The 144,179-nt window shown below is 40.5% G+C and overlaps 1 protein-coding gene across 1 annotated transcript; it reads right to left on the reverse strand.

Annotated features, from left to right (window-relative positions):
• Positions 1 to 18,253: 18,253 nt before the first annotated feature.
• On the reverse strand, positions 18,254 to 79,360 carry fut8b (fucosyltransferase 8b (alpha (1,6) fucosyltransferase)). The gene is made up of 9 exons (XM_053613757.1): positions 77,956 to 79,360; positions 65,342 to 65,457; positions 59,636 to 59,798; positions 51,545 to 51,659; positions 44,894 to 45,131; positions 31,783 to 32,029; positions 23,804 to 23,980; positions 23,224 to 23,374; positions 18,254 to 20,516 (listed from the first exon to the last, which is right to left on the reverse strand). The coding sequence occupies exons 1-9, from the start codon at positions 78,165 to 78,167 to the stop codon at positions 20,172 to 20,174; spliced, it is 1,764 nt and encodes a 587-aa protein (XP_053469732.1). The 5' UTR covers positions 78,168 to 79,360; the 3' UTR covers positions 18,254 to 20,171.
• Between the last annotated feature and the right edge of the window lie 64,819 nt (positions 79,361 to 144,179).

Genomic DNA, 144,179 nt, shown 5'->3' on the forward strand with positions numbered 1-144,179 from the left:
AGTCCACCTTAAAAAATATTAAAGATGCCTGCCTTGAAGGATTTGTGAAATGCCAATTTATTGGCTGATGCTGTATTTTCAATATTCTTTTGAGAATATTTTTTGAGTTATATGCCTGCTGTCCTAGGAATAGTGGACACAAGGCAATCCACCAACCTGCATGTTTTTGGGAGGTGGGAGGAAATTGGTAAACCCACTGAAAACTCATGCAGATGCACCAAGAACATGATAAACTTGATGCTGTATTTTTGTTTACCGGTGAAAAATTACTGGCTGTCTGCTACTCTGACTTCACAATGGGATATTACTAGTGCAGTATGCTCTGTATGGAACTGGACTACATGGTACACAGATAGTAGAACCCTGGAATTGATTGTATTACCATGCTTTACTTTAATTGGTAATGGCTGGTGAGTAAGCAAGCCTGTTAAAAATCAATTCAAAGTAATGACTGAGCAAGGTAGGTTTCCAAAAAGCCTCTCCTTGTTTAATTACGAAAGGCTGGTTTTAACTGCAGTTTTGTAATAAAAATGAAACAATTCAAATAAAGGGGGCTGTTACATTTTTCTGAGCATAGATAAATGACTGCTCTGTATCTATAATAGGAGAACCTCTTTGGGTTATAGACATTTAGGGCTGTAAGTGACTGATGTCAGTTGCTTGTGTAAAGAAACAAAAAGACGCTTCATTTCCTCGCTATCTTTTCTGAAAATGTCAGAACTTTTCTATCATTTTTTTTTAAAAAAAAGAGAAGAGGAAGAAAAAAAAGGAATGAGCGAGAGAGAAAAATATGAGTGAGAGAATTCAGGAAGTGTGTTACGGCTTGCTCCCATTTCATCACGGGGAATAGCGCACACTTTCTGGGTGAAGTGTTTAGGAGTGTAGCATGCGATGGCAGCCTCAAGAGGCTGCGCATGGTAATGTCTACATTAAGCAGCTCAGCTCGCGACTCACGCTCTTCTTGGAAGCCGAAGCGAGTTGGGTTTCAGAACCTCGTGGATTTGGGCCGGCCGCTGCCGAGGCAGCTAGCCATCTTACGTTCAGGTGATCTCTTATGGCAGGGGTACCCAAACTTTTCCAGGGCAAGGCCCCCCAAATGTCATTAACATTTGACCGAGGCCTCCCTTTTGCAAGATGTCTTTAAAACACATTAAAAATACAGACTTTTGAATATATCCCCCTTTTTTTTTTATTAATAATTACATCTTACATCTTTACATTACATTACATTAGGAATTGATTGTGTGTGTGTGGTTGTGTGTGTGGTTGTCTGAGAGTGAGAAAGAGAAAACATACTAGTGGGAGGGATGGGCTTGGTGGCTCCGACCAAATTGTTGAGACCCCCCCGGGCGCCCCTGGCGGCCCCCACTTTGAAAACCACTGTCTTATGGATCCGGAAGAGGAGCCGGAGACTAGCGCTGCTCTATCTCTTCCTCTGTCTTCCGGGTTCAGCTCTCCGCGGAATTTTGGAGCTCGCGTCGTGACTCCGCCTTCCGCTATGGAAAGCCAAAATGGAAACACACACACACACACACACACACACACACAGAAATAATAGTAATAATTCCTCTCTGACCCCGATGAGCCAGAAGGATGTGCTAAAAACTGAGAGCAGCATATACAGAGGTGACATATCGACATATGGCGGCATTCAGCCAGTTTCTTCCCTGTTGTCTCGAGTTCACCCGGGCATCCACGAGTGGCGCACGGGCCAGAACAAGTGCGAGGGAGACCCAGAAGGCGAGTATGGCAGCCCGCCAACCCCCGTGGACAGCCAGGGCAACTGGGCGGCCACAGTCGCAGCCTGCTACTAGGCCTGATCTGAGAATGGTCATAAACGCCAAGCAGGCAAAGAACAGTGGTCCTGAGGGGCCGTGGAGGGACGTATCAGAGGACATGAGGTTGTTAGGGCAGGTAGCCCCCAGTGCTACTGTAGGGCCTCCCCTAGCCAAGGTGGTCCCAAGTTTTCAGTGTTCTCTGGTCAGTGAGCTGTCACAGGGCAACAAAAATCTGATGCTTTCCCTCCAATAGAATGTGGAATAGTTAACTACACTAAAAACCATCTGGCAGCGTGGAAACTACTGCTAAATGTGTCTCCATGGGTTCTGTCTAGAAAAGGGTTACCAGGTCCAGTTTATAGCTTGACAAGCCCCCACAGTAGTCAGCACAGACCAGAGCCCGACGTTACCACAGGAAGTAAGATCCCTATTGGACAAAGGGGCCATAGAACATGTACCCCGTTCCCTGAGGGAGGGAGGTTTTTACAGCCGTTATTTCCTGGTCGCAAAAAAATAGGAGTATGCGGCAAATTCAGACATACAGGTTCAAGATGCTGACGCCTAAACTTATCGTTCCACAGATTCAGTTTGAGGACTGGTTTGTGACGATAGATCTAAAAGGTGTATATTTCCACATAGAAATATCGCTAGCTTTATCCCCTCGCACCTTCACAAAGTGCATGGATGTCATTCTGGCTCCATTGTGACTCCAGGGCATCCATGTACTAAACTACCTGGATGACTGGTTAATTCTAGCACGATCCAGGGAACTGGCAGTTCAACATCGAGATGTTGTTCTCACCCACATGAAGAGCTTGGGGCTCAGGTTGAACCTCAGAAAAGTATGCTTTTCCCAGTGCAGTGGATGACTTTTCTAGGGGTTATAAGGATTCTACTACGATGAGGGCGTTTCTATCCCCAACATGCGTAGGGTCAATCCTATCAACACTGAGCAAGATAAAGCTGGATCTTGGGAGACTATTGGCACTTATGGGCCTATTGCACAGGAGACCGTTCAGTGGGGGCTGAGAAGTTGGGGTTTTCGTCCAAGGACGAAAGCTCTGAGAATAATCAGTGTCACACGGCGATGCCTACGTGCTCTGAGAATTTGAGTGTCCCCGGTTTCTAGCCTTGGGTCACACTCTAGGGGTGTCTCCTTAGCGCAAGACGGTAATGACAGACACCTCTCTCACGGGCTGGAGCGTGGTCTTAGACAGTTGTCCAGCTCACAGTCTCTAGTGTGGCCCTCATCTGGAGCGGCATATAAATTGCCTACAAATGTGGGCCATATTTCTAGTACTGAAATTCCTTCTTCCTCAATTGAGAGGTCACCATGTGTTTACAGACAACACACCGGTGGTCTCATATATTGACCATCAGGGAAGATTATGTCTGTGCCCCCTGTTCAGGCAGGAGCAACTAATTCTTCTCTGGGCAGAAGGAAAGTTTGTCAGTGAGTGCAATGTACATTCTGGGAATATGGGGGCAGACATCCTGTTGAGGCAGGGGAATTGGTGGCTCCATCCACAAGTGGTGGAGTCGATATGGCGAGGTTTGGCCAAGCGGGACTGCAGGTGTTCGCCTCCGAGGAGACGACACACGGCCCGCTGTGGTTCACCCTTACTCCTCCCCGCACAATTAGGGCTGAACGCCATGGTGCACATGTGGCCGAGGTCACATCTGTACGCTTTCCTCCCCCATCGCTCTGCTCCCACAAGTTCTAGCCCTGCTAGATGGCACTCCTTGGGAGATTCTCATCCGCAGGGATCCACTGTAGACCCAGTGAACTGCGCAATAGCTACAGTCCTGGAGTTCTTACAAGAACATTTCTCAGCGGGGTGGGCTCCTTCTACAATCAGGGTTTACGTGGCCGCCATTTCGACCAGCCACGCCCCTGTTGATGGAGCCTCTGTGGGGCAACATCCTCTAACTTTGAGGTTTATGCGTGGTGTCAGGTGGCTGAGGCCGATCTGCAGGCAGCGCATACCTTCCTGGGACCTTTCTGTGGTCCTGGAAGGTCTCTCAGGGGCCCCATTTAAGCCCTTTAGAGTCAGCCTCTGAGAAGCTTCTGACTCTGAAGGTAGCTCTTCTGCTGGCCCTGACATCTCTCAAGCGAGTAGGAGATCTACAAGCTCTCTCTGTTGCCCTTCCTGCCTTGACTTTGCCCTGGATTGGCCAAAGGCCTTCCTGTATCCTATGCCGGAATATATTCCTAAAGTGCCTACATCAGTTGCCCACCATGTGGTGGGCCTGGTGCAGGCTGTCTGCCCTCCTCCATTCCCCACACTGCAACAAGATCGAATACACCTGCTGTGTCCAGTAAGGGCTCTCTGTACTTACGTCCCCCGCTCCAGCCAGTGGCGTAAGTTGGAGCAGCTGCTGGTCTGCTTTGGCAGCGACAGTAGAGGTGAGGCTGTGTCAAAGCAACGCATCTCTAATTGGATAGTGGAAGCAATCTCTATTGCTTATGAGGCGCGCGGTCTCGCTACGCCTCTGGGCATAAGGGCTCATTCCATAGGGCGGTCACCTCCGCGAAGGCTTTGTTCAAAGTGGTATCCTTACAGGATGTGTGTGCTTCTGCAGGGTGGTCTAAGCCACACACATTCATTCATTATTACAGCCTGGGTATTCATTCCACCCCATGCTCGAGTGTCTTGCAATGACCCTCGTGCTTGGGTCTTTTTGAACAGGCCATACCCTCAGTATGACGGAGTGGGTATTCTCGTTCCCATAGTATTATGCTAAACGCAATGTCGAAGTTTCCATTGAAAGGGAATGTCTGGGTTACGCATGTAACCCTGTTGCCTGAGAACGGAATGAGACGTTGCGTAGCTTTGTCATACCAGGGCAGGCCTGTGAATTGCATCTTCACTTCAGATAATAATTCAGATAATTTTATAATTGTTATGACAATTTTTTCAATACTTTTAAAATTTTTTCTGAACACTTAACACACCAACACACCTACAGCACACAACTGGCAAAATGGTTAATTTCATGCTCAAAATCACACACTGTAAACTAAACTCCAACACTCAATTTCAAAATACAGTAATACACTAACACAATAAACTATGTCTACCAAATCACTAACACACGTTCTCTTCCAACAGGAGCATGTAGTCAATCATAGCACACTGTCTTCAAAACACTAACATCAGATGGAATTACAGAAACTGCATTATTTTATAAGTGTCAGGTCTGCCCTTATACAATAGACAGTATATTGTATTGATCATAAATTGTGCTTTGCACTGCAGTTTCTTTTGAAGCCTCTCTACATTTTTGTTTTGTTAGGTTTAGTAAACACATGCATTTTGTTTCTTTTGCTGCAGAAATTCAATACAAAAAATGAATGCCCCGTCTCAGAGTAGCTTTATAGAATGTATGGTTTATGGAAAAAAAGAAGACAGAGACAGAATTGCCGCAATAAAGACTCTATATGCAACAGGACATTACTGCAAGATAACAAAAATATGCAATATAGCTACCATTTATTCTGTGAAAATACAAAATATACAAACAGAAAAAGCTACAGAAGAATAAAAAAAGAAATAAGTAATCTTCTAATCTGCCATACAGGCATACGGTCATTGTAGAGTAATACATGATAAAATGACTGTATTTACACTTTGCAGTAGGCGGAGCCCTTATATCCGACCTGTTGGTTTCTTGAAAAATCTGGACAATGGATTCCACTGTGTCCCGGCTGAGATTTGGTTATACTCATTCACCAGCCTCACTGTATGATAGCCTGTGGTTTATGACATGGTCTATGATAGTAGCTCTTATTTCATCAGGTACCCTAGCTCTGGCCCTTCTCTGAGTGCCACCACGCATTCTAACTCCTCTCTCTCTACCTTGTCCTCGTCCAGGCACTCATCACCCTTGTCCCACTCCTCTCCCTTGTCCTGGTACTTGTCTTCCTTTCGCTCATGTAGGCGGTTTTCTAACTTTCTTTTTGTTGCGCTATATTGTTCCTTTTCCACACAAGATCAGCCCAAAGAGGTCGTGTTTTACTCTATACCATATGGTCATACCATTGAAAAAACCTCAACACCTGAGTGTGTTTCCTAGATGGGAATCAGTTGTGATTGATCTATTTGCATGACTTCAATCAGCTGTTTTTCAATAGCAGTGAAATAAAATACAGGGGATATATATGTGAAGAAATGTGTTAATTGTATGGCCTACACAGACGGATATTGTGCTGTCTATGTTAAGAGTTTAGGAAAACTGTTAAAAGTATTGAAAAAATTGTCATAGCAATCGTAAAAAAAAAAAAAAGCGGTTGGGTGCTGAAGACACCAGTTTGTTATGTTTTAACAAGCAGAATTTTCCCCCATTCATCCATTATGCATTTCTTCAGGTGTGCAACTGTACAGGGCCTTCGTTGCCTTATTTTACGCTTCATAATGCGCCACACATTCTCAATCGGAGACAGGTCAGGATTGCAGGCAGGCCATGCTAGCACCCGCACTCTCTGTTTACACAACCATGCACTTGTAATCCGGGCAGAATGTGGTTTGGCGTTGTCCTGCTCTGGATGGCAGCATATGTTTCTCCAAAATGTGTACATATCTTTCTGCATTAATGATGCCCTCACAGATGTGCAAGTTAGCCATGCCATGGGCACTGACACACCCCCATACCATGACAGACACTGGCTTTTGGACCTGACACTGATAAAAGCTTGGATGGTCCTTTTCCTCTTTGGTCCGGAGAACACAATGGCTGTTTTGTCCAAAAACTATTTGAAACGTTGAAATGTATTGGTCCTGAGGTGGTTGTGGAGCTCCGCTGAGCCACAGATTTGTCTCTCAGATTTGTGCCACAAAGCAGACGGCTGGTGCCATCGGCCGTTCTATGGCTGCTTTGGTGAGAGACGCATCTGTGGCTTAATTTGTCAGGAATAAAGACAAAGTGTTTTTATTGAATGCCCCTGTTCTCCTGCTGGCTTGTTCGACGATGCAGTAAATACTGTCATGGACAGGTTTCAGGAAGTGAAGAAACCGTCAGAGGCATTCAATGAATTTCTCCCTCATTGCTTCAAGCTCCCAAGAGCTTTGAGTGGTCCTTAGCCTGGGACTAGCACTGATAGGGTGGAACAGAAAGCTAGTGTGGCTGCCCCCCTTCCCCCCACACAGAGGCAGGGGGTCCGGGGAGCTGCAATCCCAGTTCTCCAGAGGCGTGAGAATGACCATTCTAAGTGCTAGAAGGAGGAAGTAGTCCTAAGGGGCTGATAAAGTAGGATATCGAGGACTTTGAGATTCTGCTTGCCTCCAGGATTTCTGTTTCATCTATTCAATGATCTCCCATGTTTTCATGTTCTTCCTGTTCAGTGAGCTGGGCAGGGAAATTAACATATGATACTTTCACTTTAAAAAAGAAGTCTCTCTCTCCCTTGAGTGTGCAGGGGTTCGGGAATGCATGCATCATGCAGTTTGGGTCTGCGTTACCTGAAACTGTCCTCATTATACATGTAGTTTCAGTGTGTTATACTCAGTTTAGCGTTTGCACATTCAGTTCAACTATTGATTTGTCATGATAAGATCTGAAAAGTGCACATTCTCAAAACTATATTCCTCTCCTTTCAGTTGACTCTATTGGGCTGTTATGAATGCAAAATATTTCTGAGGAAATATTTCTTCTCATATTTAAAAGGGGGTATTTATTATCACAGGGAAGTTGTACACTCTATTACGCGTCTCTTTCACTTTGTGATTCCAATAGCATAGTGAGACTCAGTGACTACCAGGATAGTGCTGTGGATTCTACAAATGCTTCAAATTCACCCATGGAGAAGTGTATTCTCTAAATATGTGTCGCTTCACTTCGTGGTGCAGATAGCGTCAATTAGATCCTGTCACTGAGGTGGGGGGGCTACTAGATGTTTCACTGGTAGACTGGGGGTGTGGCTACTTATTGGCTGACTGTGTAGTTGCTCACATGCTCTTTAAGGGGCAAAACGGCTGAGGGAAGGTAGCTGGCTTAGATTGTGTTATTTAACCGGTGCTCTCTTACGTTTGATTTCTGGATGTTTTATCCCGTTTGGACACTGTTATCTGAAGTCACTTTTCCCACATCGACATTTCTCCCCCCACTCCTCAGTCGAGGCTGTTGGGATGGTTGAGTGATAATATTTCTGAGGGAATATTTTTCTCATATTTAGGGGGAAAGTCCCTACCACAGGAAGCCAAATTTTAGGTAGCCTGAGGGGTCCTAAAAGTAAAAGGCAGGGTTGATCTTGAGGGGTCATCCAGCCCAAGGCTTCTGGGTGGGCCTTTTGGAGTGTAGTTGAGCTTATATTGCGTTATATTGCGTTTCAGTATGTTACACACATTCTATCATATTGTACGTTCAGTACGATTACTGATTTGTCACGATAAGATCTAAATGTTGCACACTCCCACATACACCCCCCCTCCTTTCAGTTGAGTCTGTTAGGGCTGGTATGAAAGCAGGGTATTTCTGAGGAAATATCTCTTCTCATATCTAAAAGGGGAAGACAGACATCTTTCCGAGGTAGGGGCTGAGGCCCGGGGAATAGTGTAGTTGAGGCCACGCCTCTTTCCCAATAGCTCTGCTTTCAGAACAGGGGGTTTGTCAAAACCAGTAAAGTCTTTTGCTGCTAGCTCCGCTTTGACCAAATCCACGTATGGTTTTCAGACATCATAGCCCTATCGAGGCAGTGTAGGATGTAAGTCTGGCCCCTGAGGGGGTACCAACTCCTAGGTTTATTAATGCTGAGGTTCATGGTTTGTTAATTAGTAATGCGGTACATAATGATCTATAAGGAAACAGTCTAAGAGCGTAGTCTATATTTTAATCTATAATGCAGTCTATGTTTTTTTTACATCTTTACTTCATTTAAATCCAATGTACCAAATATTTTGGTGTGTAGTGGCAAAACAAGAAAGAATTCTTGACTTACATGTTTCATTCAACAAGTTAAACTTCTTGTGAGTTTTTATTTACCAAGAATTTACCAACAATTAAATAAAAGTGTCAACAAAAGTGGCTTTCCGTCACTCAACATTTAAGAACACACCAAACAAAAAGAAAGTAGTGAAACAAACAGTTTACCTGGGTTCCATCTTGAAAGTATTTTGCAGGTGGGCAATAGCTGAGCAGGCCCAAGGCTGAACCATACAGCATGTTTGATCTTTGCCTTTCATTTTACAAAGAGCCATAACAGGCCTATTGTCCTACAGGTGGCAGAGGATCCATTAATTTTGACAGTGGCATGGACTCATGATAGTACACACTACAGGAACTCTGGTACAGGACACAAATAATGGGCCTTAGAGTTCTGACAGCTCACAAATGTAGTTCTAAATTTGCCCACATTTCTGCAGTGACAGGTGTTACTTGGATTTGAGGAGTTGTGTCCAGTGAATTATTCGATTCAGTGGAGAGATGGTATTTTCAAAGGCTCATGCCGTGACAAGCATATAAATTGGACTGAGTAACAGAAATGGTCCTGCACGCATCAATAATCTCTTACACCTGCCTGTAATACAAAATGCCCTATGTGCATGCACGCTACTTTTATTATTCTTTGTACATTTTTTGTTTTTGTTTTCTTTTCCATGCACTCAACTTAACTCTATATAAAACCATTTGTATCCGGAGGTATCAAGATCATTTGATCAAATTTAAGACAGCAAATACATAATGTAAATCTCAACAAATTATATGAGTACAATAGAGGTGTAGGATGGACACACAAACTCAGTGTCATGTAATGGAGGTTAGGACAGATGCAAGAGCTTTTATTAAAGAGAGGCAAATCCAAATCATGAGACAATAGCGTGGTCAAAAAACAGTCAATGGGTCAGGCGACTGGCAAACAGGCACAAACTAGGCAAAACAGCCTAGTGCCAAAACAACCATAATGAACTTTCCTTTACTTTCACACTATCCGTTGTTACCCAGATGAGGACGGGTTCCCTTCTGAGTCTGGTTCCTCTCAAGGTTTCTTCCTCATATCACCTTAGGGAGTTTTTCCTCACCACTATCGACACCGGCACGCTCAACTGGGATAAATTCACACATTTAAAAATTTATTCTGTATCCCGTGTTTATATATTTCTGTAAAGTTGCTTTGAGACAATGTCTGTTGTAAAAACCGCTATACAAATAAAATTGAATTGAAAATTGAATTGAAAACAGGAATCGAGAAATGTGGATGAGTATAGAATCAAAACTAGGATCAAAAATAGGACGTAAAACACGATGAGGTGGTATACGTCAAACAACGGCTTGGTATATGGGAAAACACACGTAATACTTCGCCACGTACATAGATACACGAGGGGTTTAAATAACAAACGTAATCAGGGGTGAAACACAAGACAACTGAGAAAAATGATGACACACATACGGGAAACAACCGATGAAAATACAGGGGCAGAGACAGGACAGAAATCACAGATGCACGTGTCAAATGTAAACAAAGTCAAGGTCACTGAAAAGCCAGAAGCGTGCTCTCGCTTTGAGCTCACGCATCGAGCTTGTGCTTCAGGTTTCCGAGCATGCTGAGTGCTACAGCACTTACTGCAAAGGGAAATCGTGACACTCACACACACACACGCATGCACACATGCATGCACACATATACATACACACACACACACACACACACACACACACACACACATACAATACATACAAAAATGTATCTACAAATGTATCTTTATTCAGCCCTTTTCACCTTTCAGATTAAAAAAAAATGGTATCACTGAAAAACACAGAGTTGCTAGTTTAGTGGGTACTGTGAAGTAAATAAAACCACACAACTGGCCAACTTAGTATGTTTTCCATTCTGGAATCCATCTCTGGATATATATATAAATGGACAATTATCAAAATATGACAATACAATTGAAGGTACAGTGAACAGTAGTAATCCAGTATAAACCATACTGTTCACTGTACCTTCAATTGTAATGTCATATTTTGATAATTGTCAATATATGTCATATATATGTGTGTGTGTGTGTGTGTGTGTGTGTGTGTGTGTGTGTGTGTGTGTGTGTGTGATTCAGATTGGGTTTCCTAGGCAGAAAAGACTGCAGTGGATGTTATTTCAGGCTTTGAATGTCGTAGGAAAATGAAGCAGTGCTCATCCATGCGATTGATTGAGAAAAAAGATGGAAAGATGTGTCTCTGGCACATGTGTAGTCACTTCATATGCCATCTCCCTGACTGTTTCCGCTACTCTGACTAGGACAAATTGTGGTTTCTATCTTTGTTAGACAATCTTTGTCAGCACGGAAGGGTTTGAAGGCATTTGTAGAAATATTCTTGAGCAGTCATAAAGGTGTACTTGTTAAACTGCATCCCTAATGGCAGCCTGAGCTTGCACAAAAGACTTTCACAGAAGCACCAAGTCTGTCCTATCCAAGTCTATAGAAGTTCTTCACTAACTAGAAGAAAGTGCCTAAAGTGTCTGATTTACTGAAGAAAACTTATCACACAGTGTTACAGTAACTTCCTCCACTACTGTAGCTGTTGGTGCCTCTAATAGATCTAGAGATCTTGAGTCAGCATCATGGTAACTTGTTAAATAAATACACATAGCTAAAGCTAGAGAATAGAGCTAGATAGAGCTAGCTACAGAAAGTTAGAGGCCCAGCATGTGGCACGTCTACCTTTGTCAAAGCCCCCGGACAGAGACAGATGGCTTAGAACGGTGGGTGAGTGTGTAAAAGTGTTTGTGGGTAGCAGATTACAGCAGCGCAGGGGAACAGAGCTCTAAATCACAGTTTATCTCCCACCGACCACAGACACACACTAATGGTCATCACAGCAGGAGTAGGACTGTACAGGTTTGCGATGGAATGAGACCGAACAACAGGCCAACACACACTTTCGGAGAAGAGATGCTCACAGTGCTACTTCTGAATAAGACGACTGAGCAATGAGGATATGTAAGATGTATGGATTAGAAATAGGTGATTGTACTTATTTTTTTTTTCTTCAAAACTCCATGTTAATGCCATGTTTTGGAATGAGCACATATGGGTCCGATGGTCAGGTGTCCACTTTTGGCCATACAGTATTTTGTACCAATCTATATTAAAGTGAATGAAGGTGAGATACAGATATGATGCTGATACATTCAGTTCAGTCAAATTTTATTTGTATCACTTTTAGCATTAGACATTTAGCATTTATCACAAAGCAACTTTACAGAAATGAGGATGCAAATTTAAATCCCTAATAAGCAAGCCAGAGGCAACAATGTAAAAAACAAAAACAAAATCAAAAAAACAAAAAAAACCTAAGAGAAACCAAATTCCAAAAGGGAACCCATTCATTCCCCTCTGATTGACACAAGCGTACATTCATATAGAGAAAAGGCAAATCACACGAAATGTGCTAAATGTGTTAAAAGGATATGAAATATTTGGTGTGGTCATCTTGGTAATAGAAGTTAGATGACCATAGGATAGTATTTATGACTCTTAAAAAGTGCATGTATGAAGTATCCAGGTGGTATTATTCATTAAAGCAGGCAGGTGAGTCTTAGGCATAAATTGTTTTTGGGAAGTGCAATAGTTTAGGTTATCCTAGTGTCAGTGGGTTAGGTTTTTGGCTAATATGCGGAAGGTCATGAGCTGAATTTCCAGCATTGCCAAGCCACTATTGTCTTTAACCTCAAATGTTCAGTTGTACTCTGGATCCATTTGCTTTTGTTAAAAGCATCAGCCAAATAAATAAAATCCATCCATCCATTTTCCGTGACACTTATCCTACAATGGGTTGCGGGGAGCCTGGAGCCTATCCCAGGGGACTCAGGCACAAGTTGGGGGACACCCGGGATGGGGTGCCAACCCATCGCAGGGCACAATCACACACACCCATTCATACACTACAGACAATTTAGAGATGCCAATCAGCCTACAACGCATGTCTTTGGACTGGGGGAGGAAAATCTGAGTACCCAGTGGAAGCCTGCAAGGCATGTCGAGAACATGCAAACCGAATGCACACAGAGCAGACCAACCCCGGATGTGCTAACTACTAAGCCACTGTGCCCCATCAAATAAATAAAATGTAACAATAAAATGTAAAGTCACAAGTGTACAAAGCTTCAGATGAAGAAGCAAGAAGAGAGATGAAGTTGGGCATCAGGCTCATTCAGGTAGCTATGGTGGGTAAAAGAAGTGAGTCCCAGAAAATAACAGAAAGGCTATTCCATAGCTCAGTGGATTTGCAGGAATAAGCTCTGCCCCCTGCTGTAGTTCACATTATTCTAGGTACTAATAAAGAACCTGCACCATTTTATCAAAGCAGGCATAGCTAATCATAATAGTCCAAATGTTTACTCAGGTACTGTTAGGCGAGACCATAGTGCTTTATTTGTCATCAGTATTTTAGTACTACTTATTATTGGGATTATAGTATTTTATAATGCAAAATTTTACTGGGAACCAATGTAGTGTGATAAAATACTGTAGGTGTTATAAAATAGGTATAATATGGTCCAACCTTCTGGCTGCTGCATTTGGGACTGACAGAAGCATATTCTTGCATGCTGGAGTATCCAATAATATAATCCAATCAGTTAAAGCTGTTACTAAAGTCTGCAGCCAGTTCAACACTCTTTACGGGATTATTAAGAGGCAGACCCTGGTGGTGTCATATCTGAACTTCATGATGTTTACCGATGGGTCCCGATTGTGTGCAGTGATTGGTATAAAGCCTGAAGACAAGGGGCAAAAATAAACAGCTTTAAACAGTTCCTTCCCAGTCCTTCACACCTGCTGTCTTCCTTCTGTCAGGAAATCTGTGATTTGTGATAAATGGAATTTGATACATTCAGGAGACTTGACTTGCAGCAGCTCTTGGTCAGTGGTGTTAAAAGATGAGCAGAAGTCCACTAACAGAATCCTAACATAGGTTCCTGGACTGTAGATGCTGTAGCATGAAATGCAGGCTCAGACTGACTGCTGGCTTTATACACTAGCTGCAGAGGGTCCAGTATGTGGTCAGTTGTATACTTCAGATAAACTAAGACGAGGCATTTGAAGACTTTCATGACTACAGAGGTCAGTGTAATTAACCTGAAGTCATTTAGGCTCTTGTTATTTTGGGGACTGGGAGTGCCATTGGTGGATTTGAAGCAGATGAGAACAGAGCAGAGGTCCAAGGACTGAAAATATCTGTAAAGATTGGTGCTACTTGGTCACAGCAGTGCTTTCGGGTGGGTGTTGAGATTAGGTCTGGTCCTTCCTGGAACTTAATAATAATACAGAATTAAGAGTCAGCCTCTACTTGACCACATTCATTGTACCACAAAATATAATTTCTCACCTGGCTTTAAAGGTTATGACACTTCTATAAGTTGAGAACTAAAGCTACTCAGGCAATCCTTATGAAAGTAACTCCACTGATTGTTCCTTTAGGGATACTCGAGTTCCTAATAATACTGAATTAGAGTCAGCTTCCACATGGTCACATGCACCAATGGCTGCCCTTAGTTGAGGTCTAAGATCAGCGCTCATAAGCAAGTAACTGCCTTGACCAAAAGCATCAGCTAAAATCTTACTATCTGCATTTCTGGCTCTGTGCCCTCTCATCAGTATTGCACTTTCTTGCTATTCTGTTCGGTCTATGTAGCCTCTGCAGAAATAAATAAAGGGAGATATAGAGGGCCAAAAGGACAGCTTTAATTCATTATGCTAGCCGCTAGGGATGGAAGGCCAATTAACACAGCAATTAACTAAGCCAACAGTTCTTCTATATGAATGTTATAGGTCATTGTAACAGTGTGAAAACTTGTTTTATTCAGAGTGCCCTCTAGTTATTTAGGGCGTTTATACAAACTGTACTGCACACGTTTGTGGAACTTCAGTTCATTGAACTGCTATGTCAGGGAGTTCGTGCAAGTCAGAACTGACTGAACTGAATGTAAATTGTTGTCAGGGGGGGATATTGTAATAAAAAAACATTTCTCCTAGTGACATCATAGCCTGTGATCCATGTCGAGAAGCAGAGAAAACCTATTTTACTGCCATTATCAGATGAATCATAGAAATGTTTTGTAAAGGGAGAGCATCTTTAAACAGCAGCCAAAGCAATCAATGTGAGGACGCAACAAACACAGCAAATGCCTTACAACCCCTTTAATTGATCTGTGGTGTATCAAACACAATACTGTGGAACATAAAATAGGACAACATCTTCTCCTTTGAAAACATTCTCTGATGGTTCAGAATATTCTTCATTATAAAATAAATACAAATCTCAGATTTAAATACTGAAGAGATACTTCAAGTAGAAAGATAAATGAATAAAAACACATACGTGCTTTCAAAGGGGCACATGGGTACTTTAAGACAAAATCCATATGTTTTTAAACACTAATAAGTTGATTAGTGTGTCAGACGCCTCTTGTTCACTTCCTGTTTCCTACTTACTGGTTTTCATTAATATTTTTGCTCTTTTTTTTTTTGCATCATCATGCTTGTTTTGTTTTGCTATTTGTGCATTACTGTTTTCCAGTAGCAGTTTTCAGATTTCCGATTTCTTGTTTCACAGTTCACCTTGTTTCCCATTTCTAGTTCCCTATTACTATGGTTACCTGTTTTTTCTTCTTCTTTTTTTTTGTTCCTGAGCACTCTCTATCTCCTATTTCTAGTTTACTAGTTCTCCTTGTTTTCCTAGATTCTTAGTTTCCTAATTGTTCCTAGTGCCTAATCCTGGTATATGTAGTCGTATTGGTTTTGCTAATTTGAATTAGTACACATACAAAGTACACATATTTTTCTTTTTTATTCTATCTGCTTGAAAGGTCTCAACCTGTCTGGATAATTTAACAAAAAAAAAAAAAAAAAAAAAAAAAAAAAAAGAGAGAAGGAAACCTACTGAGCAATGTGATAAACAGTGATAAATCTATAAGAAGGTGAGTAGGTATGTTTAAACAATCCTGATTCACCCCATTTGTTCCATTTTGTTTAAGTGGTGTAGTAGACGGAGAGGGATAGTGGAACATAACTCAAGCATGCGTTTGAGAATATTAGTCCACACATAACTGGACAGTTCTCAGTCATTTCTGCTGGTGTTTGAGTAGTTTTATCATATTTCTATCTTGTCTTTTTAATCCACACTTTGATGGCTGTCTAATATAACACATCTACGGTTTTCCCATCATAAACATTTTTAATAGTTCACAGGATTCCAAGGTGGTGAAAAAAATAAAAATGCAAGTGATGAGTGAGGAATAAGTCGCTCTCCCGAGAAAGTGGAGCATGTTAGAAAGCAGAATGAGTGATTAAGTTTCCTTGTTTACCTATTTTTTAGGCCCCCAGTTCTCCTTTTCCCCAGTTCTAGTGCCATGATTATCCTTGTTCCCAGAGTCCCCTTGTTTCCCTAGTTGCTAATTCCTTAGTACTTCTTGTTTAGTTGACTTGTTTCTACTTTGCCTAGCTTTTACTTGTTTTTTAGTCTTTAATTCTCCTTGATTCCTGTTCCTAGGTTGCACATCTCCCTTTTTTTTGCATTTTAAAGTCCCCTACGTTCTCCTCATTCCCCTAGTTTTCTTAGAGTGCTTCCCAATGCATTAATTGACGCCTCATTGCCTTCTCAAACCTAGATTCTTTAGCCTGTGCCCTAAGAACTGGCAACAGATTGAGGTGGTCAGTCCAGACTTCTCAATCCCAAGTCACTGACTACACCTCTTTCTGGGAGCTCCCAAGATTTTCCCAAGCCAACTGAGAAATACAATAACTCCAGTAGGTCCTTGGTTTACCCAGGAGTCTCTGGAGGAAGCTGACCAGGGGACATCCTTGTAAGGTGCAACACCACCACTAATGGCTCCTCTCAATTTGAAGGAGCAGTGGCTCTACTCTGAGGTTTTCCAAGCTTTTCCACCAGTTGTCCTCACATTCCTTTAGCCACTCCCCACAGCTTGTGACCACAGGTGAGAATAGGGACATAGACTGACTCAAACTGAGCTACTGTTTCTTCACCACAAACTATTACAATAACTGTAACATTGATGGCTCTTATCTGAGCCATCTCATGTGCTCTATTATCCATATCTCAGGAATTAGATCCCCAAATCTCGACCAGGTATAAGGTCTGCCCTCTTATCTGAACGGAGCATCCCACTCTTCCAGGAGACAACCATAGTCTCAGACATACCTGTAGCCTACCATAATCGGCACCTCTTGTGTCTTGATATAATGCCCATGTGAACGACACTTAAAAGAGAAAACAGCCCCTTGATTTAGTCTGACACCCACATTAAACATTTTTAACTTAACGCTTAGAACATGGACACAATGCTCACTGTGTACATACATAGACTGGATTGCATGAAGTAGTGATCTAGATACTCCATCCTTTTGTAATACCTCCCACCACAAATGTTGAGGCACAAAATCATACACCATCTCCAAATCCACAAAATGCATGTAGACTGGATTACCATATTTGTATGACCCCCTCACATAGTTGCCCAAGAATAAAAAGCTGAATCTTTGTTCTATGGCCTGGGGTAACCAGTGTTGTTCCCCCTAAATCCTAGATTAAACTATCTGACAGACTCCTCTCCACAGCCCTGGTATAGACTTTGCTGGGAGACTGAGGAGTGTAATTCTATTCATAGAATACATCCTCTGGTCCCCTTAAAAGAAATAGGGACCCCCATCCCAGTTTGCCATTCCAAGGGCACTGCCCTAGATCTTCATTCATTGCTCAACAATATCCACTTACATGTACTTGCTTAGCAGAGCTGGTGAATGGTCTCCTCTTCTTCTCCTCCTCCTTCTTCTACTCCTCCTAACAGAACAGTTTGCCAGATAATTTTTTGGGTCAAAATAACATCTATTAGTGGCCTCTCCAAATTCCATGGCCGATCTTCCACTTCTCTTACTGCCTTTGCAGCAGATCTTCTGGCTCTCTAAAACTCTCAATTGAATCAGGAGACCACAGCGTCTTGCAGTTGCCTTGATGATCGAGAACGTGAATATTATCCATTGTGACTTAATGCCCATAACCTCAATCCGTAGAAGGGAGAAGTCCTTTTGAACATGAGAATTTGTCTCTCATTGAAGGTCCCAAGCAACCCGAAAGGTTCTCCAGAAATCTGGCTGGCGCCTTGTGTGATGAATCCAGTTCGTCACCAACGTCTCTTTAACTGAGTGATTAAAACATATGGCCTCAAAGTCTGATGAAACAAACAAGCACTTAAGTTCCCCAAAAGCACTATGAAGTCAGTACGATGTACATTCTTCAGCACCTGCTCCACTATCTCCAAGAAGGCTGAATACTCTGAACTAGTAGTGATCAATTCATTAAACGCAAACAGAGGCTTCCAGAGTGAGGAGAAAGGTACTTATGTAGAAGCCATGTATGACATAAACCTATGGTGTACATTTATCATTTTCACAAACCACCTACACTGAAAAAAGGAAATATGTGTTTAGAGAAAACATTATGTATAGTTTACATAAAACATGATTTCATTGTTTATACTAAATTGAATTTAAATACAAACAGTATCTAATCTACTAGCTAGAAATATGTAGAGTGTGTGTGATCAACTGACATAGTATTAATGTGATCCAATTATGTTTTAAAGTCTCATGAGGATGTTGGAGCTGACAGGAAGAAATGACTATAGCGTTAAATTAACTTAATTAACTCACGTGTGGCACAATAGTGCAACAAATAATGTTACTGCCTCACAATGCTAGGGTCCCTGGTTTGATCCTGAGCTTGGGTGAATCCATGGAGTTTGGCTTTATTACAGGGTTTTAAAAATGCATGCTCACATCGTGCTGGATAAATGCAAACAATCTGTGTTAACGAATTAACTAAATTCAATAAACATTTTTTCAGTGTAGGTTCAAACAAATAATAAGAACAAAAAACACTAAATTAATACTATTAATGAAGAAACAATGGCTACAAAGTCAACAAATGGGCTTGAATTTACATGCCAAGTCAGTGATGACAACAGAGAAAATATTGTATAGGTTAAAACATGCTGGACAACAAGTCTTCACTAATTGATGTGGATTTATAGTGATGTATATTTGACCTAACATGGCACAATGATTTGCATCCATTCCTCTGTTGTTGTTTTCTTTCCTTGCAAACTTTCCTCACGTTTCCACACAGAGGGAAGAACTAAAGCGCAATTAAAGAAATAAGAAGCACCCTAATCGTTATCCTTGTTATGTCTTTCTATCTCCCTACTTTACCGTATTTCCCCTAGTTTCTTAGTGAACAGTGATCAAACAGGCAAGAGAGATTAAAAGACAAGATTATAAATGACTTAAAACCACCCTGGGACAATTAAATAACAATAAAACTATAAAGCGAGGCAGAGTTGTGGGTTTGTAAATTGTGCTCAGCTGTTGCCGAGTCCACATAGCCTGCAGTCAAACACAGAGATGCTCTGCCTCCATCTATATCAGAGCCGCTCAGGAGGCTGCGCTAAGTCAAAACACAAGCACGTGTCCTCGGTCTGTCTTTGTGGATTATGTCTCATTATCCCTCCTGTCTCAGCAGACTCTGTACAGGTTGTTGTTTCTGTAATCTGTAGCTTGTTTGCCTCAGGTTATTTGGGAAATTTTACATCGTGATTTTCTTCTCCATCTTTTCTCACTGAGTAAAAAATACACATAAACATACATAGAGCAGTGTCCTCAGTGTGTGTCCATTCTTCTGAATGTTTCAGTTGTCTCTCCTGATACAGAGTCCAAAAGTTGATTATTTTCGCTGTCATTTTTCTCTTTCCATGTCAGCACATATGTTCCAAATCTCTCTTTCTGACTCTCTTCATTTTTTCCTCTTGTTTCTTTTCACCTCTTTCTCTATTTCCATGTTTGTCTCTGATGTCTCTCTCTTATGCCAATTTCTTTCGGTCTCTGTGCGTATTGTTGTCTTTGTCCATCCTTCTGCCTTTTTCTTTACCTCTCACTTTGTTTCTTTTATGACATGTTTTCCCACCATTCTCTCTTTTATCTGTCTTTGTCTCGATCCCTTTCCACCTCTTTCTATGTCTCTTTTTCTGCCACTTTCGTTTTCTGTCTCTTTTTTGTCCCTGTCTCATTTCACATGCCTCTTTTTTGTCTCTTTCCATGAATCTCTTTCTGTCAGTTTCTTTCCATGTATTATTTCTTTGTCTATCTCTATCTCTTTCTCTCTTGACATCATCTCATTTTACTCACACACATACACACACATTGACAGCATGTATCTCTTTGTGGACTATGTCTTATTATCGCTCTTTTATCATTAAGCTTTATACAGGAAAAAATACTTTGGGATTATTCTCACCCTGTCTCTTTCTGTCTCTATCTGTCTCAGTCTGTTTCAGTCTCTTCATGCCTCTCTCTGTTTTAGAAGTCTCTTACTGTCTCTTTCAGTCTATTTTCCTCTATTTTCTGAGTTGAGCAGTTTGTCTGCCTCGGGGTAGGTGGGGTATTTCACGGTCTCGATTTTCTCCTTCACTTTGTAAGATGGATAGAGGCCAGTGCGCCCCAATCTGCGATTCAGTCCTTTGGAGTAACCATCCCAGTGGTTTCCGGCAACGCCAATAACATCTCCAGGCTCCAGGGCGACGTCCTCAGAAGTGCGCGGCTGATGTGCATAGATGGCGATCTGGTTGTGAGCATTTTGCCCGCCGAAATAGTAGATGTCGTCCAGAGAGTAGAAATATGATGAAGCATCTGGGTGTAGAGTCTGCATGATCTCATAGGCCACACGGCACACCTGGTACACACAGTGAGAAAAAGGAACATATTAAGGTATATTACAATAAAGGGAACTCTTACAGTGTGCTAAAATGAATTAAGTAAAAATTAACATATACAGTACACTGACATACATATATATTACATTTATTTTTGGGGCACTAATATACACTTACCATCCATTTTATTAGGAACACCTGCACACCTGCACATTCATGCAGTTATTTATTTAGCCAATCATATGGCAGCAAGGCAATGCAAAAAAAACGATTATACAGATATAGGTGAAGAGTTTCAGTTAATGTTCACAACAAACATCAGAATGAAGTAAAACTGTGTTCTCTGCGACTTTAACTGTGGCATGGATTTTGGTACCACATGGGCTGGGGTTTGAGTATGTCAGAAACTGTTGATATGGGATTTTCACACACAACAGTATCTAGAGTTTACACAGAATGGTGCGAAACAACCAAAAACATTGAGTTAGTGCCAGTTCTGTGGCTAGAAACATCTTGTCGATAAGAAAGATCAGATTGGCTCAAGCTGTCAGGAAGTCTATGGTAACTAATATAATCAGTCTGTACAACCGTGATGAGCAGAAAAGCATCTTAGCATGCACAAAACAAACCTTACAGTGGATGGGCTACAACAGCAGAAGACCACATTGGGGTCCACTGTCTACTGCCTACCAAGAACAGGAATCTGAGGTTATAATGGGCACAGGCTCACCCAAACTGGAGAGGTGAAGATTAGGAAAAAAAAAAACAGTTGGTCTTTTTCCATTCTTCAACTGTCCAGGTTCTGTGCGTCTGTGCCCATGATAGCCTCAGATTCCTGTTCTTGGCTGACAGGCATGGAACCTAATGTGTTGTGCATTCTGTAGTGCTTTTCTGCTCACCACGGTTGAAAAGAGTGCTTATTTTAGTTACTATACACTTCCTGTAAGCTCAGACCAGTTTGGCCATTCTCCTCTGATCTCTCTCATCAACAGGATGTTTCACCTCAGTTGTTTTTCACACCTTTCTATGTAAACTCTAGAGGCTGTGGTGTGTGAAAATCCCAGGAGAGGGATAGCCCATCTGGCACCAAAAATCATGTCATTATTAAAGTCACAGAGATGACACTCTTTCCCCATTCTGATGTTGGATATAAAAATTAACTGAAACTTTTGACCTGTATCTGCATGGATTCAGGCATTGCGCTGCCGCCACATGATTGGCTGATTGGATAACTTCATAAATGAGCAGGTGTACAGGTGTTCCTAATAAAGAGACCGGTGAGTGTAGGTCTGGGTAGAATTAGAAATTGTACTGCTGCCAACCACTAGAGGGGGTCACAGACATTATGGCTTCACTTTTTAACTGCAGTTCTTAAGTAAACACTTTTTCCTGGACAGGATAGCCATGGATCTAGAAGGGACCAGTGTGCTAATGGCAGGAATAAACCCTGGATGGGACACAACATACACACTTGTTCACTCCTATTGACCTACATACAGATGGAAGGAAACTGGAGAACCTGGATGAAACCTATACAGACACAGGTAAAACCTGCAAAATTTCACACAGACAGTAACCAATATGCTATTCAATTTCAAAATGAGCACAAATGAGCATATTTCTGAGGACCATACTGCCTTAGTGTGATCATGCTATATATAGACATATTAACACAACCATTACAGGTGCATCTCAAAAAAATAGAATATCGTGGAAAAGGTCTTTTTTTTTTCCGTCATTTAACTCAAAAAGTGATCTTTCATAAATTCTAGATTCATTACACATAAAGTGACATATTTCAAGCCTTTTTATGTCTTAATCTTGATTACGGCTTACAGCTCATGGAAATAAAAAATCTCAGTATCGCAAAATATTAGAATAAATAAGTTATAATACAGAAATGTTGACCTTCTGAAAAGTATGTTAATTTATGCACTCAATACTTGGTTGGGGCTCCTTTTGCACGAATTACTGCATCAATGTGGTGTGGCATGGAGACAATCAGCCTGTGGCACTGCTGAGGTGTTCTGGAAGCTCAGGTTGCTTTGATAGCGGCCTTCAGCTCGTCTGTATTGTTGGGTCTGGTGTCTCTCATAGATTCTCTATGGAGTTCAGGCCAGGCAAGTTGGCTGGACAATCAAGCACAGTAATACCATGGTCAGCAAACCAGTTACTAGTAGTTTTGGCACTCTGGGCAGGTGCCAAGTCCTGCTGGAAAAGGAAATCAGCATCTCCATAAAGCTCGTCAGCAGATGGAATCATGAAGTGCTCTAAAATCTCCTGGTGGACGCTGCATTGACTCTCGACTTGAAAAAACACAGTGGACCGACACCAGCAGATGACATGGCAACCCAAATCATCACTGACTGTGGAAACTTCACACTGGACTTCAAGCAACTTGGATTCTGTTCCTCTCCACTCTTCCTCCAGACTCGGGGACCTTGATTTTCAAATGAAATGCAACATTTACTTTCATCTGAAAAGAAGACTTTGGACCACTAAGCAACGGTCCAGTTCTTTTTAAAGGCTCAGGAAACCTTTGTAGGTGTTTTGAGTTAATTAGCTGATTAGAGCTCTTCTCAGGTCGACATTTCTGTATTATATATTCTCATGAAGGGTGTGGTAATAAGTAGAGAAATGAGATGAGTCAGATGGGCTAGAGCCTGAAAACACACTCCAGATTTAACGTAAGTGTGACTCAGGAGGGTTCAGTGTGTGTGTGTGTACCTGTGAGGAGAATGTACAGACTAGGAAGTCAGTCTGGGACAAGAAGTGGATGTCCAAGATGACTCCCTTGAGAGAGTTCTCTGTGTAGCGGTTATGCAGTCCAGCCGACCACGAGATAGAATTATCACTGATGAACTCATAATCAGGGTATCTGAAAAACACACACACACGTTTGTTTTACTATCCTTCCACTGACATAACCAAGTTTTCCTTATTGGGATCAGAGAAATGTCCCTATAAGGTCAAAACTGTTAGATGTTCCAACCGTTGTGGGGACATTTGGTCCCCACTGAGAAAATAACATACCCTTGAATCTGCCACCCCACCTCCCATCCCCGAAACACACACACACACATTTGTATTACTATCCTTCCACTGACATAACCAAGTTTTCCTTATTGGGATCAGAGAAATGTCCCTATAAGGTCAAAACTGTCAGATGTTCCAACCGTTGTGGGGACATTTGGTCCCCACTGAGAAAACAACATACCCTTGAATCTGCCACCCCACCTCCCATCCCCGAAACACATACACATACTCACAAACACACACACACACACTCCTCATTCAGATCACTCACTTGCTCTTGGCCTCCTGTAACAGTGAGGGGTCATCAGTTGCCAAATACACTCTCTTTTTGTCCAGCTGCATGCGCTGGGCCATGAGCTGGAACTGTTCCTCCACATGCTGCATGTACTCCTCTATGGGGTGAAACGCTGCCTCCGTGCCCACTTTATCTGTGCGCCTCACATGCACACTGCAAACACACAATACACGCTGGTTTGACAAGGCTGTACTCAACTACTCTACACAAAGCCTTGTCTAATCCTACATTAACATATGGAGAGAAAGTTAATGGTAAAATCCAGGAATAAAGAACAAGACCCAACACTTCCCGAGACATTTTCTACTATCACAAACCTATTTTTTCTTTTCTTCAGACTGTGATGTTCAGGAGTAGTGTAAAAACCCACAGATTTAAACATTTAAGCCAGGGGTTCTCAAACTTTTCCAGGGCAAGGCCCCCCAAATGACATTAACGTTTGACCGAGGCCCCCCTTTGGCAAGATGTTGCAGACTTCTGAATATATCCTCCTTTATTATTAATAATTACATCTTACATATTTACATTACATTACATTAGGAATTGATTGTGTGCGTGTGTGGTTGTCTGAGAGTGAGAATTTATTTTTCACACCAAATTGTTGAGGCCCCCCGGGCACCCCCTGGCGGCTCCCAAGGGGGCTGCGGCCAAACTTTGAAAACCACTGATTTAAGCCATCACCCTCTTAAGTTGCTTGCTGTCACTGGGAATTGATAATGGACCAAATTAGGAGAAACTGAGATAAACTGGGTTTTGTTTAACCTTATGACGTTTATCTGTGAGTTTGGAGATAGAACTGTTAATTAATGTTTTTTTGCATATGTAACACTTAAAAAATAACAATAAACAACAAACAGCACAGAATTAAGAATAACGTGTCCTTCGGTGATGAAGTTTATGTGGTTCACATGGTTTTTGACCAAAAAACGCAGCACTATTAACAAAAACAAGCCATGACATATAGACACAAAATGTATGTCAGAATGATGACAAACAGGGTGTCTGTTGGTCATTAAAATTTAACTCAAATTATTTACGAATTAAAGATGTTAATAAGTATGAAACTCTCTTGAATTCCAGTGTACATTTTTTTATTACAGGCTGCTCTTACTCAGCGTTCACACTAGCAAACAACATTTGATTTCAGATTTTCCCAGATTCTGTGATAAATGTGTTGTTATGTAGCAATGTGAAAAATCCAAACAATTGGATGGTGTAATTTGTGTGGAAGATTGGTAGCTTCTGTCATTTTCTTTCCGCAGCGTTCTTGAAGCATTTTGCAATATCTTTGCTGCAAATGTATCTGTAAATGATGCTTGAAGTAGCATTGAAAAAGTCTTAAAAAGTACTACATTTACTTTGAGGAAACTTTACATGCCCTTGCATGAAAAACAATACGCAGTAGAGAGCAATGCAGTGGGTTAAAGCTCTGCCATTTATTTTGATTTAAACAGTTTCCACCTAAAATGAGGTGCCATCTGCAGATATCAGACTAAATAAAATAGAATTATAATGTAAACTGGCATCATATGGTGTAGTTTTATTAAAGTATAAACATTTATTATATGTGCTATAGTTTTATTAAAGCATGAGAGTGGTGTAAACATAAATGTCAGTTCTATATAATGCCATTTATTCTTATTTGTGGTTGGACCTTTATTGCTTACACCAACAAAAACTGTCTTGCGGTCATGAAAATGAAAAAGCACTGAAAATTTTATTAGCTGGCAAAATGTACTTTATTTTTTTTCCCTTTACAACCCCGTTAAATAGTTTTTTCCCCCAACTAATTAATGGATTATCAAGTGATAGGGACTCATTTCCCTGCTTTGGTACTTGAGAGAGAGATCAGAAAGCTTGTCAAATGCACTTTTCTGTTTTTTTTCTTTCTTGCATCTCTCGGTGGGTAGCTTCTCCTACTTGTTCTCACTGTCTGAAGTGACAAAGCTACAGAACTCTTCAGCTACTCTCTCTCTCTCTCGCTCTCTCTCTCTCTCTTTCTCTCTCTCTCTCATACACTTCCTTTCATCTTTCTGTCAAGTGTTACTCTCCCGCGTCATGTCTTTCATTCAGCTCTGATTCTCAGCTACACTGAGGTGCTCAGCATCCAGTGATCGATACTCCCTCATCTCGCCTGCTGCTAACAATCACATTCACTCTTTTTGTTTTCGCAGAGCTCATTACAAAGCTTCTTCATTTTCTACCACATTCTTAGAAGAAGGCTACAGCGGGTTCAATTGTTAACATAAGCGACAATCCATTTGCTCAGCAACAGCAGTTGGTGTATCACTTAAAGTAACATTGTGGCCAAAAATCAAATGTACACACATTTCCCTTTATCCTAAATAAAGCAAAAAAAAAAAAACAAAAAAAAAAAAACAAAAAACAAACAGCCAAGGTATGTGTGTTGTCTTAAGTTTGCTTCTTTTTTTATTTATTAATATTAAATATATAAATGAACTATATTTAGCATCCAAATATTTATCATCAAGTGAAGAAGAAAGATGGCCACTTTAACAGACTACACATATGCAATGTGAGCTTTAACAGCAAAATTAGTGTTGCAGCTCCAGTGCAACTTTAAACACCACAAGCATCATGGAATACCAGCTATCCAGTCAACCTTGACATTTATAATATCCATACTTCTGCCAAGAAAATGTACCAGCAGAGGCATCATACAGTGATGCAATATGATTTAACATACTGTATACACCTACTCTACTATTTATATCAACCTTACAGTTATTATAGTTCTTAGTACTTTAATAGAGCAGAAGCAGAGACAGATTTCTTCAACCTTCTTCCAGTAAGATAAAGAGCCACTGCTGTGCCCTAAAGCAAGATGCTTAACCCTTAACTGCTCACCTCTTTACAAAGTCAGGAATTGGGGCTGAGAGAGATGCAGTTCAGCATTCTTTAATGAGAGCAATGCAGACAATTCCAAAACGTCAGGCAGGATCAATATCAAAAAACAGACATGGGTCAGGCAATGAACAGTCAGAGTAAACTAGGCAGAACTAAACATGTAAATCGAGAAACAGGCAGAAGATCAAAAAACAGAACAACCAACACTGTAAAGAAGACTTGTTAAAGTCAGATACATTTAAACAATCTGAGGGTTTATTTGACAAAATGTTTGTGATTAAGAGTCTGTTTTATATGTATGTGTGTGTGTGTGTGTGTGTGTGTGTGTGTGTGCGTGTGTGTGTGTGTGTGTGTGTGTGTGAAATTGGGAACAGATGTGTGTGATCAGAAGTCTGGTGATTAGGAGCGGGTTAGCAGTGGTGGATAGTTGTGGTAGAGTTTGTGGATCATGTGGACCTGACATAAATCCCTTCCCATACTCAATGACTGTTTCGATTAGAGATGGGAGTATAAATGGGATAAACATGAATATCACATTTGTAATTGTTATTTACAAACCAGTAAAAATCAGCCATTTTGAAACGTGTTTATTCCACATGGTTACTCAAACGAGCTCAAATGTGCTGACTGAAGATGAGTGAATCAGAGAAATCTATTCGTGAAAATGTATTTGTGGTAGTGATGTCTTAATGTTTAGGGTTAAGTGGTCTCAGCCTACTGATGAGTTCAAAGTCCTACACTGCCAGACTGCAACTGCTGGGCCCTTCATCCTCAACTGCTCTTCCTATTAAGCTTGGATATGAGAAAAGAATTAACACACATAGACAAGTAGTGTACTTGGGTGTGTCACATAAGAGGCTGTCTTTCTAAATGAAATATATCTAGTAATGCCAGATCTACTGTAGTGTAAAATATCAGAATACGTTAGAATGATTTAACAAAATATTTTATGGTGGCACAGTGACCCTGACCCTGTCGCCGGTTCACCGGTTGTCCTTCACTTTTAGTAGATATTAACCACTGCATACCGGGAACATTCCACAAGACCTGCTGCGTTGGAGATGCTCTGATCCAGTCGTCTAGCCATCACAATTTGGCCCTTGGCAAAGTCGCTCAGGTCCTTACGCTTGCTCATTTTTCCTTCTTTCAACGCATCAACTTCAAGAACTAACTGTTCATTTGCTGCCTAATATATCCTACACAACCCTCAGCCATTTTACTTGTTTTGTATTGTTTCATTACATGCAATGAGACCACAAACCAAACCAAACAGCAAATATATCAAATTTCGTTCTGAATTGGACTCAGCAACCAGACTAATAGATCTGATAATGCCCGTAGCTATTGTTCCAGAGAAATGCAGACAGACAGCGGTGTGATGATTTTCGAATTGCTCAGTCAGGTTTGGTATGCTTTCCAGCTTATATAGAAAGTGGTGTTAGGTGGCAATCAAAATAAAGGGTGTCATAGACATAGACACTGTTGGAATATGAGACATATGGAATATACCAGAATTTTGTCACTTCTCCAAATAGCCCTTGAACCCTAACTCTGTACACTTGTACTTGGTGGAAGTGAGAGAATCATGAAAAATAGAACTGCACATCACTCTCTGAACTCCATAAAGCATATTTCTGTCCAGCTCTCGGCACAGCAGTTGGACCCTGAACGGAGTCTGAAAGCCCTTAATGGCTAACACTGATCTTTTCACTCAAGTCCCCAGTGGAGCAAGGGAGAGAGAGAGAGACAGTGAGAGATAGAGAGAGAGAGAGAGAGAGAGAGAGAGGACAGGACAGTGAGTGCTAGAGAGGGGAAGGTAGAATTGATGGAGCAGTGATGATGACTGGGGTAGGAGTTGAAAACGAGTAGCACAGAGAGAGAGAGAGAGAGAGAGAGAGAGAGAGGGAGTTTGAGGAGGGAGAAAGATAAAAAAAAACAAAATGTCACAGATTGGCATGAATTCTCACTGTGGTACTTGTGGGATGTGATAAAGTTTTGCATTCTAATGCAAAGGTAGTTAGCTTCCACTTGTAATGACAACATGTTTTGGGTCAGGAACTCAGGCCAATGGGATACAATAAGACAACAAACATACACTGTTTTCACTAATGATTAATCTGCTCTTGACTACATTTTGCTCTTCTTCATTTGTATATATCCTACGCCCACTACAGAGAAATATTATGCCTGGAGATAGAATATCCCACAATCTTGTTCCAGACCTCTGCCATATAAATCTAATTACAGCACAGTGCTGTGTATTCTCCATACTAGAGACCTTGAGCTGCACAAGGACTTTTTCTTAGTGTAAAAATTTACTTCAGAATTGTATATAGTGCTGTTTGATTTTGCTATCACTTGTCTGTCAGCAGAAAGTCCAGGCTGTAACTTACAGTACTGATTTCAATCAGCCCTGGTAGAAAACAGTGAGGCTATACGTACTATATATATATTGATCCTAAAATGTACTTCAGTTTTCCCTTTAGTTAATGTTTTAATGTTTTTATACAGAATCTTTCAACAAAGGGATTTCATTTCACAAAATGCTAACAGTAGAACTCCTTCAGAACATACAAAAACAATTACTTAACATTCAGGCAAACAGGGTAAAGAGGCAGGAGGTAAAGGACCTGTGTTTAAAAGCCAGCTCATGATAGACTGGATGTGCTACTACAAGTGCCAACCATAGCTACACAATATGGCCAAAAGTATGTGGACACCTGATCACTGAAAATCCCATTTCAAAACAATGTGCATTATATGGAGTTGGTTCCCCCTTTGCTGTTAAAATAACCTCTACTCTTCTGAGAGGGCTTTCCACTCAATTTTGGACTTTAGCTGTGGGGATTTGTCGATTCAAGAGCACAAGAGCACAAGAGGTTGGGCACCGATGCCTGGAAAAATGGTCTGGTGCAAAGTTGGTGTTCCAGTTCATCCTAAAGGTGTTCTGTGGGGTTGAGTTCAGGACTCTGTGCAGGCTACTCAAGTTCTTCCACACCAACCTTGGTAAACCATGTCTTTATGGACATTACTTTGTGCACAGGGGTATTGTCATGCTGAAATGGGTTTGGGCTAGGGCACCTAGTTCTAGTGAAAATAAATGGTAATTAGGCCATACTTGATTTGAGGTAAAATGTATATTTTGTTTTCAACTGACAGACATGTCCACACACTAACAGTGTGTCAAGCCATAAGGCTTGCCATAAGTTGGTATTGAAATCAATAGCAATAGATGTATTTTGATGGATGCACAAAAAGGACTTGTGACCTGTGCAGCCTTCCTTGCAAAAGAGGAAGAAAATCCAAGAATACTGAAAAAAATAAACGGAAAGAATCTCAGCTCCTGGTCAGAGTGACACAAGCCATAACCTACATGCCATCACACCATCCTGCTGTCTAAGGAAGTGTTTCCAAACCAGTTCCATGATGGTTGAAAAGCAGCTGCACCTTGTCCTTAAAGTTGGTATAACATGCTAACTAGCAGTGCTGAATACTCTTTTCCTTTTTAATGCACTTTAACAGTTGGGGGAAATATTCAGGAAGAACTAAAATTGTAAAATTGATCATGGATTTTTTCCAGCAATATTCATAGATATTGTGATATGTTACACAAATGTGGATCTTTGTCTTGGGAACACACTTCTTTTCTTACCTGTCCTGGCTTCTTTTAATTTACGAGGCATTGCAGTTTATTAATTGGTAATTAAATCATAACCTGCCTTATAACCTGAGGAAGGACTTCAGGGTTTCCTACCGGCTACACGAGGGGTAGGGCTCCAAGGAACCCTGATCAATTGAGGGACATGACCTTTGGCTGTCCAGAACCCCCTCCATTGAACTTGTTTTCACACATCCGGACCCAAGCCTTCTGGGGGGCGGGGGGCTCTGTCAGGTTAGCCCCTATAAGGCACTGAACTACAGTACCCATCAGCCACTGCACGTCACATGATCCAGTCACATGTCCTAATCATGCTCACCTGTGCCCGCCTCACCCTGATCATCACCATTATATAAGTTCCTTTGTTTCAGCACCAGTTTCTCAAACATTTGTTGTTGTACTCTTGTGCTGTAACGTTTGCCTCAGCCTTGTTCATAGTCTACATGATTCTGAATGTCTCCATTGTTTAAGTTTATGGTTCTGTTTTTTTCATTATTTTGACTATTTGTTTTACACTTTCAATAATAAAGCCTGCCTTTGCATCCATCGCCTGAAGATTACATGACACCTATGTCTTACGTGTTGTTGAATTGGTCCGAAGATGTTGATTCATTTTCTTTAACAGCAGCTCAGATAATATTCTTGACTGTAAGAAAAATCATTTAAAATTCTATATTAATGCGCTCGTTCTAATATGTTATTGTTTCTATAGTAACAGCTCATTCACATGGACTTGAATGGTGGATGCATCACACAATCCAAGACTCATAAAAAACATTAAAAATGTGTTGATGTTTAACAAAGAAAAACGTATAATCATTGATATGATGATGTATAATTTATAATTGTTAATATGGTGACAATTTTCCGTAAGCAGATGTTTATTTAACATGTATAGAAGGAGTCTCCAGTGTCAACACTGGAAATGACTATTACATAGGAAATTCTTCATGACATGATAACAGGAACCAACTTCACAAAATTAAGTGGAAATGAAAATGGTTAAAAAGTGTGACGTCATTCTTTAATAAATTGTTAATTTAACAATTGTTAATAAATTGTTAAAACATTTTATGCTATTATAGGAAAATAATCAAACTCAGGGTGCTTTGCATTTGCTGTAGCAAACTACCAAATCATTGATTATGGTATTTTCCTATAACAGCCCTATAACCTGTCATGTTTTATTCCTTACTTATTTTTCTTTGATTTGACTTTTAAAAAATATTAATTTAATTAATAATTAGAATCATAGAATAGTTTGAATTATAATGATTTCATATCAATATAGCTTGATTCCTGTCCTTATAAACTGTCTCTATTTTTGTTTTCCATTATTCTCTAACTTGGCAACACCGAGCTACTAAAATGGCTTATTTTTTAATGTCTAATGTAAATACATGCAATTTTACAAGAGAAAGGCACTGACCCAATGATGGGGTGTTTGAAACCCAGTTTGATGCCAGCCTCCTGCATCTCTTTCTCCAGCCACGATTGAGGACGCACCAGGTACTTGACAAACTGAGACACCCACCAGACGGAGGGGTCTCCATGCAGCCTCTGAAGTCGGGGGGCCAGATCCTCAGGGATGGCCAGAGGCAGATAGGGGGGTCGGGGGTGAAGACTGTCCACGATGGGCAACTCCACCACCTGCACGTCCCGATCATGATCCTCCCCTAGGGGGCAAAAGATGAGACAAGATACTCACGTACACAGACAGATTACAGACAATACACTAAAATTTTTTGGGCAGCCTGGGTCTTCCGAGAATAGTGGCTGTCCTAAACGTTTCCTTATTTCATGATGTCTCCTTCTTGGTGTAGAAAATGGCCATAATTCTGTTCACCAAACCAGAGTTAAATGAAAAAGGAGTACATTTACAAATGTAAGTGGATTTTCTCGTAGCTAACAGTCATATGTGTTTGTTCAAAATCCGTTTATTGTTTATTTATTTATTTAAAATAAGATCTTCTTTCATATGCTTTTCTGGTGTCTCAATAAAACATTAATACAAATTTAAATATAAATAATAAATATAAGCGAACACATTTAGAATGAAGAATGTACGCATCTGCAGTGTTTCTATATTTGTACTGAAATGATCTTTTTTTATTAAAAAATGTAATGAGCTGAACTATTTTATGGTTTATACTTTAAATGTAACATTTGTTCTGCTCAGGGTTATATCATACTGAGGTTATTGTGTTGTCTCTGGAGCTGTCCCTGTTGTACTTGGGTATGGATTTGAATTTCCATCTGTTAAAAGACAATAAAATAATTGGTGCGTGTTGAATATTGTGAATAGTGTTTTACATGCACAATAGTAAGATGTTGTGTTTCCATTTTACCAAGTCTCTTGGGAACAAAGTGAGTGATCATAAAACCTATACAGAGACAGTAAAGAATAGAAGCTCAATACATCATACTGCGCTCATACAGTAAATGTACAATGCTGCTGACCCATATGCTATTTAACTGCCGCGCTAATCTGCATATGCACACTCAGCAGAACAGAGCAGAGTTCATTAATTATTTGAATTACAAGGGGAGAAGAGAGAGAGATAGAGAGAGAGAGAGAGAGAGAGAGTTTAACACCCACATGCTCAAAGCATGCTGAGAGAAAGATGCTTCAGAAGTCATTGAGTATCATATGGCAAGGTGACACTGTCTCTCATCTTTATCATCATCTCATTCTGTATACAGAATTTCCACAAATTTTCGCTTGTTCACATTGCTGTAAAGTAGAAGTGAGCTGGATTAAAGCTATTATTATTATTATTATTATTATTATTATTATTATTGTTATTATTATTATTACTACTACTAATATTATTTGTGACAGCCGGACTGTAGCCCACACACACACAACACGAAGCGGTCTCCTTGCGCAACTGTCGGCGAGGTGCTGATTGGACAGCGCCATTTCAGCACCTCGATTGTTTTGGACAGCAGAAGCATACATGGCTGCGACGCAGGCGGCAGAAACATACATGGCTGGCAGCCAATGATTGGAGCGGCTTCTCTCCAGCATCCAGTACAAGAACGGCTGCTATAAAAGGGAGCGGTGACCGCAGTGGGGTGAGTTCACGCTCCACACACATATATGCTAACTCGTCTCTCTCTCCCTCTCTCTCTCTCGTTCCAGATGCAGACGCGGAAGATGACGACGAGGACAGCAGAGAAGAAACTCTCCCGACCCCCCTCGGTCTCCTCTGAAGCTCCTGGATGGCCCAGGAAAAGGGGACACTGCTGGACAAACCCCCTCAGGTGAGACACTCATCTAACCCAGTCACAGGTCTCGTGGGAGGGGAACTTTGGACGCAAACAGAAGTAGCACAACCGACTGAGGCACTACTGGGGCCAGGTGCATCTGATCAACAGCATGAACCTGCAGCCAGAGCAGTGCCTCCCTGCCAACTACTTCCTGGTGTCCAATGGCCTTCTGTACCACCAGACAGCATGCCAGCCTTGCAACCTCCTGGTCATACCCCACTCCAGGACACACACCCTGATGCACCTGGTCCACAGCCACCCACTCGTCAGCCACCTCAGGGCACACAATACCCTGGCCAAGCTGGGGATCGGTTCCTCAGGCCTGGCATTGATGCCAATGTGTGGGCCTTCTGCCAGCAGTGCCCCAGTGTCAACGAACAGTGCCCCTCATTCCTCTCCCTATTATTGGCGTCCCCTTTGATAGGGTGGGCTTGGGTCTTGTAGGGCCGCTCCCAAAGTCTGCCCAGGGCCATTAATACATCCTTGTGATCCTCACCTATGCCACCAGGTACCCCAAGGCAGTTCCCATTCGAAAGGCCACCTTCCAGAATATCGCCAGAGAGCTGGTGCTCAGGTTCAGCCACGCAGAGATCCCCAAAGAGATCTTAATTGACAAAGGTATGCCTTTCATGTCTAAGTTAATGGGTGATCTGTGTCCGCTGTTGCAGGTCAAACACCTCCGTCTACCACCCCCAGACGGACAGCCTGATGGAACGGTTCAACCAAACTCTCAAGCAGATGCTCCGACGGGTGGTAGACAAGGACAGCAGAAACTGGGACCTCCTCCTCCCCTACATCCAGGAGATGCCCCAAGCTTCTACAGGGTTCACCCCCTTTGAACTCCTCTTCATGCGGCAACCCCGCGGACTACCAGATGTTGCCCACAAAGCATGGGAGGAGCAGCACTCTCCATTCTGGTCCCTGGTTGACTACATACAGGAACTGCAGGAGCAGACTGACCAGGTCTCCTCCATCATCCACGTTAACATGGAGGCCACCTAAGGAGAGCAACAGAGGGACTACAATCGACCAGCCCAGCCCTGGGAATTCCAACCCAGTGACCAGGTGGTTCTTTGGCTTTCATTGTAATGTAATTAACTGCAATCCCAGACTTCATCAAACTTGCCTTAGAGTTCAAATTGAACCTGAATTTAGGTACTCAAAATTGTTTCTATAAAGTACTCCATTACAAAAGATGCAGAACAGTCAGTCAGAAGGCTGCATTAGTTGTTGTAACTGTCTTCTGTGGTTTTTAGTGTGTTATGGTTGCTAGTTACAGTAAAGCCAGCTAGATGCCTAGGAATTATAACAAGTTAGCAAACAAGCCAGATTACCCACAAATAATGTAGAATGTAGAAAACTTACAGTGTTTAGGATTTGGGGTAGTACCTCAGGGTTCAATCCTGAGCTCAGTTAGTGTTGTGTGGAGTTTCACATGTTCTTCCAATGGGTTTCCCCTAGTGCTCCAGTTTCCTCCCACCTCCCAAAAATATGCTGGTAAGTGGACTGACAAAACAAAATTTCCCCTCATTAAGCATGCATGTGTGCTTGTGTGTGTGTGTGTGTAGTGCCCTGTAATGTTCCCGTGATAGGCTCTGGATGCACTGTGACTGTGACCAGGGTGAAGCAGCTAATGAAGATGAATGAATGCATGTGAATAGAAAATGATAAATTGAAAATTCTTGAACTTGACCCTAAAATGGTAAATCATGGCTACACTGCTAACAAATCACCAAAACAGAGAGCTTGAGTTTCATTGTCAGTGTTTCAATTCTTTCTGCCTCGGTAATGCTAAATTCATAAAGAGATGGAAATGTGTATTTTTACTGTGACTTTCGAAGAAAGCTTCCATGCTATATCTGACTACTGGAATATAGAGTTAAAAAAATCATATTTGTTTGCAGATATATTGCTGAATTCATGTAGGTATTCATGATTATGGGCAGTGGTGGCTTGGCGGTGGCTGACCCTTGGCGGTGGCTGACCCTGCGCTCTGACCCCAGCTTCCTAACAGGCTGGGATATGCGAAGAAAAGAATTTCACTGTGCATATGTATATGTGACCAATAAAGACTCATTATCATTATTAGGTTTTTGCTTATCTATATAATAAGTCTCTGTGGGATTTTATCTTCTACAGTCAACCAATCACATGTAATCAAATGGTCTCACTCTCTCACTCCAGACATGTTCACAAGTCCCTGAGGTCCAAGTCTAAGTCAATTCTCAAGTCTTTGTTCTATTTTTAGCAATAGTTCTTTTACTTTACCATTCACTGTGAAAGCTTTGGAGGGCTAAAAGGTGTGGTGCTCAAAAATAATGGTCATTCAGAACTCAATTTATAAGTCATTTTTAATTGGAAATTCAGTTTGAAGCAATCTTACAGCAGGACTAGCTTGATTACTCTCCCTTCAAAGTGCCCTTCGGAGTAAGGTGACTAGATGCAAATGGACCAAATGTGGGACATGTAGTAAGTTTGTGTGGGACAATGTGGGCCATACTTCCAACACCCAAAGACCTACCATTTTGATATCTGTCTAAACGAATAAGAAACATGTACACTCAGCCCATTTATATTTATTTATATTTACGTCTTTTGTATCAAACAATGCAACAAAGAGAAACATTACTGCATAAAAAAAATTAAGTGGGACAAAAATGATTTCTAAGGCTTGACCTCACGTGAGCCCAGTTTGAGTGAAAGCTGACACCCCTTTGATGACAGGCTTCAATACTTTCTTCACAGCCATTGGATGAATTTCAAATTTGGCCACCGCCCCCTGGGGACGACTGCTTTGTCAGCCATGCAACTGATGTTTTCTGTCTATTTTAGTTTATAACTTACTGAAATATTATCATGAAACATGAGAAAAAAATAACTTAAACCTTAGTGTAACACTTTCCCAGATTCGCGTAGGGAATGAGGAAGCTGGGGGCAGGCTTGGAACAACTCAAAAGGCACTATATTCTTCATCTTTCTCTTTTCAGCGGTTTTATTTTACAGACACACATGCGCACACTCATGGCTCTGTGCTGGTTGGCTTTCTCTGTCTTTCGAGGTACCCGTCTCTCTTTTATTCTCGACTTGGCTCACTGTAACACATAACATTCATTACTATAATTCCCCGTAGGTGTGCAATCCTTACCACTCACCTTCTCCGACTCCGCCTTCCATTCACAAACCAAAGCTTGAGCATGCTCCCACTTCCACACTTAGTCTGTTCAAACTTTTTTCCAGTCAAAATGCAGGACAGGTTACGGGATGTGGGAGATACTGATAGGGAATGAATGAATGAGGAATGAATAGAAAAATGTGGTGTTTGATGCTGTCATGTGAAGTAAAGAGAGAACGTAATCGGGAATGCCAAACCAAAATGAGTCTCTGTCTTCAAGTCCAAGTCAAGTCTCAAGTCAAAAATTTTTTTGCAACTTAAGTGCGGCTCGAGTCAGAGTCACAGACTTGAGTTTCCATCTCTGTTTCACTATCACTCTCTCTGTTGGCTAGGAGCAGAGGAATCTGCTTGATACTGATTAAAAATGTTATTTAATACACACAGTGCACCTCCTCTGGAGAGAGAAAGAGTGAGAGAGAGAGAGCAAGAGAGAGAGAGAGAGAGAAATAGATAGTCTCTGCACCTGAGAGAAGAACAAACATTATGCCTGCAATACAAACCAAACTGAACTGACACAGCTGCATTTCCATAAACATTGTTCAAAACTGAATAAATAGTACAGAAATTCATATAAAGGAAGTTCTATTCTAAAACAAAAAGCTGACTCTATCTGCTAGGGGAATATAAGGAGTGCTTGCCTGCCTCCATCAAAGGATAGCCTTTTTACAATTTTTTTTTTTTTTTTACTATTCTCTTTACAAACACCTTATAAACAAAATGCGATCTAGTGTCTGGATTTGTTGATTTTGTTTTAATATCACATTCTAAACAGCTTAGACAACCTGAATAGGCATTATACACAGATCAGCCATAACATTAATACCACTGACAGGCAAGCCCAGATTAGCACAGTATGGTGCCCTAGGGTGACCACACTTGAAATTTCCCCCTCCACCCACTTTACTTGTAAAAAGGTTAAATTTACCATGGCTATAAAAATATATTTACATGATCATATAGCTAAAGTACAGGCTCACCGCACATACTACAGAAAAAATGCAAGACCCAACCAAAAAACCTGACATCATACATAGACATGGGCCTACAAATACCATTCTAGCTTTTACACTGATGCTCAGATCTGAATGTGACTTACATGCCAATGCAACGTCATGCTAAATATCATTTACATCATAAATGGCCTGTATTAGGACTACATACAAAACCATTACAGAGAATGTCTAAAAAAAATCATTGCACACATATACCTGTTACGCCATGGCGAACACGTGGCCGCAATACTAACATCTTGCAGCGCCACCTGCAAACATGGCGGACAAGGACTACACTTCCCGGCCATGCCCGCGCTCAAGTTCGCGTCTGAATGTTGCCGCTTTTCCGACCGCGACGCCACCCACTACAGCTATGCATCCACTTCAGACCACCCCAGCGTTTGCCCAGCCCGCACCAGCTGCGCACATTCAGGCTGCGCCGGCTGTGCACATTCCGGTAACACCGGCAGTGCATCACCCACCGCTACCCACGCCTGACCGCCCGTGGTCCCACCTGGCCCTGGACTTCATAACAGACTTGCCAGAGTCACAGTGTAATACCGTGATACTGGTGATCATCGATCGGTTCTCAAAGTCCCTGCACCTCATTCCACTACCGGCCATCCCCTCCGCCTTTAACACAGCCAAACTCCCGTTCCAACATGTGTTTCGATACTTCGGCATCCCAGAGGAGATCGTGAGTGACAGGGGTCCACAATTCACGTCTCGCATCTGGGCCAGTTTAATGGAGAAGCTGGCGGTCACCGTTAACCTCACGTCTGGGTACCACCTCCAGGCTAACGGCCAGGCAGAATGGGCTAACCAGGAGATCATACGGTTCCTCCGAACCTTCTGCGCCACCAATCCAGGGGACTGGAGCCACTTCCTGCCGTGGGCGGAATATGCACAGAATTCGCTACGGCATTCCGCCACCCAGTTAACCCCATTTCAGTGTGTCTTGGGCTACCAGCCACCATTATTCCCCTGGAACGCCTCCCCTACTGACTCACCGGCGGTAGATGAGTGGTTCCGCCGGTGTGAACAGGTCTGAGAACACGCCCACCAACGGCTAGTGCAGGCCTCCCGCACCGCCAAACAAAAAGCAGACCGGTGCCGGAGGGATCACCCCAATTATCAACTAGGGGATAGAGTGTGGCTCTCCACCAGAGATTTAAAGTCACCCCTCCCGGGCAAGAAGCCCCAGCCTAAGTATATTGGCCCTTTCCAAGTCCTGAAGCAAATTAATGTGGTGACATACCGCCTGGACATAACGAAGCACAGTCGCATTGCCCCGTCGTTCCATGTCTCACTTCTCAAACCGGTGATAACAGGCCCCTTGGCCACGTCGGTGCCGGAGGACCACCCACCAGAACCACTAGAGATTGAAGGCCGCCCAGCCTATCGCGTCCGCAACATCCTGCATTCCAGACATAAGAGAGGCAAACTCGAATATCTGGTAGACTGGAGGGGTATGGCCCAGGGGAACAATGCTGGATCCCAGCCCAGGACATCCTGGACGTGAATCTGCGCAGAGACTTCCATGCGGCTCATCCAGAGAGGCCGGGACCCTGGAGGAGAGGGAGGCCTCGGAGGGATTCGGCTCCCGGAGTGAGCCCTTTTGGGGGGGGGCTCTGTTACGCCACGGCGAACACGTGGCCACAGTACTCATCTTGCAGTGCCGCCTGCAAACATGGTGGACAAGGACTACACTTCCCGGCCATGCCTGCGCTCAAGTTCGCTGGAATACCTGTGCGGCATCATAGGTTATAAAAGGGCCTCGTTAACCTCCACACCTCGCGAAGTAAACGCTCAGTTCTAGTAACTCAGTTGTTTGACCAAGCCTTTAGTTACCATCTGGATTTTCCTGTTTTTTCGAACTTATCTGCCTGTTATTTGATTACGATTCCCTGTCCTGCCTTGTTTGGATTGTTTGCCTGATCGCCTGACTTCCATCTGCGTCCCGTGTTTACTCTTTCGTTGTTTCTAGGCACGCTACCCTGTCTGTCCACGCTTGTCTCCAACAGGTATCGTGACAATACCAAATTAGGCAAGCTCAAGAAAGACGGGGTGGGGGGAGTCAAGGGGGCACATACACCCAATTGCAATTATTCATATACATATATTTTTAGATTCTCACTATATATGCTGTATTAACTGCTAATTTTGTATCTGTTTGCATCTCCTCCAGTAAATTATATATAGAGAAAATATGACAAATATTTTAAAGATTTGAAGCCCCTCACATGCTGGTGTCCCAAGACACTCGCCCAATCCATATATGGATAATCTGGCCTTGCTGAAAGGTGACGTGAATAAAATGTATTATCTCGTTACAATGGCACCTGGGGTGGGGTTTATTAGGCGACAAGTGAATACTCAGTTCTTGAAGTGGGCAAGAGTAAGGATCTGAGTGACTTTAACAAGGGCCAAATTGTGATGGCTATTTGACTGGGTGAGCACATCTCCAAAATGGCATCTTCCAAAAGTAGTTCAAGGAAGGACAGCCGGTCTCTTTCAGCAGGATAACATACTCTGCCACACTGCAAAAATTGTTCAGGAATGGTTTGAGGAACATGACAAAGAGTTCAAGGTGTTGGCCGCCAAATTCCCCAGATCTCAATTTGATCGATCTGTGGGATGTTCTGGACAAACAAGTCCGATCCATGGAGGCCCCACCTCACAACTTAGAGGACTTAAAGGATCTACTGCTAACGTCTTAGTGCCAGATACCACAGCACACCTTCAGAGGTATTGGGGAGTCCATGCCACGATAAGCCAGAGCTGTCTGATGTTACAAGGGGGACCTACACAATATTAGGCAGGTGGTTTTAATGTTACGTGTAAGTGATGCATAATTACACACATGTGTAGCGAGTTCCAGTGTCAGTCATTCAGGTGTCTGTTTTAAAATCGGAACACGGTGTGGCTATCAGGAATGATTAGCACATACAATTTAAAATGTTGATTCCTCCATCTACTTTGCAGGTGATGCCGTTTATGCAACAACTTGCATGTGCAATTTAACACTCTTTATTTGGGTCTTGAACGTATCCGGGCCTGCATGTTCATATTGGAAATGATGAGAGACCAACTGTGATCTGTTTGTTAGGACATTTGCTCACAGACAATATCGACATCCAGGTGACAGTTAGGTAGTAAAATATTTGTAGCTTTTTTCAGTGGATGATGTTTCAGTGTTTTACATGAAGAAAGTGTCCAGTCACATTTTAAATGTATTTGGAGAAGACAAAAAATAAAAAATAAAATAAAATAAAGCAAGAAAACAGACAGGCAAACACTTTGTTGCTACAGGCCCAGGTTCTCTTTTCCTCAACTTGCCTTAACAGACAAACAAACAAACAAACAACAAAATAGTCCTAAACAAACAAAGAAATATAAAAAGAGAATAGAAAAAATTAAGTGAATGAATTAATACATAAGTAAATAAATACAAACAAACAGACAAATAAATGAACAAACAAACAAATAAATTTGAAGTGATTTGCCAAACGGAGTCGATGAATAACCAAAATATATCCAGGCTACTGTATTATAATTTATACACATTGTTGTGTTACATTTCTTTTAAATTAATTTTTAGTAGTAGATAAAGTCATACTTGTAAGATTGTGTCCCAGCCATGTGCACCAAATGTAGTTGAAATTAAATTAAACACAAATAGACTGTAATCTTATTTAAACTGAAATAAAATTTAAACTAAATTTGTGAGAGATTTACATGGCTACCAAACAAACAAACAAACAAACAAACAAACACATTTCATGTGACTTGCCAAATGGAGTCCATGAATGTCCAGAGTTTTAATTGGACATAAAACAACTTACAAATCTAGCTTGAATCAAATGAGTTGTTTGTCTGCAGATTTAAGCTGCCAGTCTGAATAAAGCCATGGTGCTTTATAAATAAGCCGTGACAGTTTACAGCTTACTGGAAGCCAGTGAGAGAAACTGAGAAATGGGTTCAGTGTTCTCTGACCTGGTTAACATTCTTGCAGGGCTTTCTGGTGGAGCTGCGGCTAACAGGACAACAGGACAGTTGGTAATTGCAATAGAATAAAGGCACTAATTGGTGTGTCCTGATCTTTAAAAGCAGGATTTGTTTCTGATATCAGTCACAAGCTAATGAAACACACGCAGCGAGTGAGGTAGTGAGCTTGCTCAACTGCATATGACATCAAATATTTAACAGTAAAATGATCCCTTCCTGTCGTACTTACATAAGGCTTATATAAGAAATACTGATAGTCCATGAGCGAGAGAGAGAGAGAAAGAGAGAGAGAGAGAGAGAGAGAGAGAGATAGAGAGAGATGTTTTTATCCACAGGCTGAAGTGTTTCATATAAGTGATTCCTCCAGCAGTCTTATTCATTAGGACACAAAGTGAGAGACATGTTCAGTGTGTCCTGAGATCTGAGTGAATAAATCAGTGCTTACTGTAAGTACAGAAGGAGATTGACTGATGATGGAAGTGTGTTTCCCTACAACAAAGAATTTCAGTACATAATGAAGGTGTCACTGAGTCAATCTGTAAAAAATTGTTATTTTGCTTTGTTTTGTTTTGCATGAAATGCTGCATGGAGAAAACCTCTCATATGGGATTTCCCCTTTGTAATAAAGATATTACATGTATTACAGAGAGGGTTTCATTCTTGACAAGGTAAAAAAGGAAGTGCATGTGTAAGACAGGAGAAACTCCAGGCAGAGACCAAGAATGCTGCAACTATTCTGACATAAAGAGCGCAGAAAGACATAGACATAAAAAATATTTTTCCTGCATTCCTTAACCTGAATTCACACTAGCAAGTGATGTCTCTTCAAGTTTACCTTCTGTGGCTATGCAGAAACCACAAGTTCACTTGCATGTTTTTGTGCACTGTAACCTAACTGTATACAGGGTACTTTATTACAATTTATACACATTGCCTTGTTACTTAAAAAAAAAAAAAAAAAAATTAGTAGTACTACCCCAATTCCAAAAAAGTTGGGACGCTGTGTAAAATGTAAATAAAAACAGAATGCTGTGATTTGCAAATCTCATAAACCCATATGTTATTAACAATAGAACATAGAAAATATATCAAATGTTTAAACTGAGGAAATGTACCATTTTAAGGAAAAAATAAGGAAATTTTTAATTTGATAGCTGCAACAGTCTAAAAAAGGTTGGGACGGGGCAACAAAAGGCTGAAAAAGTAAGTGTTACTAAAAAGAAATAGCTGGAGGCTAATTGGGAACAGGTCAGTAACATGATTGGGTATAAAAAGAGGATCTTAGAGAGGCAGAGTCTTTCAGAAGTAAAGATGGGATGGAATCTGGATAGAAGCGTATGTTGCACTAAAACCTGTATATACCTTTCAGCATTGATGGTGCCTTTCCAGATGTGCAAGCTGCCCATTTCTTAGGCAGTAATGCACCCCCATACCATCAGAGAAGCAGGCTTGTGAACTGAGCGCTGATAAAAAGCCGGATTGTCCCTCTCCTCTTTAGTTTAGAGAACGTGGCGTCCATGGTTTCCAAAAAGAAATTCACATTTCGATTCGTCTAACCTCAGAACAGTTTTCCACTTTGCCTCAGTCCAATTTTAATGAGCTTGGGCCCAGATGTTCACATATGGCTTCTTCTTTGCATGATAGAGCTTTAACCAGAATTTGTGGATGTCACGGCGAACTGTGTTCACAGATAATGAGTTCTGGAGGTGTTTCTGAGCCCATGCAGTGATTTCCATCACAGAATCATGCCTGTTTTTTTTAATGTAGTGCCGCCTGAGGACCCGAAGATCACACACATGCAGTACTGATTTTCACCCTTGTCCCTTGCACACAGAGATTTCTCCAGATTCTCAGAATATTCTGATGATACTATGTACTGCAGATGATGAGATATTCATAGTCTTCGCAATTATACATTGAGGAACATCATTCTGAAATTGTTCCACAAATTGTAGATGCAGTTTTTCGCAGATTGGTGAACCTCTGCCCATCTTTACTTCTGAAAGACTCTGCCTCTCTAAGATCCTCTTTTTATACCCAATCATGTTACTGACCTGTTCCCAATTAACCTCCAGCAGTTTTGTATTAGTAACACTTACTTTTCCAGCCTTTTGTTCCAGCCTTCTGTTGTGTTGCGGCCATCAAATTCAAAATTACCTTTTTTTTAAAAAAACAAAACAAAACAAAACAAAAAGGTACATTTCCTCAGTTTAAACACTTGATATGTTTTCTATGTTCTATTTGTGAATAACGTATGGATTTATGAGATTTTCAAATCACTGCATTCTGTTTTATTTACATTTTACACAGCGTCCCAACTTTTTTGGAATTGGGATTGTAGGTAAAACCATACTTGTAAGGTTGTGCCCCAGTCATGTGCACCAAACAAACAAACACACAAACAAATACATTTGATGTGACTTGCCAAACAGAATCGATGACTCTGAATTTTTAACTGGACTTATAAGAAGAATTTAGAAGAAACTTATAAACCAAGCTTACAAACTGTATCATAGAATTCGTCTGTGGCATGTCCTAATCATTTGTTTTAAATAACCTAAAGCAATGGATAAACTGTGAGGTCTGGTCCTTGCTGTGCACCCTTGCTGGCTCAGGCATTGCGGATGACTAGAAAAATGACCTACATAAATCCATCAGAGAAGCCAAACGACAGTACAGACTGAAGCTGGAGTGTTACTACATGATTTTATTTAACCTGGCTATAATCTTTTTTCTCATTTCTTCTTGCTGAAGGCTCTTGTGTAGTCAGTGCCACTGGGGATTTTTACTTTCAGATTCTGGCCATCTTAAACTTTTATATGTATCTTCTTTTAACATTTATCACCACTACTCTTTCATATTAAAACCTTTTATCTCCTGTATTTTTCATTTTAGCACTTTTCTCAGAAGGCTCACCCCTACTCACCTATTACCTATGCCACATCCACTGTTTAGTCTCCTTAATTTAGTTTCCTTTTAACCCTTTTAATTTGCCTTTGACCACAACCTTGTCCAAGCGTTCAGTGGAAATGAATCAATGTATAAATTACTGTATGAATGAATGATATTGCCCTTTAGCCACGCCCTCCGCTCACCTGTCCAGTGTCCGGTTGATGCTCCTGTGCACTCGGTGCAGGTATTGCTCAGAGGTCTGAACACCGTCTCCCACCCATTAGGAGCGTAGCGCCAGTTGTGGGACTCGAGGACGAGTGTGCGCTCAGTGCCATACGCAATCATGAAGCAGTAAACCACATGGTGCAGCTGGCAGCCATAACCACAGCCCTTATTAATGTTACACACCAACTTGCGTGCCTTACTGCAGTCTGGAGGATTCTGAGTAAGTGAGAGACAGGAGAGAGTCTTTATTATTAATTAGGGAAGCGGGTATTTAAAAAGATGAAATGGTTACCAGGAATCTGAGTCCAAATAGAACTGATGAGTAATTAAACAGCAATACTAAAACAAATAAACAAATGTAAGAGAGAGGGAGGACGAAAATTAATTGTTAATTCGAGGGAAATTACATTTAAAGATAAAGTAGCTAAATGAACTACAATATAATCAATCTCACTTAAATAGCAATCCACATAAGTGAACATAAAATGCGGTGTGAGAAAGGGAAATTGAGGGGGTAAACAGTGGACTCTAAATAATGCTTGAGAGAGAGAGAGAGAGAGAGAGAGAGAGAGAGAGAGAGAGACTTATTTGTTTAGAGACTTAATTACTTATTTAAAGATGAATTTAACATTATTACAGAGTTAAATAAAATCTAAAAAGAGATTGATCAGTAATTAAATGGCATTTCACGTAAACAAACAGAGTAGTTTGTGTTTGTTTAATGTTTATGTTTATGTTAGTAGAAAATTCTTAAAGCATAGAGTTATTCACTTTTTAAAAGAAAAACTAAATTACCTCGTATACATGATTTAACCAGGGCTTTAAATACATTCACTACAGTGTATTCGGTGCAACATTCCATAGCTAATCACAGACAGACAGACAGACAGACAGACAGATAGACAGACAGGACCGGTCGCTGTAGTACCAGCAGCCACAACTAAAACAACTACGTGTGTGCACTGTCATTTGTGACACAGAAAATATATAGAAAGGAGAGTCTGTCCTTGGGTCCATATATAAACTCAAAAAAAAAAAAAAAAAAAAAAAACACCATTCGACCTTTTCTGAATAATTAAAAACATTGTTATGAGCACCCAGAGATGTTTCTTCAAAAATCCTGTCAAATATATGACCTTAAATCTCTGCCCATTCACAGTCCCTCTCATACTCATACATGATCTTAGGCACACTTTTATTTCATACATGAGCTGCTAACAGACAGACTGGGGTTAGCAAACGAACCAAACTCTATCTACTCTATCTAATCTTTCTCTCACTGTCTGTGATCATCCCCACTGACCCACTTCACAAAGCTGTATGATAGTAAGAAGTCCACTCTGCAGAGCACTTCAGCATTAGCGCAAACCCTGTACACGCCATACATTTCACCAAAGATGTGCATGCACATGATCCCTTGTGCCTCCTTTCCCACATACCACAAATAAATTCTCTTCTGTTTAAACCTGCTGTCATCGCAACTAGTGGAAATTTATTTGGACTGAGCAAGACTTCTTCAGACAGTGGACAGTAATATTTGCTAATTCAGCAATGTGTAGACTCCTTATCAAACAAAATGGGTAAGAGTGGGACAAATGGGCTCTCCCCCCTTCAAACATTTTGATTAGGTTCATAGTTTCATGACTGCACTTCTTAGACATTCTAGACATTTTTTTAGTTATGAGGGTTATGAAAATGTATTAGTATGCATTAATATCCTCTCAGAAATCACAGAAGCTTGGTTAGCTTATTGTTGATAGCTGGCTAACAAAATCTATAAAAATACATTCGCATTAGAGATATAAACACTGTATGAAAACATTAACGCCATCCCTTTGGACCCCCAAATCGTACTGCAACAATCTCCATGTCTCCATGCAGGGGACGCGACTACATTAAAAAGCGTTTTGTTGTGTAATATCCGCTACTATTGTAAACATGTTACATTGATACATTTGCTCTGTCACTGCTAGCATGTTCGTTATCAAATGCACAGAAAAAACATATCTCTCAGCTTCTATTGGCAATGTAATAAATACTGGCAAGAAGCAAAAAAGTTCCTTTTTTTGTACAATACATGATATTTATTTATTTTAATATCATACCATGAAAGTTTCAAATGCAACATCCTTAACCATAACCAATACAAGTGCTGCAGTGACGCATTTCCTGTGTTTTATTTGGTCACTTTACTGATGTTCACTGCAAGTTAGCATTCCTCAAAACTAGTTAGCCAAATTCCTCCATGAATATTAGCTAGTTATGTTAACTTGCTAGATTAGGATGTTCAGGAAATCAATATTAGAACTGATCTAGTATTTCTGTGCAACAACCCTTTTAAATGCTATTAATGTTAGCTTTGATCAAAACACTAGAATATGTTTCTAGTTCATTATCTGTTTGTCTAGCTTATCAGATTTGTGAATCATTTTGAAATAGCGCTGATTGGACACTATATTTATTTCTGTTGGTATCCTGATCAACAAACCATGATTACACCTTCTGCGAGCAAAATAAATAAAGAGTGAAGAGGAAGAGTGGGAGGGAAATAAAGAAGAGAGAGATGTTGAAAGACAGATAAAACCCTTCATTATGCAGAGAAACAGAGAGACAAGTTGGAAAAGCGAGAGATGAATTAGTTATGATAGCGGGGGGGGGGTTTGCGGTGGGAGTGGAAGCCACTCTGAGAGGCACAGATAACACTCTACACTACTGGGAATGGAGAGACACACTAGATGAGATGAGAGATGAATTAGTAATGATTGAGAGAGAAAGAAGAAGATGGAGAGAACGATGGCAGGCCCTAAGCACTGCCTACAGCTATGATTAACATTGATGACTCTAGTGCCCTCCCCACCCACACACACACAGACAAACTGGCTAGCACCCTAATTGCTTTACACTTCACCCCTCACACCAATTATACCAATTATGTATTAAAGTATAAAATAAGTATTTTCGTTCAATGGTATTATTATTATTATTATTATTATTATTATTATTATTATTATCCTAATTTTAGCACTTCCAGTTCCATTGTCCGAAACTCAGTAGGTTTTTTAATGGGCTTTTAGTTAAATGCCTGAAATAAGGTCTGTGGTTAACACAAGTTCAAGATATTTCCACATTTTGTTCTACGACACAGTATACATAAGTATACCTGGTGTTTTGTTAAGCTTTTACATGTCTTGAAAAGACAGTTGCTAACAAGTGGCTAAATGAGACTATAGAGGTTGTCGGGGACATTAAACGTCATCACGCCGAACAGGAAAACATCTGGTTTATATAACCATGTTCACTGAGAAGGGAACGAGACGTTGCGTGAGCTTCACGCTGTGGGAAGCGCCCTTGCGTGTGATCAGCATTTGAAGCTTGTGTGAAATCATACCTATTTATAGGCCTGCCGTGATCAGGTGATATGTCAATTAAGCACGTCGCGTGATATAAAACGGCACCTGTGAACCGCGCCGTCAGCCTCTATCATCTGAAGTGAAGACACAATTCACAGGCATGCCCCAGTATGACAAAGCTATGCAGCATCTCATTCCCTTCTCAGGGAACCCAGACGGTCCCTTTCAAAGGGAACTCAATGTTGCATGAGCTTCATGCTGTGGAAATGAGAATACCCACTCCATCTTTGATGGTGGGCCAGCAGCCCACACACACAACAAGAAGCACGCTCCTTGGGACAGCACCATTTTAGCACCTCGATTGTTTTGGACAGCAAGAGTGTCACTACAAGACACTCGAGCCCAGGGTGGAATGCATGTCCAGACTGTAATATTGAATGAACGTGTGCGGTGTAGACCACCCTGCCACAGCACACACATCGTATAAGGGTGGCCTTTTGGATAAAGCCTTTGAGGAGGCGACCCCCCTAGTGCAATGAGCCCTTATGCCCAGAGGCTTAGTGAGAGCGCATGCCTCATAAGTTATAGAGATTGCTTCCACTATCCAATTAGAGATGCGCTGCTTCGATACAGCATCACTTCTACTGTCGCCACCAAAACAGACCAGCAACTACTCCGAATTACGCCACTGGCAGGAGCAGTGGACTTAAGTACAGAGAGCCCTTACTGTACACAGTAGGTGCAATTTCTCTTGTTGCGGAGTGAGGAACGGAGTAGGGGAGAAAGCCTGCAACACTACCGGCTGGGCAGCCTAGGCCTAGGATATAGAAAGGCCTTGGCTAATCCAGGGGCAAAGTCAAGGCAGAAAGGGGCAACAGAGAGAGCTTGTAGTTCTCCTACTCGCTTGAGAGATGTCAGGGCCAGCAGAAGGACTACCTTTACAGTCAGAAGCTTCTCAGAGGCTGACTCTAAGGCTCAAATAGGGTACCTGACAGGCCTTCCAGGACCCAGAAAGGTCCCAAGAAGGTACGCGCGGTCTGCAGATGGGCCTCAACTGCCTGACACCATGCATGCACCTTGATGTTAGCTGGCTGGAATGGTGGCCACGTAGACGCTGATTGTAGAAGTAGCCAACCCTGCTGAGAAACATCCTTGTACGCACTACAGGACTGTAGCTGTTGGGCAGCTTACTGGGTCTAGCTAACGTTCCTCACACCATGAGACAAAAAGTCACCACTTGAGCGCATACACATTTCTCGTGGATGGTGCTCTAGTGTTCAACATGGTCTCTACAACCCCAGTTGAGAGACCAGAATCTATGAGCCGGTGCCCCTCAGGGGCCAGACCCACAGTATCCATAGTTCTGGCCGAGGGTGATAAATCAACCCAATCAATCAATCTCTCAAGGAGTGCCATCTAGCAGGGATATTATCTCTAAGAATCATATTCTAGCTGGCCAATAAGGTGCTACTAGCAGCAGACGTAGACGGTCTTGGCAAACTCTCACTAGAACTTGTAGGAGCAGAGTGATCAGGGGAAAAGTGTACAGACGTGACCTCGGCCACATGTGAACCATAGAGTCCAGCACCAATGGTTCGGAAAGAGTGAAGGTGAACCACATCGGGCAGTGTGTTGTCTCCTCGGAGGTGAACACTTCCACTTCCGCTTGGCCGAACCTCTGCCATATGGACTTCACCACTGGTGCATGGAGCCTCCAATCCCTGGGACTCCCCCTGCCTGGACAGGATGTCTGCACCCACATTCTGCTTGCCCAGAATGTACATTGTACTCACTGACAAAACTTTCCCTCAGCTCATAGAAGAATTAGCTGCATCTGCCTGAACAGGGGGTGTGAATGTAATCCTCCCTGGTTCCCTGGTGGTTGATATATGAGACCACCACTGTGTTGTCTGTCACAACTAACACATGTTGACCAATGTCTCAATTGAGGAAGAAAGTATATGGGCCGCATTTCTAGGTGATTTATATGGCACTCCAGATGAGGGCCGCTCCAGAGACTGTGAGTTGGACAGCCGTCTAAGACCACACCCCAGCCCGTGCGGAAGGCATCTGTCATTACCATCTTGCGATATGGAGACACCCCGAGAGTGTGACCCCCGAGAGGCTAGAAACCAGGGACACCTCCAAATTAGGCATCATCACGTGACACTGATTACTCTCAGACTTTTCAGCCACCATTGAAATGGTCTCATGTGCAATAGGCTCAATGGTATGACATTGGGTGCTGCTGCCATAAGTCCCAACAGTCTCTCATAGAGACTCTATGGACTCTCATAGAGACTGACAGGATTGACCCTACGTGTGCTGGGGATAGAAACGCCCTCACCATAGTAGAATCCCATATAACTCTAAAAAAGTTGTCCTCTGCACTGGAGAAAGCATACTTTTCTTCTGAAAGTGTCCTTTGGCAAGACACTGAACCCCAAGTTGCTCCTGATGGCAAGCTAGCATGGCATGGCAGCTCTGCTACCATTGGTGTGAGTGTGTATGTGTGAATGAGAACCAGTGCAAAGCGCTTTGTAGAACTGCTAAGATAAAAAAAAGCACTATATAAGTGCAGACCATTTACCATTTAATTACCACGTCACCTGATCACAGCAGGCCTATAAATAGGCATGATTTCACATGAGCTTCAGATGCGCGCTGGTCGCGCGTGACGGCGCTTCCCACAGCATGAAGCTCATGCAACGTTGAATTCCCTTTGAAAGGTAACTCATCTACTACAACCTCATTGTGTTTATACTCAAGCTCTTGCAAACTATTCCAATTCAAACTTTCCAACTTGTAGATTTATCAATTTATAGTAATTTTGTTTTTTAAATAAAGATTGAAAGAGTTGTCGGAAGTCACGTAACCGTGGTGTAGTTCGTTTATAGCCTACCCTTAGCTTTTACTTCTGGCGATTATATGTAGGCATCAAAATTCATAACAGTTGTGTTCATTTGTGAAGATTATCTTGATGAACAAAATGTGTAAGAATCATAAACTTTTGTTGGTCACAGAGCTTATTTTCTGCAATAATCCAAAAGCCTATGGAAAAATCCTATTGGATTTTTGTCGAGGGAACCGGGGTGATGCTAACTTCCGGCTTGGCCTACAAAAATATGTCATCCTTGCAGCACTCTATTATTATTATCATCATCATCAATACTATCATTATTTATTATTATTATTATTATTATTATTATTATTTACAAACCCAATTTCCCAGCATACACTTGGGGGTGGGGGATGAGGGAATGGGGTGAATATTTATACCTGCAGGTAGGAGATCCTGTTCTGCACCAGACTGGAAAGATCCTTCGCTTCCTTTTCCCTCCAATCACCAGCTCCATCAGCTTGACTCAAGTAGTGAAGATCTGTCAGGATGGATCTGCATAGTATAGAATATAGTGTATATAATATGGTTGATGATCCACTTGTACTGTAAGTACAAGTACAAGTGGATAAAAAGCACTACATGTGTCATTCTTTAATATATCTGAACGTGCTTTTAGTGGAAAAAAATCAGCTTTATTTTCTCTTAAGTGAAATAAACACATATATTCAGAACAAGTGTATTAAGTTTATGCACATTGAAGTTGAAAAGTAACATTTACATTACAGGCATTTGGCAGACACCCTTCTCCAGAGCAACTTACATTTATCTCATTTATATATCTGAGCAATTGAGGGTTAAGGACCTTGCTCAAGAGCCCAGCAGTGGTAGCTTGGCATTGCTGGGGGTTTGAACTCACAACCTTCTGAGCAGTATACCACTGCCTTAACCACTGCCATGTCAAGTGGTAAGTCTTCCTATTAATATTGCTTGTAATAATGTTACCATATATATGTATGCCTTGTATGTCATGTAATCAGAGTGGAGATGGATGTAAGTGCAGTCAAAGCTTTTATTGAAAAGAGGCAGTCAGACAAATCCAAAATCATAGGGCAATATCAAGGTCACAAAACAGGCACAAGGTCAGGTGATTGGCAAAGAAGCAAAGAGGGCTTAGACAAGAATTGTAAACGAGAAAGAAAACCAGATCAAAAACCATGAAACACAGGATACAGAACAAAGACTCAGTACGGCTCAGGCGGCAAACACTGAAACGCAATCCTTCGCCCAGAACAAAGACACACGGCGGTTTAAATATACAACGAAATCAAAAGTAAAACATAAACAGCTGTGAATAATGATGACACATGAGGGAGACAACCAATAACAAGACAGGGGTGAAGTCATGACATAAAATGTAAACAAAGTATGACAACCCGGAAGCACATGTTGTCGCCGGAGCATTCAGCACAAAGGGAATTTCCTGACAGAGTATAATATCATAGAATGTGGACTATTTCAGAATCATAATTATTTTGTTACAGTTCATATCATATTGACACCATTTTGCCTAGCACTTAGGATTTGGCAATAACCAAACTGGGAGACTTGTTTGTAAGTGATTACACATTATCTGAATCCCACTGTTAGTAGTTAATAATAATTATGTATTGTCATAGACCCCTGGCTATATGTCATGGGCCACATTTTTATTATAATGTACAAAAACCTTAGACTGTTACACTGTTAACACAAATCTCTACTGTGTTGGCATTCAGTGTGCATGGGGTACTTTCTTGTTTTACAGGTGCTACTAAGTGATTTTATTTTATTCTGGGTTGGTATTGTCAGTGTTTTTACAGTGTTTTTTTTTTTTGTTCTGTCTCTGATTTTACAAGCAGAAGTTGAACTGGTAAACATTTCCGATCTGCACAGTGTGTTTAAATGGATTTCAGGGTCTTCCAGATCTTGCTTTGACTTCCAAAGTTCCCCTTAACTGCCATTTCATAATGACATTTTAGACAGTGGAAATTACAAGCTGGAGTCCTAATGAGTCAATTATGGCCTAATGAGTTCATTACGTTCTGAGACTTTACAACTGGAAGGCTGTCCAAACTTTTGCACATGACACAATCACAATTTTTTTTAAGTTCATCAAATATAAAGCAACTGTGCGTTAACATTTGCAGAGAATTGTTTTAATATTTAATTTTAAAAAAAAAATTTTCCAAAAAAATCAGCAAAATATGTGCTTTTGGCCATGGTGCCCAAACTTTTGCATACAAATGTACAGATGGGTGAAAAGTTAAAGAAAAACCCAACATGAAGTGTCTTCATAAAGTGTTGGGCCATGAGGAGCAACCAGAGCAGCTTCAGTATGCCTTGTCATTTATTCTACAAGTCTCTGTAAATTTAGTGGAGGAATGAAAACCTTTCTTCACTAGATATTCACTCAGTTGGTACTTTGATGATGGAGGTGGACAGACCTCTCTAACATGTCACAACAAAATCATTCATAGTGTTCAGCTGGGTTGACATGGTGTTTGGGAGGGTCATAACATATTATTTCCATCATTTTCATACTCATCTAACCATTCGGTGAGCCCTCGTTTCCTGTGCTTGTGGGCGGAGTCATCCTGGAAGAGGCCACTCCCATCAGGATAGAAATTTTTCCTCATAGGATAAAGATGATCAGTCAGAAGAACCTTGTATTGATTTACAGTGACACTTCACTCTAAAGCGAGAAGTGAACCCAAACCATTCCAGTAAAAATAAATAAACGCCCCCTACAGCACAGCAGAGCCATCACTTTTTCCTTTAATTTATCACCCATCTGTGTGCTGATCCAAGTCATCATGTTGATTCTCTACACTACAGCTGAGATTTCCATTTAAAGCAATAAGCACGATTTCACCCACTCACATGCTCATACAAATGCACAGCTTCTATCTATTTCTATTTCTATTTCTCTCTCTCTCTCTCTCTTACACACCCTCTAATCCACTGCCAGTGCAAGTGGGAATAGTAGTGAGAAATCAGATTGGTGTCCTGTGTGTGTTTGTCGTGATTCCAGCAGCGTCTAACCCACACTTAACACACCTCATCACGGATTAGTTCACCTGCACGCTGAATTACAGCTCCATCTGCTCTCAGGTAAAAAGCCAATATGGCCGCCTGCTGGGGACTTATGACCTAATTATGATTTGCCTTCTTAGATTAGATGCAGAGTGTGTTCAGAAAGTCATCTCCATAACTGGAGCCTCAAATTTAGACCTGAGAGGAAAACAGACAAGAAGCAGGATGTCAAAATAGTACAAATAATGATTATTCACTTAGTATGAGTATAAATAAGTAAATTTACTTAATTAAAAATCAATATAGTCTCAATTTAATGGTAGTGTAACTTCCTACACTAGTAAAAGTAATTGTTTTATTCCTGATGAAAATAAGTTCATGTAAAAAGTAACTTTTATTAATTATCTAAAACTGTTAGAAGCTGATTTTTGTTTTAAAGAAATTATTCCAGTTTACTGATGAATTCATCAGAAATAGAATATCGTGTAAATAAATAATATTTACCATTAGCTAGAATGTGACTTACTGCCTAGCCAGTTATACAGTACTAGCTTATCATCAGCTAAGAAAACTTCAGGATATCCATTTAATGCTAGCAAATTGGCTAATTTTACATCAACATGCCTTTTCTAATTAGATGGAGTTCATATGATATGTCTCTTTGCTTACTCCAGCATATTGAAACATTTTACTGAGGTAGGGCCAGGGGTGTTCATCCTCAAGTTCAATACTGCATGTCTTGTGTCTTATCCGTATTCAATCACACACAGATAGTTATAGAATTAGTTATATTGTGTCCCTTGAGAAGGTCACCATAGACGTTGAATTGTCACAGTTTTTCACACTGATGAACTTGCCTGGATAGTAAACTGAAATAGTTGGAACACAATCAAAATCATATGGTTTTTGGTAATTCAATTAGTAAGAGTACAAGAATTCAATTCCAATAATATATAGGTAAAGTATATATAGGACAAAATAATACCAGACATCCCAACTCTCCCGGAAGTTCCTGGAGTCTCCTGCATTTTAATTGAAGCTCCCTGATGCCCATAAATCCAGGGACGACCCTCCCCAACTGCCCTCCCCAGCCCCCTTATTTTTAAACCAAACAAAAAAATCTCGACCGTAGCCTTGGAATGTTCGGCGCCATGCTTTATTAACAACTATTCAAACAACTGATGACAAATTCAAAAACGTCATTTATTCAAAAATATTCACCAAACTGGATTATGTAGTCTAAACCTTGTTCAAAACAGAGTTAGTGCTGCACCTATGGTAACCCTTCAAAATCATGTTTTATTCGTGCTAACAACGATTAGTACCCCTGAAGTGTCATTAAAAACATTAAAAGCAAGTAGCTGGGGAATGCCCTTCCCTCTACATCTTTAGGGAATTCCTTTGCTGTGTCACTGAAAGAAGGCCTACTTGCCATGACGTGAACTATTTGTGACCTATCACAATCACTCATTTTCTTGGGCCAAAGTCCGGGATCCTCAAACCTGTCAGCACGACCACCGGAATCTGAGACATCAGTGCATGTCTCCCCTCAGCCGCCCTCGTCTCGTTGTCTGACCCTCTCCTCTGTCTCCCTGTACTGTCTCTCCACCGTCACAGCAGCTCTTGCTTCCATCTACAGTTATTAGACATGGCATGCGAGACGCTAAATTCATGAGGGAAAGGACCGTAAATTTGCATAACACGAATTTATGGTTCAGTAGTTAAAATTCTCGGTAACATTTACAAAATCCAAGCGAACATATCAATATACAAATTAGATTTGTCTACTGAGACGTTCTCCACGGAGTTTGATGACTTTTTCACCAACTAGGGTGGGGAAGTGCAGAGCTACACTGATACCAGCGTACAAGTACAACACACTCAATAACTACTTCAATTGTGAAGGTTAGTGATCTCTATAGATTCAACGGAGATCCCTTCGCGCAAGGGTAGGCTGTGTAGACTCAATGCAAATCTACAAATGTTGCTAGGTTTATGTTTTTGCCCGTGGTGCAAGACTAATATAGCGGAAGCAGAGCAGCTGCAGTTTACTGAGGTAGCAAAACTTAAAGCCTTAAGATACTACGCTTTGGGGGAAACAGTAAAATGCTGGGCTAACGTCAGCCCACTGTAGGCTACCATAAATTAGAGTTCTGTGGCCACATGCGAAGATCCATACACGTGTGTGTCTAAAAGTGGTAAATGCATGAACATATCCAACCTTGCTTCTTTGTTTCTTCACTCTGTCTTTCTAGTTTCAGAAATTTTGCCATTTGCTGTCATGCATGTGTGATGCCATTTTCTGTTTTTCTCTTTTTTCGTTTTGTTTTTGAGCACTAGATGAGTATGAGTAGCCATTCTGACAGGTTGAATGAATGGGAGGTGCGTCTGGGGATGTGTGAGGGGGTGTGTCAAAGTAGCGTTGTAGGACCAAACAATTTTGTGACGTTATGTGGGCCCATAGTAAGGCTACATACAATGAAGAAAACAAGCATGATATATTCCAAACAAATAAAGCATTTTCTAAATCATAATGCTGTTTAAATATGCCACCAATAAATGGCCAACATATGACTGCCTAATGATCAGTCTCTTTCCTGTGCCCCCTTCCTAGGCTGGGCCGGGACAACGTTTCTGGTTGTCCCCCCTAGATGCCGGGCCTGTGCAAATTATATACAGACCAATATCCCAGAAATCGATTTTTTTAGAGCGAGAGAGAGAGAGAGAGCGAGAGAGAGAGAGAGTTCAGTGGTCACTTCTAATGGTCGACGGGCTCTGGAAAAACCGAGAGAGCAAGTGACAGACCGGTGAGAGAGTGACAGCGCGCATCTTGATTAGTCTCTCTTTGTGCTAACTAACCTATCAGTTTTCTCTCTCTCCAGTTCATCCATCAGTTCGGTTCCGTTTAGTGTCTTCAGCACCATGGCAGAGTGTCCAAATAAAAAAAAACAAAAGAAGTACAAAACGCACTTCACCCCAGACTACACTAAAGTGTACCCATGGATAATAGGGGTAAAAGACCACAACCGTGTAGCTCACTGTAAAGTTTGCAGCAGTGATTTCTCAATTGCCCATGGTGGGTCAAACGACATGTTGAAGACATGCTGAGGTGAGTTTAATAAGTGTTGTTCGTCCATCAGCATAGCTAACGTTATTTTAACTAGCTGCTATAAGGAGCTACTGTATTGATGTCTAGGGGAGCAGGCCAAACTCCCTGTAGACATGTGTAAAGTAGTTACTGAATATAAAAATGACTCCATGAGTGGAATAATACAGTACTACAATATAGTATAATATAATACGAAACAGTGTATAGTAAGTACACATTTTAATGTAAAACATGTTTTAATCTACCACAAAAGCTATTTGCATTAACATGTGTAAATAATGTGTGTAGATAGTTGCAATATATTTTTAAATAAATAGTTGTGTTCTGGCATAATTAAATGTCATGTCCTTGTTCATACATGTTTGGTGGCTGTGTATTTGTGTGCGTACATTTCAAATATGTACATAATTATTAATAAATATTACAGTTGCTTAATACTGTAATTATTCACATCATTGTTAGTTATAAAGGTTGTTCAATACAGCACACATTACTTGCAGTACAATATAATTAATTATCATACCAACTTCATTATGAAGAATTATAAGCAGAATTATTATAATATGTGAACATGGGCTTCACAGAAAGTCAAATTTCTTATGGGATCAAGTCCAACTATTGTAAAAACACAACAAATGGATAAAATACTGTTATTTAACATGCACATAGCTAATTATTGTTAATTATGTTAATTAGCAGCGGTGTAGCAGCTGCTAGAGCGCAAAAACAACTGTATTATAATTTGGGTAATACACGTACTGTAGCAGTGAGAAGGCGCATTTGTGTGAATGTATACATCTGCATGCTTTTCTTGACATTTATAAGCCATATTTTGTACTCATGAATAGACTTCCTCTAAATGCAATGTGTTGTAGAATAATTTATAATGTGTTTTCACTGTTTAATTCCTTCCCTGCTCTGTCTCCTTTGTTCAGTCTGTTTAAGGTTTGGAGCACCCTTTTAATAATTCCTTCTAATAGAGAGTGTGTTCTGCTCTGTATTTCGATTTTACTTTATGTATATATTTTTCTAAATAAAATCTGGCTAAAATAATTATAAAATGGAGAACAATACATCGAAAATGGTATGATGCCATCTGTTTCTTCTTCTGGTTTTAGAGAATGAGCAGTGTTAAGGCAGCAAAGGATTGTGGGATTGCCCAGCCAGATCTGAACACTGATTACAGCTCTAATAGGGGGGTAATTAGAGCAGCATTTCCCATTAATCAATAAATCATGACATGGAAAGAGAGAGAGAGAGAGAGAGAGAGAGAGCGAGAGAGAGAGAGAGGCAAAAACAACAAAAATAGCACATCTCCCTTCACTTGCTGTAAAAGTCGCAACAAAAAAAAAATGCTGTTCCTATTTCACTATTCTATTTCAGCGTTGGTTTAGATGCATTTCTAATGAATCTGGTTTCAATTAGCTGTCTAATTAGCCTGAGCTTCTTGCAGCAACAATGAAAATAATAAAAAGAATATGCATATAACACCTAAATTCAACGGCAAAAAAATCGGTTTATTGTCGTTCCATAATCTTTATCATGTTATTATTATCCTCACCATTGTCTTCCAGACCAACACTACTGTTGTAATTGAGCGATTCATTTTTGAGCAATTATTTATAGCATACAGGTGGTGGAAGTGATCATGGCAACAATTGTGCAATAACAGCCATCAGACTGAGTTGTCAGGATGTAGTCGAGCTATTAACTGGAAGAAATTTTGGCCTGTCTTGCTAATCCTGCTAAATTAGGCCACTTTTAGGTTTAGATTATGCATTAACTCAAAGAGCAATATTCAGCATAAATAAATAATATGAGTAATAAAACTGCCAATTTCCCTCTAATACCTCCCTGTCTGCTCCCCGCTGGTGTAATATACAATGTCCTCTGGTGAAAATTGGTTCTGCCATCACTGCTATGAATAATGATTTTCTGGATCACCGAAACGCTGGAAATAAAAGCCAAATATAAAGTGATTGGGCACTTATTGTGTTTTGCGATGGGCTTTCTCTCTCTTTATTTTTTTTGCCTTGGTAAATATTAAATTCAAAAACAAAATATTTCAATTGTTCCCAACATGATGTTGTGATTTGGATAAACTGAGATGAGATGAAAAACAATGGATAATTTTGTTTTGTCAGCTAGGTTTCAGTGCTACTATGAACCAACAAATATTACAATTGCACTGCAATTCACGCTTACATTCATCTCAGGTTACATGCTATGAGTTGGAGCTGTAATATGTAGAGAAAACAAAAAGAGTAGGGTTTGGAAAATTGTGCTAGGTTTAAATGTTGTGACAGGTTGTAATGTGCGTGTGTGTGTGTGTGTGTGTGTGTAAAACCTCTGTTGGTGGCCGAGATCATGCAGCAGTGTATCTGTGTGCATCTGCAGCGCAGCTGGATCTACGTGGCTCAGCTTCTTCACCTCGCTGCGCAGAAAATACCAAAACTCCCTCACACCTCTCTCCACCTTCCTCCTGAAGTCCTCTTGCACACGGCCTGGGCCTACTGCAGGAAGGGGCGAGTGAGAGAGAAAGAGAGCAGCAATTACTATTAATTTCACACGACATATTAAAACGCTGTTCCTTCTGAGGTCTGACGTCTTGTCCTGATTCGCTTAGTCCTTGCTTTGATTGCGCGGATGTCCCTAATGCCATCAATTAGTCTGGAAAAAGTGTAGTTAGGAATCTGTTACACTGGGTTATCATCTGTGCACAGCTGAATTCATAACGTGTTTCATAATAATCATCCACTTCAGTGACCGCATTCTTTGAAGAACTCTGTATCACTGAGCAGGCTTTTATCTGAACCCTGGCAGGCATAGCGCTCTTCTTTCACTTCTGTCATCATGCTGTGCTTTTGACAGCTGTTTATCCACGGTCACTTGCTAATTTACTGGATTACCTGAAGACTGTGTTGTGGTTGGGATCTAGATTGCAAAACAGGCGTACGGCCATGTGGTTTTTCTCGTTCTGCTGGAATCTTGTAACTGTATTACAAATTAGGACAATGATATTGCTGGACTAAGCTGACTGTAATCACTTTATCCTGGTCAGGGACACAATGGATCTGGAGCCTATCCCAGGAACGTCGGGGTTGCGCATGTAACACTGTTCCCTGAGAAGGGAACGAGACGTTGCATTTAGCATAACAGTATGGGAAGCGCCCTTGCGCGCGTGACCAGTATCTGAAGCTTGTGTAAAATCATGCCTTTACTAATAGGCCTGCCATGATCAGGTAACATGGCAATTAAGCGCGTCGCGTGATATATATATGGCACCTGTGAACCACGCCGCCAGCCTCTATTATCTGAAGCGAAGACGCAATTCACAGGCCTGCCCTGGTATGACAATGCTATGCAACGTCTCGTTCCCTTCTCAGGGAACAGGGTTACATGCGTAACCCTGACGTTCCCTTTCAAACGGAACTTCGATGTTGCATTTAGCATAACAGTATGGGAACGGGAATACCCACTCCGTCATACCGAGGGTACGGCCTTTTCAAAAAGACCCAAGCTCGAGGGTCACTGCAAGACACTTGAGCCCGGGGTGGAATGAATATCCAGGCTGTAATAACGAATGAATGTGTGTGGCGTAGACCATCCTGCAGCAGCACACACATCCTGTAAGGATACCCCTTTGGACAAAGCCTTTGAGGAGACGACCGCCCTAGTGGAATGAGCTGTTATGCCCTGAGGCGTGGCAAGACCGCGCACCTCGTAAGCCATAGATATTGCTTCCACTATCCAATTAGAGATGTGCTGCTTTGACACCGCATCACCTTTACTGTCACCGTCAAAGCAGACCAGCAGTTGCTCCGACTTACGCCACTTGTTGGAGCGGTGGACGTAAGTACAGAGAGCCCTTACTGGACACAGCAGGTGCATCCTCTCTTGTTCTGGTGTGAGGAACGGAGGAGGGCAGAAAGCCTGCAACACCACAGGGTGGGCAGCCGATGTAGGCACTTTAGGAATATAATCCGGCCTAGGATACAGGAAGGCCTTGGCTAATACAGGGGCAAAGTCAAGGCAGGAAGGGGCAACAGAGAGTGCTTGTAGATCTCCCACTCGCTTGTGAGATGTCAGGGCCAGCAGAAGAGCTACCTTTAGAGTCAGAAGCTTCTCAGAGGCTGACTCTAAGGGCTCAAATGGGATCCCTGACAGACCTTCCAGGACCACAGAACCGTCCCAGGAAGGTATGTGTGGCCTGCAGATCGGCCTCAGCCACCTGACACCACGCATGAACCTCGAAGTTAGAGGATGTTGTCCCACAGAGGCTCCATCAACAGGGGCATGGCTGGCCACGTAAACGCTGATTGTAGAAGGAGCCAACCCTGTTGAGAAACATTCTTATAAGAACTCCAGGACTGTAGCTATTGTGCAGTTCACTGGGTCTAGCTGACGTTCCTCACACCACAAGACAAAAAGCCACCACTTGAGCGCATACAGTTTCCTTGTGGATGGTGCTCTAGCGTTTAACATGGTCTCTACAACCTCAGTTGTGAGACCAGAATCTATGAGCTGGTGCCCCTCAGGGGCCAGACCCACAGTTTCCATAGTTCTGGCCAAGGGTGATAAATCAGCCCTCTGGGTTGAGATAGTAGATCCGTGCGGATGGGAATCTCCCAAGGAGTATCGTCGAGCAGGGAAATTATCTCGCAGAACCATATTGGAGCCGGCCAATAAGGTGCTACTAGGAGCAGACGTAGACAGTCTTGGTGAACTCTCACTAGAACTTTTGGGAGCAGAGCGATTGGGGGAAAAGCATATAGATGTGACCTCGGCCACGTGTGCACCATGGCGTCCAGCCCCAATGGTGCGGGAGGAGTGAGGGCGAACCACAGCGGGCAGTGTGTTGTCTCCTCGGAGGCGAACACATCCACTTCTGCTTGTCCAAACCTCTGCCATATGGACTCCACCACCTGTGGATGGAGCCTCCAACCCCCGGGCCTCAGCCCCTGCCTCGACAGGATGTCTGCCCCTACATTCCAGCTGCCCGGAATGTACATTGCACTCACTGACAAGAACTTTCCCTCTGCCCAGAGAAGGATTAGTTGCGCCGGCCTGAACAGGGGGCGTGAACGTAACCCTCCCTGGTGGTTGATAAATGAGACCACTGCTGTGTTGTCTGACACAACTAGCACATAGTGACCTCTCAACTGAGGAAGAAAGAATTTCAGTGCTAGGAATACGGCCCGCATTTCTAGGCGATTTATATGCCACTCCAGATGAGGGCCGCTCCAAAGACAGTGAGCTGGACAGCCATTTAAGACTGCACTCCAGCCTGTGAGGGGCGCGTCTGTCATTACCGTCTTGCGGTAAGGAGACGCCCCTAGAGTGTGACCTGAGGCTAGAAACCGCGGACACCTCCAAATACTCAGAGCACGTAGACATCGACGCGTGACACTGATTACTCTCAGAGGTTTCATCCTCGGATAAAACCCCTGACTTTTCAGCCACCACTGAAATGGTCTCATGTGCAATAGGCCCAACGGTATGACGTTGGCTGCTGCTGCCATAAGGCCCAACAGTCTCTCATAGAGAGACCATCAAATCAACGGCATCCATTCAGTACCATTTAATTTGTAATGATTAAAAATGTAAAAAAAAAATACGATATCTCAGAAAAGTGTATCGCATAATCATTTATCACGATATTGATAATAACCCTAGCCTGTAGTAACTATACTTATTGTTTAATCTGACATGAAGGGCACGTTATTGCACAGTCTGTTATAGAATCCTTAAATCTTAAATTCTTAAATCATTTCGTACAGTGTAACAAGTAATAATTGCAAAAGACCACTGGAATCGCACAGTATAAAACCAGCTTAAGACAAGATCAAGACAAAATGGCTTGAGACACAGAGGAGACCAAGATGAGAGAACAGTGCTCTTCAGAGTTGTCTCGAAAAAACTAGAACCCAGCCTAAAGATACTGTAGATTGCAAATGAACTGCAGCTGTCAACATAACTAGACCACAGCTTGCTGAATCACTTCATTAGCTAAAACGTTAGACTAAGCCGACGTCACACTGTAGGATTTTCAGTCTGATTTTGATGTTGCAGACAAAATCATCAAGAATGAATTCTCTGATTGTGTGTTGAGACAGTCTAAGAATTCATAATGTGACATGCTCACTGGCAGACAACAACAAAGTTAATGAAGTGTTATCTTTTTTTTTTTTAAAAAAAAGGGTGGTGGTAGCTCCGTGGTTAAGACATTGGACCTCTGATAGGAAGGTTGTGACTTCCAATCCCAACACCACCTAGCTGTATTGTTGGGCCCTTGAGAAAAGCTCTTAACCTTCAACTGCTATATTTGATAAATGTAAGTCACTTTGGATGATGGTGCTTGCCAAATTCCATAAATGTAAAATCCCAATGTGGGAGATGTTCTTTTAAAATCCAACAGAAGGAGGATGGCATACGATTATTGAAAACTGACGGCACAACTGCAAATACGGTAGTGGCAATTGTGAAATGTAAATGAAGCATGCTTATGAACAGAAAAGTACCTTTATTACCTCAAGCTCACTCTGAAGAATGTGAGCCCATTTACTGCATGAGCCCGGACCGATGACATAAGCAGAATTTTAGCCTTTAATATTTTCTTTAATCGCAGGTCAATCGTTAGAGGAACGTTATTGCCTATTATATAATTCAGCCAAGATTTTTATTGGGATCATCTTGCACAGTGTAACACATAATAGTAAGCTGTATGAACCAGCTAGAGAAACAGAGAGGTCATGTTAATTACTGAATTTTAATCACAGAAAGTCTTCTGGAAATCCACAAACACAAACCTGAAAAACTCAAATACGAGTACTACCGATGAGAAGAGCGATTCAGCTATACTCTTTAACATTCCCCTCCACTAGAGTGACATGTTTGTCAAAACTTTCATGCATCTTTGTTCTGGTGAAAAGAATTATGGGATTATACTGCGAGGAACACATAGGCAATCCTGCCCTGAAATCTCGAGCTCAGACTGCCTCCCTAACGGGACAGGTTTTTTATCTTAGGAGCATGTTAATGCTACCGAAAAATAAAATACTTCTTACCTATGGACTCATGTTACAATTGGAAAGAAAAACAACAATACTGACCTCCTGTCACATGATCTGAACGAGATGGTCTTCATTTTTTGGACTTAGATTTAATGCTCAGTGCTAAAAACAGTACAATGTCAAGGAGACATTAAGGCTGTGTGACTGTGATGCAGGTCACCTCTCTCAGTGGTGTGGGCAGGGATATAAAGAAGCAGGTATTTACTTCTCTTCTCGTTTCTTCTCTCCTGTCCTTTCCCTCTCTCTCAGGACTAAGCGAGCTGATATTTATAGACCAGCCTCAGAGAGATGACCATGTCCCATCCTCTAAATTCACCAAAAAAATCTATCTATCTTAGTGGCAGATAGAGTGCATGTTTTAATGGAACATAAGCTGCTTTTTTTCAGTCACTGGAACTATCACTTTTACTACATTTACATTTATTCATTTGGCAGATACTTTTATCCAAAGTGACTTATAACTAAAGTGGAATCCAGTGTAAGCACAGAACAGAGAGCCAACAGTCTCGTTCAGGAGCGCTGTAGTGTCTCTGACAGTTCTGGGATTTAAACTCAAAACCTTTATGATCACTGGTGCAGAATCTTAACCAATGACCACTGTATATTTCTGCTTGACTTTCTCGTACCTAGATATTTGTCGAGCCATACTATATCGAATGAATGCTGGCATTTTATTCTAAAGGAAAATGACAAATCACTGTTTAATCAACTGTTTGTTCATTTTTAACCCAAAATGGCTGCTCTGACCTTTTTTTCCCTCCTAATTTGTCTGATTTACATCACCCACACTGTGTCTATACTGGGAGTCCCTTAGAAGAAAACGAGAATGTAAACGTTAGATTTTTGTGTCCACATAGTCTTGACATAATCCGATTATGCCACATAATTGTGTCACATTAAAGCAGAAAACTCGATTTGTTTTACTTCAACCTGGTGATGTGATTGCAGCCTTATTGTTGTCTCTCTTGTTGCGCACGTACCATCTCCAAACACTCTCTGATAGTTGCGGATCTCCTGCTTGGCTCTGTTTAGCTGCTCCTCTAAAAGACGCAGCCGACCCGCAGAGACAGGTTTAACAGACTGTCCTTCAGGAATCCTGTAGAGAGGGTCACACACACACACACACACACACACACACACACTCTATCAGTATTATTGTATAAAGGTACAATAACTACCTCCAGCTCTAATTTACATCGGAAGGACACAGTGTGACATAGAAACAAAGATTTAAATATAAGTCAAACAGAGACAGAGAGAGAGAGAGAGAGAGAGATGGTATGACTTCCCCTCATAGAGAGTTATATTTTGTAAAATGAGAGTAACATTTTGTTCTTAAATGTCAATAAATACTTAGAAATCAATTTAATCCTACACTAAGGCCTAAGAATTAGAGTAATGCACAAGGAGTTTCAGCCTTAAGAGTGGATTTCAGCCTCAAATGGTGGCAGCACTAGGACAGAAAAGACATGTACACACAATTTCATGATCATGCTTAAGCTTTACTCTATGGGTATACTCCTATTCCTTGCAATGTTTTGCTCTAAGAACATTTACAACACATTTTATTCCCAGATTTTACCTAAGAGTTTTTTTGTTTTAAGTACACTTCTAAGACTAGTTTCAAGGGTAACTCTCAGAACTCAGGACTCAGTTACTCTCAACTCTCTTTTATACATCTCAGCCTTGAGAGAAAGGAGATAGGAGACTGAGAGAGACCTTGAGAAACAGAAGAGTGAGACTGAGAAAAAGACTGAGAGAGAAGGAGGGTCAGATGTTGTTTGTGCTTGTTTTTTAGGAGCAATTACATTACGTACAAAAATGTCATGCAGTACAAGCCTAAAGGTACAGTGTATACATGGCACCATGCTTAATGCTTTTCTCTGCCTTTGTGGAGACATTAGTAGTGAAATTGGAAGTGCAGCTGATTAAAAATTCTATTCAATTTACTAAACTTCAGGCAATTAGCAGCATCCATTTAAAAAAAAAAAAAATCCATAACATTAAAACCACTGACAGGTGAAGTGAATAACATTGATTATAATGGCACTTGTCAAGGGGTGGGATATATTAAGCAGTAAGTGAACAATCAGTTCTCAAAGATGATTTGTTGCAAGCAGGAAATATAAGCAAGCGTAAGGATCTGAGTAACATTGACAAGGGCCAAATTGTGATAGCTAGACAACTGTGTCAGAGCATCTCCAAAACAGCAGGTCTTGTGAGGTGTTCCCGGAATACAGTGGTTAGTACCTACCAAACGTGGTCCAAGGAAGGACCCCACACTTGGTCCCCACTTTGGCCTTTCCATCACTCTGATAGAGGTTAATCTTGGTTTCAGAACTTTTGTGGCTCATCTCTGTATTTCTTTGTGAATTACAATCTGGCTTTCTGATTCTTACTACTGACGAGTGGTCTACATCTTATGGCATAGCCTCTATATTTCTGCCCTTGAAGTCACCTTCGAATAGTGGATTGTGATACCTTCACCCCTGCCCTGTGAAGCTTGTTGGTCCTGTAAATTGATGTTTATATCCTCAGCTGTTGTTGTTTTCCTTGGCCGACCCATTCATTGTCTGTTGCTCAGTACACCAGTGGTTTCTTTCTTTTTCAAGACAGTCCAAATTGTTGTATTGGCTATGCCCAATGTTTGTGCAATGCCTATGACTCTGGCTTGCTTTTCTCCCATAGACATCTCTCTGATCTTCATGTTGGCTTATCCTTTTTAACAACAAATGCACTCTTCACAGGCTGAAGAAACCGAAGGCTAAAACTAAGAGTAGATGTTCAGAGCTATTTATTTTTTAAACAATCCATTTAACAGGACACACCTGGGTAACAAGAAACATCTGCCACCTGTTATGTTCCAATATTTTTATGTTCACCTACAAATTTGGTGGTCTGAAACAAAATGTGCTATGTTCTAGGTCATTTAACACGTCTACATATAAAAGCTGAAATTCTAACCCACCCACCCACCCCCCCCCCCAACTCTATTTATGTTCTCAAACATAAATGTTTTCAGTCCAGAGCAAAATAAATAAGTAAATAAATGAATTGGCCTTGCCATTCCAATAGTTTCAGAAAGGACTGTACATCCTTGGTAACTCAAACATTAATGTCAAAAGCTCTGTAAGCACATATTGTGGCCGTATCAAACTGTGTTTTGTGCTGCAATTCACGTGTACATGTGGAGAGAGAAATGAAAGCGAAAATGAAAAAGAGACCTGAAAAGAGAGAAAAAAAGGGACAGAGAGAGGGAGAGACAGTAATATCTGCTGCAGTGTATTTAGTAAATGTCTGTTTGAGCCTTTAATCAGTAATTATAGTCTGAATGTGACTGCTTTTCCACACACACACACACACACACACACACACACACACACAGTTCCAGCACAAACAGGCTCTAATGAGTGTTCGGGAGTCTTTTCGGGCTTGAGTGAGGAATAACCAAGCCATTAACCAAGCCTGTTAATTTGTTCTCTCACAAACTGCCTTAATGCACAGCAATACACACTCTAACATGTTCCAACATCCTGTTAACACCAATTTCTCAACCCTTCCATCAGATCCACTAGAGAAAACGACCATGTTCTTCCTAGGTTTGATCATCTACTGAAGAGACAAAATATTGAGTCTCCACTACGGATTACACACGGATAATGTATGAATATCAAGGACAACATGGTATCATAGACATATAACCGGGGTGAACACATCAGCAGATTATGTCTGGGCTTTATTTCACCAATGGTTGTTTCCTCTCATATAACAACCAGAGAAAGAAAAAAAATCCCTGCTCCATACTGAATTTTGCAAAATGATTTTTTTTCTTCATTTGATATGTTTGGGACACGCTCCAACTGGTTCATATACAGTATTTCATGGTGGCTTGATGCAGCTCCATGCTGTAAATGTAGCATGTACTAATCATTCCCAAACCCTTCTGCTTCTTAAATTACAACCGAGGATGCATTCTGGCCATCGATTAAATTATTTATATCACTTGGATAAATGAGCTTGTATTGTACCACAGGCGTTCCCCTCCGTATCAGTAGTCGTCTAGCTATCACAATTTGGCCCTTGTCTAAGTCGCTCAGATCCTTACACTTGCCCATTTTTCCTGCTTCCAACATATCAACTTCAAGAAATGACTGGTTGTCTAATATATCGCACCCCTTGACAGGTGTCACTGTAAAGAGATAATTAATGTTATTCACTTCAACTGTCAGTGGGTTTAATGTTATGGCTGATCATTGTATAATATAACTCTAGCACTAATACAGTGAGCAAGCACCATGCATTTAAACACATGAAGACACTAGCCAACCATATTTACTGTCCTGCAAGGACAGAACAACCAGAGGTGGTAAAAGAACTCAAATTCTTAACTCAGATTTAAGTGTAGTAAACGTTGAAGTACAGATTCAAATTCTTCATTTAATGTTAAATAAATGTTAATGTTAAATGTTAAAGAAAAAATATACATTACATCTTAAATTGAAGTTTTTAATTAAAAGATTTTAGTTAGTGATGGTAAATTAGTGCCTCTAACACCAAGGAACCAATCAAAGTGGGAAAACTCTCTTAATAAGTTAATAAGACAATAAAACACTTGAAATGTTGTAAAGACGCTCTTGTGGTGGGAAATTGATTTACTGTTATAAAACGTTCACACTGGAGATTCCTTTCATAAATGTTAACATCTCTTTATGGGAAGCTGCAATGTATCAGTTATCCATCCATCCAATCATTTTCTATATCGTTTTTTTCAGCACAGCGTTGCGGGGAGCGTGGAGCCTATCCCAGGGGACTCGGGTCACAGGGCGGGGGACACCCTGGACGGGGTGCCAATCCATCGCTGGGCCCAATCGCACACACACTTACACACACTATTACCCTACGAATAATTTGGAGTCTACAACACGTGTCTTTGGACTCAGGGAGGAAACCGGAGAGCCGGGAGGAAACCCCTGAAGCACGGGGAGAACCTGCAAGCTCCGCGCACACAATGCAGAGGCAGGATTCGAACCCCCAACCCTGGAGGTGTGAGGCAAACATGCTAACCACCTCATAAGAGGTATGAGGATCCATTTGCAAAGTGTTTTTTAATAAAAACATTCAGTCCACAATCCAATAGTGTAATCTAATACAAAGTCCAAAAGAGTAATCAAAGCAAAAGGGATTTCCAAAAAGCAAAGTTAAAGTAAGAGTGCAAGATACAACGTAATGGAAGACTTCGGAATTTGTGAGTGTCCATGAGCACTTTGTATAGGGAACAACCAGGAAGTGGCCTGTGTGATTAGCAGAGGTAACACTAGAAGTCTGAAGAATGGGACCTCTGCTGGTATAGAGGGGAACTGTCCTGAGTCTCCTTTACACTTAAGAGTCCTCAATGCAAGTCCCTGTGAATGAGTTGTTACTACAGAAACGATAACACCAAATGAGTGCTTTAATACAAACCGGTGATTTGTCTTGCAGCCGGCACTACTGTCACAGCTGTGGTTATAGAAAATCAATCAACACCTTCAGATCAATTAGACTTATGAACTCAACAGTGCTGAGTTACAAGGCTACAAATGGACTTGTGAGCAGAGTTGGGTGTAACTGTAATCAAATAACTTTTTTCTGATAACGCAGTAATGTAATGCATTACATCTAAAATTGATGTAATTTGATTACAGTTACTGAAGTCAATAAAATTATGTCACGTAATAAATTATGTTATACATTTATTGTTAAGAAAACAATATTAAGTAAAATGCATTTTCACATAAATCACATTTTGCCCCAAATATTTTTTCTTTAGCCCCGAATAATTCTCTACTTTGAGCGGTTTGTCACTACACAACTGAACGTCAGTAGAAGAAGACAGAACGGAGGCGAGACCAATCAGACAGGGTCTATAGGAAAATATGTGGAAATACTCGTGTCTTATTGGCTGACAGCTCAACAGGGTTGAAATTGAAACAGTAACATCCTCTGATGCTGAGCAGGAAAACAAGGTGTGTAAATGTCTATATGAGTTCCAGTTTACGTGAACATGATACGAGCAGAGCATAAGGAAAGGTAATGTACTTTGCATGGCACTGTAGCAGCTAAACCCATACAATGATAGCTTAGCCATGCCTCCCCTTAGCTAGCGACACCAAACTAGCCTAGTTATAAATGTTTTATATTTTATCGGTCTGGTAGTCCTACAAACAGAGACAACACCCGAAGCATGTGTCATGATAAATCTAACTTTTTCTGATCGTGTCATACAATCTAAAATTATAGAAAGAATTATAAGTCTCACTTTTTAGTGTATTTTTGTAGGTTTTGAAAGTACAGTAATTAGTAATCTGGTTACTTTTTACATGCAGTAATCTGTATTGTAATCCATCCATCTTCTATACTGCTTAGGCTATAGAACCTTCAGGGTCGTGGTGAACTTGGAGTCTATCTCAAAGAGCATGGGGCACAAGGCAGGGTACACCCTGGACACTCACACACCCATTCATACACTACAGACACTTTGGACATGCCATACAGCCTACAATGCATGTCTTTGGACTGGGGGAGGAAACCGGAGTACCCGGAGGAAACCCCTGCAGCACTGGGAGAACATGCAAACTCCACACACACACACACAGGGCAGCAGCAGGAATCAAACCCCCAACCCTGGAGGTGTGAAGCAAACGTGCTAACCACTAAGCCACCGTGGGTCCAGTAAAGTAATCAGATTACAATTTTTAAGTAGTAATTATTAATCTGTAGTGGATTACGCTTTTTGAGTAATTTACACAAAACTGCACGTGACATGGATTACAGATCCACATCCAGATATGTGACATTAGAGACATCAGCAGAGGATAAGCTCTCATAGCTCATATTTTGCTGGCATTGCTAGAGAGTTCATGTGAGAATCCAATCAGCTACCATGAAGAACCTGCTGCTTATACATATGTATGTGGAATGTGTGATCTGATAACACTGCAGAGTGCGCCCACGCACACACGCACGCGCACACACACACACACACACACACACACACACACACACAAGCAGCACTTCAAATTGAGCACATGGCTCTTCTCTTTAACACACACACATATAAATGGAAATGCAAAAGTGCCTGAGGATTATGGGAATAAAGCGGGGCTGTATGACCACGTTATTACATCGAAGCAGAGCACTCAGGGATGTCCAAGCCACCATGTTTGTGTGTGTGTGTGTGTGTGTGTAGGCGCGTAAGAAAAAGAGCTGACACCGCTAAACGCCAGGACAGAGGGAATGAGTTTGAGCCGCAGCTTGACCTCGTTTAAAGCTTCATTTCATCAAAACACAGTTAAGATGTTAAGTTGGACTGTCCCTTTCCTGAGAAGGCTGCAGAGGTAGGCACAAATTTTACACAGCACTTGTGCCCCTGAGATAAAATCTGTCCAGATCTGAGGGCAGCATAAGGACAGCTGTCTTCTGAGAGTCCTTATTCTGGACAAATTTAAAGGAGCATGTGTCACATGGCTTCTCGGAGAAGGCAATCTCATAAATCTGTTTATCAGAAGTTCACCACAAAGTTCACGTTTGTGCTGAACAGTAGATTGCAACTACTTCTCTATCTATCTATCTATCTATCTACCTATCTATCTATTCCATACATCACTTGCATATGATCAGATCTGATTGTAAAACAAGTGTAGGCAATTTCCATTAACAGTTCCTTATTCATCAATTTCCAGATTTTAAAATAATAATCAAAAGTAAAATCATCAGAACAATAGGATAAGTAATAATATACTGATTAGAGTATAATATACTGAGTATAATATAGTACTATAAGTAATAATAATAAAAATATTGAATAACGTTGATAATCACAGTTACACATGTGGGAACCTAAAACAGACTATAGTTAATGAGGTTTAGTGACACTGAAATGTATTTAGTTCTCCCCGTGTACTTCTTTCCTGAATGCTGAATACTTTATTTTTATTGGCTAACTATCACCAATAAAACACCCGCATAAATTAGGGCATGACTCATGCAGATTGTATGAGGGGCGGGTCGTATGCACATAATATGTAATAAAGCTTGTTTCACGCAGCTGGGGTTGATTTATCATTTGTGCTCAAATCACCACATGTTTTATGAATCAGATGTCATTCTGTGTGTCATTCTCTCTCTCTCTCTCTCTCTCTCTCTCTCTCCCTCCCTCCCTCAGAGGTCAGTGTCAGATGTGGTTATGATCAGAGTCGCTCTCTCCCTGTGTCATTCCCTTGTGGCTTGTCTCATCCATCTCTTCTTGCTCCCCCCCCCTCTCATTCCCTACACCCTCTTTCCTCTCCCTTTGGCATCTCCTCAATCTTTTCACTCTTCATCCATCACTCTGTCCTATCTTCTGCATTTAAACACACACTCAATCCTCAGGTCTCACTCACTTCCACACTCTGGCCAAGGCCTTTGCACTGAACGCTGAACACACTACGATGCTTCCCTCTTTCAGTCATCTGAAGTGCCCTAGGGACCTCACTACCCTCAGTGACTTACAGCTTCTCTCATCATGGTGGTGAATATTAAAAATGTCTCTGCATGAATACAGTTATTTGATATGCATAAACCAAGTGTATATTCTTAAGTCATGCTGGGATGTATGAATTTTCAACAATTAAAAGAATAAAACATTGTTTAATGTGTTTTTAATGCACAAGAAACTCTGAAAATACTGAACAACACCTCTACATCTTTACTCTCATAAATAACGAAGGATATAATTTGAATATGTAAATTGGGAACACCCCCATTTCAACCTCCTGCCATCTCAGCTGCTAATTTAGAAGGCTTGGCACACAGATTAAAAGTGCCTAACTTTTTCCAGTTAGTATGCATTCATCCTCTAATAATTTGCATATCTGACAAGATTAAAGCCATAAACAGAGATGTAGCCCTGTCTCAGGTAGGGGATATACTGTGACTGCCTGAGCACTCATTATACAGCAGCTCATACTGGTCCAACAGTTTTCTTCATGTTACTTTTTCTTTTATTCGTCACATAAATCCAAGACAATATTTCTGGTTACCACAACTTATAAACTCCAGTGTTCCTCATTATTAGAGAGTGTGGGGGTGTCTCATATAATAATTAACAGTGGCTTCTTGTATGAAGTTTACACAAGTTCACGTTTGTGCTGAACATGAAGTTTATGCATCAGCTTTTGTTTGATACATGATAGACAGAAGTTCCCAGACAAAGGCGTCACTGGGATGTAATTAATCTTTAGAATGAACAGATAATGTGTTCTAAACAGATATGAATAGGAGGTGCACTACAAGATAGCATGTCCAAAAGGTTTGCATGGCTTCTAGTTAAGGCTAGAGGTGTGCACCGCGACTAGGATCCCACATGACGTAGCAACAAATTCTTAGTATATTCGTAACACTTGTACAGAGTCGACTTGTGATAGCCTACGTAGTTACTTTATGATCACAAGGCTTCTCTAGAACATTTCTGAAATATGTGGATCTTCAACAGGGGGTCTTACAGACCACGTTTTTCCATACATGCGAAGACTGTGTTGTCATCTGGTAATCAATAGTAGCATCCTGGTTGCCACTTTGAACATAATGAACATAATGGTTTGTCTTTTAGTCTAATATGTACTTAATATGTATTCAGGACTACAATTACTATGATAGCTTTAGGACTGAAATTGCCACAGACAGTTTTGCACTCAATTCTCCATAAGTGAACACTTGATAACTTCAACAAAATACAGCAGACTTCATGTAAAGACTATAATGTATAAAGTACACACTTATAGAAGGGAATTGAGTGTATAATCAAACTATCTTGTGTCACCCAGATAAGGACGGGTTCCCTTTTGCGTCTGGTTCCTCTCAAGGTTATCGTCTCAGGGAGTTTTTACTTACATTTACATTTACATTTATTCATTTAGCTCGACACTTTTATCCAATGCGACTTACAAATGAGGAAATACAAATTCCTTGCCACCGTCACCTCTGGCTTGCTCATTAGGGATAAATTCATACATTTATAATGTACATGCTGAATTGATATCTTTCTGTAAAGCTGCTTTGTGACAATGTCCATTGTTAAAAGCGCTATACAAATACTATATGAAATTGAATTAAAGCGTGTACTAATAATGAAGATGTAGTACTGTGCGGTGCATTTACACTATTCCTTCATTCATTCTCAAGAAGTAACTGCCCAGTCAGGGCCACAGTGGTTTAAATTAGGCTACTAGTTTGTTTAAAACCAACAAAATTTAGAAAAAAAAATAAAACAATGAGAGCGGGATTAAAAGATTACAGATCTCTAGTTGAGATCAACTAGATCTAGGTCTAGTTTTTTCCAGTTTTCCAGTTTTGCATTGGAACCTTCAGGCTTCAACCACTTTGTGTTTAAATCTGAGTACAGATACAGATTGTGGCACTGAATTTCATCCCTATTGGACATATTGTATTACTAAGGGGATGGCACTGGCACAATAAGACACCACTTTGGTTTGTGCTCACTTTATAGCTGCTTCTAAAATAGAATAGTGTACCAGATAAAAAGCTGAACAGCCACTAAACATATTTCTGCCTGGCTGAGTATTGTTGCACATTGAACAGATGGAAAGAGAAAACTTTAAAACAGACACAAGAGCCATTTGACAAGATGTGAGAATAAATTATCCAACTGCGGGCAATTGTAGATAAAATAAAATAGATTGTATACTTGCATACTTTATAGTATAACAGAAGGGACTCCCTCACTATATTAGGATCACAGTGTACCAGAAAGACAGAACAAAAGAGAAAGAGAGAGAGAGAGAGAGAGAGAGAGAGAGAGGGAGAGAGAGAGAGAGAGACAGAGATAGACAGATAAACTGGTCACTGGTATAAACATAATGTAGTATAATGTACTTGGTAACTGCAGTAACTCTAGACCTCCCCCCCACTGTCAGCACTGTTCTGCAGTGTGTGTGTGTGTGTGTGTGTATGTGTGTGTGTGTGTGTGTGTGTGTGTGTGTGTGTGCACGCACCACGAGAAGAAAGTCAATGGCTTAAAGATGACGGACAGCTGGCTAACAGCTTCCATTACGCCTCGTAACACTCTGATAAGGGCGATGTACACTCCTCAGTGGTGTGTGTGTGTGTGTAAGTGTGTGTGTGTGTGTGTGCGCACTCTATTTTAGTATGTCAGGACAATTAGAGGGCAGAAATGTCTGGTTTTCTGCACAGACACAAAGCTTAGCTTCAAAACCCAAAGCTGGCTAGATGTGTCAATTGTTTTTATTATTCTTATTATTATTGGGGGGTCAAGCCCTGAATGGGTGGATACCCCTATTGTTTTCGTTAATTTTCTTCTTCTTCTTCTTCTTCTTCTTCTTCTTCTTCTTTTTCTTCCGCTCTTGAGTCTATAGCCCTATGGGCTTGCAGGAAAGTTATGAAATTTGGCACACAGATAAAGGACAGACTGACCTGCTAATCCAACAAATGTGGAGTTTCTAACTCAATCCCACTAGCGCCACCCACTGTCCAAAATTGCATTCACGTTTATGTTAATAACTTTTGAACCATGAGTCCTAAAAACTAAATTTTTCCCTCAGATTCCTTGGCTCAAGACGATTCGATTGCTATGATGTCATTTTCTGTCATGAAAATTTTTCCACCATTTTGAATTTTCTGAAAATCCTACTTTTTTGAACTTGTCCTTGGCTGTTTGTCCAATTTGCAAGAAAATTGGCGTGCATCAAATTGGTCTCAGTAGATTGAGAGAGGCATACCAAGTCCAACAATATGAAAAATTCCTATGTCGGCCATTTTGGATGTCGGCCATTTTGAATTTAGTCATAAAATGCTGTATTTTATGAATGATTTGGCGTATCATTATGAAACTAGGTATGTGTCTTTGACACCATACACTGAAGGGACTCAAAAAGTTGTGCCACCTTGTGGTCAAAAATTCTAATGCTATTTTTTAAAATGCTAATAGCTATTGACTCCTTTCGCCTACTGTCATGAGACTGGTCTTGATAGATTCCACAGGTCATGCCGAGAACAATGTGTCCACCATTTTTAAATGTATTTCATAAATGTTTGTCTGCCACTTTTAAATGATTTTCATGAAAATTGGGTTCCATCATCTATAGCACCATCATATATATATATATATATATATATATATATATATATATATATATATATATATATATATATTCCCCACCTCCAGAATATATCAATCCACTTTGCACTCAACTACCTTCTCTCTCTGCACAAAAAAATAACTTTGTTGTATAAGTAGCATTAATTTACAGTACCAGCGATTGTACCATTTTTACTTTATCACCCCTGACTATTCTAGTTTACTTTTTGTCCCCTTAATGTTGCTGTTGAAAAGCTTATTTGGTGAAATCCTGAATATTGTAGGAGCTAACTCCCAAATTACCTATTTCAATTACTAGCAAGCTAGCTACAATATATTTGTCACTTTATATTATAGAGACATTTGCTAGCTAGCTAACATATTCCAATGACAGACTCAGTGCTAGCTATCTCCTTTAATAACAAGTTAACACAGGCTAGCTGGTTTTGGTGGACATTTACCCAAGATTAATTTTAATGATATATTTTTAAAATTCATTTATATGAGATGTTTGAAAACTGTGTAACATTACCTGAGTTTTGTGTAAGTAGTATAGGTAACCATGCTAGTAGGTAGATGTTTAATTTACATATGTTCCAATGGAACAGTATATAGTCAGTATCTAGTCAGGGGTCTACATTCATGGTCACCACACTGTACGTCTCATCTTAAACTCTCAGTCATGTCTGGAAAATATCTGTGTGTCAGGTCTTACCAAGCAGTCATTACACAGCAATATTTAATACTGAACCCATTCACCATTTCTGACTCATGTTCAGAAACAGGTTTAAGGTCATAACCAAAATAAAGAAGATGAAAGGGCAAATGGGGAAAACAGAAAGAAAGCCTTAACTATGACAAGAAGATTGCTCAGAATTGGAAACACTGGACCTCATTTATGAATGTTTTATCAACGTTGTGTGAACAGATTTAAAACAATGTCTAAGTGTTGATATGGCAAGGTTTTCTGTGAGGAAGGAGTCTCCAGTGTCAGTGCTTTGTAACAGTCAGAGGTAAAGCTGGTGCTTTAAGTCTTCCACCACAGGAAATTCTTCAGTACAGAACACAGAGTTTGTGTTCAGCAGATTAGATGACAGGCTGCATGTTTTGTTTTATTAAATTCAAGAGAGAAAAGAAGAGCCTGTTGAGGGAATGACTCTTTCCAGCTATAAACAAATAAAATGTACCATTGATAATGTAAATAAAAATTGTTTACATTGGTAAAATGCTTTGTGTTTTATTACTTAATTAATATGTGGAATTTTGGTTATAACTAAAGTCACAGGTTCATAAATCTGATTATGGATTTGTTTTTGTAATCAATCATACATACACAGCATTTATGTAGGATCACTTTAGAAAGTACAAAATCTACATAAGAGTTACAATGTATCACAACCCCGCACTCCAAAATAAACCCCCACAAAATGACACACATACACACACAGAAACACACACTCTTACCTTAGAGCCTGCGCCATACGCCGCAGCTCATGGTTCTGCTGTTTGAGGCGCTCAAGTTTGGTGAGGATGTTGGCGAGCTCTCGTCGTGTGTGTGTCGTTTCATGTGTGTGTTGGCTCTCACGCACCAGGTGGCCACCCATAAAGAAGAGCAGCATCGCCCAGGCCAACAGCACCAATGCCACCCAGCGCCAGGACGTTGTCCACAACCGCATGTTGTCCCTTGTCCACGAACAATTTAATCACAACACTAAGACATAACGGAGGAGTCAGGGATGGGGGTGTTTTGCTATTTTGTGGTTTGCTTGTTTGTCCATCCACATCCACTCTAATCAGCTAACGGGGCAAGTTAGCTTTGAGAGCAATTTTTTTTTCTTTTTATGTTGCCTGCTTGTCTGTTCCTGTACACTTTAATCACAGTGAGGATGACAAGAAAGAAGTCAATTCGAGAAAGCAAAGTGTTGGTTTTGTTGCCATTTGTTTATTGGTTCATTCATCCAAATTTGTCTGCTTCAGTTACCATGTGGACATCATGGAGGAAATAAATAAGGAGGTTAGGAAAGAGTAACTGCTATGAGGCAGCCATTTTTCTTGTTATTAAGCTCCATCCCTGATTCGGCTACATCACTCTCTCCTCTCCTCTCCTCTCCTCTCCACCAGTAGCTGGTGTGTGCTGGGCGTTCTGGCGCACTATGGCTGCCGTCGCATCATCCAGGTAGATGCTACACACTGGTGATGGTTGAGGAGATTTTCCCCCCCATACAATGTAAAAAGACTTTGAGTGCCTAGAAAAGCGTTATATAAAACTAAGCAATTATTATAAATTATTATTATTAATAGGGACATCTCAGAGGACATACAGTAGGCTAGGGATGAGTCATGCTCATAATTTTCTCTTGTTGTTCTTTTGTCCCACGAATTTGATCACCATTGGGACAACAGATGTAAATGGGGTTAATATTTCGTTCATTATGTTTTATTATTATCATTATTTAGTATTATGTTGTTTGCTCTTATTTATTAATTTATTTTTTTTTACCAACATGGGGATATCATGGAAAAAATAAAGTTGATTAGGGAAAAATCATGCTTCGACATGAATCTGCACCCACTTGGTCATGTTTATTCATGTTAATCAATCATGGAGGAAGTGGGATATGTCATTGGTTGTCCAGTGTGTTGGGTTTTGCTATTCATCCATGTCCACTTTAATTACCTGATTGATATCATGCATGCAATGGATATTTGTTGTTTTTTTGTTCTTTATTGTTTTTTGTGAGTCACAGTATCTCTTATTTAGATGCAAGTGTCTCAGTTTCTTGCTTGTCTGTCCTCCACTGATATGATGGTCTTGGCATGGGACACCATGATGCCACTGAGAAGGAGATAAAGCAGATTAGGGAAGAGGAAGTGTTAGCTTTAGCTGTTTTGGGTTTATTTGTATTTGGATTGTCCATCTGTGTCCACTTTAATCAGCATGGGACACTAGAGCATCAAGGGCGAGTCAGGGAGGGGCCGATGCTGTGACGTGCTGATTTTTTGTTGTTTTGTCCAGCAGATTTGTGTTGCGAGATTATTGCTGTTTAGTTGTCCATTAAATGGCTAAAGCAGATGAGAGCACCAGGTGTGGAGATGGAGATTGTCTGCTTTTAAAGGGAGCTGTGTCAATCTCGTCTGCGCTTCCTTTCTTCTCGGCTCACTTGCACACTTTGGTTCCAATCAGTGTCTCCTGAGTGGAGAGATGCTGCATCTCTGAGTTATAATTCCTGTCCAAACACAGAGTGAGGCAGAATGTGTTATTAATGAAGGACAAATCATGCAATAAATACAAGTTCACTGAATGATCACCTTTCACCATTTCTCCATCTCGCAATTTTGTTCTTCCTCTGTATCATCTCTCTCTTACTCTCCTTTACCATGTCTCTCCTTTCTTTCTTTCTTTCTCTACATCAGTCCTTGCCTTCTCTCTCTACTGTACTGCTTTCTCTCACCACCCTCTCTCTCCCTATCCCCCTGTTTTTTCTGTCCTGCTTTCTCTCTTCTTATTTCACTCTTTTGCTTTCCTCCTTCAATCTTCCCCTCTATACTGATTCATCTGTCTCAGCACATACACACACACACACACACACACACACACACACAAACACACACAAACACACATACACACACACACACACAGAGTCAGGACAGTGAGAGTTCCTGCTGACTCGTATTGTGTCTCAGTGGGATGAGCTGTCAGTCCGCACACTGAGTGTCTCTACCTCACTGCTGTCTCAGCACACACAGATGGAGCTGCGCAAACACACACACACGCACACGGTGCTAAGATGTCCATTTTATATACTGTTGTATACTGTTATTGTTTCTTTACAGATGTTTCATTTGTGATTAATTATTATTATTATTATTATTATTATTATCATTATTATTATTATTATTACTACTACTATTATTATTATTGTTGTTGTTTTCACAGACTGTTATTTGCCTGATTTACAAACTTCTGTAACCTGAGTCTTGACAAAAACACACTTAGGGTGAGCATAAAAAGAGAAGAGAAAGAAGAAAATGAAAGAAGCACAGAGCGATATAGTGGAGGTGAATGGAGACTGGTCAAGAGAGAGAGAGAGAGAGATAGAGAGAGAGAGAGAGAGAGAGAGAGAGAGAGACGCTGTGATGCTGTGTCAATGTTGTTCTGTCACATAAATAATGCTCCACTACACTGTATTGAGTTGAACTAAGGCAGACAAGGAAAAACTGAAAAAAGACACAGTGAGCAAATGAAACCGAGCAAATGAGAGAAAGGGGGATAGTGAAAAAGAAAGGAGGGGGGTATCAGAATGAGATACAGTCAGAAAGAGAGATGGCCTGCTTTGATCTGCTGTGATTGGATGTTAATGAGCCATCACTTTTCATTAGTATAGAAAGAGAAAGATGGTTAGACTGAAGCTTCTCGGATAATGAGACGAGAAGAGACTCTTAAAAAAAACAAGAAAAAAAAACCGAGAGATAGTGGGGATAAAGGAGTTGATGGAGGGGGAAAAGGAAAAGAGGACTTCTCTGCAGAACTGTCTCGGTTTCCTTTCCTGTATACATCATATTCAGTTTGTCTGCTAGTGATTACAGCTCTCATTTACATTTACATGAACATCACTCATTTGGCACACACACTTTTATCCAAAATGATTTGTAATTGAGGCTGAATCCACTCCAAGCACAGGGATGAGCAAGTTCAGGGTTGAGGGTCTTAATCAAGACACAACAGTGGCTATCTTGAAAGAAGGGGGATTTCAGTTTCTTCACACTGAACAGATTTAGTGTAAAGCCATCCACCCATCCATTTTTCATACCACTTATCCTACACAAGCTTGCGTGGAGCCTGGAGCCTATGCCAGGGAACTCAGGGCACAAAGCAGGGGCACACCCTGGACGGGGTACCAACCCATCGCAGGGCACATTCACACACACACAGTCACACACACATTCACACACTACGGAGAATTTGGAAATGCCTAAATGAAATGAAAACTATAACATCTTTAAACAAAGATTACCATCACATTTGCAGATTTTTGAGTCTGATTTCAGATTCGCTATTCATAATCTATTTATTATGTTATAATCTCATCACTGTACTTACATACGATTATATATTGTGTGCGGCTTGACAGAGTGTGCTAGTTTACGTCTACACTTTTGTAGAGATTGAGAAGTCGAGCATTAGGTCTAGAATACTACACACCTGCTGTGGGGCAACACTCTATAACCATAACCCCCTCAGAAAATATGAACAAGCAGTGGCTCGCTACACACACCTGCACTTTCCCTGCAATCAGCAATCACCTCATCTCTCTCTACCACAGGCTGAAAGGATTACTGTACTCTTGAGCGACTTTCGCTTCATCCCCACCATTCCTCAGTTCTGGGATGTGACAGATGGCGAGGGACCTTGAGGCTCTTAAGGCTTGTGTGTTTTGCCAAGGCAGTCATGTTGAGGTGTGTTCTCCAGCTCTGGACTAGCCTACCTTGTTGTTATGCAGTTTGCCAATTTACCAATTTTAGCCCCTGGATTATGTGTGTTGTTGTACATTCATATTTCACCCCACTTAAAGGTGTATATTGATGGAATGGTAATATTTGCCTGGTACAGATCTGACACTGTGCTCCAATTACAAGGCAGATCCATAGCTAAGTAGGCGGCATTTTCGGGCAGCATGTGCACACTCCTGAGCTAAAGCCTGTCCAATTGAAAAGTTCGCTGCTGTCTGAGTTTGTCTATTTTGAGCACATTTAAGAGCTAGCATCCTTTTTGATTTAGGGTGGTTTCACAACTGGCTCGTTTGGAGCACTTGTTTCTGATCCTGGTGCGTTTTCTCCCTTGATTCAGATCATTTAGACGTACATGAGCACGGCAATCACGCTTGGAAAACGCTCCGATTCAAAACAATCAGTCTGCAACCACCTGAACGAGTTTCAGATTGCAAACGAACTCTGGAGTGGTGAGAAAGCAATCTGACCAACGAACCAACCTGTATAGCAATGTATGATGGGAACTGCATTACGTAAAAAGCGGGTTTGTTTTGCTAATGACTCGCAATACGAATTGCAGTTTAACTTGGACCAAAGACGAGGTAAAATGCCTCACTGAAATTGCATAAAAACACTGAGGTTTACAATGTGTTTAGTGAGCTTCTCAATGAGATGAGCTTTAATCGCTCCATGGAACAGTGCTGCGAAAATCCCCAAAACGAAACAGTACATTTAAGTTAGAGATTCACTTCGCAGGACTGAGAGATCTGGAGATGAAAAAGACAAATTGGCCCGAAACATGAAACATCGATTCCCACTCAAACTGATAAATAATAATAAATACAGCTAAAAAGAAGGCCACAATAAGCTTGTGGAGCTGCTGTCCATCCATGACCACTAGGAGCCGAACCTCGCAACATAAACAGACGCGCTCTGACCAACGAGAGCACAGTTTACTCACATGTGACTTGCACAAACACATTTTGGTTCGCTTTGAAATGTTGCCTTGTGAAAGCGAACCGAGCCGAGGAGAAAATACAACATTGTAACAATTTAAGTCATGTTTAGTAAAAAACACCCTTAGACAGCTCCATAAGTTGGTTCACAGGACGAGAGTTTCATGGACGTTTGAAAAAACATGACCGGGTTAAACTATCATTACAACTGAGATGTACATTTACAAATCTAACTGAATCACTTGTCTTGTAATTAGTTAACAGGCCTATTTTTAGATTGTAGTTCTGTAGTTAAAATGTCTGTGGCAGCCTACAAAAACCCTTCAAGTGGTCAAATTTGGATATTATCTACTATATATAGCTTTGAAAACTATGTAAGCATATATAGCATTCACAACTTCGAACATTTAAAAGTGAAACGGGAGAAAATCCTCTTTAAAAATTCCAAATCCTACTCCAAATCCAACAAAAGAAGCCCCGCCTACTTCATCATTTACTTATGGAAAAACAATATCACTGACACACTGTAAAGAATAATACGTTTACAACGGAAAATGAGTTGTCCCGTCAGTCAACTGCATTATCCTTATCAGTCTCGGTCTCATCACCTGAGGTAAAAGGTCACTCACGACATTTAAAGATAAGCCTCATCTCGACTGATTTGTTCTCTCAGTTCTGTCGTGTTGACTGAATTTCTCGTTATTAATGATGCTGCCATCTGTAAACAATGTGTAAGTCCTGTGTAAGCGTATGGCGTGTAGCATGTGGCGTCCAACAGCTTGAGTATTCTGCATGTGAGAAAATCAATGTTATTGATAAATGCTGCTATCAATGTCAGTGCACACGGACAAGATGCTTACACACTCATTAGAAACGCATTGTTAAAGTAGTGTGATACCGATTCCTTAGAAATTCAGTCAGACACGTTGAATATAGATGTAAATCTGGGCAAAACCATTCTGTCCCTGTGCTTTAGGTTTTTATACAAGTTGACATTTCTCTGGAATTTGCATTGTCTTCAAAGAAAGCACATCATAAAAATAATAAAACAGTGACTCAGATGAGCCCAGCATTATGACTGCAGACTGTGTGTGTGTGCATGTGTGTGTTCTCTGCTAATAGAGTTGCATGCAGTGGGGCTCAAGCTCACTGAAAGCAAACAGAAGCTCATGAAAGATTCAACCACATTCTGATCTCACTGTGCTGTTCCTGCTAAACACACTGTGCTGGTGCTCACACACACACACACACACACATACACACACAAGCGCACGCTCCATATACTGTACAGAGACTGTCTATACACAAACACCCACAACCCTCGGTGGTGTACACAGCTTTTTCAACTTGCTAACTTGAGAGAGAAATGTTCAGCTCACACTGAGTGTGTTCACGTGTGTTAAAGCAGTGACTCCGCCCCAAATGAGAGCCAAACATTTACTGTTCAGAATTTCATTTGATAGAAACGAGAAAATCGAGGAAATGCGAAGAAAATGCCAAGGCTGCCACACCTGTCTAGTATATACAGTATATTGAGCTTATTTCCTGTCTTAAAAAGATATAGTTGAGGTCATACGTTTACATACGCCTTGCAGAATCCGCAAAATGTTCATTAAAAAAACAAAGAGGAATCATAAAAATTGCATTTAGTTGTTTTCTTTACTGTAGTACTGTCCTGAGTAAGCTATTTCACATAACAGATGTTTACATATAGTCCACAAGACACAATAATAACATTTAAGTTTACATACATACATTTAAGTTTACATAATTTTACATATGCTTGATTGTTAATCCTGTGTGGTGTTACCTGGATGATCGACGACATGATGTGTTTATGTTTTGTGTTCATGAGTCCCTTGTTTGTCCTGAGCAGTTAAACTGCCCATCCAACTGGTCCTGGCTTTTCCAGCTGATCTGACCCATTTCCAACACTTGCCATATGATGTTCAGATCCATCTTTTCACACTGAGGACGACTGAGAGACTCGTACACTATTAAACTATTACAAAAGGTACAAACGTTCACTGATGCTCAAGAAGGGAACACACTACTGAATATTACGGGGGTGTAAAATTTTGAACAGGATGATCGGTGTAAATTATTATTATTTTGTCTTCAGGGAAACATGTAAATATCTTATGTAGCTTCTGAAGGGCGGTACTAAATGAAAAAAATAAGATATTTAAACAAACATGTAATCAGTACAGTACTGTGTATGGAGACTGTGCAACATGCACAGTTAAAGACAGTAAAGACAGTGGTAAAGACAGTGATTGTGATATTAGAATTATATTCCTGATTACCATCACATTTGCAGATTGTTTAGTCTGATTACAGATTTGCTATTCATAATCTATTTATTATGTTATAATCTCATCACTGTATTTATATACGATTACATAAGATTACATTGTGTGCGGCTTTACACTGAGTCGAGCATTAGGTTTAGAATATTCCTGTTTAAAAACATAAAGCATGGGGACAGAATTCCTGTCTAATTATGCATTCTTTCCCGGTTGTTCTTCCTTGGATCACTTTTGGTAGGTACTAACCACTGTATACTGAGAACACCCCACAAGACCTAGTCGTCTAGCTATGACAATTTGTCACTCAGATCCTTACGCTTGCCCATTTTTCCTGCTTCCAACACACCACCTTTGAGGACTGATTGCTCACTTCCTGCCTAATATATCTCACCCCTTGACGTGCCATTAAAACGAGATAATCAGTGTTATTCACTTCACCTGTCAGTGTCGGTGTGTATTAAAAAACAATACATTGATATTTTTTGTCACAATCCATTACGCTCTTCTGTGTATCACCAAGAGGAACATCAGAAACATAATGTACATCATGTATTTTAGTTTGTTTGATTGTTTGTTTTCATCTTGCACTTTGTGTATCTTGGTTTGAATTGTTCTAGTTTTTGCCTTGCACACTTTATTTAATAGGTTCCTCTTGACTTCCCCTATTGAACAATAACGTCCACCCTACTTTGGATGTTATTGAAGTTATAAACAGAGCTTGGTAGAAATAATGGGATCTGCTCACGAAAAGTTTCTTTCTCTGTCTTGGAAATCAGGAAAAATGGATGTCTCATTTCATGCAGGATGGAGCATCTAGGGGGTTTCACTTTCTCAGATCGAAAAGCACTAAAAGGCCTCTGGAATATCACAACCATCAGCAGAATTTTGGTACACACACACACACACACACAAAGCTAATAAAGGCTGTGTGAAACCAGGACGGAACAGGAACTGAGTAGAGATTTTTGAACCTGTGAAGAAACACGTTCAAACTCACTACTGGGGCCAATTTACTATAAATAACGTCTGTACAAATGAAAGGTGTGACAGTATTCTTCAATGATGGCATAATGTGATTAATGTTTAGCATTTAAAAATCACGGCAAACATATTTAGAGAACACGAAGCCGACTATATAAAAATACAACAAAATTAGAGAATGTTATATCTATAGACTGCTAAGTGCTGTGAATATCCATCCATCCATTTTCCATACAGCTTATCCTACACAGGGTCGCAGGGAGCCTGGAGCTATACCAGGGAACTCAGGGCACAAGGCAGGGGACACCCTGGAGAGGGTGCCAACCCATCGCAGAGCACAATCACACACTCACACACACATTCACACACTACGGACAATTTAGAGATGCCAATCAGCCTAGAACACATGTCTTTGGACTGGGGGAGGAAACCGAAGTACCGGGAGGAAACCCAGGAAACACGGGGAGAACGTGCACAAAGGGTGAAGGCGAGCTGTGAATATGATGGCTTGAGATTTTGGAGTATGACAAAATTTAAATCAATAACCCATCACGGTATATTTCTTTTGAAATCAATTAAAGTTCAGTTGCTGTGATTTTTGGATATGTTAAAACCAATTAAAAGACAATCTTTAGTCTCATGACCTTTAGCTAAAGTAAGGGGTTAGGAAACTGGGAGGAAAATCCATGCAAACATAAGGAGAACATGTGAAACTCCACACAGACAGCAACCCAAGCCCATGACCTAGTAAACCAATGCAGCAACATGTCACCTAGTATATTTCACAGTGTAATTCAGGTTAATATATCGGATACCATGCTCTGGACAAACTGGAATCCGTCTGTTTACTCAGGAGCCCTCAGGAATGACATACAGTCCTTTTTTGGGGTTGATTTTTGATATAAGGTTATCCCCAAAGTCTCCATTCATAACACTTTTTAGCAAAATGTCTTCCAAAATTTTTCATACTTAGTTTCTATAAGATTTTTTTTTCTTCCAGATAGCCTTTAAGAATACCTTTGAGAAAAGAAGAACGTATTGAACTCATTCTCATGGTTGGATCAGGAAGCTGTCACAAGGTTGCGATGGACTTTAACAGGAAACATGGCAAGCACATCACACACACACACACACACACACACACACACACAACACTGTTGCCAAACTTATTAACAAATTCAAAAAGATTGGAAGTGTTAATGAATATCCACTGACAAACGCACAACTGACGTGGTGCTGGCAAACATTGGACACCCTGTATATTTTATATATACAGTATCTCACAAAGTGAGTACACCCCTCACATTTTTGTAAATATTTGATTATATCTTTTCATGTGACAACACTGAAGAAAATATAGTGCTATGATGTAAAGTAGTGAGTGTACAGCTTGTGTAACAGTGTAAATTTGTTGTCCCCTCAAAATAACTCAACACACGGAAATTAATGTCTAAACTGCTGGCAACAAAAGTGAGTACATCCCTAAGTGAAAATGTCCAGATTGGGCCCAAAGTGTCAATAGTGTCAAAAGTGTGGCTACCATTATTTTCCAGCACTGCCTAAATTCTTTTGGGCATGGAGTTCACCAGAGCTTCACAGGTTGCCACTGGAGTCCTCTTCCACTCCTCCATGACGACATCATGGAGCTGGTGGATGTTAGAGACCTTGTGCACCTCCACCTTCCGTTTGAGGATGCTCCACAGATGCTCAATAGGGTTTAGGTCTGGAGACATGCTTGGCCAGTCCATCGCCTTCACCCTCAGCTTCTTTAGCAAGGCAAAAGTTGTTATCATGCTGGAATACTGCCCTGTGGCCCAGTCTCCGAAGGAAGGGGATCATGCTGTACACTCACTACTTTACATTGTAGCATTAGTAGTCATTTCTTCAGTGTTGTCACATGAAAAGATATAATCAAATATTTACAAAAATGTGAGGGTTGTACTCACTTTGTGAGATACTGTATATATACGCTTTATATAATCAAATCACAGACTTGAGAAGAAGTTTAATTGTCTTTAAAAGCAGAAAATTACTTTGATCCATTCAAATCCATGATTATACCAGAAATCTGTAGTATCATTGCAGCTGTAGTGCAAAGTAAGATCTCATTTACATAAAGGAAAAAAATATGTCCCTTATATGAAAAAATGATGCTTGTTCTATTTTTAGCTATACACCATAGGATCCTCACACACACACACACACACACACACACACACACACATGTCTCCAGCTGTTCTTTTGGAACAGGAAGCTTCTAATTAGAACAACAGGACATTGCATTGGTAGCTTGCTAGTGTAAAAGTGCCACTCACATTCACTTATTAGTTCTATCTCTCTCACTTTCTCTCTGAGTGTGTGTTTCATCCTGCTGCATTAAACTGTCCTCACATTCCTACAGGGTCAAGGTGAGAGTGTTTACCAGCAGGAGGGAGCAGGTGTAAGAGGAATCGAACACACACAAGCATACACACACACAACCCGTTCTGTAAATGTGACACAGTAAAGCCTGACATTACACTGTATAGCACACACTATTATCTTTGTGTTAACTGTAATGCGCTTATACAGGGTTTTACAGTAATCACCAAGTGGTGGCTCGTGTGGGTGGGGGTGGTGATGGGGGGGGGGTAATCCGTTATAGATATACACACTAGAAAAGTTTTCATGCAGGAAAGGAGAAAATTTTACTCTCATTCTTCCTAAAACAGATAAACATCAGCTTTCCCAAAGCGCAAATGTGTTTCTGCAAAACCCTACATACTGTACACACACACACACACACACACACACACACACCAGTTTCTACCACAATGGGCTTGACCATGCTGTTTGAACAATTTTTCATTTTTTTTGTAAAGTGTTAGATTTAATTTTTTTTTTCATTTTATTTTCTATCGAGGGCGAAAAAGTTCCTCTTTCGGCAGACAAATTTAAACTTTTGACCAATTTTATCTCAGTCAGAATACACTGGTAGATTTAATTGTGTACATTAATGAACTCAAACTGTTCGCACCTCCAGGGTTGGGGGTTCAAATTCTGCCTCTGCCCTGTGTGCGAGGAGTTTGTATGTTCTCCACATGCTTCGGGGGTTTCCTCCGGGTACTCCGGTTTCCTCTCCGCATAACATTTATTTTCACATACTCATTAAATCTTTCCTTCTTATGCTCATTAGAGAAACTGAGCTGAGAATGCAAAACTTGATGCTGAGCTCAGTATTATTCCACTTCTAGTACATTTTTTAAACAGGTCTCGTTCACTAAACACAATGAGTAAAAATGAGAAATCCAAACAAGGAGATATGAGGAGACAAAGTGACAAGAAACCAGAGGTCTGAGATATTTTCAGCACCAAAATATTCCTCATGAGCCACAAACTAAGCCATGATTCGAAAATAACACCATGATGTAAGGTGCAGGTACTCAACATTGGTCCTGGAGTAACCCCTGTCCTGTCCTGCACATTTTAATGTTTTCCCTACTTTAACACACCCACACCTCAACCCTTTCAAAGGGAGCTCAACTTTGCGTGAGCTTCACCCTGTGGGAAGCGCCCTCATGTGTGACCGGCATCTGAAGCTTGTGTAACATCATGCCTATTAATAGGCCTGCCGTGATCAGGTGATGTGGCAAGAAAGCATGTCGCATGATATAAAACGGCACCTGTGAACCTCTATTATCTAAAGCAAACACGCAATTCACAGGCATGCCCCAGTATGACAAAGCTACGCACCGTCTCGTTCCCTTATCTGGTAACAGGGTCGTAACACAGACGTTCCTTTTCAAAGTGAACTCAATGTTGCATGAGCTTCACGCTGTGGGACACGAGTACACACATCATACAGAGGGTACGGCCTGTTCAAAAGATTCGAGGTCGAGGGTCACTGCAAGACACCCATGCCTGGGGTGGAATGTATATCCAGGCTGTAATATGGAATGAATGTGTGTGGCGTAGACCACCCAGTCACAGCACACACATCCTGTAAGGGTACCCCTTTGGAAAAAGCCTTCAAGGAGGTGACAAGCCCCCCCACTTTGTGGAATGAGCCCCATCCAGGGTGTCCCCCACCTCATGACCCAAGTTCCCTGGGATGGGCTCCAGGTTCCCTTGTGCAGGATAAGCGGTATGGAAATGGATGGATGGATGGAACTCAAAACATTGTCTATTTACCTTGGCAGAAGACGACGCTGTATCTTTCGAACAAGAAAATCGAGAAGAAATATTAATAATATGCAATAAGGGAAGTGGGTGAGGCTTTCTAGACATGTCAGTTAATACTGGAATGTTCAAAACGCTTATGCATCTGTCAGTCACTCTATATTCATATGTTGCTCAGCTCATCTGGCAGTGGTACAGTGGTTAAGACATTGGGCGTTTGATCGGAGAGTCATGATTTCAAACCCCAACACCACCATGCAGCCGTAATTGAGCCCTTGAGCAAGGCCCTTAACTCTCAACTGCTCAGATGTATAAATGAAAAAAATGTGTCGCTCTGGATAACGGTGTCTGCCAAATATTAGGGAAAAAAAAAAATAAGACTGGTATTTTTGAGTGATAATTCATACTAGAATAATCCGTAGTTAATAATCAGTGTGTAAAGGTTGATAGATCTGCTCATTATTTACCCAGACAGTGGCAAAACGTGTGAGGATTAGGCAAGAATGAAAACAGGATCAGCCACGAAAACAATTATTTTATTTTTTTTCAATTTTGTGTCCCTTAACAGGACAACAAGATGTAAAATTCCTTAATACTATACTTTAAGTGGAATAACCATAATAATAAGCTGTGAGTTTAAGGGATTAGATTGTATTACGGGGCAATTACAATAAAACTGTGTAGTAAGTTTTCTATCTCTGCAGAATAATCCAGTTAGTGTACTGCGTTTCAACTTTAGATGTAGAAAGACGTTCAGCACAGTACACAAAACTTTCTGCCAAAAGTCCTTCATGAGCCGTCCAAATTAATGAAGCTGCAAAAAGAAAGCAATATTTTAAGTGTTTACCGTCTACACATGTGGCGTGGCTATTAAGTCGGGTTGAGTCTATTTGTCAAATTAGCAGAGCTTTTGAAATGAATTAGACTTTAATTCCTTGCCCACTTCATAAAACTTTAATCTAAAAGCAACACACACTCGTAAACTTGCATAGTTTCTATAAAGCTATTGGTAATCACCACTAATGCGATATTGTGTGGATTTTAATTAACACGCTGCTACTGCAGGGAGGCAAACTTGACCTTATTCTCCTCTGACATTAGTAGACCACAAGCACTTTGGGAGAGAGAGAGAGAGAGAGAGAGAGAGAGAGAGCGAAAGTGTGTGTGTGTGTGTGTGTGTGCGTGTGTGTGTGTTCCCTGTCTCTGCTGTAATGAGCTGCAGTGACAGGTGACCTTTCTCTGTAGTGAGGCTGGAGGCGCAGCGTGATTCACAGATGCCGCCTCTTCAGATTTTATAGCAATACTATTGTAACATTTATTTTCACATCCTCAATAAATCTTTCCTTCACATGTTCATTACAGAAACTGAGCTGAGCATGCAACTATTGATGCTGAGTTCAGTATTATTCCACTTCTAGTAAAAGTTTTAAACAGGTCTTTTTCACTAAACACAATGAGTAAAAAGAGAAAACCAAACGAGGAGATATGAGGAGACAACGTGACAAGAAACCCGAGGTCTGACATATTTTCAGCATCAAAACATTCCTCATGAGCCAGAAAATAAGCCCTGAATCAAAAATAACACCATGATGCAACCATGGTCCTGGAGTAACCCCTGTCCTGTCCTGCACATTTGAGTGCTTTCCCAGCTTTAACACGCTCACACTTCAACTGTTTATATATCTGATTAAATAACTCAGGTGTATTTAGGAGCAGGAAAACACTAGAATGTGCCGCAAAGGGGATACTCCGGGACAGGGAATCTGTGACGTAAGGACAAGGTGACAATTTTCAGTTTCAGTTTCAGACAAAATACACTTTTACAGCTAACACTCTGACCCAAAGGGTAGAATTGATATCTAGTTAGCATTTACTAGAACATCAGCCATTTTAAGGAAATGTCCTGTAAATAATTTATGTTTTTTTGTGATCATAGCGCACACACAAAAAAAATCGAATAAAATAAACAGGATGGAGGCATTGGACATTTTTAAAATCTGTGGTGCAAAACGGTGCAAATAGAAAAAGGGTTGGGTTTGAATGAATACATTATTAGGGGTATGTTCAGGTGCGCTGCTGTGACAGCCATTCAAATCAGCTCGTCTCATGCCCTTTAAGAACCGAGTCTATGCGGTGAACCACAGTGCCATTTTCATAATGACATCCGATTGCATTTACAGATTTCAAATAAATTTCAGTGTCTGAGAAAACCAGCTGGCTGATATAACTTACAGCAAACATATTCTTTGTCTTTGTCGGTAGAATTTTGTTCATATTTTAGTGGCAATGTCATAAATACTGCACATTTTTACTTTGGATGCCAAAAGTAAGTCCAAAATCCACTATCACTTAAGCACATGCAAGGGAGTAAATACAGATACAGGTATCAGGCCAATTCATAGATTAAAAGGCACTAAAGATAAAACATGTAGAAAGTCGCTGATGAATATCGACAGAATGATACGTACATCTCGCAGTCACAAGCTATACTGTGCAGCCTAGAACTGCAATTAGAACAACATGTCAAATATATTCAGTAATTTGTTTCCAAAAGAAATGTCAAAGCTTCACTTGGGCCTAAGCATAAAGAGTTATAAAGAGGTCATAGAGAGAGAAACACTTTATGCCAGTGGAGCCGAGGAGGTCTCCTCTGCTGCCAACAAGTCTGGTCCTTTCAGACATCAAATGACTTCAATGTCAGCTGGTACAGTACACAGTGAAACGAAACAGCATTCTTCCAGGACTACGGTGCTCCATAAAACAACACACTAACCACATGAGACGACACAGAACTAAATAAGACCTACACATTTCTACACAAAGTGCACGTGCAAACGTGTGCAAACACCACAGGACAGTACAGTAACTACTAAAACAGGACAATGGGCACAGTAAGTGACAGTGTAGCGCTGAACAGTACACAGATCTAGTGTGAGCGTGTCAGATATAACATGTAGTGCAAAAGAATAACAGTATAATAATAATGCTGGGAATGTAAATATAACATACTATGACATAGTATTCAGCAAAAGAGTTTATACCAGTTATAACAGTTATTGGACAAAGCATTTACTGCAGTTACATGCGACCTTGTTGTGAACTTGACCGGTTTAGATCAATTCCAAAATCTAATCAGTTCCTTTGCTGGTTCCAATGATAATTCCATACAAATCGTACAATCATTCAACCACTTGTTCTTGTGATATCTTGCTAAAGAACGGATGGATGGAAGGACAGACAGACAGATGGACAACATGTAGCCGCCACCTTCTCATGTCGGAGGTATAAAAAAATGACACTTTAATTGAGAAATTGCTACTGGTGTCCTAAAGTACCAATACTGTTGATTGTTAGATATAAACATGTAACCTACATGTGTTTTTAGATGAATAGCTGTAAGTTTTTTCCCCCTCATCTCATCTCATCTCACCTCAGTGCTTTTGATTGTTTAAACACTGAGCAAAGTGTCATTTCTTCAGTGTTGTCACATGAAAAGATATAATCAAATATTTACAAAAATGTGAGGGGTGTACTCACAAAAATGAGTACACCCCTCATATTTTTGTAAATATTTGATTATATCTTTTCATTTGACAACACTGAAGAAATGACACTTTGCTACAATGTAAAGTAGTGAGTGTACAGCTTGTGTAACAGTGTAAATTTGTTGTCCCCTCAAAATAACTCAACATACAGCCATTAATGTCTAAACCGCTCGCAACAAAAGTGAGTACACCCCTAAGTGAAAATGTCCATATTGGGCCCAATTAGCCATTTTCCCTCCCCGGTGTCATGTGACTTGTTAGTGTTACAAGGTCTCAGGTGTGAATGGGGAGCAGGTGTGTTAAATTTGGTGTCATCACTCTCACACTCCCTCATACTGGTCACTGGAAGTTCAACATGGCACCTCATGGCAAAGACCTCTCTGAGGATCTGAAAAAAAGAATTGTTGCTCTACATAAAGATGGCCTAGGCTATAAGAAGATTGCCAAGACCCTGACACTGAGCTGCAGCATGGTGGCCAAGACCATACAGGGGTTTAACAGGACAGGTTCCACTCAGAACAGGCCCCGCCATGGTCGACCAAAGAAGTTGAGTGGACGTGCTCTGTGTCATACCCAGAGGTTGTCTTTGGGAAATAGACGTATGAGTGCTGCTAGTATTGCTGCAGAGGTTGAAGGGGTGGGGGGGTCAGCCTGTTAGTGCAGCCTGTCAGGTCTGCATGGCTGTCGTCCCAGAAGGACGCCTCTTCTAAAGATGATGCACAAGAAAGCCCGCAAACAGTTTGATGAAGACAAGCAGACTAAGGACATGGATTACTGGAACCATGTCCTGTGGTCTGATGAGACCAAGATAAACTTATTTGGCTCAGATGGTGTCAAGCGTGTGTGGTGGCAACCAGGTGAGGAGTACAAAGAGAAGTGTGTCTTGCCTACAGTCAAGCATGGTGGTGGGAGTGTCATGGTCTGGGGCTGTATGAGTGCTGCCGGCACTGGGAGCTACAGTTCATTGAGGGAAAATGCCAACATGTACTGTGACATACTGAAGCAGAGCATGATCCCCAGACAAGCATGTCTCCAGACCTAAACCCTATTGAGCATCTGTGGGGCATCTTCAAATGGAAGGTGGAGGAGCACAAGGTCTCTAACATCCACCAGCTCCGTGATGTCATCATGAAATAATGGTGGCCACACAAAATATTGACACTTTGGGCCCAATTTTGACATTTTCACTTAGGGGTGTACTCACTTTTGTTGCCAGCGGTTTATTACAAATTTACACTGTTTTACAAGCTGTACACTCACTACTTTACATTGTAGCAAAGTTTCATTTCTTCAGTGTTGTCACATTAAAAGATATAATCAAATATTTACAAAAATGTGAGGGGTGTACTCACTTTTGTGAGATACTGTATATGCTATAGAGTTTCATTTTGAATGGATGAAAACATTCAGCATTATAAAAGTACAATAACTGAACTGAAATACTTAATAATGACCTCGTGTTTGAATGGACACAGTGATCTATTCAAACTCTAAAAAAATAAATAAATAAAAAATAACCTGTGCATTACAATGTAACAAAAGGCTAAGCATAATTTCACAGCGTAACTAGACAGTAACTAGAATGCTAGGTTTTCAGATATCCAGGCCATTATATGAAATTCATCAGTCGCAAATACATTGCAACACTCAAAATCAATGCATGACCTCAGCTGAGTGGAGAAACATATCCAAGGTTGCAACACAAGTCCAGTTGCACTGATACACAGCAGGCAGAAAACACAGAACTACAACACAAAACTATTAGAATGTTGTTGCATAAAGCTGGTTGGGTGTGATGTTTCTGTGAGCAGGTGGGAGTCAGTAAAGATGCTGAGGTTCTCTTGAGACCAGAGACCTGAGGGTTTAAGGAGACGCAGGTGGGACATTTTCTCCATCTCCACCTCCAGCGTAAACACAAAGCGTTTTCACACGAGTGTAATAATACTGCAGAATTATGCCTCCAGTTTATCATCATGCTCTTCCTGCTGCTCTGTTTACTTACTGAATGTTTATTGTATTGTACTGTTCATTTGTACTGATTTTTTTATTTTTAAATCCCTCTTTTTATTTACACTTGCTGAATAGTTGTATTAAAAAATGTGGTGCATTTTATAATGAAAGTTAAAATTTATTTTTTATTGATTTATTTTTCTTCTTCTATTCACAGGAATGCACTGATATTTTGTTTAAGTTTACATTTTCTGCGCTACACGAGATCCACGTAAAACTCTACACTGTTAGGCCAAATCTCAGCTTTTTGTTCGCTATAATTGCTCACTATGTAGGATGCAACATAACGGCATTGTACATTTTACTATTTGTTTACTTCATGTGTTGTCTTGTGTTTTGCACCGAGATTGTAAAAAGACTGGATATTTTGTTATGCTGTATGGATAGTTTATGGACTTTAAGTGTACGGAGAGGTTAATGATAAAATGAGGTAATGATAAAATGAAGTGAGTAAGCAGTGCGGATAAAGCTGCAATTTGTAACACTGTATATTAAATACTCATTTGCATATTTACAGTGGTGCTTGAAAGTTTATGAGTGGCAAAAGTATGTGAACCTCTAGGATTAGCAGTCAGGTGATTTCAATCAGGTGTGAGTGAGCACCCTGTTTTGTTTAAAGAACAGGGATCTAGGACTGAGTCTGATCTTCACAACACATGTCTTGGAAGTGTATCATGGCAAGGAGATTTCTGAGGACCTCAGAAAAAGAGGTGTTGATGCTCACGAGGCTGGAAAAGGTTACAAAATCATCTCTAAAGAGTTTGGACTCCACCAATCCACAGTCAGACAGATTGTGTACAAATGGAGGAAATTCAAGACCATTGTTAACCTCTCCAGGAGTGATCGACCAACAAAGATCACTCCAAGAGAAAGATGTGTAATAATCCATGAGCTCACAAAGGAACCCAGGGTAACTTCTAAGAAACTAAATGTTCATGAGTCCACCATCAGGAGTACACTGAAAAACTATGGTGTGTATGGCAGGGTTGCAAGGAGAAAGCCACTGCTCTCCAAAAAGACTGCTGCCCTTCTGCAGTTTGCTAAAGATTAAATGGACAAGCTAGAAAGCTGTTGGAAAAATGTTTTGTGGATGGATGGGACCCAAATAGAATTTTTGCTTTAAATGAGAAGTGCTATGTTTGGAGAAAGGAAAACACTGCATTCCAGCATAAGAACCTTATCTCATCTGTGAAACATGGTGGTGGTAGTATCAAGGCTTGGGGCTGTTTTGCTGCATCTGGGCCAGGACAGCTTGCCATCATTGATGGAACGATGAATTCTGAATTATATCAGCAAATTCTAAAGGAAACTGTCAGGATATCTGTTCATGAACTGAATCTCAAGAGAAAGTGAGTCATGCAGCAAGACAACGACCCTAATCACACAAGCCGATGTGCAGGACTGATCAACAGTTACCCCAAACGTTTAGTTGCAGTTATTGCTGCACAAGAGGATCACACCAGATACTGAAAGCAAAGGTTCACATAATTTTGCCACTCACAGACGTGTAATATTGGATCATTTTCCTCAATAAATAAATGATCAAGTATAATATTTTTGTCCCATTTGTTTAATTGGTTTCTCTTTATCTACTTTCAGGATTTGTGTGAAAATCTGATGTTTCAGGTCATATTTATGCAGAAATGTCGAAATTTCGCAAACTTTCAAGCACCACTATATATTTTTTATAAACATAATTGAATTTAAACTTCTTAATGTTTTGTTTTCAAAAGATTTTCTGTGAGAATATATTTTACCCTGAGCTTTTGATATGAATATTTTGTGAATGCATTACACCACCGAGTTTTCTAGTGTTAAATGGAGAGCTGGGGGAAAAAAAAGAGCAGATGAAAGAATCAGACTCCAGGGGCCAAGATGAGGATTGAGACATTTAGAGAGCGTGATGCGAGAACAGCAAAAGTGTGTGTGTGTGGAGTTGGTGAAATATGATTTCGGCACTCAACAGAATGAGAAAACTCAATCTGTCTGAGGGGCTAAAATGTAATTTCCCCCATAAACACTGCTTCCTCCGCTGGGAAAGGTGTAATGGGAAAAACGCCCTCGGTAAGCTTCAAACTTTATTTCAACTTCCTTCAGACACCTGAAGTGTAAAATAACAGACTGCACTCACTCAGAGGGAAACGTGACCTGGACCTTGTTCCAATACCCCTGTTAATGTGCCTTTGTTGACTTCCTCTTTGTGAGTTCCCTTGATGGGCAGACACACTAAGGGATGTAAATACAGAGGTAGTATAATTCTCAAAAATGCTTACTTCAGTAAACCATTTAAACAATGAGACTTTTCTTTCAAATATTCAAGCCAGTTGTGACTAGAAATCCCATTTCCACAAACAAATGGTTGTCTATAAAGTTAAAGTTGTGTTTTTCTGTGCTTCCAATAATATTATTTTACATGTAACTGTATAGATTAACATTATGCCTTTTTTTCATAGATTGCTTTATCCTGAAATGGTGTTTCATTTTGGTGACTAGGTCTGATTAAAATCTGATCTCCCACATCTATGAACTCCTGCTGCTGTGGACAATCTCATCTGAGTACCCTAGAGTCTTGTACTTCTCAGAATAGTTTTCTGCTTTAGGGGATAATCTTACTGCATACCATAGACTCTTGTTCTTCCAAAGAACTGCTGTTATGATCATAAAGACTGTACTATGCTCTATCCCAGGACCCTTATTTACAATATGACCATTACAAATATTCCTCCAACACATATAGCACTGTTTACCTTTTCACTATGAAACTGAATACTGTAAAATCCCACTGCTGTATGTGCTCAAAATTATATTTCAAATTAACAGAAAACTTTTATGGAGGCATTTTGTGGCAAAAGTAATTGTATGTGAATGTAATACAAAATTATATATTCATATTCAACTTTATCACAAATTTTCCCTAGGAGGATCAATAAAGTCTGTTCATCCATCCATCCATCCATCATCCATCCACTAATCCATAAATTCCTCCATCCATCCATCCTTCCATCCACTAATCCATAAATTCCTCCATCCATCCATCCATCCATCCACTAATCCATAAATTCCTCCATCCATCCAACCAGCCAGCCACTAATACATAAATTCCTCCATCCATCCATCCATCCACTAATCCATAAATTCCTCCATCCATCCATCCACTAATCCATCCATTCCTCCGTCCATCCATCCATCCATCAATCAGTCCATCCATTCCTCCATCCATCCATCCACTAATCCATAAATTCCTCCATCCATCCATCCTTCAACTAATCCATCCATTCCTCCGTCCATCCATCCATCCATCCATCAATCCATCCATTCCTCCATCCATCCATCCATCCATTAGGGGTATAACAGAATGTCACTACCTGTATGTGTAGTGCTCCAAATATCTGCATCTGTATTTAGATTTAAACCCCAAAAGGGCGTGGCCTAAAGTTTTTATTTTTATTTTATTAAATATGAGCCCTAACACTATTCCAATGGAAGCCCTGGAAAACAATGAAAGAAAAACATATGTGTCAGCACTGTCAGCATGGTGTGCCAGAAATGCTTTTTTATTTAGAGCACTTTATCAGTTCATTCCAAATACAGTAGGAACCCCATATCCATGGGGGAAAGGTTCCAAGCCCCACAGAGGATGCCTGAAACCACAAACAGTAACACTATATACTGTACATACCTATGATGAAGTTTAATTTATAAATTAGACACAATAAGACATTAACAACAATAACATAACAAAATAGATCAATTATCATAATAAAAGTTATGTGGTTTCTCTTTCTCCCTCTCTCTTTCTCTAAAATATGTATTGTACTGTACTCACCCTTCTTCTTCTTCTTTCTTGTTCTATGCTGAGGGATGATTAACGTCCCGGGCTGGACCGCGCGAGATTTCACCACATTACTCAGAACAGTGAGCAATTTAAATGACTTCTTAAATTGAAATGTTTCTGGAATTTTCTCTTTAACTTTTTTGGACCGCGGTCAGCTGTGGTTAAGTGAAACCATGGTAACTGATACAGCGGATATGGGGGTTTTGTTGTAATGTATAATATTAGATTACATTCTTTGTATTTATCTAAATCAGTAGCTTAAATCTACATACTTTTCATGTGACATATCTGATTTCCCTATTAACACATTCAGTCCATACTGTGGAAATGTTGCTTTAGCCCCACTCCTCAGCCCTCGGGATCTTTCCAGCTATCAAAGCCCCCAGCATGTTATGATAGTGAAATATTTCAGTGAAAATCCTCAAGTTTTAATCATATACTTTGGCACTTTAACGAGCGATTCGAACACGTAGCATGAAAGTAAGGGCATAAATTGTCATTTGAATCCACTACATATGTTGTAAAGAGCTAAACTGGGATTTGTAGTTGTAACATACTTCGGTGAGCCAGAACATATAGATGCAGTGTGCATGTTCATTTCACATGCAAATGAATGAATGTCTTCAAACAGCAATTTTTTAAAAATTTAAAATAACTGCCCTATATAAGAAAACAGTGGCCTCCTAGTACAGATGTGACCTTTAAGAATGCACGTTTTTTCACGCAGTTTCACGTGATTCAGCACGTGTTATCATGCAGCACCCTGCAGGGCCACTTCTTTGAATTTTTATTAATTTGTTGTGCTTCACACAATAACCACCAGGTGGCACATGGAACAGCACGCTGTAGCTGAACGTCTGGGTTGCATGTAACCCTGTTCCCTGAGAGGGTACGAGACGTTGCGTTTAGCAAAACACTATGGGAGCGCCCCTTGCGTGCAACCAGCATCTGAAGCTTGTGTAAAATCATGCATATTTATAGGCCTGCCTTGATCAGGTGACATGGCAATTAAGCGGCAACTGAGAGAGCTTGTAGATCTCCTACTCGCTTGAGAGATGTCAGTGCCAGCAGAAGAGCTACCTTTAGAGTCAGAAGCTTCTCAGAGTCTGACTCTAAGGGCTCAAATGGGGAACCTGACAGACCTTCCAGGAACACAGAAGGTCCCAGGAAGGTATGCGCAGCCTGCAGATGGGCCTCAGCCGCCTGACACCACGCATAAACCTCAAAGTTAGAGGATGTTGCCACACAGAGGCTCCATGAACAGGGGCGTGGCTGGCCACGTAAACCCTGATTGTAGAAGGAGCCCACCCCGCTGAGAAATGTTCTTGTAAGAACTCCAGGACTGTAGCTATTGCGAAGTTCACTGGGTCTACAGTGGATCACTGCGGATGGGAATCTCCCAAGGAGTGCCATCTCGCAGGGATATTATCTCTCAGAATCATATTCGAGCTGGCCAATAAGGTGCTACTAGCAGCAGACATAGACTGTCTTGGTGAACTCTCGCTAGAACTTGTGGGAGCAGAGCGATGGGGGGAACAGCATACAGATGTGACCTCGACCACATGTGCACCATGGCGTTCAGCCCTAATTGTGCAAGAGGAGTGAGGGCGAACCACAGCGGGCAGTTTGTTGTCTCCTCGGAGGCAAACACATGCAGTCCCGCTTGGCCAAACCTCTGCCATATGGACTCCACCACTTGTGGATGGAGCCACCTATCCCTGGGCCTCAGCCCCTGCCTCAACAGGATGTCTGCCCCCACATTCCAGATGCCCAGAATGTACATTGCACTTACTGACAAAACTTTCCCTCTTCCCCAAGAAGAATGAGTTGCGCCTGCCTGAACAGGGGGCGTGGACATAATCCTCCCTGGTGGTCAATATATGAGACCACCGCTGTGTTGTCTGTAAACACATGGCCCACATTTCTAGGCAATTTATATGCCACTCCAGATGAGGGCTGCTCCAGAGACCGTGAACTGGACAGCTATCTAAGACCACGCTCCAACCCGTGAGGGAGGTGTCTGTCATTACCATCTTGTGCTAAGGAGACACCCCTAAAATGTGACCCAAGGCTAGAATTGGGGACACTCCAATTCTCAGAGCACATAGGCATCGCTGTGTGACACTGATTACTCTCAGAGGTTTCGTCCTTCGTCCTATTGTCTCCTGTGCAATAGGCCAAATGGTATGACGTTGGCTGCTGCTGCCATAAACTCCAATAGTCTCCCATAGAGACTGGATGGGATGCCAAGATCCAGCTTTATCTTGCTCAAAGTTGATAGGATTGACACTACGCATATTGGGGATAGAAATGCCCTCATTGTTGTAGAAACCTTATAACCCCTAGAAAAGTTGTCCACTGCAATGGAGAAAGCATACTTTTCTGAGTTTCAACCTGAGCCCCAAGCTCTTCAGATGCCGGTAGCTCGCAAGGGGCGCTCCCATAGTGTTATGCTAACCACAATGTGGAGTTTGAAAGGGAACACACAGTACACTAAAGAAATGGAACGTGTTCGGATAGATTTAGGAAAAAAATAGTATGCATGGTTCACATAAAAATATTACATTTCTCATCAAAATTTATGATAAACCTAATTTAACAAGTTTCTAATTACAAGATTGAATTATATAAAACAAGCGTGATCAAGTCACGTAGTACAGGTACAATAACTATAGTATTTAAATTAATGTGACTAAAATGTGCGTACTAGATTAGCGCAGCGATAACATGTAGGGTGTAGTACGCCAGCAGCTGGAGTTCGAGCATCAGCTCAGCTGAGAGTGTTCATTTAATGAGTGTTGTTTTTTTATTGTAGAAAGTTCCTCAAAGTAGCGTTCAAATTCCACCTTCTCCTTTCTTGCCAATGGAAACTTTTGTTCTGTTTTTAGATATAAATTTTCACTATGAAAAAATGGTTTAAAGTGAACACAGAAGTCCACACACTGAAAAAAAAATCTCATTGAATTTACTTAATACAAATTCGTACATCGGTTCCATGTGATTGAATCGAGTTACATGAACATAATTTGTTTTCGTACATCAAAGATCATATATTTTCAATGCCCTGAATGAAATGAAAACTCCACCTCAACTGAGGATTGAACCCCGGTTGCTGGTGTTCTGCAACAGCCACATTACCACTGCATTATTCTAACACACACATTTTAGTCATGTTAATTTAAATGCTATAGTGTAAGAAAAAATAACGAGGATGTCGAAGATTGCAGTGAAGAATAACTTTATTCCAGCGTGGCAGTCACAAAGTACATAAAGCACTTCGGGTTCGTCGGAGTGAAGTGAACCCTGAACAATATCAGCACAGACATTTTATACTGTATTTCAAACCAGGTTTTCTGTAAGTAATGTAAATGAAGTTTCACTCTAAATGCAAATTAAGGATAGCATTTTATGCGATCACTTTCCGTTCTCACAGTACTGATGTCGTTACAGGTGTGACCCCCAAATGGTGAGGTGATAGGATTGTCTAGACAGATGTCTTTCTGAATGATAATTACGGTCACGTAACCCTTTGTTCCGGGATAGGTCTTGATGCCTCACGGCTGCTCCCATGCTATAACTGACTGAATGTCACTTTAGGTGGTATTATACACATATTGCTGAGACTGAGGTCTATAGTCCCTTTGATAATTCAGCCTTTTTCTAACAAATACCTTGAAGTGGAATCTGTTTAGAGGCAGTATGTAATTTCTTACAATAGGTATAGTACCCGTACTGTGTGAATCGATCACAATTAAACCAAACATTCAAACATTTTATGTATTCATTTAAACATGTGGCAACACTGATCAAATGTGTTGTTAGAGAAAGATCATATTTAGAGAGGATAAGAGAGGATAGTTGCGTATTTGTGCATTTTGTGGAGATACAGGTTGTAATACTGTGTTTATGTTGTGTATGAAACTGATTCATTTCTTACAGGATGCATTTGGATGAGTTAATTAACCCGCTAGTAAAGTTCTTTAGTTTACTGGTTTTCATTCACTCAGCTCACGCAGGTCATTCCTGCTGATATCTATATTACTACATTCCACCCCTACCGCCTTTATCCCATTCACTTTTCAAAACAAAGGGACGCCCATGTAATGCCTATGCAAATAAATGACTGATCGTTTTTTCAATACAATTAAGTTTTTATTAAATATAATTTGCAAAGATTATACAACAATTAGTATCCAAATGATTTTAATCCAATGATTTTAGCAGTAGTTGTAGTATGTTTGTTCCGTGAATTTAAAAGATGGACCAAAGTCTGTTTGGAGAAGTTGGATAAGTTGATCTCTTTCACCTTCCATCCATGTGAGAAACAGATTCACAACCGTTTTTGAAAACTGGATTTACAGATGTACAAGATTCAAATCAAATAATGTATGATCTCAGATTTGCATCAGCAGCGTAACTCCACTTCTTTACCCCTTGAGCGAGGGCCATAAAGTCTCAGCTTCACGGCTGAATTGGATTTCTCCTTACTTGTAAGTTGTATTTGATAAAAGTGTTTAGCAAATGAATAAATGTAGCCATGAAAGTTTTTTTTTTCTCTTCGAGGCAGCTTTTTTGTTGCCACTGGCTATGAGAGCATTCCTCATAACTTATACGATACCAATGAAGTGGAATCAACTCGTCCTGAATGCCATCAACAGCTGAAAACAAACATGCAAATGTGCTGGAAGCTACAACATCCATAATCATATCCTGCGTGCATGTGCGCTTGATCAAAAGCACGCTTTAATGGCGTAGACGCTCTTCCCGCCGGCGGACTCCCACTGAGTGAAGGACATCCATGTGATTGATGAGACCTATTTATATCAAGCATCAGGCAACGTCTGACAGGACCACACACACACACGCACAAACACAAACACACACACACTTAGTCCTCTTGCATTGGCTGAGGCATCATCTTTTCTTTGTCAGGCTCTGGGCTAGCGATGGATTGATGGAGCTGTAGTGTGAGGTGAAGGAGTGTGTTTGAAACTCAACTGACAACCGTTACTCAACTCGTGCCCCTCCCCAAGCTTAATCTTCCGTAGATTTATAACAGACCTGACACGTAATGAACGAGAGGACACTTTCATTCCAAACTCTAATGACAGCCATTAATGTTATTATTCTCTTGTATCAGATTTAATAAAAGGAGGGTGAAGAATCCACACAATCATTCCTGTCAGATTAAGTAAATTAAATGATAGTGGCCTCATGCTCACAGCCTCAAACTCTACACACATATGTCGCCTGTGCTGAACATTTTGGGTGGCCTTTCTTTCTTAGATTTCTGTTACAGAATTAGTGTAACAGTAGTGACTTGTGTCTCTGAGCTAGCACATATTAGCCTTTACCATTTTGGCTTGGTAGATATTGGAAACCTTGCTAGCAGTTAGATATTCAGACTAATATTGTTGTAATCTGATACATCAATGTGTCCCTCATCCTCACTCTTCAGTGCTGTCATGCTTCAGAAGCCTTCCATGTGACACTCACTAAGGTAAATCTCATCTCTGATTGGTTATTCCAACAACAATTCAGCAAAGAAATACATCAACGACAATTCCAGTGAACTGGAGTTTTAAAAATTCAAATGGAAACAGGACAATACTAAAAAAAAAAAAATGGTATGGTGGTACAGTACATAGTGTTGCTTCTTTGCAGCTCCAAGCTCCCCAGTTTAATCCTGAACTCAGGTGTGTGGAGCTGTGTGGAGTTTCACATGTGCTCCCTGTGTCAGTGTGGGTTTCCTTCAGGTTCTCTGCTTTCCTCTAACCTCCCAAAATCATGCCAGTGGGTGGACTGGTGACACTAAATGACTCCTAAGTGTGAATGAGTGTTTTCATGGTGTCCTGCTCAGTCCTGACTTGTTTGGACAGACAGGGTTTATTCCTGCTTCATGCTCAGGGTTCCCGAGATTCAATGCAACCCTGACTAGAATAAAACAGATGAATGAATGGATATAAAAAAAATACTTCAATCATTTGATTAGCCATTTTAATAGATGGCAGGACTTAAGTGTCTAAAGGACATCATGTTGGCCATTGAAAAGGACACATTTGTTTTGCTTCTTAAGGCTTAAAAAGCAGACATTTGCTACTGTTTCCCGTAAATCTTGTCCAACCACATTTTATCTGCCTTTTTCTGAGCGACTAAATCCATTTTTACGTTCTGTTTTCTACCTGAGGCTCCTGTGGCTACTTGGCAGGGTTTTTTTTTTCCTTTAGCAGAGTTGTATTGTGTAGACTCAGTGCTAAGCCGTTATCATCCACAGACCACAAGTGCTTATTGGATTATTGACTAGACCCTCCTGCTATTAGGAACTCTGAAAATAGTGACAGGCGATTCATAATCACAGCATTCTGTAACTTCGGCAAAACTTTAAAGCCCTTGGGAATCTGAATCTATACTGGTTTTTTAATGAGGTTAATGTTTGCGTTGCTGGCCGCAGTATACAGTACAACGTGTGAATAATAAATGACTTTCCAACGGTGACATTTAGTACACCAGAATTTGCCCCCTTTTACTTTAAATATATAAATGTACAAAAGGGAGTGAGCTTCATCTCTAGCAATCACAACACATAATGTTCCCAACCAGCTTTTATTTTTAATCAAAACTATGCATTCATGCTTAATTCAGCATATCCTGTTATGAAAGCTCTATAATAAAGATGTTGGCAGACGTAGGGTCGAAATTTCTTGGTTCTCAATGCTTTCTTTTTTGTGTTTAATTCTGCTTGAGTGCTGTAGCAGGCTGGAAGTCTCCAGAAATTCAATCAAGTATGCTGATTTTATATTTTAGAGCACTTTTCAGGTTGGACTTTGCGTTTAGTGTGATGTTAACTAAATACAGCCCCAATTCCAAAAAAGTTGGGACGCTGTGTAAAATGTAAATAAAAACAGAATGCAATGATTTGCAAATCTCATAAACCCATATATTATTCACAATAGAACATAGAAAACATATCAAATGTTTAAACTGAGTAAATGTACCATTTATGTGTATAATAAGGTAATTTTGTATTTGATGGCTGCAAGATGTCTCAAAAAAGTTGGGACGGGGCAACAAAAGGCTGGAAAAGTAAGTGTTAGTAAAAAGAAACAGCTGGAGGTTAATTGGTTAACTGTATCACCTTGCTCTCTCGCTAATGTCAAATCTTATAGTGACTCTATAGGATCAATCCTATTCTATTCTATAGTTGACTCAATTACCAATGAAATAGTATAACAAACTTTACTAGGGCTGTTAAGTGGTAGAACAGTGCTAAAAATCACAAGGGAGTTTAAAACAAGGGAAGAAAGAAAAGACAAATTCACAAGTTGCACAAATAAGCACTATTGGAACACAGGTGAGAGCAGAGACGATTGAGGGGTATGATAAATGGCCATGATGTGTGTGTGTGTTTGTGTGTGTGTGTGTGTGTGTGTGTGTGTGTGTGTGTGTGTGTGTGCATGTTAGTGGCAGTGGGAGACCTCTGCCTGCTCCCGCAGATGTTGTTTGTCTTGGTCTCCCACTCTGTTGCACTCTCATGACGAGAGGATCATATGCCGATAAAGAGGACAGGCGTGTGTGTGTGTGTGTGTCTGTATGTGTGTGTATTTGTAAATGAGATAATCCTGTCCACCTTCCATGACTCACGCATTCTTTCATCTCTCACTCACTTTCATTATACGCCAACCAATACACACAGCCAGAGTTGCACCAGCTGTTTTTATTTCCCTACTTAAGAAACTAGCGGTGGAACAGTGATATAATTGGAATGCTATAATAACCATATAATCCAATATTACTGCTTTTCTATTCATCCTGGTATCTGTTTCCAATTTTCAAACTGATCATAAAAAGCTATATAACAGTGCAGATGCAGTGTGAGGTTTCAGTTATTCTCTAAAGGAAAATAGTATAATATCGTTTGAAGTGGATCACTCTTACCTCCTACATTCACACTAGCAAGTGACAAGTGGCTTGTGTCTTAACAAAGAAACTTAACTGTACTAGCTACATACATGATGCCAGAGGCACCAACAATCCATCTTTCTCCCAAGCTTTATTTTCCTTTGTAATGTCTCTATACAGATTTAATGAGATGACATATATGACAGGATAAGATTTTTAAAAAAATAAAAAAACGTGTAAGTTTTCTTCCATTTTTGCATGTCAAACAGTACATGGGAACAAGTTACAGGTAGGAATTAAAGCTGTGAATGAGGAAATTAAGAAATGTCAGACCACACGTGGCATAGGAATGGCCTGAGCAGTCATATAAGCCAATCACTTGGATTTGTTGCTCAACCATGTCGTTCCTAATTTGCACAGAATTGATAAAATCTCAATTCAAATGTCACTTGCTGGTTTGCTGTACTGTTGCTTTGTCGCTTGCCACAGTTGCTGAAATCGCAGCCCTGTGTCATACATGTACTTAGGAAATAAATGGTAGCCTTCACTTTGTTTCTTGCTAGTGTGAACGTAGGATAAGTTTTTAGCAGTTTATCACAACAATATACTATAGAAATTCCACCTTCTCAGATTTATACTTGTTTACCAAGCATGTATGCACGACAGTTTGTAAAAAAAAAAAAAAACAACAACAACAACAATTCAGTTCCTCACAGCATCATTTTTGAACAGATGAATGAACAGTAACACTAGTATGTTGATTTTGCTTCATGTTTTCAACTTTTTTTTTCTTGGTCTTAAAAAAATCAAAAAGCGAGTGTGACAGTGGTATGTTAAAAGCTGGTGGAATCCTGATGAAAATCCATTAAAATCCATCCATTTTTTTATCTATAAAAATATTTTGAAAGTATTCCTTTTTGAGCCAGATTTGAACAGCGCGAATAGTTCAGCTGCTTGGGGCCTCTAATATATACTGCATGCTGGTTATAAAATCCCATATTACTTACACATACTACTAACTAGTATGCTATGCCACATATGCAGTGGGGGAAATAAGTATTAGACACGTCAACATTTTATTCAGTAAATATATTTCCAATGAGGTTATTCACATGAAATGTTCAGCAGACATCAGAATTAACTCAAGAAATCCACATATAAATGCCCCATAAATAAAGTTACGTGTAATAAAGTGGAATGACAACTGATGATCTATAAAAAGGCTTTTTGTTACCAAGGTGTCACACAAGAAACATCTCATGATGGGTAAAAGCAAAGAGCTCTCCCAAGACCTTTGCAACCTTATTGTTGCAAAACATATTGATGGAATCAGATACAGAAATATCAAAAAACTTTTGAATCCTCCAGTAAGCACCATTGGGGCCATTATCTGCAAGTGGAAGCAACATCACTCCGTCATCAACCGGCCACGCACAGGAGCTCCTCGCAAGATTTCTGTCCAGAGAGTCAGAAGAATAGTCAGAAGAGTAGCCCAAGAGCCAAGGACCACTCGGAAAGAGCTCCAGAAACACTTGGAGGCAGCAGGTTCCATCAACACCGAGAAAACAATAGGCAATACACTCCACTGCTCACGCTCACCTCGCAAGACTCCATTACTAAAGAAAAGGCATGTCAAAGCTCGTTTAAAGTTTGCTACAACTCCTTTGGACAAGCCTATGAAATACTGGGAGAGTGTAGACTGGTCAGATGAGAGCAAAATTGAACTTTTTGGTTGTCATACTACACACGATGTTTGGAGAAGAAATGGCACTGCACATCACCCTAAAAACACTATACCAACAGTGAAGTTTGGAGGTGGAAGCATGATGGTGTGGGGCTGTTTTTCATCGCATGGAACTGGCAGACTTCATATAACTGAAGGAACGATGAATGGAGCCATTTACCGGGAGATTCTTGAGTAGAATCTGCTGCCATCCACCAGGATGATGAAGATGAGACGTGGGTGGACCTTCCAGCAGGATAACGATCCAAAGCATACAGCAAAGGAAACTCTCAATTGTGTCAGAGAAATAAATCAAGGCGTTAGAATGGCCCAGTCAATCACCTGACTCGAATCCAATTGAACAAGATTTAAAGACAATATGTTTAGAAGAACGGGCCAAAATCACACCTGAATACTGCGGCCAATTAATTTCTTCATACAGGAAGCGTCTTCAAGCTGTCATTACAAACAAAGGCTTCTCGACGAAGTATTAAATAAATTTCAATTAGCGTGTTCAATACTTTTTTCCCGTGTCATTCCACTTTATTACACATAACTTTATTTATGTACTTTAATGTTGTGAATTCTTTATATTTCCAGATTTCTTGAGTTAATACTGATGTCTGGTGAAAATTTCATGTGAATAACCTCATAGGAAATATATTTACTGAAAAAAACATTGACGTGTCCAATACTTATTTCCCCCACTGTATAGTGGTACTGTTATTGACACAATTAAGGCATGCTATTCAGTGCAGTAGTATGTGATTTGGGATCTAGCTCATGTCATTAAAATCAGTGGCTTCAGAAGAATAGGAACATCAAAAATTAAATGAATAAAGATGAAAGATTCATATATTTTTTTATGTATTTATTTATACAGTTTTATCAGTACCAAAGTATGCTGTTTTGGAGGTGCATCTGGAAAGCTAAGTCTACAGTTGTTTCTAAAATTGTAACTTAATTATGATATTCAATTAGCCAGATAGTAATTTATGTAACATTACACAGCTGTTCATTTAATAGTTGCTAATAGATAATCTAAAATATTACACTGTGTGTATGACAGCTGAATAGCAAATTTTGTTGAAATCCATTAATACCGAACGGAACTGTTAGGATCTCCTCGGCTATCTTCATTTATTTTGGTCCCAGTGCACAGCATAGTGTTACAGCTACAGTTCTTTGGTGTGACTTATTAAATAAAAGACTTGTCCACCTTTCCCACTTATAGATACCACTGGTATCTGCGCCCAGACCTTTCTCCTAATACTAGTTCTTTAATACCTGTTCTCTTTGGTAAGTCTTAATAGGGTTATGGAAACAAAGCACCGCTGCACAAGCTGGGTAAATTACACATGGGCCGAGTGCCAGCCACTTTGATTTTCCTGCTGTAATGAATGGTAAAGTCCTGACCGTCAGGCCACACTGATGCGTGTGTGATAAGGAAGGTTTACAGGAGCTGTGGGAAATGCTTTGTTTGCATATGGTCAAGCGATTATACACTGCCATGTCATGTTTTATTTATGTTTAGAGGGGCAGTGGAAATGTAATAATAGTCTACAGATACATGTTGAACCCTCTCACGACCGCAGAATCATACAGAATTGTTATAAGGGAATCAGAATAAAATTTATGAGGTGGAGGTGACTGTAGAACTGTCTGTGGCAGAAGTGGTCATGTCTGCTGTGCAATGTGGGCCTGCTTGAACACTCCTTCTTTAAAAAAAACAAACAAACAAAATATTTTTGTTTTGGATTCCTCTAGAGCTCTATAATGCCCTTTAAATTATTATACAGTACTTGCCTTTACACAGTTCTACATCTCTGTACATCCTGCCAAAGGTGCTGCCAGTTTGGTCATTATTTAAGCTTTACCTCTCATGTTCAGACAAAATGCTCTCACATTCACACTAAATGCCCCTATATTATTACTAAACACAAACATTCGCACAAAATGATTTCACATTCACTCAAAATGTACTGATACAAAATGATTTCATGTTCACACTAACGCTCACTAAATTCCCTCACATTTATCAAAAATGCTACCACGTTCTCATAAAATGTATTGGTACAAATTATTTTCATATTCACTCAAAATACACTTCTAAAAATTCTTTCACATTCACGCAATTGGATGCTAAGGATGCTCGAAACATAAGATAATTACTATTATAGTATTATACTGACTACATGACGTCATCACAACGAGCACTCAGTCAAAGCCCTCTTCAATTCACGTGCATTGAACATGAGTACAGCTAAAAGGTCTCATTTACCAACAAACATCGCTGCAAAAGATCATGCAAAACAATTTCATGCAATTGTCATATCGCCATTTCAAGTAGTTTTCCGCAAAAAGCACAAAAAAAAAAAAAAACTCTGCAAGTTGCATCGCAAATTTCGAAAAAAGCCAAATCAAGCATTTCAGGCCACAACAATCACATAAAAAAACCTCAGCAAAATACTGTATGGACTGTATAATACATCCAGTATACTGTATATTCATTCATCTTCAGTAATCATTTTATCTTAGGCTCACAGTGGATCAGGATAATATCACTGTAACACTTGGCAAAAGGCAGGAGAAGTCACCCCAGATGAGATGCCAGACCAGTGCAGGGCACCATTCACACCTAGCTGCATGTTTATAAACAGATTAAACCTAGCTGCATTTTTATTTTTATTTTTACGAGACTAAATCAAAGACACTAGCAAAATCTGAAAGTATATAAAAAGTAAAAAATACTAACCGAAATAAAGCAGCCAATAATATCATTAAAAGGACTGTATTAGATAGTTAAATTTTAGGGGTATTTGAGTTATGCTTTTAACATAAGCACACTCGACCTTGGCAGCGAGAACAGTATAATTCTCTAACAGGCCTCACACAAACCAGCATTCTGCACACACTGTTGGACTCTGCTCAGCAGAATGTCAACTAGCCCACTGCACCAAGACACCGGGCACTGACTATTATTATGAACTGTAGTGGGAGAAACTGAAAGCTGTAGTGGTTAACATGGAGCAGTCCACTGTCGCTAAGATACAGACGCTATAACTCCTTTCATGCTGATCAGATAATAAGGATACACTAACAATTTGTGTGCTTATACTCGGGCCAGATTTCTCATGTCATTACCCACTGTAGGTCCATCGTCTCCCTTTACTTTGCTGCATGATCTATGATTACCAGGTTGTTAACCGGTCTGTTTCCGTGAAGATGCAATGCACTCTTGGTTGCATGTACTCCATCTTGTTACTTCATCTGCCTCCCACTTGTCATTACTTTATCTGGGTCTCCTTTGTTGTTACCTAATCTTGGTTCCCCATCATTATTACCTGATCTTGGTCTGCCTTGTCTTTACCCCATTTGGGTCTGATTTGTCGTTACCTGATCCAGGTCCGTCTTGTCATGATCTGATTTCTGTCAGCCTTGTTACATGTTGTTACATGGTGTAGGTTTGCCTTGTCAGTACTTGACCTGGGTCTTCTTTATCCTGAACTGACTTGCTCCCTTGTGTAGATATGCAATCTGGGCCCTTCTTGACATTATTGTCTTAACCAGTCCAGCCTCGTCATTACTCAATTTGGGCCCCTCTTGTCATTATGAGATTTGTGTCCTCAAGTATGTACCCACAAGTTAACCATTCATACAAGTGTACACTGCATTGTACATGCATAAGCATTTATGACAATACTTTGGCAATAAGGCTGATCAGAACACTTCTGTACTCACCTGTGTTGTGTTGCTAGATTAGCATCTTATGCTTTTTGCAAGAAAAATAACTGTTTGTCAATGAACAGTAGAAAAATATATTAATATTGTTAGATCAGTGTTTGATTAGACTAGATCTGTGGCATCAAATACAAAGCCAAATTTTTCCACCAGTGCTGACCCCCACAACCGAACATAGATGGCTGATTTGGTGGTGTGTCATAAGCAGTATTCATTTTGAATAAACTACCTTTCTTCTTTGGCTTGAGTTCATTTCTGAAGGAACACATGGTGTCTCCACTAGGCTAAACCTGCTAAGATCTGACAATGTCTCTTATCCAGGTTAATTAATAACACTATGCCACATTTTTGTTGTTCAGGTACTGATTTTAGTGTGTACAGTTTAATATTTACTTTGCAGTGATAATGGGGCATAATTGATAGCCTGATTTTACACCACCCACATGAGTGGCATGAAGGCCTCACAACAGTAATAAAATGCTTACACTAATGCTGTAATTTTTATATGACACCACTACAGCAGTACAATAAGAAATAATGAGTGGATTTTATATGCTTGAATGGATCTGAAGTACAATGCAGATTATAAAGTCGCTTATTTAGAGCCTATAATTAACTGGTAATTAAATGCTTAATCAGGACTTTGATTTGCTTTTAATTAAACAAATACTGTCAGGCCAGCATCAGCCATACATTTAGAGCTGAGTTATTCATACCCAAGCAGACTGAGTAGATGTGATATCCACCCCATCCCCCTTCCCACCTGACTTCTCCTCTGAACACACAGTGAAGCCTGGCAACGTTAGAGTCACCTGGCAACCAAAATTACAGGGTAGCCTACAGCAAATCTCTGAACAGACAGTGGGATAGAGTGAAAAACACACAGAGAAACAGATGGATAAATGGATGGTTGGATGGATGGATGGCAGATGGACAGAAATAAACGGACAGATATTTGAAATTATGGCTTAAAATATAAATAAATGAATGAATGAATGAATTAATGCATTAATGAATGGATGGATAGATAGACATAAATGGGTAGATCTGTGAAAGAATGGCTTAAACTACAGAGCTGTGAAAAAGTATTTGCTTTCTTCTGTTTTTGTGCATATCTCATAGCAAATTGTGAAATTAAACAGAAATTAAAACAAAATCTAAGATAAAACAAAGGCAACCTGAGTAAACACAAAATACAGTTTTTAAATGATAATGTTATTTATTGAAGCAAAAAACGTTATCCAATACCAACTGGGCCTGTGTGAAAATTTGCCCCCGTAGATACTAATACTAATTTCCCAAATCTATGAAACTGCATTCATAATGGGGTTAAGCTGGACTAGACCCAACCAGGCCTGATTACTGCAAACTCTGTTCAATCAAATCAACACTTACATAAAACTTTTTCAACAGCATGAAGTTGGTTAAAAGGTCTTACTCAGTAACACACTATGGCAAAATAGAAAAATTCTATAGAAAATAGAAAAGGTGATTGAAATACATCACTCTGGGAAGGGTTACAAAGCTATTTCAATCCTCTGGAACTCCAAAGAACTACAACGAGAGCCGTTATCTCCAAATGTTAAAACTCTGCACAGTAGTGAACCTTACTAGAAGTGGCAGAACTTCCAAAATTCCTCCAAGAGCACAGCAACAACTCATCCAGGAAGTCACAAAAGAGCCAAGGACATCATCAACGGAACTACAGGCCTCTCTTCCATCAGTAAAGGCCGCTGTTCATGATTCCACTATCAGAAAGACACTGGGCAAAAATGGCATCCAGGGAAGAGTGGTGAGGTGAAAACCACTGCTAACCCAGAAGAACATTAAGGCTTGTCTGAATTTGGATGAAACACACCTTGATGATCCTCAAACCTTTTGGGAGAATGTTCTGAGGATTGATGAGTTGAAAGCCGTTTGGAAGACAGGGGTCGTGTTACATCTGCCGTAAACCAATCACCGAATTCCACAAAAAGAACATCATACCTATGGTCAAGCATGGTGGTGGAAGTGTGATGGTGTGGGGATGCTTTGCTGCTTCAGGGCCTTGGCAACTTGCGATAATTGAGGGGAAACATGAATTCTGCTCTGTACCAGAAAATCCTAAAGGAGAATGTCCGGTCTTCAGTCTGTAAGAGGAAACTCAAGCGCAACTGGATTATGCAAGAACACAATGATCCAAAGCATGGGAATAAGTCCAAGTCTGAATGACTCAAAAAAAAAAGCTAAATTAAAGTTTTGGAGTGGCCTAGTCAAGTCCTGACTTGAATGAATTAAGAAGAAAACAATTATAAAAACTGTAGTGTGTTGACTCAGGTTGCCTTTGTTTTATAGTGTATTTCATTTCAAGATCTAAAACTATTTAGTATGATATACACAAAAACAGAAGAAATCACAAACAGAATTACTTTATCACAGCACTGTATAAATAAACAAATAAAAGGATGGATGAATGGATGAACATGCATACATGGATGGGTGGACAGAAGGGTAGATATAGGGATGGATATACAGTAGCTAGATAAGCATGATAGCATTTCAGCCAGAAATGATTACTTGTGTGAGTGGAGCTAAAACTCACAGTCTGGGAAACACTAAAAAGTGTTATTACATCATCACTTGATGAATGACAGGACAACTTTGGAAGCAAAATGGATTTGGGGTTGATATACTGTAGAGACTATGTGCAGACAGCTGCCTGGCCTTAAATTAGAACTAGGTCAATACTGCAGTGAAATAAGTAATTGGAAAAAAAAAAAAGTATGTATAACTAAAAAACAGCAAATTATTTCCACGTTTCTTTCAGTGCCTCTACAACAGGTGTCTACTTTGTGGCATACTTAATCTCAAGGGTTTATGTTAAAACCTATTTTTTATTACTTAGGTTGTTAAGTCAGGTCGTTTATAAACATGTTTATGTGCTACAGTTTTTGCTACGACAGCTTTTGTAGATGCAAATTAGAAACTCTTTTGTTGAGTTACAATGTATTAAGATGCCAAATGATAGTGTCTTGACAGTACAATACTCGTGATAGTACTAAATGAGAAATTCTTATATACTCTGGATAGTAAACCAGCTGTAATTTTACATGCAATATGACTGCTCAAGAGTGTGGAGGCATGTATGGATACATTTTGTTCATCAAAAGCACTATTACAATATATACAATATACACCGGTCAGTTATAACAGTGGTTTTCAAAGTGGGGGCCACGGGGCCTCAACAATTTGGTGTGAAAAATAAATAAATACATGATTTTCTCTCTCACTCTCAGACAACCACACACACACACACACACACACACACACACACACAATCAATTCCTAATGTAATGTGATGTAAGATGTAATTATTAATTAAAAAAAAAGGGGGATATATTCAGAAGTCTGTATTTTTAATGTGTTTTAAAGATATCATGCAAAAGGGGGGCCTCGGTCAAATGTTAATGCCATTTGGGGGGCCTTGCCCTGGAAAAGTTTGGGAACCCCTGAGTTATAACATTAAAATCACCTGCCTAATATTGTGTAGGTCCTCCTTTTGCTGCCAAAACAGCTCTGAACCATCAAGGCATGGACTCCACAAGACCTCTGAAGGTGTGCTGTGGTATCTGGCACCAACATGTTAGCAGCAGATCCTTAAAGTTGCTAGGTGGGGCCTCTATGGATCTGACTTTTTGACCAGCACATCCCACAGATGCTTGATCGGACTGAGATCTGGGGAATTTGTAGGCCGAGTCAAAACCTCTTTGAGGAACTCTTTGTCGTGTTCCAACCATTCCTGAATGATTTTTGCAGTCTGGTAGTGCACATTATCCTGCTGAAAGAGGCCCAGGGAATAACGCTGCCATGAAGGGGTGCACTTGGTCTGCAACAATATTTAGGTAGGTTGTACATGTCAATTTAACAGCTACATGAATGTCATGACCTAAGGTTTCCCAGCAAAACATTGCCCAGATCAGCCGGCTTGCCTTCTTCCCATAGTGCATCTTGGCATCATCTTTCCCCTGGGTATCTCTCTCTCTCTCTCTCTCTCTCTCTCTCACACACACACACACACACACACACACACACACACACACACACATATATATATATATATATATATATATATATATATATATACATATACATAGACTGAAAGCTATGTTTTTCGGAAGTTTTTCAGAAGTTAAACCTTTATGTGACTCTGACTGGTGAATCCCGAAATTCATCATGATGCCAGCATGAATATTTTAATGATGTATATCCATTAACCTGATTTTAAAATCCAATTAGTCGTTAGTCACACTGTGGAATAATAATGAACTGCAGTCTGTTGTGACAAATTTCCACTGTGACCCTGTGACAGCTTGTCAATTTACAACTGATTTCACATCTGAAGAGACAAAATTAATGGAAATAAAAAAGTGAAAATTATGCATACTTACTTTGTATTAACAATGTAATTCCAGCCTGGTGATTCAGTTATACAATCCCCTGTAATATTTGAGATATTCGACAAAGAGCATATTATCATGAACTCTTTTTGTATAAGCATGTATTCTGTTAAAAAAGGAGACTGTCCATATAGGCAAAATGTTTAATCATGTTCCTAATTTTGGGGGGTGGGGGGGGGGCCCTGAAGAAGCATATAACAGTATTAGCGAGCTTTTGTTATTAGTACAAGTGAAATTGAATCCTTTTCCCAGGAATTTCAAAGATATAATTGGGACAGTTAAACAAAGACAGTGACTACATTTTTAACTGGAAGGAGATGAATAACATTAGGTCCTGAATGAAACATTGTTAGATAGCTGATGCAGTGCCAGTAATTTAAATTGTTCTATTTCAGTATTTATTAATAATTTCAGAAGTGTCATACATTGACAGAGCTTATAATATCTACCCAAGAACACATGGACTTGTGTAATAATGAAACTATAAAATGCTATAGATTCTATTTATAATGGAAAAATGAAGACATTCAAAATTTACCACCTCTGAAACCTCGAAGCATAACTTTAGAAATCATACATTTTTATACTTCTTTCTTTAACATACACAGTTGTTCAAAAGTTTAGCTATTATAATATGCCATGCTTCTGCCTTTTCAGTATGAACCATAATGCCAACATTAGTCTGTTTTGACCATAAGTGTGCTAGTAAGATTTTTAATACTTGGAATTCCAGCATTATATATGTCATATCTAAGCTCATACTGACTAATATTCAAAAGTAAGAGATTCCTTTATGTATTACATACAGTATAAAGCATATATATCGAGCATATGTACATAGATATACTGTAGATTGCAGATAATATGAGATAAGCATACAAATAAACACAATAAGAATTGTTTTAAAATAGTGGTTGCTCCAATATATACACAACTGAGGAAAACAGTATAGTTGGGATGTCATGATTAACTGCTGGATGGAACAATTGAAATAGGACCAAAAAATAAAATAAGGATGTCATAAGGTTCTCCAACCCTAGCTTTAGCCGTCCTGGTGACATTCAGCTGAAACAGTGCAATGTGTCGGTGTAAACCCTGCTGCTCTGTGTGGGAATGCCCCTCAAATATAATGGATAAATGTAATACCTCGTTTTCCTTAAAACATCATTCAAAGCAGTTACAGTAGATATATACCTGAGTGGACAAAGCACCTGTGTTCCTGTAGGCACAGCGATACATTGTGAAGTTGACATTTGCAGTTAGTCACTTGGTGACATCATTTTCTCAAATAAGAAATCAGCTGCAGTTTATTTTCATTATGACTCACTTTACATCTGATTTCGCATCCAAAAGACTCTTACAACAAAATTACTCTTAAAACAATCCAGTATATCAATAATTGTTGAATCCCAACCTGATGAAATTGGCACTGCCCCAAAACGTATTTAGTCCTTTTTTTTCATTCCACACAACGCCTCCTTCACTTCAATTCTTGCATCCGATGCCAACAACAGTTGCCTAGCAACTCTATATTTGCCTGGACAAATCCTACTCCAGTATTTATTTTTGATGCACAACAAGACCCCTGCTTGTGAATTTGCACAGAAACTGTTTCTAAGAACAAACATAAAAAAAAAACACTGCAGGAAACCTGTATGTGTGTGTGTGTGTGTGTATGTCTATTTGTTTGCGTGTGGGGGTGGGGGAATGTCATTAGAAGTGGGTCATCAGCGTTCTACTAAACCACAGACAGAGACACATCCTTGTCTCAAGAAATAAGGGCACAAGTTCCAAGGGGCAAGGCTTTATTCACAAAAGGGGTATGGTGCCCCATTTGAGAGAGTCACCTTGGACACCTCCCTCATTAGCTGGGGGGCAGGTGTGAAGCCCCAATTTGAGAGCAGAGCACATCAACCAACTGAGACTGAGGGTGGTCGACTGAGCGTGGTCGACTGAGGGTGGTCGAGCCCTCAAATTCCCATTACCAGCTCTGAGACACCGCCATGCACTTGTTCGGTTTACTCAACGTCATCACAGTCTAATACCTCAATCAACATGGTGGCACAAGGTCAGATTGTGCTCTCAGCGTTGCATGGAATCTCTTCAAGTGGCCTAGCTATGGTTAGCCTTATGGGAAGCAACTTGCTATGACGCACTGTCAAGACAGAGAATATGCCTTGGAGAGTGCCGTCTCTACCAGAAGTTGTGTCCTAGATCTGGAAAAAGTTGGGCAAAGCAAACATGAACCTCTTTGCTAATGAGCTTGACTTACTGTTCACTGTTGTTCACACTAGGTCAGGATACATTGGCTCATGACTGGCATCATTGTCTACTGTAAGCATTTCTGCCTATATTGCTGATTGTACCCACTTCACACAGAATCCATTGATTAACACAGAGTCCTGCTTGCTCTCACTAGTGGGTAGGATGCCTTGGGATGCCAAGTGGACTTATTTTGCACTCTTAGCCAGGAAACCTGTGTCAGTGGGATTTGGTCCCATTGAGTGAAATGCAGGTTGAGGACTCATACGTCCAAAAGACACTCCTGAATGCAAGTACATAAGTGGTCTCAGGTGGAAACTGTTTCAAAAATGTTGTGTACTATATCATCTGGATCCAGTGCACTACAATGTTCCTACATCAGCCTTCCTACACAGACTGTTAGACAGTGGACTGTCCCCTTTTACATTGAGCACCAATCACTGTGTTTCACTTGGGGCTCATTAACTTGTCAGAGCTTATCTGAAGGGAGCAAGGCACCTTTGTCTGCCATGCTCCCTCAAGAGCCTGACATGGGATCACCATTGTACTCTAAAGGCTGCTTTTTTTTGCTATCAATCACTTCAGCAAAAAGATTGGGAGAACTACACGCTTAGCAATAAGCTCACCCTGCATGCATTTGTGGCCAGATGATTCCAGAGTGAACCCCGGGTTTTTGCCCAACATTATATGTCATACATTAAGTTTGTGGACACCTGACCATCACACCCATATGTGGGCCGTCACCAAACTGTTGGACGCACACAATTGTGAAAAAATGTCTTTGTATGCTGTAGCATTACAATTTCCCTTCACTGGAACTGTTCCAGCATGACTATACCTATGTGCAGAAAGTGAGGTCTATGAAGTCATGGTATACCAAGGCTGGAGGTGAAGAACTTGAGTGCCCTGATCTCAACCCCACTGAACACCTTTTGAGATGGAACACTGGCTGCATCCCAAGCCCCCTCGAACAACATCAGTGTTTAACCTCACCTGCGGCTGAATGGTCAAAATCTAGTGGAAAGTGTTCCCAGAAGAGTCGAGGTTATTATAACAGCAAAGAGGGGCCTAAAGTTGAAATGGGACGTTCAAAAACCACATCTGGGTGTGACGGACAGGTGTCGACAAACCTTCAGTCATACAGGGTAGCCCGCATTTTTGTTAACCAATCTATTGACCCTTACGCATTCCATGATGGGGAGCCTGCTGAGTGCTCCTTTCTATGCCCAGTAGGCACTCTACAGTACCAGACAGTGGCGATTCAATCATCAGATCAATTGTTCATTTGTCATGGGGGAAAGACACAGGAAGCGCATCTGTCTACACATAGATAGGATCACTGGCTGGTGCATGTCATCACGTTGGCCCATCATGACACGCCACTCTATGAGGAGCGTCTTTCCCATGTGGAGCCATGCCACTCCAAGAAATATGTGCTGCTGCTACCTGGGCATCACCTTGTAACTTCTCCAGGTTATAGCTTCTCCAAGTTTAACCTAGCCCCTCTCAGTAGCATGAGTGCAGCAGTCATCTCTGGACACCTTTCCAGTCAGTCCTAAGATTTCTCGTGACACTGTGGCATAGGGGTTCCAGGTGATTCTCACCACCCCTTGGAGTTTTGTTACATAGTAGATCTCACCCACAAATTCCTCTTTAACAAGTCAGACCACTCCTCCAGGCTCCATCTCCTGATGGACTTTATTTTGTTGTTGGATGTCAATCAATGTACAACGTCACCAATGCCACCATACATCAAACCCCACAATAATCAAAGGAAAGATGAGGATTCATTCAGGAAAAATACACTCAGTGCTCAACCCATATATCACACCTAATCCACCCACCCACACAACCACTCACCCACACACAATTCCTTGCTGTTGGAGCGACTCCTATGCAAATCCATTCTCTGTCTAATTTGACGAAATGCATAGATGAATAAGGATGCAAAATGGTAATTACTCTGAAACGGACCATTGAAGAATGAACCCGTTAACATTCTCCTGGAATTCATTACACTGCATGGTTCACTGTGCTTTCCCATGTCATGTGCATTCCCACACATCTGGAATATTAAGGGATACTGGATGGAACTGTGAATTAATGAAGGCCAGTGTCTGAACTGGAGATGCATTGCTTTCAGTCCTATGCAAACAGAAACACTGTCCTCTTGTGACCCCCCAAACATACCACCCACACACCCACACACACATACACACGGTGCAGATAAACATCATGGTGAGTCAGAGTGCTGTCTGTGTGTCTCATGTGCTGTGCTTCGAGATAGAAATAGAAGAAGCTAAGTTGTTGGTGGCCAGCAGAACCTAGTGTAATGAAAATGAACACACACACACACACACACACACACACAAACACACACACACACACAATTCCCATAATAAATGCATAGTTGAAGCCTTCAGTACCCTGAAAATGTAAAGCCACCATCAAACTTCACACATACACACACACACACAAACACATTTAGTCTCAGGCTGCAATGTTTGAGAAGTAAATGTATAAATGACAGGGCAAACACAGCAGGAAAAACCAGAACAAACAGAAATAGAGAGATATTCCCATCAACCTCGTACCTGAATGCTTTGATTTCGGTAATATTTTGTGGCTTGATCACATTTTACTATTACAAGATGCTGACTCAGGCCACTCTGTGAATATATGCTGCAGTTTGTTCATATGTATATTACTATTATTAAATAGGGATGGAAACTGACAATTGTGTTAACTGACGATCATAAGTCGGTGATTAGCCATTACTCAAGAGCCTAAAATCATCCAAAAATACCCAATAAATTTGTGTTTTAGTTCAACAAGGCTTCACATACAGTACACTGTGGTAATGTACAACCCAAATTCCGAAAAAGTTGGGACAGTATGGAAAATACAAAAAAACTAACAAAAAGAGTCATTTGAAAATTCTATTCACCCTGTGCTATACTGAATTACATTATATTATACTAATTATACTAACATTATTACACATTATTAGATGTTTTACTTTGTGAATTTAATTTACTATTGAAAATGTACACTCATTACAAGTCTGATGACTGCAACGCACTCCAAAAAAGTTGGGACAGTTGACTGTTTAGCACTGTGTAACATCACCTTTTCTTTTAATAACACTTATTAAGCATTTGGACAGTGAGTGAAGACACCAGGTGGTTAAGTTTAGTAAGCAGAATTTCCCCCATTCATCCATTATGCATTTCTTCAGCTGCTCAACTGTACAGGGTCTTCGTTGGCTTATTTTAAGCTTCATAATGCGCCACACATTCTCAATCAGGGACAGGTCAGGACTGCAGGCAGGCCATGTTTGCACCCGTACTCTCTGTTTACACAACCATGCGCTTGTAATCCGCGCAGAATGTGGTTTGGTTGTGTTCCTGCTCTGGATGGCAGCGTATGTTGCTCCAAAATGTGTACATATCTTTCTGCATTAATGATGCCCTCACAGATGTGCAAATTACCCATGCCATGGGCACTGACACGCCCACATACCATGACAGACGCTGGCTTTTGGACCTGACGCTGATAACAGCTTGGATGGTCCTTTTCCTCTTTGGCCCGGAGAAGACAATGGCTGTTTTGTAAAAAAAACTATTTGAAATGTCGACTCGTCGGACCACAAAACACGATTCCACTGTGCTACTGTCCATCTCAGATGAGACCGAGCCCAGAGAAGTGGGCGGAGCTTCTGGACAGTGTTGATGTGTGACTTCTGCTTTGCATAGTAAAGCCTTAACATGCATCTGTGGATGCAGAGGTGAACGGTGTTGAATGACAAAGGTTTACCAAAGTATTCCAGAGCCCATGTCAGGATCTCCATTACAGACTCATGACGGTTTTTAAGACCGTGACGTCTGAGGGATCAGAGATCACGCGCATTCAGAAGTGGTTTTCGGCCTCGCCTTTACGCTCTGAGATTTAACCAGATTCCTTGAATCTTTTAATTATATTGTGCACTGTAGAAAGTGAAATGCCCAACGTCCTACTGATTTGTCTTTTGGGAATGTTGTTCTCAAAGTGTTGGATTACTCGCTGATGCATCTGTTGGCAAGCCTCGACCCATCCTTGCTCTTGAAGGACTAGGCCTTTTTTGGAGGCTCCTTATATACTCTGATTAGACGATTGCCTCACCTGTTTCACATCACCTTCTTATTTCAACTCGTCACATCGCCATTAGTCCTAAATTGCCCCGTCCCACCTTTTTTTGGAACATGTTGCATGCATCAATTTCAAAATAAACATTTATCTTCAAAAAACTATGCAGTTGACTAGGTAAATCATCAAATACCTCATCTTAATACGTTTTTTGTTTAAATACAAGTCAAAGTACGTTTACAAATCACCGGCCTTTTGTTTTTATTAGCATTTTCCATACTGTCCCAACTTTTTTGGAATTGGGTTTGTAACAAATCTAGCAGTAATACTGCATACTAAAATCGATTTCCCACTGCTTTTTCTTCTTTTCTTTTTTTTTTACCGAACAAGCCCCCATGTTTGCAGGTCATGACATAATAGAGCGCTAAAATGGCTTCCTCTGTCCTTAGTTCCCGTTTCCAAAACATTTATATTCCAGGTACATACAGTATATTCCTATGCCCCAATAGAGTGCTATTTTCTCAAGTACTTATAATCCTAGAACTCTATATTCTCAGGTTACTATGTTCTCAGGGCCACATACTCCCCAGATTACACAGTATGTTCCCAGGTCCCTGTATTCTTTGGGCCCAATATGTTTAGGGTCCCTCATTCCCAGAGCCCTCTGTTTCCAGGGTTCTATATTCTCATGTTAATATGTTCCATTGTTTCCTAAATATTATTTGTAGCATTATTATTATTATTATTATGACAAAATATATGTTTCTAAAGTATTTATTGCTGTCCTTGTGTGTATTTATGCCCATCCAATATAACTGACCCTTCTTATATTCATATATTCATAATAAGACCCCATACAGAGCTCAGGGAACAATAATACCAGGAAAGATGGAGATTTATACAGGAAGCATACAGCTTGTAGTTACTCACATCTGGACCTCTACTATGCAACCTGCTGACCACGCTACCTTGCACAATTTCAGATATTATTTAATGAGCAGCGAGGTAAGCAATTTTTTAAGAAAATAATGTGATAATATTGCAAACTGTGATTTTAACAAAGCAGGAAGTGAACATCTGTAAATGCCTAGTCCATACATTCCAACAGTCAGCAGTCGGTATTAAGGAAAACAGATGCTCATGACTCCACACACTTCTTCAGTTGTGTATTTTATAATACAATGGCACTTGTGCATTGTACAGTGTGTGTATGTGTGTGTGTGTGTGTGTGTGTGAGAGAGAGAGAGAGAGAGAGAGAGAGAGAGAGAGAGAGAATATGGGTGCGCACTTTGTTGTTTTAAAGCTGCATACATGGGACTGAAGACAGACTTCCTGACAGTCAAGATAGTGGAATGTTTACAGCACAGATTTTTAGAGATGTGACAAAAATGTACAGAGACTGTACTGATTTGTGCATATTCTCATATTCTCACTCTTACAGTTTATACATAAAATATTCAATAACAAGTACAGTATATATTTAAGCAATATTGCACGAGCAAGAGTGCGGTTATACTGAATATCGCACGGCAGTGATTCGTCTGCAGGTATACAACAGATCTATAAACAAGAAATGAACTTCAAGTAAGTGACATTTCGAACACATTATGTCCAAATGTTCTGTTTACTTTTGCTCCGCTAGTGGAAATAGATCCAGAAGAAGCTACACTCACTATATAGCCCGTCAGCTAGCTGGATAGTTAGGTAACATTGATTTGTACACTCCCATTAATGGTGCTTCAGGTAAAATTCTTGTCCCTTCTTCCTTTCATTTTCGTCTTTCGTCTACGAGCTTTCATATTTGTCAGAAATTATATTACTATATAAAAGTTTCGTTTGCTGTGTCCGCTGCTGATGTTGCTAACACTACTGTAATAGCAGTATCGATCAGAAAGTGGAATTTTATGTGGCACACACAGACGAGCGGACTAATACACACTGTGACACATCCCAGTGCAGATAAAAGAAATGCAGGCATTCTTGGAACGACGCTCCACCAATCAAATTAGTGGACCGGAACTAACTGTTATACTAACTGTTTAAAATGTTATATAGTTATACGCACAGAATATATAAGCAATTGTATAAATCTAACATGACATTCTAATGGGCCAATAGTGCACTATATACAGTATGATTATATGCAATAAGTAAAGAATATGAAGCCATCTGATATCCGGCCTGTGTCTTAAATGTAAAATTCATGGTGTGTAATAAAATTATGATATCTTCCCTTTATGATTTCATTTGCATAAGAATGTATTTGCACAGTTTTCATCTTTTCACCTTTCACTGCGGTACATGTAAGGGATAATCCATGGCTAGGAATGCATTACACAATTTTAATGCACGACGTGGAGGCAAAGAACCACCAGACATGAAGCGTATCCCGCTTAGGCCATGGTCACTTGCCAGCACTGAAAACCATTACAGCTGTCATTATTGTTTGCAGTGCAAAATTGGACTGAAAGGATAAAAATAATGGTTAATTTTTCGTTAGTTATTTTACATATCTAGAATTCTGCCTGCGCTATATCATACACAGAGATAAAGTAAGTCCGATATGATTGCATTTAATTGAATGAATTCTAATAAATACATCTTAAAGCCAATCATAATCGAGTATTCAGACAGACCGTGATTTAAAGAGTATGGTACAAACACATAGTCTACTATAAAATGATGGGCTCTTTACTATTTAAAATGCTACGTACAATTAAAAACAAGTCCCTGTTGGCATTAAAGTGCATGGAAGTTCTATATGAATGGATGAAATACATTGATGTGCTCCATGTGCAGCTATGTAGAGGAAATCAGCAATCAGTCAGAGAGTTTATGGATAAGCAAGGTCACACACTCCAGTATGAAAGGCCTAAAGAGTCCCCTCTATCCGTTCTGCTTTAGTGGTTAGTAGTTATGAAGTGTAGTGTACATCATAGGACCCTGTCTGCATCAAATCTCCTGGGTCAGCCTTTTTTTTTTATGGCACTTTGCACTTCACCTCTTCTGTTCCCTTCACTGCCACTTCCTCTTAGTGCTTTCTCTTCATCTGGGCATATCTTCTCTATAAGGCTGTAGTATTTCTTCAAGGATGCCATTTGACGACCCCCTTTTTTGACATGTTTGAAAGCTGCTCATGACTGTACAACCTCTCACTCTTGAAAGAGACTTGAGAACAGCGCGAACAATGAGAAAACCGCAGCTATGACAGGCAGAATGGAGGAAATAAACAAATAAAATAACAAAAGGAGATCACTGAGGGAAATAGATAGTTACATGTGGATATGGAGATTTAAAAGAGAGAGAGAAAAAAAAACAGTTAATGAAAATGTGTCCAGCAGTGAAAATGGAGCAGGAGCAGACGAGGAAAAGAAGGCTAATCTGGAAATGGTTCTGTGCATTTTCACCACAAGGGCCTGTTCTTGGCTACTGAACTCGAAACAACTCCAACAACAAAATGCTGCTGGTATGGAAGCAAGGATTGGTGACATCAGAGGTTGGGCATGCCATCATATGTTTGTGATGGTAACAAATTACTTACATGACATGGACAGTATGTGGTGGACGAGGCTTTGGGGGCTTGAAAATGATTAAACATTAAATACAGCAGTATTGAATCAGTGGTTTGAGGGAGAAACATGGACAACTGCACCAAAGCCCACTGCCAATGCTAATGTATGCAACATATCGATTAAGCTTCTATACACTCATGTTGTATGTAATTGTTGTGTATGACATGAAAACCTGTTCTTATCGTAAGTGAGTCATACATACTTCGAAAATCCTGTCTGGAGGATTCACTTTTTGAAACTTGTCAGTGAAAAAACAGCGAAGGAAAGACAGAAACAGAGAAAGGAGAGCAATTGAGAGAGTGAGAAAAAGAAATACAGAGTGAACGCTTCAGCAGAAATCACAGAGGAAAGATCTGTTGAACAGAGGAGCCTGGGTGCGCATATATATAATTCATACTGTACAGATTCAGATAAGAAATAATACATTTTAGGGATTGCTTTTATAGGAAATTAATCAATGACCGAGTGGTGTGATGTAGCTCAATGCCACGCGTTACTGTTACCACACACTATAAAAAGTTGATCACTTTTAAGTTAAGAAGACACCCCCCGCCAAAAAAAAAAATACAGCTTGTTACCAAGCAACCACAAAACAATCTATGCTGAAGACTCTACTTTTGATTGTGCTGACACGGGGAACTCCTTCCATAAATAATCAATACATTTCTGCTTACAGAAAACTTCACCGTGTCAATAAATGTATATGTCTTTAACCTTGTTCAACCAATATTCAACACCCTCTGACCAATCAGAATCGAGAATTCCACATCTCAATAATCTAATCTTTTATCATGGGTTTATGGAAGTCCTAAGAGGCCATGCATTATTTTTCTTTCTTTCTTGTTTTCTTGTGATAACGACTTAATTTTATCATGATCTCAATATAACAAAAGTTGTTTACTCATGATGTAATTTCATCACAAGAAAATCTCATGACTTGTGAAAGGGACTGGTGCTGCATGCACGTTGGCGTCTTCACCACCAGCATCAAAAATGTAATAATTGTCCCCTGTAGAGATGGACTTTGTCTCTGCATTAAGAGAGAGGGGTGTCCCCCTTCTCGAGTGTCGGACACTAATGTGGAAGTTGTCAGTCACTGACAGACATACATAGAGCTATGTGAGGTTGAGCCAGTCCCTGATCAAAATGAATATTGTTCATCCATGATTACGATAAAACAACATATTATGTGGAGATCATGAGAAAATTAAACCATGATCATGAGAAAACATGAAAGAAAAAAAATGCATGGCCTCTTAGCTGTTCCGTATGAGTTTATATTATCATCTTAATATATTATGTATAAATCATAAAATATTACATCCATCTTCTGTACCACTTTCCTACAGGGATGCTGGGGAGCCTTGAGCCTATCACAGGGGACTTGGGGCACAAGGTTGGGAACACCCTGGACGTGGTGCTAACCCATTGCCGGGCACAATCACACACACTCCAGACATTGTCGCACTGTCATTTGGAAATGACAATCAGCCTACAATGCATGTATTTCGACTGGGGACGGAAACCTGGAGAAAACCCACAAAGCACAGGGAGAACATGCAAGAACATGCCACACACGCAAGTGGGAATCGAACCCCCAACCCAGGAGGTGCGGGGCAAACATGCTAACCACTTAGCCACCGTGCCCCCCAAAATACTACATTAGTGTAAAATGATACTTCTGTTTTGTACAAATTTAAGGAATTACTCCTTTACAGATGGACACATGCAACGTTGCCTAAAGACTCTTACGCTGCATTCAACTAAATCTCGTACCACAGAATTCCAACTCAGGAACTCTGAGTTCAGCAAGTGAAATCAAATCAGCGGCGGCTGTTCACAGCATCAACTGTAAACAAAGGAACTTTAAATGAGTTATTATGTATATTCAAGTATTTGCTTTGGAACTATCAACATACAGACATATTCGCTTGTTAAATCTATAACACTGACTATACAGGATGAGAATATACATACAGGCCACTAGCTTGCTGCTAACACAAGACGACATCGAGTTTGAACGCATGGAGGTTGAGAATAACGTAATTCCAAGCTCCGATGTCCCGTTTCTGAGGTAACTCGAATGCAACATTTGTAAACAACTGTTCTTATGTTACTTTGTAAATAAGATGGTAATTTATTTATTTATTTGTTTGTTTGTTTGTTTATTTAAATCAAAAACACAAACACTGTGTGGATGATATTTTGAACAGAGAATAAAAAAAGTCAAGATGGTGGCAGGAACAGAGCTAATAACAGATGCACAGACAAAGGCGCACTCGCAGGGAGAAATACTGAGAGAAGGATTATGGTATCACTTTAGCTTCTTGGGGTTTCCTCACATTCGTATCTCAGTATAGTATCTAGCTAAGTGTGTGTGTATGTGTGTGTGTGTGTGTGTGTGTGCGAGTGGTGTGTATTTAATTATGTGTATGTGTGTGTTGTGGGTGTATCTTGCTGAGTTGCCATCTGGAGAACGTGTGCACGTACACACACACACACACACACACACACACAGAGCTCACAATGATTGTGCATGTTCAAAGAGAACTACATGGATGATTTGTGTGTATACATACAGTATGTGTGAGTGAGGAAGAGAGAGAGAAAGAGAGAGAGAGAGAGAGAGAGAAGGCGTGGACGAATGCAAGTGAGAGGCAGAGAAAGTGATAGAGTGTGTGTGTGTGTGTGTGTGTGTGTGTGTGTGTGTGCAGAAGCTCCTTTGGCTTTGTGGTCTCCAGCCTGCTGTGTCCTAACCATCATGGCTGCCAAGAACCCTAATATCCACTCTGTCAGTGTCATTACTGCAGCTTAGCCACTCGGAACAGAGGCAGCAGCATGTGTGTAAGAAAAACATGCCACAATCGAGGCGACATATAAATAAATCAATCCTCAAGGTCTGAGATAAGGACTGACCAAGAATTCACACCATCTCTGTAAAATATTTTATTTTTGTATGTGCTTGTCTTTAGCACCTACGTAAATCATTCTTTAGCCCAAGTACTATAAATATGACTGATCGTTCTGTCAAATCTGTATATAAACTAGTACTGGGAGCAGAGAGCAATCACTGAGCTAAACATCAAAAACTGAACTGCAAGTATTGGAATTATGTATTCATATTTATTCGTTATGTAATTTGCATTGATTCACGTTTTGTTTTCTATTCGATTCCATAGATAATAATAAACAAGCCATTAAATGAAACATTTTGCAACATAAAGCAGTGTTTTTTTACACCAGCCCAGTAAACAATCAACTATTTGTAATCTACTTCTTCATTAAAAACACACTTAGTAACTTACACAATAATATAATAACTTCACAGATTCACAGATTAACCCTTTAAGCAAGCAAACAGATGTGTAAGCTATACTACATAATTAAAGCTTACTTTTTAATGGTGCTCTTTTTGTATTTTATTTTATTTTAAAGTAATCTACAGGGTGTCCCAAAAGTTCATAGGGGAAATTATCACTTTATTTTTTTTTTTTGCGAAATGTCTTCCACGATTATTCATACTCAGTTCATATGAGATTTTTTTTTTCAGATAGTCTTTAAGAATATCTTTAACAAAAGAAGAACGCATTGAAATCATTCTCTTGGCTGGATCGGGAAGCTGTCGCTGGAGTTTAACAGGAAACATGGCAAGCACATCACACACGACACCATTGCCAAACGTTTTATCTAATTCAAAAAGTGTTACGGAGAAGCGGATGCCCACGAACATCCACTGACGACGGCAGAACCGACATAGTGCTGGCAAACATAGTCCCCTATGTATGGCGAGTTTTGGGACACCCTGTATTCATTATTATTATTATTATTATTATTATTATTATTTTATTTATTTATTTTTAAACTATGTCTCTACGTTGGAGTCCAGCAAAATTGTGTTGCGCTTCCGGTCCTCTCCTACCCCTCTGCTCTCTGATCTATTATATTGTGGATTAGAAAGGCTGAAAGGGACACATAGAGCTCTGCCTGCTGCTCACAACACTGCACCATCTGCTAGAGCAAAACCCACAATTCCAAAAACGTGAAGTAGGGCCAATGTCAAAAAAACAGGCGAAGGCGATGAGCAAACAGGAAAACTAGGCAAAACTAAACACAAGAGTCAAAAAACCAGGAAGAGATTTGAAAAACCAGGATACAGTATGTAACACCATACAAAAGTCTTGGTAAAGTCAGATGGACCGGGACAAACTGAGCGTTTACATCAGTGAATGAGAGGTTCTTTTATGTGTGTGTGAGATTGGGAACAGGTGTATGTGATCAGAAGTGTGGTGTCTGGGAGCTGGTTAGCAGTGCTTGATTCTGGGGTGCATAGTCCGGGGTGGCCATGTTTATAGACCGTCGTGTGTTCTGGGAATTGGAGCTGGCGGATTGTGTGGACCTGACACCTAACAGTTCTTCTTCTAGATCAATGGTCACCAACACTCATCCTGGAGATCTACCTTCCTGAAGACTTCGGGTGAGTCTCAACCAGCTCCCTAGTTCAGTAGTCAGGGTACCGTTAAGGGACTCGGCCATTTTAAGGGCTGTCTCAATTGCAAAATCCTTCCAGTGCGCTGAAACGTTCGCTCCCTAAAAAATCCCACAAAAAACAGGGAGCATTGACGCTCAATATGCTGCTTTTTTATACTGGAAATGATGTCATGAGATAATGTATTCAATTAAATGTGATTTGTATAGCAATTTTAACAATGGACATTGCCACACAATTTATATATATATATATATATATATATATATATATATATATATATATATATATTTCTGTGTATATATTTACATGAATATATATAAATATACATTTAAAAAAATATATTACTTTATATCCCTAATGAGCAAGCCAGAGGAGCAGATGAGATGACATGAGGAAGAAAATTTGAGAGGAACCAGGCTCAAAAGGGAACCCACTGTCATCTGGGTGACACCGAATAGTGTGATTATAAATAATTTCCCTTCTATAACTTCTAAAGTTAACCACTAACTGACTAAATCCAATTAATTAGGACTAAATTCTTACCAGTGATTACTTTCTGCATTTTTCCATCCCTGAAAGATATGAACCCTTCATGATCTGTTCTGTTCTGATGTTAATAACCTAATTTGGTTACATACAGTAAATGACAGTTTCTATTCTTTTCACACCTTTTAATTACTGCCACCCTTTGAGAGAATTCAAATGACTGAAATAAAATAAACATTCCACAGAGAAGACCTCAGACATGACAGTACTTTCTGAATTAATTACCAGGCATGCAGAGTTATTGTCATTCTCATGGGATTGCCTTTAGGGCGCTTTTTTCCCTTTTTTGTCCACAGCAGATAAAGTTAGAAGACAGCTGTCATTATACTGAATGAGGCACAAATACTGAACAAAAGTGCTCTCTACTTCCTAATGCCAAGTGAATTGCAGCACTACCATAGCATCTCTAGTAATAATGAAATACCAAATAAAAGTGATGGTGCACTAATATGAGTTAACAGCATGCAATAAAACAGTGTAATAGCTATAAAAATGCTGGTCATCAAAGATTTCAAGGTTTATGCAACTATCCGATATCCGAAGATAATATATTCCGCAGTGCTAAATCAGTGTTCTTCCTTGAAGTGTTTTTCAGCACTTGAGCAATGGATGTCAGATAATCTCCTTGGGTTATTTGCTTGTATCTCATTACATCTGAAGCGGTTTCTTACAGGATACATACATTTGCATTAATTAGTTCTTTGTCCTTAGGCTAGGAGAGAAGTTCTTTTGAAGTGTCCACATTAAACCAACAGTGTGTATGTACGTAGTATGTAGTTAAACATGAATGAGACATTATTATTGCGTCAAGGGGGAGAAATATAATAGAGTATAAGATGTTCCTGTGCTGCTGTGAGTCACCTTGACAATCCTGTAATAATAATTCACAGTCAGATAGGTGTCAGAGGTATCGGGTCAGAATTGGTAGGAAATCTGTATGTGTATGTTATGCTCATATATGTGAAATGTCATTATGCCCCAACTTTAGGCAAGAAACATGTCCAATTATACTGCGACAGACAAGAGCCACAACCAATCAGGGGACAGGGAAATAAAGAGAGACTGAGATATCGTGCGTCTCCACCAGCTCCTTAGTTCAGTAGTCAGGGTACTGATCAGGGAGTCGGCCATTTTAAGGGATGTCTCAATTGCAAAATCCTTCCAGTGCACTGGAACATTCGCGTCCTAAAAAATTCCACAATGCAACGCAAAAACCAGGGTGCATCCATGCTCACTATGTTCACTATGTCCATATTCTCACTATGTATTGCTTTACTGGAAATGATGTCATATTTTCTGAAGCCTCTCAGCTCTAATAAAAAATGGTGGCGAAACTCTGAGCCAACATCCATCTACAAATGTAAGTAGCTTGTTATCATTGTTATATCTTTCAAATGATTACTTACGTTAGCGATTTCTAACTTTATTTGACATTCTATATACGGTTTGTTTGAGTCTAATGACTAATGAGTCTAATGAAGTGTTTAATGAAAAAGTGTTTTAAGTGTTTAATAAAAAATCCACTAGCTCGCCTACGATCCTGATGGATGGATCCTGATTTGATGGAAAGCTAGTAAATAATAATGAAATGTTGTCATTCATTCCTTGTTTTGCCATTCATCTTCAGTTATTCTGGTCAGGGTTTTCTTATTCCTTATTTGTTCGCATTATTTCCTCTTGTTCCGCTTATTTCCTCCCTGTCAGTTTGCACTATTTTAGCTTAGCTAAACATTTGTAAGGGCGCACGGTGGCTTGGTGGTTAGCATGCTCGCCTCACACCTCCAGGGTTGGGGGTTCGATTCCCACCATGGCCATGTGTGTGTGGAGTCTGCATGTTCTCCCTGTGCTGCAGGGGTTTCCTCCGGGCACTCCGGTTTCCTCCCCCAGTCCAAAGACTTGCATGGTAGGCTGATTGGCATGTCCAAAGTGTCTGTAGTGTATGAATGGGTGTGTGAATGTGTATGTGATTGTGCCCTGTGATAGATTGGCACCCTGTCCAGGGTGTACCCCACCTTGTGCCCCATGCTCCCTGGTATAGGCTCCAGGTTTCCCCGCGACCCTGAAAAGGATAAGCGGTATAGAAGATGGATGGATAAACATTTGCAGTCATGATGTATATAACAGACTGGAAATTAAATATACTGAATTAAATACATAACTACTGGCTACCTAGCTAGCTAAGTTATGAAAGCTAGCAAGGTCTAAATACTTCCTGTGAGGTTTTGTTAGATCATTTTAGCTAAATGTAACTAAGGGAGAAAAAAAACAAAACATGGGTGGACTGAAATCACAAATATGACTGTTAATCAAATAAGCAAAGTTAATGTTAGTTACGAAATAGTTATTTACATGTGTACAAGTCACTGACAGTTCTCCATTTTGAGTGCTCCATTTTGTTCAAACTCAAAGCAAAAAATGCTACCTATTAGGCGATCTCATCAGAAGTGCACCACAGTGTTAAGCACATTATTGCTGAAATAACTATATCATCAATAATTTGGTGTAAAGTATAACCGATTATTATTTGTCCAAACAAACACACTTAAATAGACATACTGTATCCACACACACAAGGATATATTGTCTCACCTAGGCACAACTACATACACACACACATACACACACACACTCATACAGAGCTCTATTTTCATCTCTCTGTAGCCCCATACTCAGGCCTGCTGAATTAAATGTCAATCGTATGTAAGAAAATAGAACGCCAGCTAAGAACTCGTAGCCACAGCAACCAAATAGCAAGTCATTTCAGAAGAAGGAAAAACAGCTGCTCTAAGACAGAGGTCAGGATTCTGAAAGAAAAAAAACGACTGATTTGCTAAACCCTGACGTCATGAAAGTGATATAGAATGGATTTGTGATGAGAATGCTGTGAGTCTGTCAAAAAGCCATTAATGTGCCCTTAAAAGAACACTTAAAGGCAGATGAGAAAAGTTTTACAATGAACCAAGACATGTATGGTGGATAAGTTTTGTTATATTTTTAGTTTCCTAAGGCTAATAAGGAAAGCTTATTGCTAATACTTTAGCATTAGTCTGAATCCTAAGTTGTTCCCTATCTCAGATTTGCTGACTTGTGATTTCTGACACTGTATGAAACGATAATACTTTATTGCCAAATAAAGTATTTTTAGTGTGAAAGTGTGATGATTTAGGCTGCGTCCACAATTAATCTGGATAAATTTGAAATCTTTTTCTCTACGTCTTGGCCTTCTATCCACACTGAGATAACGTTTTTGTCTAGCGAAAATGGAGCTTCTTGAATGCTCTGGGAAAATATCCAAAGGGATGTAAGTGTTTTCAGCCCTTTCCGTGTGGACGAAGAATTTTTGGAAAACTTTGAAAACAACAGTGTAGATAGAGAGTTGCAGATTCAGATCTTCCAGATTAATGCCGATGTAGCCCTATGTAACTGATGGTCATAATGGTGAATGATAAGCTGGGTAACTAGATGATTATGATCCAGGAACAGAGGATGTAAAGCGGAGTCCTCAACTCCTTGGGCTCTACTCAAAAGCCCTTTGACCCTGATCAGGCCCCTGGACGGATCCATTTCAGGGGCTAGGGTGACTCTCAAACTTGACAGACTTCCCAGATACTAACCGTACTAATACTAATCCTCTATGAAGGATTCCTGCTGCACCCACTTAAGGATAAGGACCACAGCCTGGCAGTAATCCTCTGCCTCTGGGGGAGTTCCTGGAGCTAGGTTAGTCTGAAGTTCTTGGGCAGTGATGTCCAATAGTTCCTGCCAGATATTATATTTCCATCCATCAGGGTTGATGTAGCAGGGAGGTAATGTAGGACTTCCGCAGCTCGAACCAATCCTCTATGATCTCGGTCCTGAGGATTACTGGCCATTCTTTGGGATCCTGGAGTAGGAAGGAGGGTCCTTGTGACCATTGGTTTGGTGCAGCAAGATACTGGAGAGGTTTCCCTTTTGTGAAGTCGTTGGCAGAGTTGTCCACTGAGCATAATGCCAAGAACACTTCTCAGTCAGCTCCTGTATCTCAGAAACTCTGTTTCCCACTAAGACTCAGTATTGACAGGACTCCGAAGTCAACCACTGGAAGAGTCTGGAAGAGTCTGTCCACAAAGCAGTAGCCTCAATATGTAGGGCCAACTCTGTTTTGAATAACTTAGCCAACTGTACTGCGATTACTCTTCTGCAGCGTTCCAGTCTTGGAATGGAGTGAGCTCATTTATGAGCGACACGAGAGCATGCTATAATGAAGGACAGGTAAGTCCAAACTTCCTGGTTGGAGGTAAGCCACTGCTCCAGACGCCTGCTTGGAGGCATCTGAGAAGATATGTTTCGCATGAGTAGCTCCATCCAACCCAACCTCAGGAAGGACGTAAGTCCTGGGAAAGGTGATATGAGGAAGTTATTGGAGTTCATCCTCCCATGCACTCCAGGCCTGGAGGAGGTCAGGTGGCAGGTTATTGTCATCCCACCCTCTCTGCTTGTTCCACAGTTGCTTAATGATAACCTTTGCTGTAAGGTAGAAGCCATCCTCGTGGGTCACACTGAGTAGCTGGGACTTTATATATATACATTCCTCAAGGTGGGAGTATTGTACACCACGGTTCGGTGCTTGTAGGACAAGGTGTCCATCTGCCAGTGTTGACTCAGGATCAGTGCAGGCCCACTGGCATATGTTGAAGCCAGCTCCAGAAAGGATATTCCTTAGTCGATCGATCAAGTTCTGAGCTGCATCAGTAGTGGGCAGGCTCTGCAGGAAATTATTGACATAGAAACAATTCTCCACTGACAACTGAATCACCTCAGCAGTTAGGGGGTGTTGCTGTACATAGCGTTGCATTGCATAGGTAGCACAGTGTGTACTGGAGGTCATGCTGAAGGGTAGTGCTTGCCACTCGAGGATCCTGGGAGTCTCATCCATCTTCAGGTCCCACCAAAGGAAATGGAGTAGAGGACAGTCCTCAGGAAGAAGACGGCCCTGATGGAACATCACATTGATATCCCCACTCACAGTTACAGGATGTTCTCTGAAGCAGATAAGGATGCCCAACAGCAAGGCCCCGAGGGTGGGCCCAGATAACAGGTACTGATTGAGACTTTGTCCCTGGTACTGATGGTGCATTAAAGATGATGTGGAAGTTCCCATTATGACTGACAATGTGAAGTGGGATGTACCAACATTCAGAAGGATCAGTGGTAGGGTCGATCACTTCTTCAACAGCTCCTGTCTCCATGAGTTTCCTTCCTCCTCTTTATAGATTTTGGCTTTCACCGGGTCCTACAGCAGACGCCTCTCCATGCTGTGAAGGGTAGGTAGGACTGACTCTTTAAGCGCATTCAACAGAGGCATATCCCTTTGTCGCAGCAAGGGCGTAGCCAACCGATAGATCCCTTCCATCTACAGGGTAAGGGTCTTAATTTCAAGCAACCGAAGAGCCTCCTGATCCTACTTGGACCGGGTGACGTCTTTGCCCTCCCATTGCAGAACTGTGTCCAATTGCCACAATCGTTGAATGTTCTGGATGAGTTCATCCTGAGTTGGAGCCACAGAGCTTAGCAGACAGTGCCGTGCAACTGGAGGCCGCCCCATGGAGGGCCCTGGAGCATCCATCCTAGATGTGTATGAATAGCAGCCAGCCCCCCTGGGCCATCCCATCAAACAGGCTCTGTTGGATTGGTGAGATGGGGCCGATCAAAACTGATGAGAAGTAAAGGGTGCAGGATGGCCACCGTTCTCTTTTCAGAGTCTGACTTAGCCATTGGCCTATCTTGTGAGCCCTTAGTGGTTGGCTATGCATCGTAACTGTGACACCAGTTTTCCTAACGGAGCCAGTTAGAAAGGTCAACCAGATTCAGGGTAGTACCAGGTTGGTGGAACATATGCCTACAAAACTCAGCTCGCTGCTCAGGGGAGAGCTTCCTCAGAAGTCAAGCGACAGGGGACCCACAATTCAGCTCCAATTCACTGTCATGTCCCACAGTTCTCAGCAAGCCCACTAGTGACTGCATGTGGAGAGAGAACTTCTGGAAGGCAGAGATCTCACCCCTCTTTATGTCAGGACTCTCGAGAACTCTAGTGATCCTCCTTAAGGCTAGCTGATGCAATTGGCAAAATTTCTCATGTAGCACGGCCATCGTACCAGTGAATGGAGCAGGTGAATTCAAGTAAGCATCTGCTATCATGCGAGCCTACTAAGATCTGGTATTTGAAAAGTTCAGTCCCACTAAGATCTGGTATTTGAAAAGTTCAGTCCCATCTGGACTTGGAACCTGGGGACCAGGTTCTCCAAAGCTCTATGGAGTCGAACGAACTCACCCAGATCAGGCTGACTGAATTTCAGGATCATTGGGGTAGGCCACCTGTACACATATTCTGACCAGAAATGAGGTGCTACAAGTCATAGGTTGGGCTCTACCTTTTGTGCAAGGGGTGGAGGACTGGAATAAGCAGTCACTGAGCTAAACTGCCGGAAAATGGGCACTGTCTCGCTGTTCTCAGATAAGGGCATGGCTGCAGGTGCTAGTTACTCTTAAAGATCTTTAGGGGTTGGAGGGAGAGGAAATCCACTAACCTCAGGAGCATCAAGATGAGAGCAAGATTCCACAGCTGGGAACACAAAGGGATATCTTCGTGTCCTGTACACCACAGGTTGGTAAGTAGTAACACCCATGATACAGTACAAGGCACAAGCACAAAGGTGTCCAGTCCGGTATTTAGATCAACATCAGGCACAGGCCACAGTGCTGGGAGAAGCAAAGCACAGCAAAACAGTCTATCATCCACTAAGGTTGTGGAGTCGTACAGCCTCACAGAAGGGTTGGATATCTGTGACACAGCTGGCTGCTCTGGTACAATGTTCTGGCTTCTGGCTTGACTGAGTTTGGCTTTGAGGGACTGAGCCACTTGAATTGATACTCTGACCTCTGCATGGACTTCTCTCAACTCTTTCAAGTCTGCCTGGAAAGCCTAATGGGTCTGCATTTGGCGTGCATGCTCACGGCGTATATGCTGTAGCTCACTGTCATGTGCAGAGGGAGCGAAACCAGTTGCTTGAGTTGAGGAGAAGGATGGCTGAAGGAATTCAGCATGCTGTGTAGGCTTACTCGAGGACATGAATTTAGCCTTCAGAACACCCCGGGTGCCGATCAGAGCACCAATAATGAGGAGACAGAGGATCTGCTTAACATCTTGTATTGGAGGTAGCCACAGATGTATATTCAACAGTGTAGGTAGTCTGAGAATTAACAAATACAATAAAGAAATTGAATAAAATAAATAAATATAGACAATAAGCATTCACTGTTACATAATACAACAGAGGTATCTTCAACATGCTTTAGTGACATTTCTGTATATAGACATATATTTAAATGCATTTCACAGAAAATACACCTCATTAAGGAAATTTTGCCATTAATAACATGCAGTGCTCTTAAATGGATAGGCTAGCCGTGCAAATGCGTAGCATTCAACGGCACAAAATAGCGGTCACTCATTCGGCATTATAATCACATACAGATTACTAACATAATACTAAGAACACAGAATGTCCATCCCCATATAAATAAAGATTGAATATCGACATGGAAAATGACATTACCAAGCTGGATGCTAATGAATATTAGCTACATGTCCTGGCATTCCCAGATAACACAGAAACCAAATAATTCGGTTCCAACTGTGGTTAACACAAATATAAATAAAATTTATGCTTACTGTAGGGTCAATGACTTAACACCTTGATGATACCTTGACAGAAACAACCATAAAGGAACAGGATTTTTGCATGCTTTCAGCTACAGATCAAACCAAAGCAGCACCCAGCGTCATCGGCTCAACTCAGTGTTACATTACCTTTATATAGTCACTCTAGGATTTTGCGATCGTAGAAATTAATGCAAAATCAAGGAAACCGCAATATTCGGAGGTGCTTGTAATTTTTCAAAATTACCGCAGGTTTTCCACAGATTTGACATGTCATGTGACGTAATCACAATATTCAACCAAAGCCCGCTTCGATTCACGTGTCGAACATGAGTACAGCTAAAAGGTCTCATTAACCAACAAACAGCACTGAGAAAGACAGTGATGCAATTGCATTTTTACTAGTTCAAGTAGTTTTCCTCAAAAAACCCCACAAAAAACTCACCAAGCATTTTTGGCTGCAACAATCACATTTTTTAAAATAAATCCTGTATGGACTGCTTATAACTCCAATTCAAAACTAAAGAAGCAAACTTTAAGCCTGGGACTTTGCCTAACCACATTTGAGATAAGGGGAACATTGTGCATATTTAATATTTTAAATGTGGTATAAATATTCACTAAAAGTTTCTACTTCATTTGTTTCTTTGATTTGAATCAAAGCACCCAATAAATTAATAAACATAAAATCGCAGGTCTCTGTATACTAGCCAGAATGTGGAAAAGTAGACTCGTTTTAAATATTTTGTACAAGTAAACCGCAATGCTTCAGACATGCAGTTACATGTCTGGGCTATCAAGTTCGCAATTCTCATCACCTGGCAGATAAGTAAATCAGTAAGCAGAGTTATATTCATAGATCTGATCAAGGAGAATAAGCACAACCGCTGTGATAGAGTTGAGGGTCGATAAACAGGGTCAAAGCTCTCTTTCTGTTAGAAAAAAAAAGATCTGTAAACTACAAGCAGATAACACTGAAACGGATGTATACGTGCGTGTGTATCAGTAAGGTGTATATGTGTGTGGGAGAATTCATACCCAGAGAGCTACATTATTTACATATCAGTGCAAGTCAAAATAAAAGCTGTGATCTGAGGCAATTAAACGTGTGAAAATAACAACAATTCAATATCATTCAATATATAGTGGTTTCAGTGTGATATGATACAGTATTGTGCAATCTCTTCAATTCTAGTAGCAAAAAGCAGCCACACCTCCTTCATTGGGACTGACTGACACAGATGCCACACCTCCTTCACTGGAATTATGGACACATATGCCACACGACCTTCACTGGAATTATGGACACAGAGGCCACGCCTCCTTCACTGGGACTGATGGACACAGAGGCCACGGCTCCTTCATTGGGACTGACCGACACAGATGCCACACCTCCTTCACTGTGACAGATGGACACAGAGGCCACACCTCCTTCACTGTGACTGATGGACACAGCTGCCACACCTCCTTTACTAGGACTGACAAACACACAGAGGCCACACCTCCGTCACTGTGACTGATGGACAAAGATGCCACACCTCCTTCACTGGGACTGACAGACACAGATGCCACGCCTCCTTCACTGGGACTCACAGTCACAGAGGCCACGCCTCCTTCACTGGGACTCACAGTCACAGAGGCCACGCCTCCTTCACTCTGACTGACAGATACAGAGGCCACACCTCCTTCACTGTGACTGACAGACACAGTGGCCAAATAGCTTGTGTTAGCCTGTTACTAAATAAGCTAGTTAACATTTAACAAGAGAATGTCACTGTAGAATGTTAACTGAACATTATTCGCTAACTCACTATAGCTCTTTATAAGGTATTATACAACATTTGCTGGCTTACTTTACACCAGGCTTGTCACTGCAATAGCTTAAACAGTATTCACTAAACACCTAGCTAGCTTTGCTGTTAGCTACTCTTACCCTACAATATATAACTACATAACTGAAATGGCTACTTTTGATGAGGATGATCTCATAAGGGATGCACTCAGAATGGGATCGTAAACATTGGATCAATCGTTACACTGCTAATTGTGCGGCTTTTAAAAATCCAAATCTATCGCTCACTCACACTGTACACCATACCTCCGCCTTGTGTGCGTGTGTGTGTGTGTGTGTGTGTGTGTGTGTATGTGTGTGTGTGTATGTATGATGATACAGGGAATCTATAAGCCCTGTGTAAAATGCCAAGGGAAACAGACAGGCTACTATTAACAAGTGTTTGGATTTGCTTGTACGTGCAGGTATGTGTGTTACGCCCTCGCCGGCAGATGGCACTGCGGCTTCTGAGTGTGCGCGTGCACGTGACTGAACTTTTGTATATGGACACATGCCCTAGTTTGTTTTGGTTTTCTCCTTGTGTCTTGATTTATGCCAGGTGTTTATAATTTAGTACTGTTTGTGTTAGTCATTTAAACCCCTCGTGTGGCTGTGCACGTGGCGCAGTATTAAGGTTTAATGCGTGTTTTCCTGGCGAATATGTTACGTTCGCGAAGCGGTCTTATTTCCATGCCCTGTTGTCGTGCAATGCCTAGACTTTAGTTTCATGTTTAATCTAGTTAATCTTGTTCAGTATTGACCGCACTCCCTGTGTTTGGTTTACTTGTTTATTAATAAAGACCTTGCTCCTGCGCTTACTTCCTGTTAATCGTCTCGTGTCGTGACAGTGTGTATGTGACATTACGATCCAACATAAATTGTTATAACCACATGCTCCATATAGCTTATCTGGATTTTTATCACAGTATGTGTGTGTGTATGTGTGTGTGTGTACACCAATTACTATAAATTGGCAAAAAGGTGGGAAGGAGTGCAAAAGAGATAAAAAGAACTGAGAGACAGACAGGTTACTGAACATGAGAAAGAAAACGAGATAGAGAAATAAAGTAAGAGAGAGAGAAATGCACTGAAAATTTCCTCTTCCACTTTTTAGCGCTTGTGTTTAAAAGGTGAAACACTGTTTTAGGGCACTCGATTACAGAACGCAGTGCAAGGAATGCTTATCTGCTCAAACACTCAATTAACCATTAACCGTTATTACACCCTTATTCTGTCTCTCACCGGAAGGTATCCGATACAGTTTCTAAATAAACGAATGCTGTTTGTTTACATTCTTACATAACACCAAAATGTCATTGCTATCTCGTCTTGTGGGCAAATTCATTTCTAAAATATTTTAGAGAACTGCTAGGTTTATCAGGGTTGTTATGTGGACACCATTCATTTAGTGTTTAGCCATGCTCCCTTGTTTGATTGCCATGGTTACTTTGTCACAGACTTAACAGCCACATGAAAACAATGTCATGTCAGCATCTGTTTCAATCTTTAATGTTCTCCGGTGTGCAAATGTCTCTCCAATATTAATTGGTCCAATATTCATTTCTTTCACACAGTGGCATGACACTTTGTCTTCAGTCGACATTTGCAGCAGCTGCATTGATTATTTTATTCTGTTGTCTAAATTCTCAGTGGACACATTATATTCCCCAGATAGTCCAATATATCCTTACTCATAGTGCATTGTAAATCAAGTGATGAACATCGCCTCCTCACTGAGTACCATATGCATTACAATTTCTATAGCTGGAAATGTACTTAAAAAAACAACAACCACTAAAGCCAACATATGCTTGTTATTGTTGTATGTATTGCAACAGTATTCACATTTAAAACTTCTGAATTCAGGTCGCTAGGTAATCTGGGTCATTCACATTGTTTATATAATGATAGTTCGCAATGACATTCCCTCACAACTATGTGTTATCTCCTTAACTGATACCATACACAATGCTCTATCTAGAACAGTGGTAACCAATCATGTTCCTGGAGATCTACCTTCCTGAAGATTTTAGGTCCAAACATAATCATGCCCACATGACCATCTAATCATTGCCTTTAGA

The sequence above is a fragment of the Ictalurus furcatus genome, chromosome 25, assembly GCF_023375685.1.
Source record: "Ictalurus furcatus strain D&B chromosome 25, Billie_1.0, whole genome shotgun sequence".
Classification (NCBI taxonomy): Eukaryota; Metazoa; Chordata; class Actinopteri; order Siluriformes; family Ictaluridae; genus Ictalurus; species Ictalurus furcatus.

Excerpts from the sequence above, each read along its gene's own strand:
- fut8b (XM_053613757.1), bottom strand. The coding sequence starts at position 78,167 with ATGCGGTTGTGGACAACGTCCTGGCGCTGGGTGGCATTGGTGCTGTTG. Across the intron at positions 59,799-65,341 it reads TCAGAGAGTGTTTGGAGATG|GCCCAGGCCGTGTGCAAGAG; the intron begins GTACGTGCGCAA and ends TTCCTGCAGTAG. Across the intron at positions 32,030-44,893 it reads ATCAACCGGACACTGGACAG|GGGAGGATCATGATCGGGAC; the intron begins GTGAGCGGAGGG and ends TTTGCCCCCTAG.